The following is a 144,179-nucleotide window of genomic DNA, read 5'->3' as shown; positions in this document are numbered from 1 at the left end:
CAAGGCGAAAATCAAAGTTCACTACCTGATATAACTAGTTTAACACAAGAAGAAGTATGTCTGCGTCTGAGCAAATTAAACATTGACAAATTCCCCTAGGCCAGATGGCATTTATCCGTGGATATTGAGAAAATTTAGCTCAGTAAGAAGGTGGATCCAAGAAACTACTGTCCTGTAAGTCGAATATCAGTAGTGTGCAAAGGTTTGAGGGCATTATAAGAGATGCAGATATATATTATAGAGAATAATATAATAACTGACAATTAAAATGGATTCATGAAAGATAAGTCGTGTCTAGCTAACATGTTGAGTTTCTATGAGGAGATAAGGGCAAACTTAGATGTTGGCCATGCGGCTGATGTGATTTAACTTGACTTTGCAAAGGCAATTGATACTGTATCACATAACAGCCTTATACTGAAGCTACAGAAGCAAGGAAAACTATATGCAGATGGGCAAGGAATTGGCTAAAAGACAGGAAACAAAGAGTCAGTCATTGTAAATGGTACATTGTGTAAAGGGGATATAGTTAGCAGTGGGGTACCGCAAGGATCTGTACTAGGACCGATTCTTTTTAACCTCTTTATTAATGACCATGGGGATGGGATTGAGAGTAAAGTGTCAGTCTTTGCTGATGACTAGTGATGAGCGAGCATACTCGCAAGTACTTGGTACTTGGCCGAGCATCTCAGTACTCGAGATGCTCGGAGCTCGACTAGTACTTGTGAGATGCTCGGGCGGATGCTCGGGTGCCCTCCCTGCATGCTTGTTGCTCTTTACAGAGACAATGAACATGTAGGTATTGCCTGCCACGCACTGTAATGCCGCAGCCATTTTGGTTGTGGTATTACAGTGATTGGCTGGGCGCACAGTGTCATCAGGTCTATATCAGACCTGGCGCCGCTGTGCTCGTCAGTCTACTATGCAATCAGACAATGTAGGGAGAGGTGCTGCTGAGCTACGGAGAGATTTGCTTGTTTATTAGGTAGACTGACCAATAAGAAAAAACAAACAAAAAAGTATCAAGATAAAGCAAGGTAAATTAAAAAACCTTTAATGAATCATGGTTAGGCCAGTGGGTGGCACTACAAAGACAGGCACTCACAAAAAAATATATATATATAAACAAGTGAAAGTCATAAGTTACCGTTGTACATTTCACATGGACATAAAATGTATATTAATACAAATCAATATAAATGACATAGTACATGATTATCCGAGACAATCAATCTTGTATATGGTATGACACATGCAGAGTTATAAGAAGTTGATGGGCCTGAAATGGACTATGCAGAGTGCCTTAGTACAGTCAATAAATAGTTAAAGTGCCGTGCATAATTGTAAAGACTAACCATAATAGTCCCAGCAGAATAAGCCAAAGGTGTATTGTTAATATGCAATGTATTAAATAGTCATACCTATATGGTCCAGGAGAGCTGTGTGGCGCAAACCCCGACTCGCATTTTGGCGTAAAGCCTTCCTCAGGGGGGGCATTAGACAGAGAGAGAGGGGTTTAAAAACATGTCTGCAGCCAATGAACGAGTCCTGGGGCTCTAATGACGCGCGCGCCATCCAGAAGACGCTGGAGCACATCCGGCAGCCGCGTCTCATATGCGCCGCATCAGGTCAGGTGGCCCGATGACGTGCGCCGACGTGTAGACACAGGTGCCGGGGCCTCTGGATCCATGATAGCGCATGCGTGCCAGTCCTGACAAAAAGAAAGGCGGAAGTAGCCAGATATTAGTGTTGAGCGAGTATGTTCTATTAACCCTTTCACCGAGTATGCTCGGGCCGAGCTCCGAGTATTTACAGCTGCTCGGTGATAAGGTTAAATCACTCCTGTGTGCATGACTTGCAACTGTTTGACAGCTTTATTACATGTGAGGAATGTCTATTTCTTATACATTCCTCACATGTAATTAAGCTGTCAAACAGTTGCAAATCATGCACACGGGAGCATTTAACCTTATCACCGAGCAGCTGTAAATACTCGGAGCTCAGCCCGAGCATACTCGGACAGAACATACTCGCTCAACACTACCAGATATCCATCTTGGAAGAGGGCACATGGCAAATAGTAATACATACCCACGGCAACACACATGGCCCAATTCTGACACCATAAGGGCGGAAGAGGTCCATATTGGAAAAAGGCAAATGGATCACTGATGGTATATATTGGACAAAATACTTATCAAATCATGGATATTAAGACATATATATCATATAATGTAAGATAGTATATCATGAGATATCCACTGAAGTAAAAATAATCAAAGATAATATATGAATATATTTACAGTATCTAATCCCCTACAGTGGATCAGAACATAAAGTGCATATGCAGAGAATATATCCATTTAATGAATCTAGAAAAGTAAAAAGATTAAATACACAAAGGGACCAAACACAAGCTGGATAGATATAATATACTGGATATATATAGCAATCTCAAATTATCATGAGTGTGGTCCATATTCCATACCTCATGCCTGCACATATCCGTACATAGCCCCCATTTTAGAGCAGATGAACTAAATTTGCCAGGTTGTATGATGGTCACTTTGTGAAAACATACATATACATTAAAACATATCACAACATGGTCCAGGTGTCCATTAGGGAAACGCTGAATAGATGCGACTTCAATGTGCCTTGATAGAACCATCTAAGATATTCAACAATTTAGAGAGTCTGTATTGTCCACCCAATCCTTTGTTATAGAGACCAAAATATAAAGTACTCCATACCTCAATATAGAACTGCGGGTGAAACATGCAACGTTAAAAATAATGATTAAAAATAATTAACCCTATAAACACAATCCCAAACTAAAACAGGGAAAATTCACAGAAATGGAACAAAACTGAGGTTTTCATTAAGACCCTAGGGACATACAGTGTCAAGTGTCCAAATCCACTTGGCCTCAAGTCTAGCCAATTGATTACTGATGTTACCCCGACGTTCATGGGGCAATATCCTATCAATGCCACGGACTCGTAGATGTGTGGCGTCGCAATCATGACATTTTTTTAAATTTCATGATTGATTGAGTAGTGTTTTGAGCAGTGATACGTCTGTAATTTCCCTGGCCGCAATGACACCATTTATATGCTCCCGTATGCAGATTTTAAGTTGGCACATAGCATGGTATATCACTACTTTGGAAGTGTACGTGATACATTGTGTATTTTTAAAATTCTTAGAACCATCCGCATTACAGAAGGAATCTGTCCGCATCACATTTGGGCAGGCAACACATCTCCCGCAGGGCTTACACCCCCAGGTAGGCCTCAAACTATCCAAAAAGGTAGTCTGATTATTCACATAATTGCTCTTAACAAGGCTATCACCCAAGTTGCGTTATGTCCGGAATGTGATATTAGGGGACTCGCCTAGATATTTAGATAGAATAGGGTCAGCCATTAAAAGAGGCCAAAATTTATTCAAACTACTCCGTACTGCGGCCGTTTGTCCATGATACAATGTAACAAATCTTACTTGTTTTGATGATGGGGATGATGTCTTCTCATACAGGAGTTTATGTCGAGGGGTATGTCGGGCTCGGTTGTACCCTCTCTTAATCGCACGGCGACTATATCCTCTTTAGACAAATCTTTGTTTTAAATCAAGGGCTTGTTGTTCAAAGTCATCAATATTGAAACATATCCTGCAAATACAAAGAAATTGACTGGTTGGAATTGATCTAATCATGGCAGGCCGATGTGGTGATGATGCTTGGAGGAGCACATTAACAGCCGTGGCTTTGCGAAAAAGGTTTGTTTGTAGACAGTTATTAATGTCTCTTCTCACCAGTACATCCAGAAATTCTATGGAAGTCCAGTCATAATGATAGGTCAAATGTATGTTCAGTGAGTTCTGGTTCAACAGTGTCATAAATGATTCAAGTGATTCAATGGAATCCTGCCAGATCATAAATACATCATCAATGTAAAGTGCCCAAAATGGGACGAGGTCCATTGATGTGTACCGATCCGAAAGGAAGAGGTCCCTCTCCTACCGCTCCAGGAATAGATTGGCATAAGCCAATGCAAATGAGGCCCCCATGGCTGTACCCTGGAGCTGCAGGTAGAAGAATCCCTTAAATAAAAAGAAATTATGAGACAAAGAAATTGTAAAAGTTGGACCAAAAACTCATTGAATGTAGGAGGGTTAGATGATGCATCAAGAAAAAATGTAACCGCCCCTACACCATCCGTATGTTGGATATTGGTGTAGAGGGATTCCACATCGCAGGTTACTAGTATGGCATTTTCATCCATATGAAGCCCATCGATTCTTGTAAGGAAGTCACCAGTGTCTTTAATGTATGACGGCAATACTTCCACAAGGAGCTGTAATTGGGCATCAATTTATCTATTCACTTTTCCAGGTAATTGCCCCTACCTGAAATAATAGTTCTCCCCGGTGGTACACTGCTGTTTTTGTGTATTTTAGTTAATAAGTATAAAGTAGAGATTGTTGGTTCTTCTACTATTAATGCCGAATACACCTCTTTGGTAATAATTTCCTTAGCCTTCGCTTGCAACAACAATTTGGAAAATTCACCCTGAAATTTGGAGATAGGATGGTAAGTTAATTTAAAATAGCATGTTTTATTTCTCAGTTGATTAAAAGCTTCTGCTTCATACATAGTTTTAGGCCATACCACCAGATTTTACTCCTTATCTGCTGGCTTGAACACCACATCTTTCAAGTTCTGTAATAGTTTCAAAATCTGTTTCTCATTCCAAGTTAAGTTATTATTTGAGACAAATTTAGGGATTTTAGCAAATTCCTGAGTAACCATTTGAACCAACAAATCAATATTGGAACAAGGAGACAGGAAATTTCTTAGACCTTGGCCTTATGGATGGAGGACCCACATTATGTTCCAAAGCCAGACATTCCAGGTCGGCTAATGCCTCCTGTTCCGCCTCTGTAGGTGCGGTAGACAAGCAGAGCAGAGCAAAACCCGCAGGTGCGGTAGACAAGCAGAGCAGAGCAAAACCCGCAGGAGCGGTAGACAAGCAGAGCAGAGCAAAACCCGCAGGTGCGGTAGACAATCAGAGCAGAGCAAAACCCACAGGTGCGGTAGACAAGCAGAGCAGAGCAAAACCCGCAATTTCGGTAGACAGGCAGAGTAGAGCAAAACCCGCAATTGCGGTAGACAATCAAAGCAGAGCAAAACCTGCAGGTGCGGTAGACAAGCAGAGCAGAGCAAAACCCGCAGGTGCGGTAGACAAGCAGAGCAGAGCAAAACCCACAGGTGCGGTAGACAAGCAGAGCAGATCAAAAACCGCAGGTGCGGTAGACAAGCAGAGCAGAGCAAAACAAGCAATTGCGGTAGATAGGCAGAGCAGAGCAAAACCCGCAATTGCGGTAGACAAGCAGAGCAGAGCAAAACCTGCAGGTGCGGTAGACAAGCAGAGCAGAGCAAAACCCGCAGGTGCGGTAGACAAGCAGAGCAGAGCAAAATCCACAGGTGCGGTAGACAAGCAGAGCAGAGCAAAACCCACAGGTGCGGTAGACAAGCAGAGCAGAGCAAAAAAGCAGGTGCGGTAGACAAGCAGAGCAGATACACACAAGGTACTTACAATGAAGTAGCGAGTGGACACTAAACTCACAAACAGAAGTACAGAGACAATGAGTTGGAGTTAGGTGCAGGTTCAGACACTACAGGAAAAGGGAAGATACGAACATAGAGACAAACAAGTAACGGTCTAGGACACTGTTCAGACAGGAACTGAACCAGGAACAAGATACAGGAACAAGCCTGGGAACACAGCCCCCAGGGTGGCGGAAACAGACTAGAAGTCACAGATACAGGTAACGGGCCTGGGTATACAGCCCCCAGGGTGGCGGAACAGACTAGAAGTCACAGATATAGGAAACAGGCCTGGGCACTCAGCCCCCAGGGTGGCGGAAACAAACAAGATACAGGACAGGACCTGGCAACACAGTTGCACAGAACAAACTGAAAGAAAGTGTTGCTCAGCCCCACCTACTCGGTGGAGGGGGTTTAAGTATCCAGTGTCTCACAACAATAGGCTGGGGACACAGTAACTGCGCCGCCACCCTAAGCAATCAGACAAGAGACATGCACACAGCAGGTACTGGAGCAAAGTGTGCAGCCAGGACTGATTGGTAAGATGGAGGTCTTGCATGGTAGGAGGTGGTAAGCCATGCCAGCATGCCACCAGGGATGTTACAACCAGCATGATCAGGCACATGACAGCAAAGCACCCGACTTTGTGGGCCGAACCCCAGGGTCCAGGAACAGTGTCTGCGGGTGGCACCACTGCTTCTTCCACTGTTGTGCATGCAAGCCAATGCCCTCTCCATGGCTCCTGCACGGCACCTGTCGTTGTACACTCTCAAGTAGCAGCATCAGGAAGCACATCCACATCCTTTTCCCAGAGCAGCGTTCAGTTGTCCATACCCCAGTCCTTGGAATGCAAGCGCAAATATGCAGCCAACACTCCACAGGCCACACTACTAAATATCCACATTTCGCGACTGCTTGTGCTCGAAATGTTGCTTTTTAGGCTCGTGGAGATGGAAGCATTCTGAAACCTGATGGCGGCGGCCATCTCTCGGTACTCAGTCCCCAGCCGCCACTATTTCTCCTGGTGTGCCGTCCCCGCATTACACAAGCACGTGTCCCAAAACATTAGCCGTGCCCTCAACAACGCAGTTATCGGGAAAGTCCACCTAACTACGGACATGTGGACAAGTGCTTGTGGACAGGGACGGTACATCTCGCTGACGGCACACTGGGTTAACATAGTGGAAGCTGAGACCCAGTCGGACCTTGGGACGGAACACATCCTCCCAATGCCAAGGATTGCGGGCCCTAGGTCAATCAGGGTTGCCCCCACAGTTTACAGCTCCTGCACCTCATTCTCCTCAGCCTCCTCTTCCTCTTCAGCCTTCATCTCCGAAATGGCCACATCAGTGGAAGCATTGCAGCACTGCCTCGGCCAAGTGGCAACAGGCTGTGCTGAAGCTAATATGCTTAGGTGACAAACCGCACAATGCTGAAGAGTTGTGGACAGCTCTGAAAGAGTAAGCAGATTTGTGGCTGACACCGCTGAACCTACAGCCAGGCATGGTCGTGTGTGACAATGGCCGGAACCTGGTGGCGGCTCTGAGGCAAGGCAAGTTCACACGCGTACGATGCCTGGCACATGTTCTTAACCTCGTGGTTAAGCGATTTCTCAAATGCTACCCGGAGCTGCTGGATCTGCTTGTTAAAGTAAGCCGCCTGTGTTCCCATTTTAGAAAGTCACCTACAGCTTCCGCCACCCTTGCCGTGTTTCAGCGGCATTTGCAGCTTCCGGCTCACAGACTGGTGTGTGATGTTCCCACGTGTTGAAACTCTACACTGCAGATGTTGGGAATATTTTGTGAGCAGAAGAGGGCAGTTGTTGAGTACGAGCATCAACAAGGCCGTCGGTATTCAGTTCAGACTCCACACATAAGACCTCAGGAGTGGACATGAATGTCAGACATATGTACCATCCTCCAAAACTTTGAGGACTTCACCAAGATGGTGAGCAGCGATGGTGCCATAATTAGCATCACCATCCCGCTTTTCTGACTTCTGAAGCGCTCTCTGCTCACAATCAAAGAGGATGCATTGCAGGCGGAGCACGATGAGATGGAGCAAGGAACCATACAGGGTGATTACACACAGCCCAGCCTCATCTCATCCCAACATGGATTGGGTGACAATGAGGAAGAGAAGGAGGAGGAGGAAGAACAGGAGTTAGTTTCCCACGCTATAGACGGTACTACCTGCACAACTGTAATACTGTCTGTTCAGCGTGAATGGCCTGAGGACAGAGAGGAGGAGGAGAGCATGGTCAATCATCCTCTTGATGAGGATATGGAAGTCTTGCCTGTTAGCAGTCTGGCTCGCATGGCTGAGTTTATGTTACGCTGCCTTTCCCATGACCATCGCGTTTTCAAAATTTTGAGTAACAGTCGTTACTGGTTGGTGACACTTCTAGACCCACGCTACAAGGAGAACATTCTATATTTTATTCCTGAGGCGGACAGGTCTGCAAAAATGGGACAGTACCAGAACTCCCTTGTTGCAGAACTATTAAAAAAATTCCCATCTGAAAAAGCTGGCGGCAGAGGTCACAGTTCGTTGGACAACCAAGGACTACAGGCGAGAGAGACACAACTCCAATCCAGCAGAGGCAGGGGAACACTGTCAGAGTTCTGGGAGAATTTTCTCAGCCCCTCCCATCGCACAGGCCCTGAGGCGCAGGGTACTCTCACAAGGAGTGCAAAGCTTGGGAAGATGCTGAGGGAGTACCTTGCCGACCGTACCGACGTCCTCCGTGATTCCTCTGTGCCTTATAATTATTGGGTTTCCAAGCTGGATAAGTGGAATGAACTGGCTCTCTACGCCTTGGAGGTCCTGACCTGCCCTGCCGCTATCGCATCCGCCTGTCAACTGAAAATGCTGACAGGCTGACTCTTATAAAACTGAACAAGGGCTGGATTGAGCCAGACTTCTCAACACCACCGAATGATAACAGCGTAACATACACTCAAATCTCTTTTTTGGGAGGCGTATTCCCATGCATCTTTTCACACCCACACATGGGTATACGCTTCCTGATTTTGGCTATTTGCTCTTGTCCTCCTCCTTCTCCTCATCCTCATCCTCCACCACCATATCACCAGCGTGACTGTGGTCTGTAATGCAACACCCACATAATTTTTTTAAGGGTGTTTATGATGCCCATAAAAAAATATTTTATACAGTATGTTCATGTATACCCCTCAGGGGTAACTGTTTGTCAGCCCATACACTTAGTGCATGGGCATTACAAGTATAGGAGACCCACTCCTTTCTAATTGGAACATTTTTTTATGAGGCCCTCCTCCACGTATCTTGCAAGGGGCACTCACTGCATAGGCAAACACAATGGAAGACTCACTTCCTATTAATGGGAACATTATTTTCAGGAGACCCTCTGACATCCACGTCTCTTCCAAGGGTCATTGGAGTGCCTCCAAATTTTTGGCAACCCTTGCATTCACTGCATAGGCAACACAATGGGAGACCCACTTCCTAATAATGAGAATTTTTTTTTTCAGGAGGCCCTCCTCTACATCTCTTCCAAGGGGCATTGGAGTAGGTCCAAATTTTTGGCAGTTCTTGCATTCACTGCATAGGCAAACAGTATGGAAGACCCACTTCCTAATAATGGGAACTTTGTTTTCAGGAGGCCCGCCTCTAAGTCTCTTCAAAGGGGTACTGGGGTGCATTCAAATTTTAAAAGGGGTATTGGGGTGCGTCCAAATTTTGGGCAGCCCTGCCACTCACTGCATACGCAATAACAGTATAGGAGACCCACTCTTTAGTAATGGGAACAACAAAGCATAGCCGGATTATGGTTCTCAAAGGATAGTGAGGACCAACTGCTGGCCCTATAAAGATAGACTTCATGACTTTCAGAGTCCCTCCTTCATAAATGAAACAGGATGTGACTGATCATGTCTCACACACCACATGGCCAGATAAGGTTGTAAAATGTTAAAATGACATTTTCCGGTGAATGCATTTGTCACAGTTGAAAGCAATGCAAAAGTGCAAAAATGCATCAAAAACGCTAATTGTGAACATAGCCCTAGGTATGGAGGAGTATTTTTGTTTTTCGTTATTTATTTTGCCTTTTATACAAGTCATTACCCTGGAAAAGATGTTACTTAACATATTTCCCAGGAAAATCCATTTTGGTTTTGTTTTTGTATGTTTTATTGTGAGTCCATCAAAGTGTCGTAATACCTCTGACAACATTGTTGTCTTCCCCATGCTGTTCCCATGCTAATTGAGCACTGTTCCCATCTATTTGGGCAATTTTTAGGCCCTCTGTAGACCACCGAGGGGAGCCGCCTGATAAATGCTCTAGTTTCCCATACACTTACATTGGGCTCGACCCGAGCAATGAGCACCCGAGCATTTTAGTGCTCGCCCATCACTACTGATGACACCAAACTATGAAGTATATTAAAAACTGAACTTGACAGTATAATTTTACAAAACGATCTGAATAAGATGACTGAATGGACAAACACTTGGCAGATGAGGTTTAAAGTTGATAAATGTAGAGTAATGCTCCTAGGATGGAGTAATCCTATTGCTGCATACACATTAAATGGGAGTATACTCAGGACTATAGAACAGGATAAGGACTTGGGTATTCTGGTAACAAGTAAGCTGAGCAACAGTACTGAATGTCAAGAAGCAAATTCAAAAGCAAATAAGATTTTAGGGTGTATAAAAAGGGAGATCAAAACCTATTACCCATCTATAAATCATTTGTAAGGCCTCATCTAGAATATGGCATCCAGTTTTGGGCTCCACATTTTAACCCCTTTTAAACCCAAGAAGTATTAATATGCGTCTGTGCCCTTGGCTTTAAGAGCCTGACCCGTATTAGTACGTCAATGCGATCGCGCGTGCACACAGGCTGTGCGGGCGCGATCGCCGCCGGGTGTCAGCTGATTGTTACAGCTGACACCCGGTGCTATGTCCAGGGAGCAGTCCCGCACCGCTCCCGGCACATTAACCCCCGCAATGCTGCGATCGAAGTCGATCGCAGCATTGCGGTGGCTAAGGAGAGGTGATCCCAATACTCACCTCCTCTTCCGGCCTCCAGCGCTGTCTTCCGCGGCCTCCCAGATGTTGCCATGACGACCCGATGTCGTCATGACAACATCCGGGTCACAAGACAGCAGGAAGATTTTTTGGTCATGCGCAGTGCATGACCAAACTATCTTCTCCCTGTGCAGCGCTGACAGCCTGCATAGCACAGGTATGGTGCTCCATTCCTGTGCTATGCAGGCGATCAGAATAAAAAAAGTGAAAGTCCCATAGTGGGACAAAGTAAAAAAGTAAAAAACTGTCAGAAAGTGAAATAAAAATTAAAAAAAAATTGTAAAAATATAAAAAATAAAAATAAAAAAAATAATCCACCAAAAATAAAAATATAATGTACCCATCAATAAATATTATTATGAAAAAAAACAAACAATAAAAGTACACATATTTGTATCATTGCATCTGGAATGACCTGACCTATAAAATTGTCCCACTAGTTAACCCCTTCAGTGAATACGGTAAAAAATTAAAAACGAAGCAAAAAACAATGCTTTATCATCATACCGCCAAACAAAAAATGGAATAACACGCGATCAAAAAGACGAATATAAATAAAAATGGTACCGCTGAAAACGTCATATCGCCCCGCAAAAAACAAGCGGCCATACAGCAACATGAGGCGAAAAATTAAAAAGTTATAGCTCTCAGAATAAAGCGGTGCAAAAAAAATATTTTTTCTATAAAATTGCTTTTATTTTGTAAAGGCACCAAAACATAGAAAAACGATATAAATGTGGTACCGCTGTAAACATGCTGACCATAAGAATAAAGCTACCTTATCAATTTTACCACACGCAGAGCAGAATAAAAAAAATAAAAAAAAAACAATTCCTGAATTGTTGGTTTTTGTTTATTCTGCCTCCCAAAAATCGGAATAGAAAGCGATCAAAAAAGGTCACGTGCCTGAAAATGGCACCAATAAAAACGTCAACTCATCCCGCAAAAAGCAAGACATCACATGACTCTGTCGGCCAAAATATGGAAAAATGATAGCTCTCAAAATATGGCGATGCAAAAACTAGATTTTACAAAACTAGTGTGTGACAGCTGTCAGTCATAAAAACCCGATATGATTCTGGTATTGCTGTAATCGCACCGACCCGAAGAATAAAGTCGTCTAATCACTTATACCACATGAGAAACGGCGTAAAAAATAAACTCTCGGGTTAGGGTTGTGCTAGGGTTAGGGTTGGGGTTGGGTTTAGGGCTAGGGTTGGGCTAGGGTTAGAGTTGGGGTTAGCGTTGGGATTTGGTGTTAGGGTTGGGGTTAAGGTTGGGCTAGGGTTGGGGTTGGGATTTTTTTCAAAAGTAAAAAAAAAAAGAAAAGATGATGATATAGCAACTAGTGTTGAGCTCAAGTGCTCACTACTTGAGTTTGCATCGGGTGCTCGGGTATGCATTTAGTATCGTGGGTGCTCCGACCCATATGCTTCGCGGCAAAAAAAAACTTGCGGGGATTGCCTGCCATGCATGAGCGTTCCCGCATGTTTTTTTTTTGGGTGTCTAATAACTGTGAAACATGCAGGCGGGGACTTGAGCATGTCACTAGAGCACCCTTGATACATAGTGCATACCTGAGTACCTGATGCAAACTCAAGTGGTGAGCACTTGCGCGCAAGACTAATGACAACTTATTCAATATGATGACCAAATGTTATCAAATTCTGTGTCGTACCTCTGGGTTAAAAATGTTCACTGTACCCCTTGATAAAATCCATGAGGGGTGTAGTTTCCAAAATGAGGTCACTTGTGGGAGGTTTCCACTATTTAGGCACATCAGGGGCACATCCGCTAATTATTCAAGCAAATTTCTGTGAAGCACCTGGGGGTTAAAGGTGCTCACCACATATCTAAATAAGTTCCCTGGGGGGTCTAGTTTCCAAAATGGTGTCACTTGTGGGGGTTTCCACTGTTTAGGCACATCAGGGGCTCCCCAAATGCAACATGGCGTTCGCTAATTATTCAAGCAAATTTTACATTCAAAAAGTCAAATGGCACTCCTTCCCTTCCGAATCCTGCCGTGCGCCCAAACAGTGTTTTTTCCCCACAAATGGGATATCTTTGTGCCCAGGGGAAATTGCACAATAAATTTTTGGGTCCATTTTTTCCTGTTACCCCTGCGAAAATAAAAAAAATTGGGTCTAAAGTAACATTTTTGTGAAAAAAGTTAAATGTTCATTTTTTTCTTCCACATTCCAAAAATTCCTGTGAAGCACCTGAAGAGTTAATAAAGTTCTTGAATGTTGTTTTGACCACCTTGAGGGGTGCAGTTTTTAGAATGGTGTCACTTTTTGGTATTTTCTGTCATAAAGACCCCTCAAAATGACTTCAAATATGATGTGGGCCCTAAAAAAATGGTTTTGTAAATTTTGTTGGAAAAATGTGAAATCGCTGGTCAACTTTTAACCCTTATAGCTCCCTAATAAAAAAAAAAATTTGGTTCCAAAATTGTGATGATGTAAAGTACACATGTGCGAAATGTTATTTATTAACTATTTTGTGTGACATATCTCTCTGATTTAAGGGCATAGAAATTAAAATTTTGAAAATTGCAAAATTTTAAAAATCTTTGCCAAATTTCCGTTTTTTCACAAATAAACGCAAGTGATATTGAAGAAATTTTACCACTATCATGAAGTACAATATATCACGAAAAAGCAGTCTCAGAATCAGGGGAATCCGTTGGAGTGTCCCAGAGTAATTACCTCATAAAGTGACAGTGGTCAGAATTGTAAAAATTGGTCTGGTCATTAACGTGCAAACCACCTTGGGCTGTAAAGGGGTTAAAAAGTATATTCAGAAGTTAGAGTCAGTTCAAAGGTGGGCAACTAGACTATTACAAGGGATGGATGGAAGGCCTCTCATATGATGAGAGGTTGAAAAAGTTGGGTTTATTCATCTTAAAATAAAGACGCCTCAGAGGGGATCTCATTTATATGTATAAATATATGTGTGGTTAATACAAAGGACTAGCACAGGACTTATTCCTTTCAAAGACTATAATAAGGACCAGGGGACATTCATTACAGGTGGAAGAAAGGCGATTCCGGCAGCTAAATATGAAAGGGTTCTTTACAGTCAGAGCAGTCGGACTGTGGAATGTCCGACCACAAGAGGTAGTGATGGCAGATACTATAACAGCTTTCAAAAAAGGGCTGGATGATTTCCTCAGTACACATAACATTGTGGGTTATAGATAATTTATTGACAAAAATGTATAATTGATGGAAAAAGGTTAATTTTCATGGACCTAGGTCTTTTTTCAATCTATGTAACTGTGTAACTCTGTTGCGGCAATCTGCTTCTATTCCTCCTAAAATGTATTTATAAATTGACAACTGATTGTTACTAACAATGAGAGAATTTGAGTGGAATTGAATTCTACTCAAATTTTACAAAAATCTGCATTTGCCAAAATAACATCCATATTAGCAAACCATAAAGAGCCATCAAAAAGTAAAAGAAAAAAACCACTAACACTCACCTTACCGCTAATCTCTCTGGTCAACCCACTCTTCACGATCCTCTGTCCAGTCTTTGTTCATACTGTCGCCATAAGCTCTGAATTCCCAAGCCTATTCATGTTTATGGGCAGCATGGTGGTTCAGTAGTTAACACTGCAGCCTTGCAGTGCTGGGGTCCTGAGTTCAAATCCCACCAAGGACAACATCTGCAAGGAGTTTGTGTGCGTGTCTAAGGTTAAGACTAGTGCCATGACATTTCACACGCATGCTTAGAACCTTCCTGTTTTATCAGAGCAGGCCTAGCTTGAAGAGGCATGGGAATTCAGCATTCGTGACAACAGTAGAAGATGCAACTAGTAACAGACAGTGGACACTAAGAAGAGGAGAGGCCAGAAAAATTAGCAGTAAGTAAAGTATGCAGGATTTTATTTTGGACCTATTTCGTTTATTATACTCTTGGGACTGCAAACACCCCAGAGTATAATAGGGGACATTAAATTCTTTGTGAATAACTATGCAGCAAATAGAATTTCCTAAGAAAATCCAGAGTTGCGATTAGTTGGGGGTGTTACCCACATATTGACATTGTCCAATCAGTGCTAACTCCGTTGTAGTTTATTAATGTTTAGGGGAAAGACAAAGAAGCTACACTAAACAAATCCAAGAGAATAGATAATAAGAATTTATATTTCATAGGAAATACAATTATTTACTAAAACAGTCATGAGTGGTGGTAGGTCCTCCTTAAATGGATTGCCTGGGACTTTTTTACTGATGGCTTATCCTTTGGATAATATCGGATCGGTGGGGGTGCAACAGACAGATGTGTTGAGCTGTAAAGTACAGCTTCATCAATGGAATAGGGCCTGCGGCCAGGTACTGCAGATCCGCCCCCTATTCGAATCAATAGGAGTCAGATGTGTAGTACCTGGCCATGGCCACTATGCAGTTGAAAGAGCTGTGCTGTGAAGTTCCGCAACACAGCAAATTTGGCCTTCGCTATAATCAGGAACATCTAATCAGTGAAGGTGAGGTTGTCACACCCCTACCAATCAGATATTTATGGGCTATTTTAAGGGTAGACCACCAATATAAAAGTCCTGGACAACTCCTATCTATGCATATGCACTTCATTTTGAGTTGCCTTTAAAGAAAATGCTAAAAATAAATATTAAGAAATTAATTGGTCCAAAATTTTGAGCCTATTTAACCTATTTAAAAACAACAGACATAATTGCTTTCACTTTAAAATGTAGAAAGTAAATGAAACATTTTAGTTTAAAAACTTCTTCCTTCCATATTCCCAACAAGCACATACCAATGCAGTTCTCCTAGGTCAGAAATGTTTCTTTCAAAAGCTTACTCACTAATGATCTAAAAAATAACGATAATGATCAGAGTTCCAGGTTCAAGTACAGAAGAAATGTCTTTTATAAGTAAGTACAGTATGAAATTGTATTGGCATGGGAATATAAGTAATCCAGTAAGGTCATTAATAAAGGACGCGTGTTCTCATAAAGCTTGTACAATAGGTTAAGGTCATTATTGCTTAGATTCTCTAAAAGCTTGGTTGTCAGTGTCCTCGGGCATGTATGCTGCGTGCATTTTTTTCATGCTGCATGTGTTATTTTGTATACATACTGTATCTATATAATATCTATTCTATCCATATGCTATAAATATTCCTTTTAAACATATTGCAATATGTTATATACTCTGTTCCATTCTCCTAGATGAGATACTAGTTTGGATGATAAAGAAGGTCATAACACTCTGTCATGTATAGATTTATTCTGTAAGCAGTGCATGCATAATAAATAAATCAAAATCTTTAATATTGTACCATGTAAAATTAACAGATTTTCAGTATAATTTAATCTCTGATGTCTTTTGCTAACAAAGTTTACAAATTTATTTCATTATTTCATATTATCTGTAAATTGGGTTATGAGGTTACATCAAATTTGGTTACATATGCAAATTTTATTGTTTGTAATTCCAAATGGAATAATCAGCAATTATACAAATGGATTTTTTTAAAGATTGCAAAAATTACCAACACCATTTAACATATGAAATACTAGTCTGAGACACTATGTTTTGTGTGACCATGTAGCATTAAAAGGAATGAACAAGTTTTATTTAAAACCTGTAATTGCCCAGTTGCTAATGAATAATTTTCACATTGATCTACCTCTTTAGAGTAAGGCCACGTTTCTTGATTTTGTTATGCTGTTTTATTATGGTGACATGGTGATAGAACCGTTACATGTAATTACTACGTGGATACTAAAATATCTATGTTATATATTTTTATCTTGTTCAGATTTAGACTTTGTAAGTGATTGTCTATCAGTAAATGGTGATACATGTTACATTAATTAAATAATTCTGCCTTAATTTAATAGTTTAGTTGGGCATACGTTTTTAATTTTAATTATTATTGCATACATTTAAGAAATCTATTTTTGTAAATGTACCTCGTGAAAAATAAGAGATCCAGTTATTAAGATAAATGAGCCTAGTAAGTTAAAAAAAACATTTCTGAGACTCTTGGTAAGGGGGCAGACAGGCAGTCATACTTCTCGTGTGAGGATCGCATCGCTGTGCACAGATTGGCCTGGCCCCTGTGCTGACTTGAGTGTGACAGCGTGATGTATTTCTATGTATCTGTCACACTCAGGTCAGGAGAGCCGACGGTCAGTCCGAGGATTCCAATGCGATCCTCGCATGAGAAATACGGCCATCTGTCTGCCCCTAAGGTCTAGACTTGATCACAACCTGAGAATCAGTATCTTTAAATGTAGAACAGTATAGTGAATCTTCACAAAAATGGTTGGATTACCAGAATTATTTCAAGGCACCCCAAGAAAGTAACGAAAAAATTCCCAAAAGAACATACAAAGAAATATGGCTCTCAGTAGTCTTGATATTTTTGGACCATTTTTCTTGCATATTTTTTTCCCATTAAGAGGATGTAGTGGTCACATTGGATGGAACGTTGGCACAAAAGAATAGGATGCACTGGGACAAGTGAATCACTTGCAGAGATGAATATCTTTTACTTTTTTCCAAATGCAGAACTAGTTCACAAGGAAATCAGCAGCGAGATCCAAATGATTGTTGCAGATTTACAGCTGTTGACTTCCCTGCGGGTACTTGCATATTCTACTTTGAAAGTGTCTGCAGCAAATCCACTATGTGGAAACTTATTATAATAGAAAATATTGCTGAAGACAAAAAACTGATATATTATAAGGTTAAGGTCTCATTCATACATCTGTCATTTTTCTTGTACGGAAAAATACAAACCATTATTCATGAATGTTTTGGATCCAATTTTCATCAGTGTTTCATCAATTTGTCAGTTTTTACCATCAGTGTTTCATCAGTAATTTTCATTGATGAAAACCTAAATAAATAAATTACAATGAATAAGAGAAGTTTAGTAACGTTAATTATCGATAGCAAGAGAACTGCACATTGATAACATCCATGTGCTGATTTTCATGGACCCATAGATTTGTATGGGTAATTTTGATGCATGATCAAAAACAGACATGTTTCTGTGTATTTTTGTGGACACATGGACATGTAAACAGTCCCATAGACTATAATGAGTACGTGTTCTATTCGTGAAAAACACAGATAGAGTACGTGATTCACAGAAGTCATAATGAGGCCTAGAATGGTAAAATAATATTAATGAATTTGCCACAAAAAATACCAAAATCACTTTAATAGCCTAAAACAAAGTGTGGTTGACCATTCTGTGGAAAATAAAATCAGTAAAATTGTACTGGTCATTAAACCTCAGAATTCTTTTAAAGGAAAGGGTTAAAAAATGTAGCTCTCAAATTTACTGCACCTCTCAGAGTCAACACAACAGAAATAATAGCATAGTAACTCTGCTGTTACTAAGGATAAATTCTAAAACATACACACAAGTGCATGTAAACCCTACTAAAACCCTATGAAATAAAGCAGTTATTAGGATTGAAGAAGATATTGCCTATATTATCTAGTCTCAACTAATTTAAAACTTTTGCTTATCTACCCTAACACCTTTAATGTATTAAAATCATATTTTGGTTCACTATTCTTTGGCATCATTACAAATGTTGCTACTGGCATTGATGTGTATCAAAAAAACACATGGCACATACAATAAAGTTTGTATGTACAGCCGGTAATAACATTCATATGGCTGTCATTTCTCCAGATTGATGACAGTTTTCTGAGTCTTTTTTCTAAAAACAAAATATGTTAAATAGTATATCTATAAATAAATTATATACAAATAATAATATAAATATTATATAAAAAATAGTAATATAAAGCAAAAAGACAGCTAAACCGAAACTACAGCAATGTGGAGCCATTAATTCACCAACTATGCTTTATTGGCCTACAAAATGACAAATATGTAAAATAAAGATAAAAAAGAATATTTAGGGAGTTTTCACACATAAGATTTGTTTATAAATGTCTGCTCCTTTTGCAGCATTTTTTGTAACATCTTGTGCTGCAAAAACGCTGTGGACAGCGCAATATTTTTTGGACTAAAGGCCCCATTGCCATTCTACCATAGTAAACCAATCTTAAAGGCTGCAAAAAAGTAAAGTGGTACTCATATAAATACAACATGAAATACATGAATACAACACAAGAACCACCATCAGTGCATGAATACTTCATCATAACCAAGTTTTGAGAAGCTTTTGGAGGTAGATTTGGAAAGTTTATGCTCCAAAAACACACTGTGGTCACACCCTATATCACTAAGTTGTTGGAACAGAAACTGAGCAGAAACTCTCCAAATCCTACTCAAAATCTCAAAACTTTAAGAGTTGAGAAGTTTTGCATTTTAACAAAGCAATGTAGCACATCATCTGTTTAGTCACAGATTGCTATATGTGAATCATATCAGAACCACCATCAGTACTTGAATCAAACACCGAAACCACCAAAAATCATCATCATTCCAGGAGTGCAGGACCAAAACCATCATCAGTACATGAATCCAATACTATAAACAATGACAATAGATGAATTCAGCACCAAAACCACTATCAGTATATAAATAGAGCCCAAGAACCACCATCAGTACATGAATACAGTACCAAAACCATCATCAGTACAAGAATGCATCACCAGAACCACCATCAATAGATTAATATTAGTGATGAGCGAGCACTAAAATGCTCGGGTACTCGTTGCTCGGGTCGAGCAAATTGGAATACTCGGGTGCTCAACCCGAGCAACGAGCCCAATGTAAGTCTATGGGAAACTTGAGCATTTTTCAGGCAGCTCCCCCCGACGGTCTGCAGAGGGCCTATAAATTGCCCAAATCGATGGGAACAGTGCTCAAATTGTAAAGGACATATTGATATTCATGCTATGGCAACTCCATTTTGTCTGCTTGCTTCAAAACCATGTTATTATACTCTTTGCATAACATACATTCTGTCCTTCTTTAGTATATTACGGAAGATCTTTTCCAGGGTAATGACTTGTATATAAGGCAAAATAAATAACCAAAACCAAAAAAACTCCTCCACACCTTGGGCTATGTACACACGTAGCGTTTTTGATGCATTTTTTCACTTTTGCATTACTTTCAACTGTGACAAATGCATTCACTGGGAAATGTAATTTTAACATTTTACAACCTTATCTGGCCATGTGATGTGTGACACATCATCAGACACATGCATATAGTGCTGAAAAGACATGGGAACAGCAAGGGAAAGACCTCTGGAAGCATTCCCGACTCCCAGGTCACTGCCTAAAAGTGTGCCCATCATAAGTGATCCTTGGCGCATGTGAAGATGCCTCCTGCCATGCAACTGTCGTTGCAGACTAGCAACAATCACCGTCCACGTCCTTGACCAAGTGCAGTGTTCAGTTGTCCCTACCCCATTCCTTGGAATTCAAGCACAAGTATGCAGCCAGCCACCCACCCACCCACAGGCTGCAATACTATACTGCCAAATTTTTGACAGCTGCTTGCACTTGAAATGTGGCCTTTTAGGCTCGTGGAGGCAGAAATTTTTCATAAGCTCATGCTGGCGGCGGCTGAGTGTCCATACTCGGTCCCCAGCCGCCACTGTTTCTCCCTGTGTCATCTCCGCCTTCCACAAGCACGGGTCCCAGAACATTACCCATGCCCTCCCCAGTGCACTTACTGGGAAGGACCGCCTAACCACAAACACGTGGACAGGTGAATGAGGCTAGGGACTGTACGGAGCCATTCCACAGCTTTTTTTGCTGAGAGTTGTATTTAGCTCGGTGAAAGGACTGGCATAGAGGGAAACCGTATCTACCCTGGGTGTCATTTCTCCTAGGAAGTTCTCTAATGCAGCTTGTTGCAGAAGCAATGGCAGCCCGTCCAACATCAACTCGCACTTGTCGGTGGTGCTTTGACACACAAAAATCTTTCTTTGCGCATTTAATTTCATGAATACAGAGTTGGCCTGATCTGCAATGTGGTTTAAGAAATAACATGCATAAGCATGTCCGATCCACATTAAAAAAGCAGCCATAGAGTGTCCAGGAACCTTCTCGGCAGGGTTGGACGGGCCCACCAGAGTACCGGAGACTCCTCCGCTGGGCCCTGACTTCTCCTTCAGGAGAGTTCATAGTGCCGAGATGAGGCCATGATGATGATAGAGACCACCATCTGCTTAGTTTTCTGTTACTTGGAATGCAAGCGTAAGTATGCAGCAAGCCACATACCCACCCACAGGCCGCAACACTAAACAGCCAGATTTCTGGGCAGCTGCTTGCACTTGAAATATGGCCTTTTAGGCTCATGGAGGTGGAAGCTTTTCACAACCTCATGCCGGCGGCGGCCGGGTGTCCATACTCGGTCCTCAGCTGCCACTGTTTCTCCCAGTGTCGTCTCCGCCTTCCACAAGCACGGGTCCCACAACATTACCCATGCCCTCCCCAGTGCACTTACTGGGAAAGACCGCCTAACCACAAACACGTGGACAGGTGAATGTGGCCAGGGACAGGATGGAGCCAGTTGACAGCTTTTTTTGCTAAGTTGTATTTCACCACAGCCATATTCTTTAGCTTGGTGAAAGGACTTGGGAAACCATATCTACCCAGCTGTCATTTGTCCCAGGAAGTCCTCTAAAGCTGCTTTCACTTGAAATGTGGCCTTTTAGGCTTGTGGAGGCGGAAGCTTGTCACAACCTCAAGCCAACAGCAGCCGGGTATCCATACTCGGTCCTGAGCCGCCATTATTTTTCCCGGTATCGTCTCCGCCTTCCACAAGCACGGGTCCCACAGCATTACCCGTGCCCTCCCCAGTGCACTTACTGGGAAGGACCGCCTACCCACAAACACGTGGACAGGTGAATGTGGCCAGGGATGGTACGGAGCCAGACCACAGCTTTTTTTGATGAGAGTAGTATTTAGCTCGGTGAAAGGACTGGCATAGAGGGAAACCGTATCTACTCTGGGTGTCATTTCTCTGTCACCAGGTTCCGCCCATTGTCACACACGACCATGCCTGGCTGTATGTTCAGCGGTGAGAGCCACAGATCAGGCTGCTGTGTTACAGCTTTCAACAACTCTGCAGCCCTGGGCGGTTTGTCAATTAAGCATTAAGCATGTTATCTTCAGCACATCCTGTTGCCGCTTGGCCAAGGCAGTGCTGCTGTGATGTCAGCTTGAGACTGATGTGGTCATTTCGGAGATGGAGGAGGAGGTGCAGGAGCTGAACAATGTGATTACATTGAGATTAAATTGGTGATGCTGTTTTTTATACTAAAGAAAGATTCTATTGTTTTGTTTTTTTTACGTTATTTTTTAAGAAGAACAAAATCCCGTGGAGGTGGCAGAAGACGTGGTCCAGCATCCGGATCATCAATGCCCTGTAGCCACCCCAGGGCCTCCGTGGAGGGTTTGGGATGGGTCCCTCAAACTACATCTTCAGTGGAATGGACACCTGGGAACAGATTATACCGTGACCTAAAGAGACTGTAATGACTGTAAAAATGTATTCATTTATTGTATATTGTTACCTGTTATATTTTTGCAAAATATGTTCAGTCCCAGAGTACTGAAATTTACTAGGGGGGAATGTGGCACCCCAGAGGGTCTGGTTGCCACAGTGGTAGTAAGTCTGGGAGCAAAACAGGAGTTTCCTGGTCACGGAACACACTACATGCAACATCTCCTGCTCCAGACCAGAAAAGGGGAGGATCCTGCCCTATATAACTGGATCTGGAGGCGGCGTTAGTTAGTTCAGTGTCAGGAGTCAAGCAGGACACAAAGGAGCAAGGAGCTGAGGACTGGAGCTGTGCAGAGCTCGTCCTAGCCGGAGTAGATACAGAGGACTGGACACCGGAGTCCGAGGCTGTGTCACCCTTCAAGCCCAGCAGCAGATACCGCAAGGCAGGAGATTGTAGGTCTCCTGGCCAACAGAAGCCCAGAGGCTCAGCCACACGAAAGGACCAGTACCGCCACAGAGTAGCGAGGAATACAAGGGATCCGAGTCGCCAGCCATACGGTTGAGCAGCACGTTACACTCAGGGACGTGGGCTACAACACGACTATAAGCGAGATAGCCAAAAGAGTACAGTCAGAATGGCAGGCCTACAACTCCACCTGGCCAAGGGACTTCTAGGATTGCTCCCAGACTGACCAGGCCCTCATCCCTAGCAAGTACTCCCGTCGGGGCCTATATACTTGTCACCAGTAAAGACCCCAGGACTGCACTGCAAAGACTCTGTGTCATTATTACTGATCCAGGCACTATCACCACCATCATCCATACACGCTGCCCTGAAGCTACACTCTTCCTGTGGGGAGTTATACTACCTGACTGCACATACCACCAGCTTCAGCGGACTGCTCCGCAGCGGCGGTTACCAATGACCGCTATCCACAGGTGGAATAGTCGGACTATCTATAACTGAGACACATAGACTACCCTGGTTTGACCGCTCTGGGTCACGGACCGAGTCGCCGCCATGGTGACTACAACCCGCAGCATCTACAAGGCCTGGCTCCGGGTATCCCCACTGCCCAGGGGGCGCATCAACCAGCGTTTTCGGAAGTAAATTTTTTAAATGATTCCGCAACAAGGGCCTTCTCGTACTGCTCCATTTTATCAGGCCTGTCCTACGCGGGAATAAGAGACAGAAAGTTCTCCTTGTAGCGTGGGTTTAGAAGTGTCCCCAACCAGTAATGACTGTCACCCAAAATTTGGACAACGCGAGGGTCTCGGGAAAGGCAGCGTAACATAAACTAAGCCATGTGTACCAGACTGCTAACAGGCAAGACTTTCATGTCCTCACCAAGAGGACTACTGACCATGTTCTCCTCCTCCCTGTCCTCAGGCCATCCACGCTGAACAGACGGTATGACAGTTGTGCAGGAAGTACCGTTTATAGCGCATGAAACTAGCTCCTGTTCTTCCTCCTCCTCTTCTTCCTCATTGTCACAAAATCCACGTTGGGATGAGATGAGGCTTGGCTGTGTGTAATCACCCTAAATGGTTCCTTCCTCCATCTCGTCGTGTTCTCCCTTCAATGCATCCTCTTTGATTGTGAGCAGAGAGCATTTCAGAAGACAGAGAAGTGGGATGGTGATGCTAATTATGGCGTCATCACCGCTCACCATCTTGGTAGAGTCCTCAAAGTTTTGGAGGATGGTACATATTTCTGACATCCATGTCCACTCCTGAGGTCTTATGTGTGGAGTCTGAACTGAACGGCCTTGTTGATGCTGGTACTCAGCAACTGCTCTCTTCTGCTCACAAATCCTTCCCAACATCTGCAGTGCAGAGTTCCAATGCATGGGGACATCGCACACCAGTTGGTAAGCTGGAAGCTGCAAACACTGCTGAAACACAGCAAGGGCGGCGGAAGCTGTAGCTGACTTTCTAAAATGGGCACACAGGCGGCGTACTTTTACAAGCAGATCCGGCAGCTCCGGTAGGTTTTGAGAAACCGCTGAACCATGAGGTTAAGCACATGGGCCAGGCATGGTACATTCCTGGCTGTAGGTTCAGCGGTGTGAGACACAGATCTGCCTGCTCTTTCAGAGCTGTCCACAACTCTTCAGCATTGTGCGGTTTGTCACCTAAGCATTTTAGCTTCAGCCTGTTGCTGCTTGGCTGAGGTAGTGCTGCAGTACTTCCAGCTTGTGACTGATGTGGTAATTTTGGAGATGGAGGCTGAAGAGGAGGAGGCTGAGGAGGATGAGGTGCTGGAGCCATAGACCATGGGGGCAACCCTGATTGACTTAGGGCCCGCAATCCTTGGCGTCGGGAGGATGTGTTTCGTCCCAAGGTCCAACTGGGTCCCAGCTTCCACTATGTTAACCCAGTGTGCCGTCAGTGAGATGTACCGTCCCTGCCCACAAGCACTAGTCTACGTGTCCGTGGTTAGGTGGACTTTCCCGGTAACTGCATTGTTCAGGGCATGGCTAATGTTTTGGGACAGACGCTTGTGTAATGCAGGGACGGCACACCAGGTGAAATAGTAGCGGCTGGGGACCGAGTACCGAGGGATGGCCGCAGCCATCAGGTTGCGGAATGCTTCCATCTCCAGGAGCCTAATAGGGCAACATTTCGAGCGCAAGCAGTCGTGAAATGTGAGAATTTAGTAGTATGGCCTGTGGGGTGTTGGCTGCATATTTGTGCTTGCGTTTCAAGGACTGGGGTATGGACAACTGAACGCTGCGCTGGGACAAGGACATGGACGTGCTTCCTGATGCTGCTACTTGAGAGAGCGCAATGACAGGTGCAGGGCAGGAAGCATCTTCGCATTCACCATGGACAGGGGATTGGCTTGCATGCACAACAGCGGAAGAAGCAATGGTGCCACCTGCAGACACTGTATCTGGACACTGGGGTAAGGCCCACAAAGTCGGGTGCTTTGCTGCCATGTGCCTGATCATGCTGGTGGTGGTCAGGCTGTTCGTTTTGCCACCCCTGCTGATTCTGGCCTTGCAGGTGGTGCAAATGGACTTTTTGGGGTTATCGACAGAGTCTTTAAAAAACAACCAGACTCGGGCAGACTTAACAGTTGTACTGGCAACTTCCTTCATGTTGGTGTTACGGGGAACGGCTGCTTACCTTCTGTCTGTGGCCACCACACTGCTTCTTCTAGCCTGTTGGGGTGCTTTGCCTCCCTCCCCCTGTGTGCTGCTGTCCTCGCTCTGCATGTCCTCCTGCTAGGTTGGGTCAGTTACTATATCATCCACCACCTCGTCTTCCACTTCTGCACCCTGGTCCTCCTCCTGACTTTCTGGCAATTGTGTCTCATCATCGTCCACGTCTTGTGACACTTTCCCACCGTCGCCTTCGTGTGACCGTGGCTGCTCAAATATTTGGGCATCGGTACAAGCGATCTCCTCTTAAAGTGGACCAGGCGAGAGGCCCAGATCTATGAATGGAAAAGTGAACAACTCTTCAGATTGTCCAAGTGTTGGATCAGTTGTCTCCGGGCACTCGTCATGGTGGGAGGAAGGAGGATCAGGGTGAGGAATATGCGGTCCAGCATCACGGCTACTGAGACTTGACCGTGTGGAAGACAGGATGATGGTGGTGGTGGTGGCTAAGTAACTGGAAGCATTATCTGCTACCCAATCAACAACCTTTTGACACTGCTCAGGGTTCAATAGATGTGTGCTGTGGACCCCTAGAAATTGGGACAGGAAGGTCAGGCGAGATGATGTGGGTGTTTGTTGTGGCACAATTTCGGCTTGCCCACGGCCTTGTCCTCGGCCTCTGCATGCATCATTACCATCACGTCCTGTTCCCCGTCCCTTGCCACGTGCCTTGCCCATTTTAAATGGAGGACAGTATCTTTCACGCGCACAACAAATGACTGAGTTTGGAGTGAACTTATATGCGATCCGTGTGAAGGAGAAAACAGAGTTTTAAATACCTGGCCTATAGGTAAGTAGTTTGAACAGCAAACTGCTGTGAATTTCTTCACTAACACACTAAAGGAAATTTTTAATGGAGGCCAGAAATGGCAGTATTTTCTGACAACGTATATGTGATCCGTGTGGCTGAGATAACAGAATTTTGAATACCTGGCCTGTAGGTAAGTAGTTTGAACAGCAAACTGCTGTGAATTGCTTCACTGACACACTGAAAGACATTTTTAATGGAGGCCAGAAATGGCAGTATTTTCTGACAACGTATATGTGATCCGTGTGACGGAGAAAGCAGAGTTTTAAATACCTGGCCTGTAGGTAATTAGTTTGAACAGCAAACTGCTGTGAATTGCTTCACTAACACACTAAAGGAAATTTTTAATGGAGGCCAGAAATGGCAGTATTTTCTGACAATGTTTATGTGATCCATGTGACAGAGAAAACCGAGTTTTAAATACCTGGCCTGTAGGTATGTAGTTTGAAAAGCAAACTGCTGTGAATTGCTTCACTGACACACTGAAATACATTTTTAATGGAGGCCAGAAATGGCAGTATTTTCTGACAACGTATATGTGATCCGTGTGACGGAGAAAACAGAGTTTTAAATACCTGGCCTGTAGGTAAGTAGTTTGAACAGCAAACTGCTGTGAATTGCTTCACTGACACACTAAAGGAAATTTTTAATGGAGGCCAGAAATGGCAGTATTTTCTGACAACGTATATGTGATCCGTGTGACGGAGAAAACAGAGTTTTAAATACCTGGCCTGTAGATAAGTAGTTTGAAAAGCAAACTGCTGTGAATTGCTTTACTGACACACTAAAGGAAATTTTTAATGGAGGCCAGAAATGGCAGTATTTTCTGACAACGTATATGTGATCCGTGTGACGGAGAAAGCAGAGTTTTAAATACCTGGCCTGTAGGTAAGTAGTTTGAACAGCAAACTGCTGTGAATTGCTTCACTGACAAACTGAAAGAAATTTTTAATGAAGGCCAGAAATGGCAGTGTTTTCTGACAACGTATATGTGATCTGTGTGACGGAGAAAACCGAGTTTTAAATAGCTGGATTTCTATCGCTGTAATATGGAAAGGACCTGGCTGTATTCTGCAGTGCCAACAAGCAAATGGCGCAGAAAAACGGTGTTCTCTGGATTGCTTTTTAAGCAAATAATGAGGATTAAGATCCAAAGAAAATAATTCCTGGCCCCTGAGACCTGGGCCTTTGTATAGAAATATCTAAGAGCAGCAGAAGGCAGAATTGGAATGTAGCCTCTTGTGCTATATGCACTGCAGTCTTCTATATACCCTGCCTGCCTGCCTATATATACTGCCTGCCTGATATCTCTGCAGATGGATTAGTTAGTCCTCAAAAGGACTGTTTGTTAAGATGGATATGTGTAATGTACGGTTTTTCTCCCTACACTACCTAATACACAAGCAAATCTCTCCCTGACGCAACAGCACCTCTCCCTACACTGTCTAATTCCGGAGTGACTGTGACGAACATGGCGGCGCCTGGTCTGATATAGACCTGATGACGCTGTGCGGCCAGCCAATCACTGTAATGCCATAACCAACATGGCTACGGCATTACAGTGAGTGGCAGGCAATCCCTGCATGTTGATTAGCGCTCTAAAGAGCGCCAAACATGCAGCGAGTGGACCCGAGCTCCCGCCGTGCAATCCCGGAAATACTCAGCGAGCGCCGAGCATCTCGAGCAGGGAGATGCTCGGATAAGCACTGAGCAGTAGCGACAATGCTCGCTCATCACTAATTAATATATCATCAGAACCACCATCAATACATGAATACAGAACTAAAACTAACATCAGTACATAAATGCAGCACAAAGCTTAGTAGACTGGTCAATTGCAATGTCAATACACACTTGTATGGCATGAACCTGCAACTTCCAGTATGTCCTAACAATGGTAAGGAGATGCTAGGAGTTGTTATCAGCCATTATCACGTTTCAGACCATACAGGAACCACAGTACTGATTAGTCGCAGTCAGTACCTTATAAGTTAAGCTTTCTCTGATTGGAGTCCATCTCATCCCTTTTTTGTTCCTGTAGTACCTTATACCAGAATTCACTTTCTTTCAGACTTTTAAAGTACATCCTGACATGATGCACTTAAAAATGTAAAGTATCATTATAATGCCCCATGAATTAAAATATCTGCTCTACCTCTGAATATTAATTACTATGTACTTCTTGATACATTGCCTCTACACAATCCCTCCTTAAAAATTATTAGATTTGAAATTATAGATTATAAGCACCAGACTGTCTTCCTTTATGCTGTCCCTATCTTCAGTGTTCCCCCACTTTGCAATCTCTCCCTATACTGTCCTCACATGCTGCTCCTCTACATAATGTACCCACTTCCTCTCCAATCCATCCTAAATGTGGCAGCAAGGGTCGTATTTCTGTCCAACCGCTTCACTGATGTCTCCATCTTGTTCCAGTCATTACACTGGTTACCCATTCGCTATAGGGTCCAATATAAACTCATCGCTCTCACCCACAAAGCTGTCCACAGTTCTGCACCACCTTATATCTCCTCTCTCATCTCTGTTTGTCGCCCTACACGTGCCCTCCATTCCACAAATGACCTAATACTAAAATCTCCCATAATCCTCACACCTATGTCTCCAAGACTTCTTTCGGGCTATGCCAGTTCTCTGGAATGCACTACCCCAGATGACCCAACTGATGCCTAGCCCCGACGTCTTCAAGCTTGCTTTAAAAACCCATTACTTTAAACAAGCCTACTACCTCAACTACTCAGTAAACTAACTTTCTCCTCCTAAATATTATTCAGAATCTGCTCCCTACTGTTCATCTGTCTCTGCACCCTCCATGCACACGATAACCGGATAATGACCGGATCATGCAGCTTTATATGAAAATCCCCATTTATTATAATTGCCAGAACTGAAAGAACAAGCACTTTTCACCCATTGTGTCCCCCCATTTCCTTGTAGATTGTAAGCTTGCGAGCAGGGACCTCACTCCTAATGTAGCTGTTTAAACTGTCTTACCTTGTATTGAATGTATTGTCTGTACATGTCCCCGCTTAATTGTAAAGTGCTGCGGAATATGTTGGCGCTATATAAATAAAAATTATTATTATTATTATTACCCACACTCTGACCTCTCCATATTGTCCACCCACACTGTCCCCTCCCCTCTCCATACTGTCCCCACATGCTGCCCGCTCTACTTACTGTCTCCCCATGATCCCACTTCTCCATACTGTCCCCTCACACTCTCCATCTCATTATACTGTCCCCCCACGCTCCCATCTCTCCATCCTAAAACCCCACTGCTCCATACTGTCTCTCAAAATTGCCCACTCTCCATACTGTCCCCCTCATCTCCCACCTCTCCATATTTTTCCCCATGCTCCCACCTCTCCATACAATCCCCCCACGCTGTTCCTCTCCACACTGTCCCTCCATGCTTCCAACTCTCCATACTATCCCCCCATGCTGCTCTTTTCAAAAATGTCCCACCCATTCTGCCACCTCTCCATACTGCCCCACATTACCACCTCTCCATTCTGTCCACACACTGCCCACTCTACATAATATTCCCACCATGCCATGCTGCCCCTCTTCATACTGCCCCCCATACTCCCAGCTCTTCATAATGCTGCCCCTCTCGATAATGCCCCCCACGCTCCTATCTCTCCATAATGTCCCCTTCACACTGTGTTTCTGCATAATGATGCTAATCTCAATACTCACTCCACGCTGCCACCTTTCAATACTTTCCCTTCACACTGATTCCTCTCCATAATGTCCCCCTGCACTGCCTTTCTGCATACTGCCCCCCACGATCTCACCTCTCCATATGGTCTCTGCACACTGCCTCTTCTCCATAATGTCCCTCCCATTACCACTCTCTATACTACCCTATCATCATGCCTCTCCTTCTCCATATTGTAACCCTTCTCATAATTTTCTCACACAGTGTCCGATAATGTGCCCTCACTCTAACACCCCCTCCATCTACAATAATAGCCTGTACATTCAATGTTAAGTTCCTACCTACCAGAGCTTACCAACTTGTTCTGTCTATGATGCATCTTTGCTTCTATGTGGCACTGCCGTGACCGCAGCAGGGTAATTTTGTCAGCAGCATGATGACCTCTTTACGCTGCTGCACATCGGGGCCAGGAACTGATGAGTACTCCTTTGCCACCTGTCTGAGCACTCATATGTTCAATTGTTTACATGTCTAAAAGACTTGAATGCAATTGAATATTAAAAGAAGGGAGCCAGCATCTTTGGCGGGCTGCATGCAGTCAGCGGGCTATATGTTGGTCAGTCTGCTTTAAATTAATAGGTTAATATAAAACAAATAGCAAATTCTTGCCTTTTTTTAACATTTCTAATATTCTTGGGGGCGGTTCTTGGCATTACGGTATTTCTACCAGAAGAGACAATTACCCATTAAAGATTAACTTTTAATCTAAACACACTAAAAAACAGTTGGGACAAACTAACATATAGGAAAAAAGACATAGAGGGATATAAAGGTGAAAAGGTGAAAAGGACTAGAGATAGTGTCAACTAGGCAGTAATTGATACGCTACAAGGGATAATGAATTAATGCTGGTGGACTACATTTTCATACACCTCAATTTTTGCTGACTTATTGGGGCGTTACTACTACTGTGGACATTTAGTTTTCTATATGCCATTGACATTATCATTGGATATTTGCTGAACACTCTACTTAGGACGCTGTTTGTCAAATTTATATGTGTACTCTTTGAATTGCATTATTAAGGTCCTTTGGGGACTAGGTGAAGGATATCCGTGGCGCAGCGGGGGCATTATTTGAATTTTGGGGGTTGATACACTCCACTGCCAGGAAGGGATTAATTCATTATCCCTTGTAGCGTATCAATTACTGCCTAGTTGACACTATCTCTAGTCCTTTTCACCTTTATATCCCTCTATGTCTTTTTTCCTATATGTTAGTTTGTCCCAACTGTACTATTGAGTACACTATTTTAGTGTGTTTAGATTAAAAGTTAATTTTTAATGGGTAATTGTCTCTTCTGGTAGATAATCTTTATTTACCCTCTCTCCAACGTATATTGTTTATTTTCTGGTATTTGATTACGGTATTTCCAAATGATTTTTTTCTCTATAGGAAAAAAATTCAGAATAGGAAAAACTAATCTGCATGAATAGTTAAACTAAATATTACATGGTTTATATTTATTATCAAAAAATTCTAAACCCCTCAAATTAAAACATTATCCTTCCACCAGAATATTAGTATAGGTGGGTTTTAATGGTGAAAACAGCTAATTTACTGAAGTGGTACTGGGGCAGGGCTCAATTGTTTCAAGTTTAGTGTTGTAAGTAACTGTTGATATGTATGCAGATATAAAATAGTATGAAATCAATAGGACACAACTCTTTGTCAAAAACTCACCATGGCATTATCTTTTGAAAATGATGATTTTATAGTGTGAATTTAATTATAAGGTAGACAATGTTCTGCCATATGCTGCTCAATAGTATTTATTTTTTTGATTATTTTTCCATATCACCAGTTTATAAATATCTACTGATGTTGAAAGAATCAATGCAAAAAATGTGAGCTACATTGCTGATACTTTAATTTTATAATAGATTTTACAGCCTACATATGCGTGTATCTTCTTATGTAATATAGGGGCCGTGGGGCCCCTCAGGCACCAGAACCTGAGTATGATTTCTACCTCTGAATGGGCTTGTAAATCACTACAATTAGAAAGATGTTTGATCACTAAGCAACAGTACATGTGAAAAAGACTTAGGTATACTAATAGATCATAGACTGAACATGAGTCAACAGTGTGATGCAGCAGCAAAAAAGGCAAATACAATTCTGGGATGTATTAACAGAAGCATACAGTCTAGATCACGTGAAGTCATTATCTGTCTTTACTCCTGTTTGGTCAGACCTCATCTGGAATACTGTGTACAGTTTTGGGCACCACATTTTAAAAAAGACATAGACAAACTGGAGCAAGTTCAGAGAAGAGCGACCAGAATGGTGACTGGTCTGCAAACCATGTCCTATGAGGAACGGTTGCAGGATTTGGGAATGTTTAGCTTGCAAAAAAGAAGACTGAGAGGAGACTTAATAGCTGTCTACAAATATGTCAAGGGCTGTCACATTGTAGAAGGATCATCTTTATTCTCATTTGCACAAGGAAAGACTAGAAGCAATGGGATGAAACTAAATGGGAGGAGACACAGATTAGATATTAGAAAAAACTTTTTGACAGTTAGGGTGATTAATGAGTGGAACAGGCTGCCACGAGAGGTGGTGAGTTCCCCTTCAATGGACGTCTTCAAACAGAGGCTGGACAGACATCTGTCTGAGATGATTTAGTGAATCCTGCTTTGAGCAGGGGGTTGGACCAGATGACCCAGGAGGTCCCTTCCAACTCTACCATTCTATGATTCTATGATTCTATGACTTAAAAGACCAAGATATGTAGAATGTCTTACAAGCAATATTGTAGTATGCACGACAAGCTTTGTTCTGCCTTTACACATATATGTCTACATGTTATTTAAGGACCCCAGAGCGGGAGATATGAAGTATAATAGTGATTAATGAAGATATACATTTTCTGGACTTATTGTCAGCTTTGACTTGCAAGGGAACCTGTCACCCCCTGGGCCGTGTGACATGCAGGGGGGGGGGACATGCTAAATAAGCAGATAGCCAGGGATTTCTGGGCTAACTAAAGAGATAGGCGGGGGATTTCTTGGGATCCGGGGGACGCCAAGCATAGGAAAACAGATTTTATATAACTCCATTTCACTACAAGTAGACCTCTACTATGGATCATACAGGTGTGTATAGATTTACTTTTCTATAACCTGTATGCCCATATTTCAGGTCTCAAATCTCCAAGGGGGGTGACACATTCCCTTTAAAGAACACACAACTCAGCCTTTATCAGTTTAAAATATCTAATGACAGAAAGCAATAGATTGCATTCAACGACACAGGATAGTCAAAGGAGATATACTACAGGTCCGAAAGGTTAACGAAAGGAACTTTTCCTGAGGGAAAATATGCCAAAAATGTATCTGCAAACACAGGTTTATAGTACAGATTCACCCCCTGGTTTGAAAACAATATCTGAATTATGAATGAAAGCAATAGAATGATTTATGGACATTTAACTTCACTTAGAATTTAATAAGACGTCAATATGCATTTAGAAATTACCTCATTCGACGCTATTGTGTATTATCTTCCCTCTAATGTTTATTTAAAGGGGTTGTCCATTTTAACTTTATTTTAACAAATATGTTGAAGACATGAATTTGTGACAACTACCAATATATACACTCCTCACAGGTTTCTTGTCAACAAAATGGCTGCTGGTGAAGGAGCATTTGACCAGACCAGTCTATGAAAAGAAGAGGGTAGCTGGTCGCACTCATTGAGAAGGATGCATTTTTGAAATCTCTAAGGAATCCACTTGGAAGTGTAACAGCATATAGATAAGTAGACAACATCCAAACCAGGGTGATCAATTCCAGAAGATAAAGTTTATTCCGCCATTAAGTGAACGTTTCACCTGTTCTCGTTCTTTATCAAGTACAGACCAGTCGATCAGGCTCATCCAATTGAAAAACAGCTTTCCCCATTGCAGTGTTTTTCAATTGGAGGAGGTTAATGGACAGGTCTGGTCACATTCTTCTGCATCAGTGGCCATATTAAGATTAGGAGAGCTGTGTAGTCTGTGAGGAAGTCTGCACTGACAAGTACAAGAGGAGAACCTCTACTTATATATTAGTAATGGCCACAAAATGACCTCAACATATTTAGTCATATATAAAACGGGCAAGCTTTCAAGCTTACTCTTCAGCAATAAACATACTATAAGACTAAGGGCAGGTGCGAACGACTGTATGCTTTCTCATCCGAGAGAATAGGGATGATTATGTAAATCACATTCTGATCAAACTATGATCAGAGTTTCAGAGTTTGATCAGAGTGTGAGCATAATGTGGTCCGATTCTCTCGGTTGAGGAGAAGATGGACAAAAAAAAATTCTCCATCTTCTCCATTCTATCAGTCCATGGAAATCACAGTGCACTCAGATATCATCCACCAGCAGTCCGATGTTTTCCACAGACACATTGACTTGCATGCCCAAGTGTGATCTGAATATCGGATCAAACACGGGCATGCTGTGATTTTTTTTCCTTAGACTCTGTCCAAAGAAAAAATCGGACATGTGCACAGCCTCATAGAATAATAATGGTCTGCGTTTGACCCGATGTTTTATAGGATCACATTCAGCCTGAAATTATGGCGTTCTGCCTCTGCCCTAAAGGCCCAATTCATCATTTGCAATTTTTTTAAGTCACTTTAATTTATTTGTGTTTTTTACTGATGATTCTTTGACCCTAAATTGATCAAAATTGCACATGCGGTTCAAGAATTTGGCAAAAAATCAAAAAAATACTCTGTCTTTGCTTTAACAATTTTTGCAATTTTTTTAGCAAAAAAAGTTGCATGACCCTTTAAAATGTTCCACTTTAGACTTCAACTGCGTTAAAATAAAAAATCTGCCAGAAACCTTGCACCAGCCATTGACTGGAATGAGATGCACTAAATGATAATTGCAAAAGTCAGATTTCATGAATCTGTATACAATATCAGGATATGGAAAGTTGTGAAGGTGAAATAAAAAAAGACTTAAAAAGAAAGTGAAATTAAATAATGGTGCGAAGCTAATAGAGAATAAAGTAGAAATACTAAAGCAATTAATAAAAAGCTAATTAATAAAGAAAACTGAAGAAAGAGCATATTTTCAGAGTAACAAACACATAGAGGGTCATCGAAATCGTGTTAGCACAATGAGGCAGTTTCTGAATATTGTTGCAAATCAAATCATCCCTAAAGAAGTCTGCAGTAGAGCATGAATGACACTGGAAATGGAGCAAAGGATAATCATCAAAGGTGGGATTAAAGCGACCCAGACTTTCACCTGACTACTGTCAGCACGCTTGTTCTCAGAGTCACTCTCTCTGTGTCCTCTACACCTTCCCGCCACCAAACAAGAGCTCTCGCTGAAGTCAGCAATGGGCAATGACAGTGAAAGAGCTCATCTATCTGTGAGGAAAGAAGCCGCTTTGATGGCTCCCCAGTGGATATAATTGTGCTCATTACTGCCCATTTACATTTCATCACCCGATTATCACAAATGCCTCATTACAGTTGATAAGGGTTTGCAGTTAAACTATTTGCTAACTATTCATTCCAGGGAGCCTCTATTATGAGACAAAGGGAAGGAAGAGAAGAGAGAAAGGCGGAAAAATCTTTCAGATTTGATTAAGGGCCGTGATTTAAATCGATATTTAATAAAGTGGCTGCTGCCACACAGAGCATGCAATTCCCCATGCAGTCAGATTCATGATTCTGTGTCCCTTACTGTCTGCTACATAACTCAATTGGGTTGTGTGCACTGGTCTGGCACCTGTGTCCCTCAGCACATTGCCTCTGAGGTAATAAGTTTATAAGCCGATGAACAGAGCTGATAGGTTCTAAATAGATTAACAAGGCTGCAGCCGTTTGTGGAAGGATATAGAAAGAGTGCAAAGGTGCTGAATATGTGTTGACAGGCACTGAGCATGAAAAAAATGTCTCTCCCTGTCTCTGGTTCTCTGTTTCTATGCAACAACACGCATATATATATGTATAAACTATACATATATATGTATATATATACATACATACACATATAAATATATACATATGTAGTAAAGTGCAAATTGTTTATGCAAGGGTGGAAAAAAAAAGCCAAGATTGCTTTCAGAAATAGAAGCAAGATATATACTGTATATATATATATATATACAGTACAGACCAAAAGTTTGGACACACCTCCTCATTTAAAGATTTTTCTGTATTTTCATGACTTTGAAAATTGTACATTCACACTGAAGGCATTAAAACTATGAATTAACACATGTGGAATTATATACTTAACAAAAAAGTGTGAAACAACTGAGAAAATGTCTTATATTCTAGGTTCTTCAAAGTAGCCACCTTTTGCTTTGATGACTGCTTTGCACACTCTTGGCATTCTCTTGATGAGCTTCAAGAGGTAGTCACCGGAAATGGTTTTCCCTTCACAGGTGTGCCCTGTTAGGTTTAATAAGTGGGATTTCTTGCCTTATAAAAGGGGTTGGGAACATCAGTTGCGTTTGCAGAAGTCAGGTGGATACACAGCTGATAGTCCTCCTGAATAGACTGTTAGAATTTGTATTATGGCAAGAAAAAAGCAGCTAAGTAAAGAAAAACGGTGCGGTGAGCAAGGCAGAGCAGGAAGGAACCGCCAGAGCGGTGAGCAAGGTAGAGCAGGAAGGAACCGCTGGAGTGGTAAGCAAGGCAGAGCAGAGCAAAACCGTCAGAGCGGTGAGCAAGGCAGAGCAGGAAAGAACCGCCGGAGAGGTGAGCAAGGCAGAGCAGGAAGGAACCGCCGGAGCGGTGAGCAAGGCAGAGCAGAGAGGAACCGCCGGAGCGGTGAGCAAGGCAGAGCAGGAAGGAACCACCGGAGTGGTGAGCAAGGCAAAGCAGAGCGAAACCGCCGGAGCGGTGAACAAGGCAGAGCGGGGAGGAACCACCAGAGTGGTGGGCTAGGCAGAGCAGAGAGGAACCGCCGGAGCGGTGAGCAAGGCAGAGCAGAGAGGAACCGCCTGAGCGGTGAGCAAGGCATGGCAGAGTGGAACCGCCAGAGCAGTGAGCAAGGCAGAACAGAGTGGAACCGCCGGAGCGGTGAGCAAGGTAGAGCAGAGCGAAACCGCCGGAGCGGTGAACAAGGTAGAGCAGAGAGGAACCGCCGGAGCGGTGAGCAAGGCAGAGCAGAGAGGAACCACTGGAGCGGTGAGCAAGGCAGAGCAGGAAGGAACCGCCGGAGCGGTGAGCAAGGCAGAGCAGAGAGGAACTGCCGGAGCAGTGAGCAAGGCAGAGAAGGAAGGAACCACCGGAGTGGTGAGCAAGGCAGAGCAGAGCGAAACCGCCGGAGCGGTGAACAAAGCAGAGCAGGGAGGAACCACCAGAGCGGTGGGCTAGGCAGAGCAGAGAGGAAACGCCGGAGCGGTGAGCAAGGCAGAGCAGATAGGAACCGCCTGAGCGGTGAGCAAGGCATGGCAGAGTGGAACCGCCAGAGCAGTGAGCAAGGCAGAACAGAGTGGAACCGCCGGAGCGGTGAGCAAGGTAGAGCAGAGCGAAACCGCCGGAGCGGTGAACAAGGTAGAGCAGAGAGGAACCGCCGGAGCGGTGAGCAAGGCAGAGCAGAGAGGAACCGCTGGAGCGGTGAGCAAGGCAGAGCAGGAAGGAACTGCCGGAGCGGTGAGCAAGGCAGAGCAGGAAAGAACCGCCGGAGCGGTGAGCAAGGCAGAGCAGGAAGGAACCGCCGGAGCGGTGAGCAAGGCAGAGCAGAGAGGAACTGCCATAGCGGTGAGCAAGGCAGAGCAGAGCGAAACCGCTGGAGCGGTGAACAAGGCAGAGTGGAGAGGAACCGCCGGAGCGGTGAGCAAGGCAGAGCAGGAAGGATTCGCCGGAGCAGCGAGCAAGGCAGAGCAGAGCGAAACCGCCGGAGCGGTGAAAAAGGCAGAGCAGAGAGGACAGGGCTCTGTTCACACTGAACAGACTGGAAGGGACAAGCAGAACCAGATACACACAAGGTACTTGCAATGAAGTGGCGAGTGGACTCTAAACTCACAACAGAAGTGCAGAGACAACGAGTAGGAGTAGGTGCAGGTTCAGAGACTGCAGGAAAAGGGAAGGTACGGACACAAAGACAAACAGGCTAGAAGAGTGTTCAGACAGGAACTGACACTGCAACAAGATACAGGAGCGAGTCTGGGAATACGACCCCCAGAGAGGCCGACGAACAGGCTAGGAGAGTGTTCAGACAGGAACTGACACTGCAACAAGATACAGGAGCGAGTCTGGGTATACGGACCCAGAGAGGCAGACAAACAGGCTAGGAGAGTGTTCAGACAGGCCTGGGAATACAGCCCCCAGGTTGGCGGACAGGCAAGAAACAGAACGGGGCCTGGCACATCAGAGGCAAGGAGCCCTCTGAAGGTAAGAGTTGCTCAGGCCCCTCCTGCTGGGTGGAGGGGATTTAAATATCCAGTGACTCACAGCAATAGACTGGAGACGCATTAGTGGTGCGCCCACAGCAGCTATACGAATCAGGAAGTAACCGGGCCGCCGCCCTAAGCAGTCAGTCAAGGGACATGCACACAGCATGAACTGGAGCAGGAATAGCAGACTGGACAGACAGGGATGTTACACTCTGAATACATCAGAATTCATTCGGTTTCTTCTGTCCTGTGTCACATCATCAATAAACACTAGTGACCCAGTGTCACTGGCAGCCATGCATGCCCAAGCCATCACACTGCCTCCGCCGTGTTTTACAGATGATGTGGTATGCTTTGGCTCATGAGCTGTACCACGCCTTCACCATACTTTTCTCTTTCCATCATTCTGGTAGAGGTTAATCTTGGTTTCATCTGTCCAAAGAATGTTCTTCCAGAACTGTGCTGGCTTTTTTAGATGTTTTTTAGCAAAGTCCAGTCTAGCCTTTTTATTCTTGATGCTTATAAGTGGCTTGCACCGTGCAGTGAACCCTTTGTATTTACTTTCATGCAGTTATCTCTTTATGGTAGATTTGGATATTGATACGCCTACCTACTGGAGAGTGTTGTTCACTTGGTTGGCTGTTGTGAAGGGGTTTCTCTTTGGCATGGAGATTATTCTGCGATCATCCACCACTGTTGTCTTCCGTGGGCGCCCAGGTCTTTTTGCATTGATGAGTTCACCAGTGCTTTCTTTCTTTCTCAGGACGTACCAAACTGTAGATTTTGCCACTCCTAATATTGTAGCAATTTCTCGGATGGGTTTTTTCTGTTTTTGCAGCTTAAGGATGGCTTGTTTCACCTGCATGGAGAGCTCCTTTGACCGCATGTTTACTTCACACCAAAACCTTCCAAATGCAAGCACCATACCTCAAATCAACTTCAGGCCTTTTATCTGCTTAATTGAGAATGACATAAAGAAGGGATTGCCCACACCTGTCCATGAAATAGCCTTGGAGTCAATTGTTCAATTACTTTTGGTCCCTTTAAAAACAGGGTGGCACATGTTAAGGAGCTGAAACTCCTAAACCCTTCATCCAATTTTAATGTGGATACCCTCAAATGAAAGCTGAAAGTCTGAACTTCAACTGCATTTGAATCGTTTTGTTTAAAATTCATTGTGGTAATGTCTAGAACCAAAATTAGAAAAATGTTGTCTCTGTCCAAATATATATGGACCTAACTGTATATATATCTCCTTATAAATATACACTGGAGAGCAAAAGTGTAACAATGTTTTGAACTTTTGACTTTCAGGCTCAATATTTCACCATCCACTACTGCTTTGAATGTGAGACTGCCATAATTTTATAGACAACTATCTTGGCTATGTCATACATAAATTTGACTTGAAACTATTTAACATATGATTATTTATGCAGATTCTTATCCTGTCACTGCATTCTTACCGTTTTGCTCCTAGTGGAGGAAAAATCTTTTTCTTCCTGTATACTACAAATTACAACCTGTTCTCACATTTCCTAAAAGCTCAGTGTCTTTTTAGGTTGATTCCCAAGCGAAAGGTTTACTGGTTTGAATTGAGGAGCAGCCATGAAGCAGATTTCCCAAGAAAAGAGAAACCGCATCATCCATCTCATCGATAGTGGTCTCTCAGCCAAGAGAATTGCCAAACTGCATCATGTGAGTGCCATGACGGAAGAATACTAAATGAAGTCCCTCCATCCATTCAAAAGCTAAAAGGTGGACGACCAGGCAAAACATCGGAGTCAACAAGTCTGCTCATCAAAAGGTCTATCAGTTCTGGCGGTGGTTTGTATGCTTCATAATAGTGAAATCACAGATGTCCATGCAAGCACCGTGCGATGCATGTTGCATAAGTCTGGAAATATGGCCTAAAAAAAGGTGAAGAAGCCTTGATTTCAATATCGTCATAAGAAGTGTCCGCTCGAGTTTGCAAAATAATACGTGGACAGTAGAAGATTGAAAACGGGTGATTAGAGCCTCGTCACAGCGACCCTTATGGGACAGTGACATGCATGTGGATAAGGACTGAAAGACTGAACCCAACTAATGGACACAGAAACTTGAGAAGCAAGATGAATAAACTTTCCAGCTCAAGTAAAGGGCGGCCACACCTTTATATGCACTTGTGCACATTAGACTGAAAAACTGAAGTGGAATGAAATTTGGTGTGCATGCAGCATGCAAGAGCATGTTCACAAATGGCCATTAAACAGAAAAACAAAGACTGCTTATTGTTTGTTTTTTCTATTTAATGTTTTTTTCTGTTCAATGGCGATGTGTTAACATGCTCCTACATGCGGCATGCACACCAATTTACATTCCAGTTCAGTTCTTCAGGCGGGATGGCTTTCGCATTATTTTGATCAAAATTATGTTAATTAAGTACCCTTTATTATTTTCATGCACTATTGCTGTTTATTTATTTATTGTAGGGTATTTGTGTATTGTGTTTCTGTCTTTGTTTTTTTCTGTTTAATGGCCATGTGTGAAGATGCTCTTACATGCTGCATGCACACCAGTTTACATTCCAGTTCAGTTCTTCAGGTTTCTTCAGTCTAATATTCACAAGTGCATATAAGAGTGTTGCCGCCCTTTCTTTGAGCTGGAAAGTTTATTCATCTTGCTTCCCAGATCTCTGTGTCCACTAGTTGCATTCAGTCTTTCAGCCCTTATCCACATGCATGTCACTTTACAAACGGTAAGGTTTTAAATATTAGAGTTAGGACGGTCCCATAAGGGTCGCCGTGACGAGGCGGGATTTCTTTCGCATTATTTTGATCAAAATTATGTTAACTAAGTACCCTTTATTATTTTCATGCACTATTGCAGTGTATTTATTTATTGTAGGGTATTTCAGTATTGTGTTTCTGTCTTTGTTTTTTCGGTTTAATGGCCATGTGTGAACATGCTCTTACATGCTGCATGCATGCCAATTTAAATTCCAGTTCAGTTCTTCAAATTTTGGTAACGTGTAGAAAAGACCTGAGATTAGATTTCGGTCAAGACATGCTTGAATCTGATAGAGAGCATGCCCAGAAGGATTCAGGCAGTGTTGAAAACCAAAGGTGAATTTACAAAATACTAACAAAATAATAAAAATTAAAATTTAGATTTGTAGGAGCAAAACAGTAACAATGTAGTGATATGACAAGAATCTGCATAACTAATCATATTCAAAATAGTTGCAAGTTAAATTTATGTATGAGATAGCAAAGATGATTATATTTAAAATTATGGTAGTCTCACTTTTAAAGCAGTAGTGAATGGTGAGATATGGAGCCTGAAAAAAAGTTCAAAACATTGTTACCCTTTTGCTCATTAGTGTATATGTATTATAGGATTTTACTCACTCAGCTGCGGCTGAGGTAGGCACAGGAAAACTGGTTTCTTTATAATGTCTAGGGCAGGTTTATTATAACTGCATAAACCGCACTTTAAAAGTAAACAAAAAGACAGCCTTTTCTGACACAGAATGACAAAACAGAAAATAAACAGTCCATACAGTATAGTGGGTTCGCCCGCTCAAGGTCAGTGTCCTTTAGCAAAACAGCCTGGAGGTGTCCACACCTCCAGCCACAGACACTGAATGAGACACTTGGTCTTCATTTTATTAAAAAAAAACACGCCCCCGGGGTGGGGATATGTGAGCAGCCATTCCCACCCAGCTCTTATAACTGCTCGTAAAACCCAGACCTGATACGCCCTATTAACCCTATCAGCACTATACGTGCTGGAGCATGATTTCCCAGGTTTACATCACCGAATCTACCAACCTCGATGATACATATCTCCCCTCATGGATCTGTCTGGCGGCCATCTTACAATATACAGTACAGACCAAAAGTTTGGACACCTTCAGTGTGAATGTACAATTTTCACAGTCATGAAAATACAGAAAAATCTTTAAATGAGAAGGTGTGTCCAAACTTTTGGTCTGTACTGTATATGGATATACAGTGGGTACGGAAAGTATTCAGACCCCTTTAAATTTTTCACTCTTTGTTTCATTGCAGCCATTTGGTAAATTCTAAAAAGTTCTTTTTTTTCTCATTAAAGTACACTCTGCACCCCATCTTGACTGAAAAAAACAGAAATGTAGAATTTTTTGCAAATTTATTAAAAAAGAAAAACTGAAATATCACATGGTCATAAGTATTCAGACCCTTTGCTCAGACACTCATATTTAAGTCACATGCTCTCTATTTCCTTGTGATCCTCCTTGAGATGGTTCTACTCCTTCATTGGAGTTCAGCTGTGTTTAATTAAACTGATAGGACTTGATTTGGAAAGGCACACACCTGTCTATATAAGACCTCACAGCTCACAGTGCATGTCAGACCAAATGAGAATCATGAGCTCAAAGGAACGGTCCAAGGTGCTCAAAGACAGAATTGTAGCAAGGCACAGATCTGGCCAAGGTTATAAAAGAATTTCTGCAGTACTCAAGGTTCCTAAGAGCACAGTGGCCTCCATAATCTATTCAGTAGGACTATCAGCTGTGTATCAACCTGACTTCTGCACAACACAACTGATGGTCCCAACCCCATTTATAAGGCAAGAAATCCCACTTATTAAACCTGACAGGGCACACCTGTGAAGTGAAAACCATTTCCGGTGACTACCTCTTGAAGCTCATCAAGAGAATGCCAAGAGTGTGCAAAGCAGTCATCAAAGCAAAAGGTGGCTACTTTGAAGAACCTAGAATATAAGACATATTTTCAGTTGTTTCACACTTTTTTGTTAAGTATATAATTCCACATGTGTTAATTCATAGTTTTGATGCCTTCAGTGTGAATGTACAATTTTCATAGTCAAGAAAATACAGAAAAATCTTTAAATGAGAGGGTGTGTCCAAACTTTTGGTTTGTACTGTATATATGTATATATATGCAGTGGCATGTAAAACTTTGGGCACCCCTGGTCAAAATTACTGTTATTGTGAACAGTTAAGCAAGTTGAAGATGAAATGATCTCTAAAAGGCCTGAAGTTAAAGATGACACATTTCCTTTGTATTTTAGGCAAAAAAAAAATATTATCATTTCTTACATTTTAAAAATGACATAAAGGAAAATGGACCAATGCAAAAGTTTGGGCATTCTTGGAGATTTGTCTGCTCAGATAACTTTGAACATAGTTTCAGACCTTAATTAGCCTTTTAGGGTTATGGATTGTTCACTATCATCATTAGGAAAGGCCAGGTGATGCAAATTTCCCAGCTTTTTGAAAACCAAGCCTACTCTAACCTTGTGCCAAAAACAGCAGCCACGGATTCTTTTAAGCAGCTGTCTAGCACTCTGAAAATGATAGAGGCCTATAAAGCAGGAGAAGGCTACAAAAAGATGGCAAAGCGTTTTCAAGTTGCCTTTTCCTCAGTTCGAAATGTAATTAAGAAATGTCAGTTAACAGGAACACTGGAGGTCAAGATATGGTCTGGAAGACCAAGCAAAATTTCAGTGAAAGCTGCTCGTAGGATTGCAAGAGAGTAAAATCAGAACCCCTGCTTGACTGCAAAAGACCTTCAGAAAGATTTAGCAGACTCTGGAGTTGTGGTACATTGTTCTACTGTTCAGAGACACCTGCACAAATATCACCTTCATGGAAGAATCATCAGAAGAAAACCTTTCCTGAATCCTCACCATAAAATTCAGCATCAGAATTTTGTAAAAAAGACTTCTAAACAAACCTGATGAAGAGAGGAGTAAGGTAGTTTCCGGCACAACCATCCAGGTAAAAATAGACTTTTATTGGAACGATTAAAACATGGTTTAAAAGAAACCTCAGAACCTGACGCATTTCTGGCGTACTAGGACGCCCTTAATCATAGGATATCACATTGAGGTAATTCGGAAGTATATATACAAAGGGGGAATCAATCCCAATTGAGTCAATTAATAACATTGAAGAAATATCAGCTGTGTTTGTCGCAAGAGAAACTTTTTTTTAGCAAGGTCAATTGCCACAATTAACATTCAATATATAGAGAGTAATATCAACATAACAACATACAAAGAGTTAAATACAGACATTAAAAATGAAGACCATACTTAATAGATATAAAACAGATAATTTTTGTAGTTCTTTCCATTGGGGTATTTGGTATCTAACGTTAAGATCCAATACGCCTCACATAATGTTAGTTGTTTCTGCCAATTTCCTCCTCTGATTGGGCAAGTAACTCTCTCAATAGCAGAAAAAAATTAACAGATCTCCTTTGTGGGTAATGATAAAATGTTTGGCTGCTCCTGAATAACTATGATTGTTGCCATTGATATTAGCAATATGTTCAGATATTCTTTTTTTAAGCTTTCTAGTGGAATAGCCTATATTTGAAACATCACATGCCCGAAAATCTATTCAATAGAAGAAATGATTGGATTCACAATTGATAAAAGACTTGACGTGATAGTTAATATTTTGTCTGGCAGAAAAAGTTAATTTTTTGTTGACAGCAAAACTGCAGACGTTACACCTATTCCCAGCACATTTAAAAAACCCTTTAATTGACAGCCACGAGGTGGAAGGTTTAGGTTGAAGTGTTAAACTGGGGATAACATACTGCCTAATGTGCAACCCCTCTTGGCTACACATCTGTATCCACCCTGGATGATGGTGCATAAGGTTTTATCCTGATTGACGGCAGGAAGATAATCAAGAATGATTTTCCTTATGTCATTACATTGAGGGCTATATGCTGTTGACAATGTAATGGATAAAATGGAATCAGAAAAGTCATTGCTCATTTGTTTTTTCTGTAATAGTTTACTACGCGGTATACTGTTAACATTCCTAAAAGCATGTTTAATATTAGATGTATTGTAATCCCTATCCAATAATCTTTTACTAATAATTGAACTCTCGGTGGAAAAATCTTCCTCACTGGAACAGATGCCGTAGTCTCGCCCTAGTAAGTTCCCCTCTAGGAATAGCCTGGATAGTATGTTTTGGGTGCGAACTAGAAGTAAAAGAAATGTACTGTATTTCCTGAAGTGTCGTTTCTGTAAAGGGAAGTATCAACTTTATGTGTGTCATTATTACCGCTAAGCAACACATCCAAAAAAGGAACCTGATTGCATGGAATGCCACATGTAAATTGCAGGTTACATTGGTTCATGTTTAGATACCTCACAAAATCAGGATACAACGTTATAACTTCTTTCCATACGAGTAACACGTCATCAACATATCTCCCATACCAAATCATATGGGGAAAATAAATATTCTTGCACCGTGTTAGCCAGTAGATAGAAAAATATTTAGATTTGAGAGTCCTCAGTGGTTGATACCTTTTAATGGCTAACTGAAAATATGGTAACAAATTGCAAGCTTTTGAGACTATGCAGGTCTCTTCATCAGGCTAGTATACCACAAAATCTGAAGAGTCACATATTTATACACAATAAGACACACAAACTCTGCTTTTCAACACCTGTCTCACCTATGGCATTTTTTTGTGTGTCTTAATGTGTATAAATATGTGACTCTTCAGATTTTGTGGTATACTAGCCTGATGAAGAGACCTGCGTAGTCTCGAAAGCTTGCAATTTGTTACCATCTTTTCAGTTAGCCATTAAAAGGTATCAACCACTGAGGACTCTCAAATCTAAATATTTTTTTATACCAAATCATATGAGAAAAAAATGGATTAGTATCAGAAAAAATGTAAAATTCCTCCCACCAAGTCATAAACAAAATAGCTAAAGGCATAGAGAATTTTGAATCCATTGAGGTACCCAGTGTTTGTAAGAAAAACTTTGATTGAAACATAAAAAAAAAATTGTGGTTTAATAAATAACCTAATGAAAAAAGGATAAACTGTTTCAAAGGTGTGGAGTAGAGATGAGCGCTGTTCGACTCGAAATGTTCGCCAATCTCAAATTCGAGCTGTTTTGGGCGGTGTTCGAGCCGTTCGGTGAACACGAACGATTTGAGAAAAATTCGGCTGTTCGAGGTTATGTTCGATAACTGTTCGTGCACCAAAATCATAACTGGATTTTTTCTCAGTAATGATGAAAATTAATGTTAATACGCAGTTTGAGTGTACAGCGGGGTGGGGGGAGGGGCAGGGGATGGATCTCTGCAGGAATAATGAAGATCTCCATTTTTTTTTCTCTTTCCCGCATTTACAGTGGGGAGGTGCAATCTGTCAGCCTATCAGAAGCGCACACACGGAGTGAAGTGCTTTTTTTCACACAAGCAAGGGCATGTGTCATTGGCAGTGTATGTCACATGTCCTTGCCCTATAACACCAAGCCATTTTCCCCGTCGCCACCATTTTCTCACTGCTGCAGCTGCGTGTTAGACGGCACCGCTGTTGCTGTGTGCGCTATACCTTGTTAATTTCAAGCCAATTTTCGCACAAATCTACAGATAGCTTGGGAGTAGGGAATAGTTGTGATTGCAGTCCTTTAAAGGACTAGGTTACAGCATTTCCTACGACTTTTATCAGGCAGGTCTGTGCTCTTAAATAGATAGATTGTGGGAGTAAAGACTAATTGTAATTGCTGTCCTTTTCAGGACTAGGTTACATCAGTTCCTATCAGTTTTTGCCAGGCAGGTCTGTGCCAGTGCTGTGCAAGTTTTTTTCACAGCATTTGGCTGAATCTAGCAAAGCTAATCCTTTTTGGCCTATTGCAGAGTGTGTTAGTCAGTGGAGTAGCCTATCTGTGTTGCAAGATATACCACCTGTGTATAGAATACCAATTTTTTTAATGCACCTAGTGAAGTAAAATCTTTTGGGCATAGCATCATTCTATTAGTCCATCTATACTGACATCCATCAGGTTGCAAATTGAATATAATTTTTTTCTGCATCTAGCTCTGAAAAAATATTTGGGCTTCTAGCAGTGTGTGAGACTTGTTCTATTAGTCCATCTATACTGACCTCCATCAGGTTGCAAACTGAATATAATTTTTTTCTGCATCTAGCTCTGAAAAAATATTTGGCCTTCTAGCAGTGTGTGGGACTTGTTCTATTAGTCCATCTATACTGACCTCCATCACGCTGCAAATTCAAAATAATTTTTTGTCTGCATCTAGCTCTGAAAAAATATTTGGCCTTCTAGCAGTGTGTGGGACTTTCTCTATTAGTCCATCTATACTGACCTCCATCAGGTTGCAAATTAAAAATAATTTTTATCTGCATCTACCTCTGAAAAAATATTTGGGCTTCTAGCTGTGTGTGGGACTTGTTCTATTAGTCCATCTATACTGACCTCCATCAGGTTGTAAACTAAATATAATTTTTTTCTGTATCTAGCTCTGAAAAAATATTTGGCCTTCTAGCAGTGTGTGGGACTTTCTCTATTAGTCCATCTATACTGACCTCCATCAGGTTGCAAATTAAAAATAATTTTTATCTGCATCTAGCTCTGAAAAAATATTTGGCCTTCTAGCAGTGTGTGGGACTTTCTCTATTAGTCCATCTATACTGACCTCCATCAGGTTGCAAATTCAAAATAATTTTTTGTCTGCATCTAGCTCTGAAAAAATATTTGGCCTTCTAGCAGTGTGTGGGACTTTCTCTATTAGTCCATCTATACTGACCTCCATCAGGTTGCAAATTCAAAATAATTTTTTGTCTGCATCTAGCTCTGAAAAAATATTTGGCCTTCTAGCAGTGTGTGGGACTTTCTCTATTAGTCCATCTATACTGACCTCCATCAGACTGCAAATTAAAAATAATTTTTATCTGCATCTACCTCTGAAAAAATATTTGGCCTTCTAGCTGTGTGTGGGACTTGTTCTATTAGTCCTTCTATACTGACCTCCATCAGGTTGCAAACTGAATATAATTTTTTTCTGCATCTAGCTCTGAAAAAATATTTGGCCTTCTAGCAGTGTGTGGGACTTTCTTTATTAGTCCATCTATACTGACCTCCATCAGGTTGCAAACTGAATATAATTTTTTTCTGCATCTAGCTCTGAAAAAATATTTGGCCTTCTAGCAGTGTGTGGGACTTTCTCTATTAGTCCATCTATACTGACCTCCATCAGGTTGCAAATTAAAAATAATTTTTATCTGCATCTAGCTCTGAAAAAATATTTGGCCTTCTAGCAGTGTGTGGGACTTTCTCTATTAGTCCATCTATACTGACCTCCATCAGGTTGCAAATTAAAAATAATTTTTTGTCTGCATCTAGCTCTGAAAAAATATTTGGCCTTCTAGCAGTGTGTGGGACTTTCTTTATTAGTCCATCTATACTGACCTCCATCAGGTTGCAAATTCAAAATAATTTTTTGCCTGCATCTAGCTCTGAAAAAATATTTGGCCTTCTAGCAGTGTGTGGGACTTTCTCTATTAGTCCATCTATACTGAACTCCATCAGGCTGCAAATTAAAAATAATTTTTATCTGCATCTACCTTTGAAAAAATATTTGGCCTTCTAGCAGTGTGTGGGACTTGTTCTATTAGTCCATCTATACTGACCTCCATCAGGTTGCAAACTGAATATAATTTTTTTCTGCATCTAGCTCTGAAAAAATATTTGGACTTCTAGCAATGTGTGGGACTTTCTCTATTAGTCCATCTATACTGACCTCCATCAGGTTGCAAATTAAAAATAATTTATATCTGCATCTAGCTCTGAAAAAATATTTGGCCTTCTAGCAGTGTGTGGGACTTTCTCTATTAGTCCATCTATACTGACCTCCATCAGGTTGCAAACTGAATATATTTTTTTTCTGCATCTACCTCTGAAAAAATATTGGGCTTCTAGCTGTGTGTGGGACTTGTTCTATTAATCCATCTATACAGACCTCCATCAGGTTGCAAACTGAATATAATTTTTTTCTGCATCTACCTCTGAAAAAATATTTGGGCTTCTAGCTGTGTGCGTGGGACTTGTTCTATTAATCTATCTATACAGACCTCCATCAGGTTGCAAACTGAATATAATTTTTTTCTGCATCTACCTCTGAAAAAATATTTGGGCTTCTAGCTGTGTGTGGGACTTGTTCTATTAGTCCATCTATACTGACCTCCATCAGGTTGCAAACTGAATATAATTTTTTTCTGCATCTAGCTCTGAAAAAATATTTGGCCTTCTAGCTGTGTGTGGGACTTTCTCTATTAGTCCATCTATACTGACCTCCATCAGGTTGCAAATTAAAAATAATTTTTATCTGCATCTAGCTCTGAAAAAATATTTGGCCTTCTAGCAGTGTGTGGGACTTTCTCTATTAGTCCATCTATACTGACCTCCATCAGGTTGCAAACTGAATATATTTTTTTGTCTGCATCTACCTCTGAAAAAATATTGGGCTTCTAGCAGTGTGTGGGACTTTCTCTATTAGTCCATCTATACTGACCTCCATCACGCTGCAAATTCAAAATAATTTTTTGTCTGCATCTAGCTCTGAAAAAATATTTGGCCTTCTAGCAGTGTGTGGGACCTTCTCTATTAGTCCATCTATACTGACCTCCATCAGGTTGCAAATTAAAAATAATTTTTATCTGCATCTACCTCTGAAAAAATATTTGGGCTTCTAGCTGTGTGTGGGACTTGTTCTATTAGTCCATCTATACTGACCTCCATCAGGTTGCAAACTGAATATAATTTTTTTCTGCATCTAGCTCTGAAAAAATATTTGGCCTTCTAGCAGTGTGTGGGACTTTCTCTATTAGTCCATCTATACTGACCTCCATCAGGTTGCAAATTAAAAATAATTTTTATCTGCATCTAGCTCTGAAAAAATATTTGGCCTTCTAGCAGTGTGTGGGACTTTCTCTATTAGTCCATCTATACTGACCTCCATCAGGTTGCAAATTAAAAATAATTTTTTGTCTGCATCTAGCTCTGAAAAAATATTTGGCCTTCTAGCAGTGTGTGGGACTTTCTCTATTAGTCCATCTATACTGACCTCCATCAGGTTGCAAATTAAAAATAATTTTTATCTGCATCTAGCTCTGAAAAATATTTGGCCTTCTAGCAGTGTGTGGGACTTTCTCTAATTGTCCATCTATACTGACCTCCATCAGGTTGCAAATTAAAAATAATTTTTTGTCTGCATCTAGCTCTGAAAAAATATTTGGCCTTCTAGCAGTGTGTGGGACTTTCTCTATTAGTCCATCTATACTGACCTCCATCAGGTTGCAAATTCAAAATAATTTTTTGTCTGCATCTACCTCTGAAAAAATATTTGGCATTCTAGCAGTGTGTGGGACTTTCTCTATTAGTCCATCTATACTGACCTCCATCAGGCTGCTAATTAAAAATAATTTTTATCTGCATCTACCTCTGAAAAAATATTTGGCCTTCTAGCTTTGTGTGGGACTTGTTCTATTAGTCCATCTATACTGACCTCCATCACGCTGCAAATTCAAAATAATTTTTTTCTGAATCTAGCTCTGAAAAAATATTTGGCCTTCTAGCAGTGTGTGGGACTTTCTCTATTAGTCCATCTATACTGACCTCCATCAGGTTGCAAATTGAATATAATTTTTTTCTGCATCTAACCCAGCCAATAGTTTTGGCCTAATACCACAGTTTGACCACTCAGCTCTGCTCGGTTCCCATCCATTGTTTTTTTGTGCAAACAACTCCAGAGTTGTGAATTAGTTAACCACCAAAATGAGTGGAAAAAGGCCTGCTGCTGGTGGAAAGGGGAATAGGCGTGTTGGGAAGGGGAAAAAAGGTTGTGTCCGTGGGGTAGGTGTTAAAGCAACAGTAACATCTGCAGAAGAAAGACCATCTTCCAGCCAAACTAAAATGCCTACTTCTTTTAGCGGACAATGTGATAAGATCCCTTTCTTACGGCCACGCCAATCGCTACAAATTCCAGATGAGGCACAAAAACAGCAGGTGCTTCAATGGATATCAAGTGCTCCTTTAAGTGGGCTCTCCTCCACATCAACTTCAACATCACAAATACTCCAGTCCTCAAAGGTGTCACCCCAATCGCACTTGCTTCCTCACAGCTCCCAAATCTCCAGCTGCCCATCTGAGTATGAGGTAGAACAGATGGTTGAGTCTGCAGAGCTGTTTACTCATACTATAGCCTGGGAATCAGAGGTCGACTCCAGCGCTTTTGTGAATCCAGACGAGGAAATGATCTGCACTGATGCCCAGAATCTTTATGAGTCGGATCCAGGACCAGACGCAGAAGGTTCTGACCATAATGTAGACCCTCATTCCCAAACTGTAACTCCTGTTGGTGGAGACAATGAGGAAGATGATGATGAGACTCAAATACCTGATTGGAGCGACAACTTTAGTTTTTTGTCAGGGCAGGAACAGGTTGGCTCTGAGGACGACGGGTGTGATAACGCACAGGGTGATGATGATGAGGTTGGAGATCCCACTTACTGTCAACCCACAGTCAGCCAAGAGATGAGGTCGGCAGAGGAGGTGGAGGAAGATGCTAGTGACGACGAGGTCAGGTTGCGCCTTCCTGGACAGAGACGTAGTACTGGAAGCACGTCAACAACTACATCCTCAAACACAACTCTGCCTCTCACCACAAGTCGTGGTGGCTCTTCAGGTCGCATGGGTGCTAAGCCTTGCATAGCCTGGGCATTTTTTCAGATCGATAAAGATGACTCAACTCGTGTTATCTGTAACATTTGTCAGCAAAAGCTAAGTAGAGGCCAAAAAATACATAGTTTGAGTACTTCATGCATGAACCGGCACATGGACATGAAGCATAAGTTGCAGTGGGAAGCTCAGTGCGCTACAATGCGGCCTAGTTGGCCGGGCCAACCACCGTCTGCCATATCTTGTGCATCCGCGGCCTCTTCATCATCTGTGACTGGGGGGACAGCAGTCACACCTGTTTTGGGGCGCAGACCTGCCACCTCTTTACCCGCAACAGCCAGCGTGATTGGCAAGTCATCATTTTCTTTGGAGGTGGTAACACCAGCTGGTGTTGAGCGCTGTCCGACATCGATAGCACCACCTTTGGATCAAGGCAACCTAACATGTCCGCCTGCATCTTCCTCACAGACCGGCAGTTTGCCAGGGACACCCTTATCAACCCCGTCTAAGCACAATAGCCAGCCCTCGGTCCCTCAGATGTGGACAAGTAAAAGACCATTTCCTCCTAGCCATGAGAAAGCTAAGAGGTTGAATTTCACCATCTGCAAGCTCTTGGCTACAGAAATGCTGCCTTTCCGCCTGGTGGACACAGAGGATTTTCGAGACCTTATGTCCGTCGCAGTGCCCCAGTACCAGATGCCCAGTCGGCACTACTTCTCAAAGAAAGGTGTGCCTGCGCTCCACCAGCATGTCGCACACAACATCACCGCTTCTTTGAGAAACTCTGTGTGTGACAGGGTGCATTTCACCACAGACACTTGGATGAGTAGGCATGGACAAGGGCGTTACATGTCGCTGACTGGGCACTGGGTAACTATGGTGACAGCAGGACAAGGGGCTGCTGTCCAAGTCTTGCCGTCCCCACGAGTTGTGCGTCAATCCTCTTTATGTGAAAGTTCCTCCACTGCTTCTGCCTCCTCAACCTCCTCTCGGTCTTCCACCTGCACCCAAAGCCTGTCTGGTCATGCCACAAGCTTTCTAACTGCGCAGAAGGGATCCTGCACACCTCCTTACTATGCTGGCAGTAGGGCTCAACGTCATCAGGCGGTTTTTACTTTGAAATGTCTGGGAAATGTGAGTCACACAGCTGAGGAGTTGTGGTCAGCTCTGGAGAACCAATTTCATGAATGGTTGTCTCCACTGGACCTGAAACCAGGGAAGGCCGTGTGCGACAATGCTGCAAACCTGGGTGCGGCCCTTCGCCGGGGCAATGTCACACACGTGCCTTGTATGGCTCACGTGTTGAACCTGGTTGTCCAGCAATTTTTAGCCCACTATCCCAGACTAGATGGCCTTCTGCAGAGGGCACGGTCGCTGTGTGCTCACTTCTGCCATTCGCATCCCGCAGCTCAGCGACTTACATCTCTACAGAAGTCGTTGGGCCTGCCACTTCACCGGCTAAAATGCGATGTGCCTACCCGGTGGAATTCAACTCTGCACATGTTGCAGCGACTGTGGCAGCACCGACAAGCCCTGGTGCAATATGTTCTGACGTATAGCCTGGGCCAACGAGATCCAGAGGTGGGGCAAATCACGCTGGAGGAGTGGTCTCAGATCAGGGACCTATGCACCCTTCTGCACAGTTTTGAAATGGCGACGAAGATGTTTAGTGCTGACGATGCCATTATCAGCATGACTATTCCGGTGATTTACATGCTGGAGCACATGTTAAACAGAATTCGGAGTCAGGTGGTGACACAAGAGGAGGTGGAGGAAGTAGAGGAGGAGGAGTTGTATGCGGAAAGGCTAACATCTGCAAGGTCCAGACGGTCGGCAGCACCAAGGAGGCAGGCATGTGAGGGTGGGGGAGATGGTTTTACCAGGGCGCATGATAGCAGCCAAACTAGTGAGGAAGGTGCAGGAGCCCAGGAAGAAGTGGAGGACGAACTGATGGAAGACTCATCAGATGAGGGAGACCTTGATCACATTTCTGTTGTGCGAGGTTGGGGGGAGAGGACAGAAGAAGGAAGCATGATTGTTACCTCGCCACCAACACAACAGGGACTTGGTGCTCCTGGATGCGCAACACACATGAGTGCCTTCTTGCTGCACTACCTGCAACATGACCCTCGAATTGTGAGAATTAGAAATAATCCTGACTACTGGGTTGCCACACTGTTAGATCCCCGGTACAAAAGTAAATTTGCAGAAATTATTCCTGCCATAGAAAGGGATGCACGCATGCAGGAGTATCAGCAGAGACTGTTGCAGAATCTTACATGTGCTTTTTCACAAAACACCAGTGGTGCACGTAGTGAATCTTACAGTTCCAACTTGCCAACCGTGGGACCGTCAAGTGTTCAGCACTCAAACCGTAACAGAACCACAGTATCTGCTGGTAACATCAATTTTGCGGAATCATTTCACCACTTTTTTAGCCCATCCTTTGCAAGGCCACAGGAGACAAGAAGTCTGACACATAGTCAACGCCTAGAGACGATGGTACAGGAGTATCTCCAAGTAAACATTGAAGCCATGACTGTGTCACTGGACCCTTGCTCTTTTTGTGCTTCCAATCTGGATAAATGGCCAGAGCTAGCCACTTACGCCTTGGAGATCTTGTCATGCCCCGCAGCCAGCGTTCTGTCTGAACGTGTGTTCAGCGCTGCTGGTGGTGTGCTGACAGATAAGCGCACGCGGCTCTCCACTGATAATGTAGACAGACTCACGTTCATAAAGATGAACAAATCATGGATCCGAAATGACTTTTCTACCCCTGTGTCATCCTGGGGAGAGTAAAAGCTTGATGATTGGTTAAAATCACCCTACCAACCGTTTTAAGCTTTCAAATTACTAATCATGTTTATCTGTATCTTGGCTGGAAAATAATTTGGGCTTTGTAGCAGTGTGCAGCACTGATTCTATTAGGCCATCTATAATAAGCTCCACGAGATTTAAAATTACTAATCATGTTTATCTGTATCTTGACTGGAAAATAATTTGGGCTTTGTAGCAGTGTGCAGCACTGATCCTATTAGGCCATCTATACTAAGCTCCACCAGATTTAAAATTAATAATAATTTTTAGCTGCATCTAGCCCGGAAAATAATTTTGGGGCTCCGAGATGCGCAAGACACATAAGTGCCTTCTTGCTGCACTACCTGCAACATGACCCTCATATTGTCAGAATTCGAAGTAATCATGACTACTGGGTTGCCACACTCTTAGATCCCCCAAACTTTTCGATCAACCTTTTCATTTTAATAAAGACCAAAAAAATGGTCATTTTTGAAATTATAAGCTTTAGCAGGTTATTAGAAACTGAAATCAAACAGTTTTCAACTCAAAACTTTATTCTAGGTGATGTTACATTTTCACATAGGACCCCTTGTTCGAAAGGAGCTTCTGAACTCTCTCGTCCATTGAATTTGTCAGGTTTTGGATGGTTTCTGCCTCAATTGTTTTGCATGAGGACAGAATACCCTCCCAGAGCTGTTGCTTAGATGTGAACTGCCTCCCGCCATCATAGACACTCCTTTTGATGATGCTCCAGAGGTTCTGAATGGGGTAGAGGTCAGGGGAGCATGGGGGTCACACCATAAGTTTGTCCCCTTTTATGCCCATATCAGCCAGAGATGCAGATGTTTTATGTGCAGCATGAGATGGTGCATTATCATGCAAAAAAATGATCTTGCTGTAAAATACATGGTTCTTCTTCTTGAACCATGGCAGGAAATGCTGTTTGAGAAAATCCACATACATTATGGAGTTCATCTTTAGCGCCTTCAGGGATCCTAAAGGGGCCGACAATCTCTCTCCCCATGATTCCAGCCCAAAACATTACTCCACCTCCTCCTTGTTGGCGCTGTAGCCGTGTTTGTGTGGGGTGTACATCAACCAGCCATCCTCCACTCCATCCATCTGGACCATCGAGCGCTGCACGGCACTCATCCGTGAACAAAACAGTTTTGAAATCAGTCTTCATGTAATGTTTGGCCCACTGGAGCCGTTTCTGCTTGTGTGAAGTGGATAGAGGAGGTCGACAGGATGGCGTATGCACAGCTGCAAACCTCTGAAGGACCCTGCATCTTGTTGTTCGGGGGACGTTGGAGGCACCAGCAGCTTCAAAAACTTGTCTGCTGCTATGACTTTTTTTTTTTTGCCGCTGCTCTTTTAACCTGACGTAATTGCCTGTAGGAAAGAGTCCTCAATTTGCCCTTATCAGCACGCACACGTGTGTACTGTGAATCAGCTACATACTTCTTGATTGCCAAGACACTTCATCCTGATCATCGCACAATGTTGATTGTAGTCATGCCTTGACCTAAATACTCCACAATTTGTTGCTTCTCAGCAGCCGACACATCCTTTTTCTTTCCCATTTTGGCAGAAAATGTAGGCTGCTTAATAATGTGAGACAGCCTTCTTAAGTAGTCTTGCCTTTCATTGGACACACCTGCCAAACTAATTAGCACAGGTGTCTGCAATTGCTTACAGTGATATAAAGAGCCCTGACACACATCACCATCAATGAGTTTAACTGACAAACAAACAAATTCTTCCCTTATCACTCCTAAACACTTTTTGCATAATAATTTGGAACACAGTGTACATGTGCTTTTCCACAAAACACCAGTGGTTCACGTAGTGAATCTTACAGTTCTAACTTGCAACCATGGTCTGTATGGAGTTGTTCAATAAAGGGCCCAAAATTAAGATAACATAGATGGGAGAGGTCTCTATGAATAGGAATTCCTAAGTATTTGATACCCTGTGAGGGCCAGGCAAAGGGAAAGTTGGACTGGATGGAATCCTATATGGATTTGGGGAGGGAGACATCGAGGGCCTCAGACTTCGCTGCATTGATTTTAAAATTTGACCATGTAACAAAGTGATCTATTTCAGCCATAACAGCATGGATGGATATATGTGATTGAGTGATATATACTAGGACATCATCAGCAAATAGAGAGCACTTGTACTCGGTGCCTCCCACCTCAATCCACCTAATATTGGGGTTATGGCGAATTGATGAGAGCAGGTGCTCCATCACTAGGATGTATAAGAGAGAGGACAGAGGACATCCCTGCCTTGTCCCATTGGTGATTGTGAAAGGTGATGAAAATGTTCTGATGCACCCCCTGGGCCTTGGGACACCCGGAGCCAGACCCTTTTTGGTGGATGCTGGTGGTTGTAGTCTTCGTGGCGGTGACCCGGTTCCGTGGCTCAGGGTGGTCAAACCAGTGGCGGAACTATTTATGTGGTTTTGATGTTTAAATGTCCGACTACGCCACCCGTGGATTGCGGTCAGAGTGAACCGCCGCTGCAGGGCAGACCGCTGAGGTTGGTGTTGTGGGTGCAGCAGACCGTAGCATAACTCCCCACAGGAGGAGTATAGCCTCAGGGCAGTGTATGCGGAGGATGGGGGTGATGGTGCAGGGCAGCAGCAGTAACGACACGGAGTCAGTGATGCAGTCCAGGGCCTTTACTCACAGTTCTTATTATCCAGACCACGTCTGCAGGTAACGGCTGCCCACGTCGTACTGTGCTCACCAGGTGAGGGGCTCAGACAACTCCCTGATAACTTTGGAGCGCTTTACAGGACCCCCTTTGTGTGTCCTTTGTCTGGCCTTTCTTACCAACCCTTCTGTCCGGCTGCCTCGGGCCTCCTCTTGGTAAACTTGGCGCCAGTTTCCCTGACCCTATGTGGTGCCTTCCTAGAGGGTGTAGCGAGGGGCTGTGCCACATAAAATGTCACAGCCTCCGGTTTCTAGCTGAGGGTCGTTTCCTGCCTCCACTAGTTTTGGGGACCGGTCTCCCCCTTTGGCCTGACCACTCCACGCAGCAACTCGCCCATCCGCACCCCTGGGATCCCTTCATTCCTCGTTCCTGGAGCCTTCTCCGCTCCTCTTCCTTCCTTCTCCCTCTTCCAGGCCTGGGCCTCTGTTACTAGGCCCGCCTCCGGAGCAGAGCTCATGCAGAGCCCCTGCTCCCTGCCACTTCTGCTCAGACTTCTCTGCACTGAACTAAGATGGTGCCCACCTTTTATACTCCCTTCTCAATACACCCAGGAACTGCTTCCTCCCTGCTCCTGCACTACAGGGTTCCCCTTCCTCAGTGTTCCCTCCCCCCACTCCAGCCAGGGACAGGGACTGTCGTGCCCATCTCAGAGGCATATTGGTCGCCCTGCCCCACGGCAATGTGGTGTAATGCATGCAGGTGTCGGGTCCTGATCCACACTCCATCCTTACCTGAGAGTGAGATATCACACCTCTGGGTGAGTTGCAATACCTCTGTAGCAACCGAGCCCTCAGGGTGCTACAGTTCCATTTATCTTCAGCCTAGGTGACGTATTGTGATACAGGGCCGTGATTTTGGCTATAAAAGGGTCCCCTAGACCCCTACCCCAAGCTTTTTAAGAGAATCATATATGGCGTGCCAGGAGACTCTATGGAATGCTTTCTCAGCATCCAACGAGAGTATCTAATTACAAATTTTTAACTGCATCTAGCCCAGGAAATACTTTGTGCCTAGTAGCAGTGTCTGCTAGTCAGCGGATTATCCCGGCTGTTAAGCAAGCTACACCACCTGTAGTTTGGACACTTAATTTTTTCAAAGGAAATGCTTCGGGACCACGGGATACTCAGTGAAGAGCATCAGGAGGCACCCCAAGGCATAGGGGCTGGGACTGGCAGTAGGATGCCTTGCGGTGGACAGCCGAGCTCGATCCTTATAAAAGCTTTTTAACTGCAGCAGCTTTAGTGGACGCTACTGGAGCTGGAATTACGCGGCTGCTGGCATGACACTTGCCCTCCAATAGATCCTTGTAAATGGATTTAAAGTGTATTCATTCAAATTAGAGAGACAATTTAAATTAAAAAGCTTAGAGCTGCCTCCACCACAGGGGGGCTCACTCGACCCACCAGCGGACAGGCACCAGTATTGGGAGAGGGGGGCTGGCCGTCAGGGTTCACCACGGCTCTGGCACAAACCCGGCGACATGGAGGTGGCACGGGCAGGAGCGGACAGAACGTGTCGGCTTCTCACTTTTTGGATTTTAGAAGGGCATGACATGCCTATATCTGTGTCTCCCCCTCCTTTTACTCCTCCAGCTCTTTTCTTTTCGCATGACTATATGTACTTGTCACTTTTCCATGTGTTAGTTGTGTCTTCTGAGCAGTTTGTCAGCTTTTGGACACCTTTGAAGGTGTTTTCTATGTGTTTCTATGTGTTTTTGTTTGCCTGCCATTGGTTTTAACGGTGTTCGAAGGTGTTCGACGAACAGTTCGACGAACAGTTCGGCGAACACACGGGTGTTCGACGAACCGAACCGAACTCGAACACTACGGGGGTGGCTCAACACTAGTGTGGAGTAAAGATTGTATTTTTCAAGGTAGTATTTCATGGCTGTCGTGGCCAATGGATGGGGGATAGATGAATAAAGATTTATTACATCGCAGGTTGTAAAAAGAGATTCTTGTTGCCAGTGAAATGTGCCAAAAGCCCTCAACACTGAATACGTATACATAAGGTAACCTGTGGTTTTGATAATTAAGGGCTGCAGGTGTTCATCCAGCCACTGGCTAAGGTTCTTGTTCAGGGATTCTATCCCTGAAATTCTATGATGAAGGGGTGGTGGAAAGATATTCTTGTGGATTTTGGGGAGTCCATGGAATAAGGTGGTGATAAGATGGTCAGATTGTAGCCATCTAGCAATTTTATTATTAAGGACCCCCTAATCTCAAACCTTTGTTTAAGCATAGAGACAAGAAAAACACAGCAAAAAAGGGGCAACAGTATTTAACTGCCCAGGTCTCAGAACTAATGCACAACAGGATGCAGCAAACCCATATATTAAAGATGGCGGCAACACAGGTGCAAAATACTGATGAGACAATCACTCACAACCTACCACTTCTTGGAGGGGGTGATTACTTAGTATTAAAATTGCACACAAAAAGGCTTTTATAGGGTGCTTTTTACACATGAGTAATGCACAGCATCTGGCTTACAGCCTATTAGTTGCACACATACTAATCGATTAGGCACACTGTCCAGTACTATCTAAGTGCACCCCATGAGGACAGACACTGTAGTTTACAATGCCAACACTGATGGGCCTGGCTGCACCCTGGAATAAAACAGTGCAAAAAAAATACATATATACAGTGAAGGAAATAATTATTTGATCCCTTGCTGTATGCTGTATTTGTAAGTTTGCACACTGACAAAGACATGACCAGTCTATAATTTTAAGGGTAGTTTAATTTTAACATTGAGAGATAGAATATCCAAAAAAAATCAAGAAAACTACATTTATTTGCATTTTGCAGTAACAAAAAAGTATTTGATTCCTCTGGCAACACTTAATACTTGGTGGCAAAACCCTTTTTGGCAAGCACAGCAGTCAGACGTTTTTTGTAGTTGATGATGAGGGTTGCGCACATGTCAGGAGGAATTTTGGTCCACTTCTCTTTGCAGATCATCTCTAAATCATTCAGATTTTGAGGCTGTCGCTTGGTAACTCGGAGCTTCAACTCCATCCATAAGTTTTCTATGGGATTAAGGTCTGGAGACTGGCTAGGCCACTCAATGACCTTAATGTGCTTCTTTTTGAGCCACTCCTTTGTTGACTTGGCTGTATGTTTTGGGTCATTGTCTTGCTGGAAGACCCAGCCATGACCCATTTTTAATGTCCTGGCGCAGAGAAGGAGGTTGTCACTCAGGATTTTATGGTACATGGCTCCATCCATTCTCCCATTGAAGCAGTGAAGTAGCCCTGTTCCCATAGCAGAGAAACACCCCCAAAACATAATGTTTCCACCACCATGTTTGACAGTGGCAAGTTGAGTTAATGCCAAAGAGCTCAATTTTTTTCTCATCTGACCACATCACCTTCTCCCAATAACTCATAGAATCATCCAGGTGTTCATTGGTAAACTTCAGACGGGCTTGGACATGTGCCTTCTTGAGCATGGGGACCTTGCGGGCACTGCAGGATTTTAAACCTTAAAGGCGTAATGTGTTACCAATGGTTTTCTTGGTGACTGTGGTCCCAGCTGCCTTGAGATCATTAACAAGTTCCCCCCGTGTAGTTTTAGGCTGATCTCTCACCTTCCTCATGATCAAGGGTATTCCACGAGGTGAGATTTTGCATGGTGCCCAAGATCGATGTCGATTGACAGTCATTTTGTATTTTTTCCATTTTCTTACTATTGCACCAACAGTTGTCTCCTTCTCACCCAGAATCTTAATTTTGGTTTTGCAGCCCATTCCAGTTTGAGCAGGTCTATGATCTTGTCCATGACATCCTTAGAAAGCTCTTTGGTCTTGCCCATGTTGTAGACGTTAGAGTCTGACTGATTAATTGAGTCTGTGGACAGGAGTCTTTTATACAGGTGACTATGTAAGACAGCTGTCTTTAATGCAGGTTAAGAGTTGATTAGGGGCATCTAACTGGTCTGTAGGAGCCAGAACGCATAATGGTTTGTAGGGGATCAAATACTTATTTCTCACTGCAAAATGCAAATTAATTTATCTAATTTATACTATGTGATTTTCTTGATTTTTTTTGGATATTCTATCTCTCAATGTTAAAATTAGCCCTTAAACCTATAGACTGTTCATGTCTTTGTCAGTGGGCAAACTTACAAAAGAAGCAAGGGATCAAATAATTATTTCCTTCACTGTATACTATATGAGGTATTGTTCAATATTTTGGCCAAAATACGCAAGCTAACATAGAGACAATTCGCATTTAAATTACATAGTAGGATAGGATCTTAGTAATTTATAAGTGGCAGTCACAGCAAATAGTTATTTGATTTAGATTTCTCTATAGATAGATATAAAAACTAGTGATGAGCGAGCACTAAAATGCTCTGGTACTCGTTGCTAGGGTCGAGCAAATTGGAATGCTCGAGTGTTTGGTCCAAGCAACGAGCCCAATGTAAATCTATGGGAAACTCAAGCATTTTTCCGGCGGCACCCCCTCCCCTGGCGGTCTGCAGAGGGCCTAAAAATTGCCCAAATCGATGGGAACAGTGCTCAAATGACATGGGAACAGCATAGGGAAGACCTCTGGAAGCATCTCTGACTCCCAGGTCACTGCTGTCAACAATGTTGTCAGAGTGTTACACCACTTTTACCGACTCACAACAAAGCATACAAAAATGAAACCAAAATGGATTTTCCCTGGGAAAAATGTTAAGGAACATCTTTTCCAGGGTAATGTCTTGTATATAGCGCAAAATAAATAAATAAAAACAAAAATGTTCCTCCACACCTTGAGCTATGTTCAGACGTAGCATTTTAAAGCGTTTTTGCACTTTTGCATAGCTTTCAACGGTGAAAAAAGCATTCAGCGGTAAATGTAATTTTAACATTTTACAACCTTATCTGGCCATGTGGTGTGTGAGACATTGTAACGAGTCTGGGAGGCGGAACCTCTGGGCTACTATACAAGGGAGCGGTCCTTGTAAGGGAGCGGGTGGCGACCAGGCAGGCAGTCACAGCAGGTGACCGGGACAGTCTCTGGGTGTACGGGCAGGAGGTCACGGCAAGTGATCAGGGCAGTCTCTGGAAGAACGGGCTGGAGGTCACGGCAAGTGACCGGGGCAGTCTCTGGAAGAACGGGCTGGAGGTCACGGCAAGTGACCGGGGCAGTCTCTGGGTAAGGGGTAGGTACGACCTGTGATGGCTGAACCTCCAGGTAGGCTAGCAAGGCAGATGGAGGATGTGTGCTCCCAGGTGAGCAAGCGAGAGTCTCTGGAATAGCAGGTGGGCACAGCACGTGACGGCGGAGCCTCCAGGTAGGCAAGCAGGCAGGTAGCGGAGAAGCGCTCCCAGGTGAGCGGGCAAGCTGGTCCATAGACAGACTGACCGGAGTTGTAAGGCAGACCGTCGGACCTCAGGCAAGCAGGCAGGTAGCTGATGTGCGCTCCCAGGTGAGCGGGCAAATTGGTCCTTAGACAGACTGACCGGAGTTGTAAGGCAGACCGTCGGACCTCAGGCAGGCAGGCAGGTAACAGGAAATCAGGCAGGATTAGGACAGCAAGCTGGCAGGAATCTGGCAGGTAACTGGCAGGTAACTGGCAACGGGACCTGAGGGCTGAAGCAGAGTAGAACGGTGCAACAACATTGCTCGGGCACCTCCATTTTGGAGGAGGTGCCTTATATATGGTAAAGTCCTCCGGCCATTGGCCGGGGACTCCTTAGGACGGCGCGCGCGGCCCCTTTAAGAGGGAGGGAGGGCGCGCGAACGCGCCCTAAGCACAGTGGCCGGGAAGGAGCGCGCGCTGCCAGCAGAGCGGGAGAGGGACGCCGGGCACGGAGCAGAGCGGTGAGGGGAACAGCGTCCCTGCCTAGCAGAGGGCAGGGACGCCAGCACTACAGTACCCCCCCTTTAGGCCCCCCCTTTTTTAGGCCAGATAGAAATTTAGCTAGGATGAGAGGGGCATGGATGTTCTCCCGGGGCTCCCACGTTCTCTCCTCAGGACCAAACCCCTTCCAATCTACCAGAAAAAAGGTCTTTCCTCTTACCCTTTTGGTGGCAAGAATGTTCTCTACCTCAAACTCGTCCTCAGCAGAAACCGGAGCAGGAGGCGTACCTGTAGACTTGGAAAAAGAGTTAAGCACCACGGGTTTGAGGAGAGATACATGGAAGGAGTTAGGGATCCGTAAGTTGGCCGGGAGTTTCAATTTATAGGCCACCGGGTTGATCTGACTGATGACCTCCAGAGGACCGATGAACCGAGGCCCTAACTTGTAAGAAGGTATCTTGAGTCGAACATATTTAGATGAGAGCCAGACTTTATCTCCTGGACGAAATTGTGGAGGATCCAGGCGTTTTTTGTCAGCGTGTCTTTTCATACGCTCGGATGACAGGAGTGCGGACCGGGTACTCTCCCATATGGAGGAAAATTTGCTAACGAGAGATTCCGCAGCCGGGTTGTCCACAGAGGTGGAGACAGGAAAAGGAATCCGAGGATGCTGACCAAAGACTACAAAAAACGGGGATTTGGAGGAGGATTCGCTCTCGTGATTATTATAAGAGAACTCGGCCCATGGTAGGAGATCCACCCAGTCAGAATGGTGGGCATTAACGAAGTGCCGGAGGTAACTGGTCAGGTTCTGATTGATCCGCTCCACTTGACCATTGGACTGTGGGTGGTAAGCGGAAGAGAAGTCCAGGGTGACGTCTAGTAGTTTACAAGTGGCTCTCCAGAAACGTGAGGTGAACTGTACCCCACGATCCGACACGATGTGGAGGGGCAGGCCATGAAGACGTAAGATGTGGCGGATAAAGTCTTTAGCCAGCTCGGGTGCAGACGGAAGGCCTGGCAGGGGAATAAAGTGAGCCATCTTGGAAAAGCGGTCAGCGACCACCCAAATGACCGTACAACCGGCAGAGACGGGGAGATCAGTTATAAAGTCCATTGCTATATGCTGCCAGGGGGCAGCAGGTACAGGAAGCGGAAGGAGGCGTCCGGCTGGCAGATGTCTCGGGACTTTGTTGCGGGCGCAGGACACACAGGCAGAAACAAAGTCTATTATGTCCTTGTGCAGGGTAGGCCACCAATAGTGCCGGGCAATAAGCTGGAGGGTCTTTTTCTGACCGGCGTGGCCAGCTAGTTTAGACGAATGGCCCCAGTGTAGGATCTTCTCCCGATCAGGTACTGAAACAAACGTCTTACCGGGAGGGAGACGATTTAGACTCACGGGAGCCACCTGCATTACTCTGGCGGGATCGATGATATGTTTAGGTTCTTCCTCGAGATCGGACACCAGAAAGGATCGGGACAAGGCGTCTGCTTTGACGTTTTTGTCAGCCGGGCGAAAATGAAGAACAAAATCAAAGCAAGCAAAAAACAAGGACCACCGGGCTTGGCGCGGGTTAAGTATCTGGGCATGCTGGAGGTAAGCCAAGTTCTTGTGGTCAGTGTAAATTATTACCGGATGAAGAGCCCCCTTGAGTAGGTAACGCCACTCCTCCAACGCCAGCTTGATGGCCAATAACTCTCGGTCTCCTATGGAATAGTTGCGCTCAGAAGAGGAGAAGAGTTTGGAGAAGAAGCCACAAGTTACCATTCTCCTGGAAGATGATTTTTGAGTAAGTACCGCTCCGGCTCCAGAGGAGGAGGCGTCAACTTCCAGGAAGAACTGCTTGTTGCCGTCCGGGCGATGCAGCACCGGGGCGGAAGAGAAGGCCTGTTTTAGGGAAAGAAAGGCCTCCTCTGCTTCGGGCGGCCACTCTTTGGGATTAGTACCCTTACGGGTGAGCGCGGAAATTGGGGCAGTCCGGGAAGAGAAGTGCGGGATGAAGAGGCGGTAATAGTTGGCGAAGCCCAGGAACCGTTGAATAGCCTTCAACCCCTCTGGTCGGGGCCATTTCTCGATGGCAGACAGTTTCTCAGGATCCATTTGTAGGCCGGTCTGAGAGATAATGTAGCCCAGATACGGAAGCGAGGTCTGCTCAAAGAGGCACTTCTCATATTTAGCATAGAGATGGTTCTGCCTGAGCCTGAGCAGGACCTGACGAACATCCCTGCTGTGAGTCTGGAGATCCGGAGAGAAGACCAAGATGTCGTCCAGGTACACCACTACGCAGGAGTAGAGAAGGTCCCGGAAGATGTCATTGACCAACTCTTGAAAGACGGCAGGAGCGTTACAGAGGCCAAAGGGCATTACCAGATATTCATAGTGGCCGTCCCGGGTGTTGAATGCCGTCTTCCATTCATCCCCCTGACGGATACGAACCAGGTTGTACGCCCCACGGAGGTCCAGTTTGGTGAAGATTCTAGCCCCCCTCAGACGATCAAATAACTCCGGAATGAGCGGAAGGGGGTACTTATTCTTCACCGTGATCTGGTTAAGGCCTCTATAGTCTATACAGGGACGGAGAGAGCCGTCCTTCTTTTTGACGAAAAAGAAGCCTGCTCCCGCCGGGGAGGTAGATTTCCGGATGAATCCCCTGGCCAGATTCTCCTCAATATATTCGGACATCGACCGGGTCTCAGCAGCGGATAATGGATAAATACGCCCACGGGGAGGAGAAGTACCAGGTAACAGGTCGATAGGGCAGTCGTATGGTCTATGAGGGAGGGGGTAGTGTCTCTGCCTCCTTTTTATTAAAGACATCAGCATAAGATCAATAAGGAATCGGAAGTCCAGGTAGATTAGCTGGGGTAGGAGAAGGACGGACGGGATGAACGGGAACCAGACAGGTCTTATGGCAGCCCTGTCCCCAGCGAAGGACTTCTCCGGTCTGCCAGTCAAGAACGGGTGCATGTTTCTGGAGCCAAGGTAGGCCTAGCAAGAGGGCGTGAGAGAGTCCAGGCAGAACATGGAAGGAGATACTTTCAGAATGCAGCATTCCCACCTGCAGAGTAATGGATTCGGTGATGAGTTGGATGGGGCGTGGTAAGAGCCCCCCATCCACGGCAGCAACAGACAAGGGTACAGCCAGAGGTTTGGTGGGGATGCGGTATTTCTCTACCAGGGACTGAGAAATAAGATTCCCGGCTGCTCCAGAGTCCAGTTGGGCTACTTCGAAATAACGGTTCTCCCCGTAGACGATTGAAACTGACAACAGAAGGGATGGAGAGGATTTATTCTTGTCTAGGGGGACCTCTCTGAGCGAACCTAGACACAGGCGTTTCCCGACCTCTCCGGGCAGGCACGGATCCGGTGCTCCTTACTGCCACAGTAGAAGCAGGTCCCCTCGGCACGGCGTAAGTCCTGACGGGTCTTGACCATCTTGGTCTGGTCGACCTGCATAGGCTCAGGAGGGTGTACCTGGTTAGAGACAGAAGGAGTGACGGGTTTCTGAAAAGTAGGAGCTAGACGTGGTAACCTCCTCTCACGGGTGACCGCTCTGGCACGCTCCTGGAACCGTAGGTCAATCCGGGTGGCAAGAGTTATTAAGTCATCGAGAGTGGTAGGAATGTCCCGACCGGCAAGTTCATCTTTAATACGGCCGGACAGACCCTCCCAGAAGACGGAAACCAGAGCGTCGTTATCCCAGGCCAGCTCCGAGGCAAGGGTACGGAACCGTATGGCATATTGGCCCACGGTGAGACTTTCCTGACGGAGGCGTAGCAACGATGATGCGGATGAGGTCTTCCGTCCGGGTTCGTCGAAGACTTTCCGGAAAGCCGTGAGAAAAGCAGGCAAGTTGGACACCAGGGGGTCTCCTCTCTCCCATAGAGGATTTAGCCAGGCCAAGGCCTCCCCGGTGAGATGGGACATGATGAATGCAATTTTGGCTCGGTCGGAGTTAAACTGGTGGGACAATAGTTCAAAGTGCAGGGTGCACTGATTTATGAAGCCCCGAGCCTGGGCTGAGTCGCCTCCGAAGCGAGGAGGTGCAGAAAGCCGAGGTCCGGGGTAGGATATCATGGTGTTAGTGGACAGCGGAGCTGCCGGATTGCGAGGCATGGCACTGGCGGAGGTTGTTGGTGGAACAGTCAGAGTGTCCAGGCGAGTATTGACATTCCGCAGGTGACCCAGGATGGACTCCTGTTGGGACCTTTGACGGGACAGTTCATGACACAGGTCCGAGACCGAGGGAGCTTGGGTGCCACCGGGTTCCATGGCCCGAGCAAACTGTAACGGGTCTGGGAGGCGGAACCTCTGGGCTACTATACAAGGGAGCGGTCCTTGTAAGGGAGCGGGTGGCGACCAGGCAGGCAGTCACAGCAGGTGACCGGGACAGTCTCTGGGTGTACGGGCAGGAGGTCACGGCAAGTGATCAGGGCAGTCTCTGGAAGAACGGGCTGGAGGTCACGGCAAGTGACCGGGGCAGTCTCTGGAAGAACGAGCTGGAGGTCACGGCAAGTGACCGGGGCAGTCTCTAGGTAAGGTGTAGGTACGACCTGTGATGGCTGAACCTCCAGGTAGGCTAGCAAGGCAGATGGAGGATGTGTGCTCCCAGGTGAGCAAGCGAGAGTCTCTGGAATAGCAGGTGGTCACAGCACGTGACGGCGGAGCCTCCAGGTAGGCAAGCAGGCAGGGAGCGGAGAAGCGCTCCCAGGTGAGCGGGCAAGAGTCTGGAATAGCTGGTGGTCACAGCACGTGACAGCGGAGCCTCCGGGCAGGCAAGCAGGCAGGTAGCGGAGAAGCGCTCTCAGGTGAGCGGGCAAGCTGGTCCATAGACAGACTGACCGGAGTTGTAAGGCAGACCGTCGGACCTCAGGCAAGCAGGCAGGTAGCTGATGTGCGCTCCCAGGTGAGCGGGCAAGTTGGTCCTTAGACAGACTGACCGGAGTTGTAAGGCAGACCGTCGGACCTCAGGCAGGCAGGCAGGTAACAGGAAATCAGGCAGGATTAGGACAGCAAGCTGGCAGGAATCTGGCAGGTAACTGGCAGGTAACTGGCAACGGGACCTGAGGGCTGAAGCAGAGTAGAACGGTGCAACAACATTGCTCGGGCACCTCCATTTTGGAGGAGGTGCCTTATATATGGTAAAGTCCTCCGGCCATTGGCCGGGGACTCCTTAGGACGGCGCGCGCGGCCCCTTTAAGAGGGAGGGAGGGCGCGCGCGCGCGCCCTAAGCACAGTGGCCGGGAAGGAGCGTGCGCTGCCAGCAGAGCGGGAGAGGGACGCCGGGCACGGAGCAGAGCGGTGAGGGGAACAGCGTCCCTGCCTAGCAGAGGGCAGGGACGCCGGCACTACAGACATCATCAGACACATCCTGTTTCATTTATGAAGGAGGGGCTCTGAAAGTCACAAAGACTACTTTTGTAGGGATATCAGACGGCCCTTACTATTCTTAAAGGGCCAGCAGTCGGCATTCACTATTGTTAGAGCACCATCAGCCGGCTATGCTTTGTTGTTCCCATTATTAACCAGTGGGTCTCCTATACTGTTATTGCATATGCAGTGACTGCAAGGGCTGCCAAAAATTTGGAAGCACCCCAATACCCCTTTGAAGAGACATAGAGGAGGGCCTCAGTAAAAAAATGTTCCCATTATAAAGGAGTGGTTCTCCTATAGTGGAATGCTCATGCAGTGACTGCAAGTGCTGCCAAAATTTGGGAAAAACACCAATAACAAATTAAAGACACACAGAGGTGGGCCACAGTAACGACATGTTCCCATTAGAAAGGAGAGGGTCTGCTATCCAGTTATAGGGTATGCAGTGAGTACAAGAACTGCCAAAATTTAGAAAAATCCCCAATAACAATTTAAAGATGCATAGAGGTGGGCCACAGTAACAACATGTTCCCATTAGAAAGGAGAGGGTCTGCTATCCAGTTATATGGTATACATTGAGTACAAGGGCTGCCAAAATTGAGGAAAAAAACCCAAAACAATTTAAAGACACATAGACGTGGGCTTCAGTAACGACATGTTCATAGAAAGGAGCGGTTCTGCTATACAGTTATCAGGTATACAGTGAGTACAAGGGTTGCTGAAATTTAGAAAACACCCAATAACAATTTAAAGACACATAGAGCTGGGTCACAGTTACGACATGTTCCCAATAGAAAGGAGTGGGTCTGCTATCCAGTTATAGGGTATGTAGTGAGTACAAGGGATGCCAAAATTTAGGAAATCCAAATAACAATTTAAAAACACATAGAGGTGGGCCACAGTAAAGACATGTTCCCATTACAAAGGAGAGGGTCTGTTATCCAGTTATACGGTATGCAGTGAGTACAAGGGCTGCCAAAATTTAGGAAAAACCTCAATAACAAATTAAAGACACATAGAGGTGGGCCACAGTAACGACATGTACCCATTAGGAATGAGGGTCTGCTATCCAATTATAGGGTATGCAGTGAGTACAAGGGCTGCCTAAATTTAGAAAAATCCCCAATAACAATTTAAAGACACATATAGGTGGGCCTTAGTAGCAACATGTTCCTAGAAAGGAGCAGTTCTGCTATACAGTTATAGGGTTTGCAGTGAGTACAAAGGCTGACAAAATTTAGGAAAATCCCTAATAACAATTTAAAGACACATAGAGGTGGGCCACAGTAGCGACATGTTCCCATTAGAAAGGAGAGGGTCTGCTACCCAGTTATAGGGTATGCAGTGAGTACGAGAGCTGCCAAAATGTAGGAAATCCCCAATAACAATTTAAAGACCCATAGAACTGGGCCACAATAACGACATGTTGCCATTAGAAAGGAGAGGGTCTGCTATCCAGTTATAGGGTATGCAGTGAGTACAAGGGCTGCCAAAATTTAGGAAATCCCCAATAACAATTTGAAAACACATAGAAGTGGGCCACAGTAACGACATGTTCTCATTAAAAAAGGAGAGGGTCTGCTATCCAGTTATAGGGTACAGTGAGTACAACGGCTGGCAAAATTTGGAGGAACCCCAATGTCCCATGCAATAGATGTAGAGTTTGGAGGGCCCCTTTAAAACAATGTTGCCATTATTAAGAAGTGGGTCTTTCATACTGTTTTCTTATGCAGTGAATGCAACGGCTGCCAAAAATTTGGAGGAACTCCAATACCTTTTGCAAGAGACGTATAGGTCGGAGGGCCTACTGAAAAAAATGTTCCGATTATTAAAAAGTGGGTCTCCCATACTGTTTGCCTATGCAGTGAATGCAACGGCTGCCAAAAATTTAGAGGAACTTCAATGCCCCTTGCAAGAGACGTAGATATGGTGATATGGTAGATATGGTGGTAATATGTTGATGGAGGATGAGGATGAGGAGAAGGAGGAGGACAAGAGCAAATAGACAAAATCAGGATGCGTGTACCCATGTCTGGGTGTGAAGACAGAGGTGCATGGGGAAAAGAGTTAGACTTCCCAAAAAAAGACACTGTATTTAAGTTTATGTTACGCTGCTATCATTCGGTGGTGTTGAGAAGTCTGGTCCAATCTAGCCCTTGTTCATTTATATAAGAGTCAGCCTGTCAGCATTTTCGGTTGACAGGCGAATTCGCCTATCGGTTTTAATTCCACCAGTGGCGCTAAAAACCCGCTATGACAAAATGCTAGTGGCAGGGCAGGCCAGGACCTCCAAGGCGTAAAAAGCCAGTTCATGCCACGTGTCCTGCTTGAATACCCAATAATTATAAGGCACAGAGGAATCATGGAAGACATTGGTACAGTCGGCAAGGTACTCCCTCGCCATCTTCCAAAACTTTGCACTACTTGTGAGAGTAACCCGCACCTCAGGGCTTGTGCGATGGTAGGGTCTGAGAAAACTATCCCAGAACTTTGACAGTGTTCGCCTGACTCTGCTGGATTGTACTTGTGTCTCTCTCACCTCTACTCCTTGGTTGTTCAACGAACTGGGACTTCAGCTACCAGCATTTTCAGATTGGATTTTTTTTAATAATTCCGCAACAAGGGCCTTCTGGTACTGCACCATTTTATTAGGCCTGTCCTGCAAGGGAATAAGAGACAGAAAGTTCTCCTTGTAGCGTGGGTCTGCAAGTGTCACCAACCAGTAATGACTGTCACTCAAAATTTGGACAATGCGAGGGTCACGAGAAAGGCAGCGTAACATAAACTCATCCATGTGTGACAGACTGCTAACAGACAAGACTTCCGTGTTCTCACCCAAAGGACAACTGACCATGCTGTCTTCCTCCTCCTCCCTGTCCTCAGGCCATCCTCGCTGAACAGATGGTATGACAGTTGTGCAGGTACTACATGAAACTAGCTCCTGTTCTTCCTCCTCCTCTTCCTCTTCTTTATTGTCACCCAATCCACGTTGGGAAGAGATGAGGCTTGGCTATGTGGAATCACCTTGTATGTCTCCTTGCTCCATCCCATCATGCTCCGCCTGCAATGCATCCTCTTTAATTATGAGCAGAGAGCGTTTCAGAAGACAGAGAAGTGGGAAGGTGATGCTAATTATGACGTCATCACCGCTCACCATCTTGGAGGAGTCCTCCAAGTTTTGGAGGATGGCACAGATGTTTGACATCCATCACCACTCCTGAGGTTTTATATGTGGAGTCTGACCTGAATACCAATGGCCTTGTTGATGCTGGTAGTCAACAACTGCCCTATTCTGCTCAAAAATCCTTCACAATATCTGCAGTGTAGAGTTCCAACGCGTGGGGACATAGCATACCAGTCGGTGAGTTGGAAGCTGCAAATGCTGCTGAAGCATGGCAAGGGCGGTGAAAGCTGTAGCTGACTTTCTAAAATGGGCACACATGCAGCATCCGGCAGATCTTGGTAGGTTTTAAGAAACTGCTTATCTACGAGGTTAAGCACATAGGCCAGGCATGGTGCTTGTGTGAACTCGCCTCACTTAAAAGCCACCATCAGGTTCCAGCCATTGTCACACATGACCATGCCTGGCTGTAAGGTCAGCGGTGTCAGCCACAGATCTACCTGCTCTTTCAGGGTGGTCCAAAACTCTTCAGCATTGTGCAGTTTGTCACTTTAGCATATTAGCTTCAGCACAGCCTGTTGCTGCTTGGCCGAGGCAGTGCTGCAGTGCTTCCAGCTTGCGACTGATGTGGTCATTTCGGAGATGGAGGCTGAAGAAGAGGAGGAGGAGGTGCAGGAGCTGTAGAATGTGGGGGCAACCCTGATTGACCCAGGGCCCGCAATCCTCGGCGTCGGGAGGACGTGTTCCGTCCCAAGGTCTGACCAGATCCTGGCTTCTATATTAACCCAGTATGCTGTCAGCGAGATGTACCGTCCCTGCCCACAAACACTTGTTCACGTGTCCGTGGTTAGGTGGACTTTCCTAGTAAGTGCGTTGTTGAGGGCACGGCTAATGTTGTGGGAGATGTGCTCGTGTAATGCTGCGGTGGTACACCGGGAGAAATAGTAGCGGCTGGGGACTGAGTACCGAGGGACGGCCGCCGCCATCAGGTTGTGGAAAACTTTGGTCTCCACGATACTAAAAGGCAACATTTCCAACACAATCATTCATAAAATGTGTGAATTTAGTAGTGTGGTCTCTGGGGCGTTGGCTGTGTATTTGCGCTTGCATTCCAAGGACTGGGGTAGGGACAACTGAATGCTGCACTGGTACAAGAACGTGGACATGCTTGCTGATGTTGCTAGTTGAGAGTGTGCAATGTCAGGTGCACGGCGGGAGGCATCTTCGCATGCGCCATTGACAGGGAATTGGCGTGCATGCACAACAGCGGAAGAAGCAGTGGTGTCATCTGCAGACACTGTTTCTGGACCCTGGGGTTTGGCCCACTTAGTCGGGTGCTTTCCTGCCATGTCCCTGATGCTGGTGGTGGTCAAGCTGCTAGTTTTGCTACGCCTGCTGATGCTGGCCTGGCAGGTGGTGCCAATGGCCTTTTTGGGGTTATCTGCAGAGTCTTTAAAAAACAACTAGACTTGGGAAGACCTAACAGTTGTCCTGGCAACTTCATTCGTGTTGGCGTTACGGGGAACGCTTTCCCACCTTGTGTCTGCGGCCACCACACTGCTTATTCCTGCCTGTTGTGGTGCTACGCCTCCCTCCCCCTGTGTGCTGCTGTCTTCGCTCTGCATGTCACCCTGCCAGGTTGGGTCATTTACTATATCATCCACCACCTTGTCTTCCACTTCCTCACCCTTTCTGGCAATTGTGTCCCATCATCATCCACTTCTTGCAACAGTGATTGCACTTTCCCACCATTGCCTTCGTGTGACCGTGGCTGCTCAAATATTTGGGCATCGCTACACACGTTCTCCTCTTGCCTCGCTTGAAGCTGGCCAGGCGAGAGGCCCAAATCTATAAATGGAAAAGTGAACAGCTCTTCTGAGTGTCCAAGTATGGGATCAGTTGTCTCCGGGCACTCAGCATGGTGAAAGGAAGGAGGATCAGGGTGAGGAATATGCAGTCCAGACTTACGGCTACTGAGATTTGACCGTGTCGAAGACATGGTGCTGGTGGTGGTGGCAAAGTGACTGGAAGCATTATCTGCTATCCAACCAATAACCTTTTCTCACTGCTCTGTGTTCAATAATGGTGTTCTGCAGTCCCCTAGTAATTGGGACAGGAAGGTCGAGAGACAAGATATGGGTATTTGTTGTGACACAATTTCAGCGTGCCCATGGCCATGGCCTTGGCCTCTGGATGCACCATCACATCACGTCCACTTCCCCGTCCTTTGCCATGCAACTTGCCCATTTTAAATGGAGGATAATATTTTCCACATTCACTACAAATGGCTGGATTTGAACCACAGTTATATGTGATACGTCTGACAGAGAACCATGGTTTTAAAAAGCGGACCTGTAGTTTACTACTCTTCTTCACAGCGACCTTGTGTGAATAGTTTCACCGACACACTGCTACAAAATGGAAATGGAGGCCAATATTTTCCACGTTCAGTTCAAATTTCTGGATTTTTATCGCAGTAATATGGAAAAGATCTGACTGTATTCTGCAATTCTAACAAGCAAATGGAGCAGAAAAATGGTGTACTCTGGATTGCTTTTGAAGCAAATAACCAGGATTAAGATAAAAAAAAATTTAGCCCTGGTCCCTGATATCTGGGGCTATGTCTACAAATATCTGACACAGCAGCAGACAGAACGTGCTATGAACCCTCTTGTGCTTTATGCACTGCAGCCTGCCATATACCCTGCCTGCCTAACTCCTGCCATCACTACTAAATATATGCAGCTGGATTAGTCCTCAGAAGGACTGTTAATTCTGATGGATATATTGATATGCTGTGGAATACTTTAACTAACTATAAACAAGCAAATCTCTCCCTGCCTCAGCAGCAGCTCTCCCTACTCTGCCTGTTTCCGGGCTAGACTGTGACGAGCCCAGCATCACTGGGTCTTATGTAGACCTGATGACACTGTGCGGTCATCCCTGCATGTTCATTGGCTCTCTAAAGAGCACCAAACATGCAGGGCGGGGACCCGAGCTCCTGCTCATGCAACCCGGAAACACTCACCGAGCGCCGAGCTTGTTGAGCACCGTGATGCTCGGGCGAGTACCGATTAGTGGCGAGCACGTTCACTCATCACTAATAAAAACATGATATGCAGCCTATGGTATGGTAACCCATCGGCTCTCAAGATTGTATTGTGGGGGTCCCATGGGAGCTGGTGAGGTCACACTTCACAATCACAAGAAAATAAATATGTTGACTATTAAAATTGTCTATCATAGAAATAAGTGAGTTATCTCATAAATGTGATCTAATAAGGGTCCCAATGTATAGTGGCAGTAGGTTTGTAATTTATTCCTGCCAAAATAGGGTTATAGCCAAAGTCCCTTTATTGTAAATGGCCACTAATTTTACCGGGGTAGCCCGTCTGCTAAAATGAATAAGTATCTATAAATTCTTAATATGACGATATATGGCAAGCGTGCATATATTATTTCACAGCTTTATATAAAGGAATGCATGAATTACATTAGGTCCATGCATTGATTAACAAGTGTTTTAATAATATGTTTGAATGCACACAAAGCTGGTATTTATTGATAGATATTCTGGTTAGCACTCTATAATTAACCAAATGTAGCAATGAAGTGTCACAAAAATGCAACAGCGATTATACTCCTGTGATAAACTGTAGCAGATCATCAGTACCACACTATCACAAAGCGCAGCAGCATTCCACCTAATGTACCACATGTGAAGCCTAAGCGCTCAATCACGGATGGGAAGACAGGATTTCAACCCTAGAGCAGCGTTCAACAAGGTTATAGAAATACGGTATGTATCCATTTGTGCTACGGTGGGTGAAACAGCAGTTCAACTATTCCTTCATTATATTTGCCTTCTCTCAAGTTTGGCTTGCTGTCCCTCAAATATACCTAAACCATAGATCGGGACGGCGTCCCTTATGCTTGTTTCACTGATGTGTGTCGGCTTTTTCTGCCGCCTTAGAAAAGTGTTTGAAGATTTAAAAAGCATGCTGTTGTTCAAGTGCTGTCCTGTTACTGCAGAATATCACAGATCCATGCATCCATCACATTAACTCTCTATATCACTCAAATCTTTTGACTATTGTTCACAGGAGGACTACCACTCCCATTTTCAATGTGCTTCACTAGTGCGGTAGTAAGCACAATCCAAATTTGACCTTTTTCCATCACTATGGAAACAGCTGTGCACTCTGACCTAATATCCCTACACTTTAAGGGTAAGTGCCCACGATGCAGATTTGATGCAGAGTGTTTTTGCCTCTCCCTGGCAGAAAAAAAACGCATGCAGATTTACATGTGTTTTTTCTGCCATGGAGAACCTTTTTTACATGCGCTTTCGCATGCGTTTTTTCAAGCGCTTTTCCAAGCGATTTTGAGCATCACTTGGTAGAGTGCTTGACAAGGTGGTCACAAAATATATCCATGCAACTTGCATGGATTCATATTGTGTGACCAACTTAGATGCATTAAATTTTGCATCTATAGTAAAAAAAAAAAAAATTAAAAAGTTAAAAATAAAAAAAACCTGCATACTCACCTCTCCGGTCTCCTCCTGGCGGCAGCGGCGATCTTCTCCTTCGCATCCTGCGGTGTACTGGCAGGACCTGCGGTGACGTCATTTAGTAAGCTAATGGTCACTCGACCCATCACCTGACCGCTGACGTCAGCGGTCGCGTGACCATCAGCTGATGAAATGACGTCACCGCAGGTCCTGTCAGTACGCCGCGGGACGTTGAGGAGACGGGACGCGGCCGGGAGGAGACCGGAGAGGTGAGTATACAATTTTTTTTTATTTTTAACTTTTTGATTTCTTTTTTTCACCGCGTGGTAGCTGGGATGAAGAGGAATTGTAGTCTCCTCTTCATCCTGGGTACCACATGCACCGCAATTACGCCGCAAATTTGTGGGCATTGAATTCAATTGAAACGCAGCAAATCCACATATGCCTGCAGGTTTGCTGCATTTCAATGTTCCTCAATGACCGCAAATTTGTGGCGTAATCACAGTAGAAATGGTCATGCTGCGTTTTGCAACGCAATGCGAATTCTGCACGCTAATTAGTGCATCATGTGCACAGCACATCCAAATTCACATTGCTTTGCATGGCTGATGGTTTTACAAGCGTTTCCGCGGCACTTTCACAGCCATAAAAACGCTGCAAAAATGCTACAAGAACGCTATGTGGGCACATAGCCTAAAAGCAAATATTCGCATTGCTTAGCCAGCCATCATCTTTTAAACTGGCTGTGATAGCCCCCTCTGAATGACTGTGCTAGACCATGTGATATTATAGCTGTAGGACATTATGGGAAAGCTGTAGGACATTATGGGAAAGCACTAGACATCATTAGTAGTGTTGAGCGAGCATGCTCGAGACTGCTCGGTACTCGCCCGAGCATCACGCTACTCGGGATGTTCGGTGAGCACCGAGCATTTCCGGGTTACTCGGGCGGGAGCTCGGGTCTCCGCCCTGCATGTGTGGTGCTCTTTACAGAGCCAATGAATATGCAGGGATTGCCAGCCGGTCACTGTAATGCTGCAGCCATGTTGGTTGTGGGCATTACATTGATTGGCTGGCCACACAGCGTCACCTCAAGTATTTAAAACCGGGCGCCGCCATCTTGGACACAGACTGCTGGAATCAGACAGTGTAGGGACAGCGCTGCTGATTTAGCGAGAGATATATACTGCAAAATAGTTAGTGTAGGGTCTGTAAAGGCTGCCAGATCAAACAAACAGTCCTTCTCAGGACTAATATCCATCCCAGATATCAGGCAGGCAGGCAGGCTGTATAGGAGACGCAGTGGTTATACCAGCAAATGCTGCATTACAGTCCTCTGTGCTCCTGTTGCTGAAATTGCTGGACTTAGCATCATGTCTCGGGGGCCAGGAAAAATCCTTTTTTTTCATCTAAATCCTCTTTTTTTTTCCTCCTTCACACTGTGCAAATACCCGTCTTATTAACCTTTTGGTGTCCCCCCCCCCCAAAAAAAAAGTGTGTCTCTGATTTTTCAGACACAAATATATCTGTTGAAAATAGTCTGGTGTCGGCTAGAGAAACAGAAGTGTGGTTTTGCAGTTCCACGGTTCAAACCTATTTATTATTCACTTTTGGGCCATTTGTATCTAAAAAAAAACAGTTTGAGTGTGTTGCTCACTGTTCAGCTGAGTGTGTCGCTCACTGTTCAGCTGCACATATATATATTTAAAAAAGTTTGGCATGCACCAGTAAATTATAACTGTCGTTTTGCTGTTCCATGGTAAAAAATCTCTATTAACCTGCTTTTGGCATTTTTTGCCGTAAAAAAAAAACTAATAGTGTCTCCCTGTTTTTTCAGACACAAATATATCTGTTGAAAATAGTCTGGTGTAGGCCCGAGAAATGGAAGTGTGGTTTCGCAGTTCCACTAGTCAGATCTCTGTATTATTCTGCTTTTGGCATTTTTTAACGTAAAAAAAAACTAATAGTGTCTCCCTGATTTTTCAGACACAAATATATTTGTTGAAAATAGTCTGGTGTAGGCCAGAGAAACAGAAGTGTGGTTTTGCAGTTCTATGGTTCAAACCTCTGTATTATCCACTTTTGGGCCATTTGTATCTAAAAAAACCAGTTTGAGTGTGTCGCTCACTGTTCAGCCGCAAATATATATATTTAAAAAAGTCTGCTATACACCAGTAAATTATAACTGTGGTTTTGCTGTTCCACGGTAAAAAATCTCTATTATCCTGCTTTTGGCATTTTTTGCCGTAAAAAAAAATAATAGTGTCTCCCTGATTTTTCCGAAACAAATATATCTGTTGAAAATAGTCTGGTGTAGGCCCGAGAAATAGAATTGTGGTTTTGCAGTTCCACAGGTCAAATCTCTGTATTATCCTGCTTTTGGCATTTTTTGCCGCAAAGAAAAACAGTAATAGTGTCTCCTGATTGTTCAGACACAAATATATCTGTTGAAAATAGTCTGGTGTAGTCCTGAGAAATAGAAGTGTGGTTTTGCAGTTCCATGGGTCAAATCCCTGTATTATCCTGCTTTTGGCATTTTTTGCCGTAAAGAAAAACTAATAGTGTCTCCCTGATTTTTCAGACACGAATATATCTGTTGAAAATAGTCTGGTGTTAACCCGAGAGATAGAAGAGTGGTTTTGCAGTTCCACGGGTCAAATCTCTGTATTATCCTGCTTTTGGCATTTTTTGCCGTAAAGAAAAACTAATAGTGTCTCCCTGATTTTTCAGACACAAGTATATCTGTTGAAAATAGTCTGGTGTAGGCCTGAGAAATAGAAGTGTGGTTTTGCAGTTCCACGGGACAAATCTCTGTATTATCCTGCTTTTGGCATTTTTTGCCATAAAGAAAAACAGTAATAGTGTCTCCTGATTGTTCAGGCACAAATATATCTGTTGAAAATAGTCTGGTGTAGGCCCAAGAAATAGAAGTGTGGTTTTGGAGTTCCACGGGTCAAATCTCTGTATTATCCTGCTTTTGGCATAATTTGCCGTCAGGAAAAACTAATAGTGTCTCCCTGTTTTTTCAGACACCAATATATCTGTTGAAAATAGTCTGGTGTAGGCCCGAGAAATAGAAGTGTGGTCTTGCAGTTCCACGGGTCAAATCTCTGTATTATCCTGCTTTTGGCATTGTATGCCATAAAGAAAAACAGTAATAGTGTCTCCTGATTGTTCAGACACAAATATATCTGTTGAAAATAGTCTGGTGTAGGCCCGAGAAATAGAAGTGTGGTATTGCAGTTCCACGGGTCAAATCTCTGCATTATCCTGCTTTTGGCATTTTTTGGCGTAAAGAAAAACTAATAGTGTCTCCCTGATTTTTCAGACACAAATATATCTGTTGAAAATAGTCTGGTGTTGGCCCGAGAAATAGAAGTGTGGTTTTGCAGTTCCACGGGTCAAACCTCTGTAATATCCACTTTTGGGCCATTTGTATCTAAAAAAAAAACAGTTTGAGTGTGTCGCTCACTGTTCAGTCGCAAATATATATATTTAAAAAAGTCTGGTAAACACCAGTAAATTATAACTGTGGTTTTGCTGTTCCACAGTAAAAAATCTCTATTATCCTGCTTTTGGCATTTTTAGCCGTAAAAAAAACTAATAGTGCCTCTCTGATATTTCCGAAACAAATATATCTGTTGAAAATAGTCTGGTGTAGGCCCGAGAAATAGAAGTGCGGTTTTGCAGTTCCACGGGTCAAATCTCTGTATTATCCTGCTTTTGGCATTTTTTGCCACAAAAAAAACAGTAATAGTGTCTCCTGATTGTTCAGACACAAATATATCTATTGAAAATAGTCTGGTGTAGGCCCGAGAAATAGAAGTGTGGTTTTGCAGTTCCAGGGGTCAAATTTCTGTATTATCCTGCTTTTGGCATTTTTTGCCGTAAAGAAAAACTAACAGTGTCTCCCTGATTTTTCAGACACCAATATATCTGTTGAAAATAGTCTGGTGTTAACCCGAGAAATAGAAGTGTGGTTTTGCAGTTCCACGGGTTAAATCTCTGTATTATCCTGCTTTTGGCATTTTTGCCATAAAGAAAAACGAATAGTGTCTCCCTGATTTTTCAGACACAAATATATCTGTTGAAAATAGTCTTGTGTTGGCCCGAGAAATAGAAGTGTGGTTTTGCAGTTCCATGGGTCAAACCTCTGTAATATCCACTTTTGGCCCATTTGTATAAAAAAAAAAACAGTTTGAGTGTGTCGCTCACTGTTCAGCTGCAAATATATATATTTAAAAATGTCTGGTATACACCAGTAAATTATAACTGTGGTTTTGCTGTTCCACGGTAAAAAATCTCTATTATCCTGCTTTTGGCATTTTTTGCCGTAAAAAAAAACTAATAGTGTCTCTCTGATTGTTCAGATACAAATATATCTGTTGAAAATTGTCTGGTGTAGGCCCGAGAAATAGAAATGTGGTTTTGCAGTTCCACGGGTCAAATCTCTGTATTATCCTGCTTTTGGCATTTTTTGCCGTAAAGAAAAACTAATAGTGTCTCCCTGACTTTTCAGACACAAATATATCTGTTGAAAATAGTCTGGTGTAGGCCCTAGAAATAGAAGTGTGGTTTTGCAGTACCACGGGTCAAATCTCTGTATTATCCTGCTTTTGGTATTTTTTTGCCGTAAAGAAAAACAGTAATAGTGTCTCCTGATTGTTCAGACACAAATATATCTGTTGAAAATAGTCTGGTGTAGACCCGAGAAATAGAAGTGTGGTTTTTCAGTTCCACGGGTCAAGTCTCTGTGTTATCCGGCTTTTGGTATTTTTTGCCATGAAGAAAAGCTAATAGTGTCTCCCTGATTTTTCAGACACAAATATATCTGTTGAAAATAGTCTGGTGTAGGACAGAGAAACAGAAGTGTGGTTTTGCAGTTCCACGGTTCAAACCTCTGTATTATCCACTTTTGGGCCATTTGTATAAAAAAAAACAGTTTGAGTGTGTCGCTCACTGTTCAGCTGCAAATATATATATATTTAAAAAGTCTGGTATACACCAGTAAATTATAACTGTGGTTTTGCAGTTCCACGGTAAAAATCTCTATTATCCTGCTTTTGGCATTTTTTGCCATAAAGAAAAACTAATAGTGTCTCCCTGATTTTTCAGACACAAATATATCTGTTGAAAATAGTCTTGTGTTGGCCCGAGAAATAGAAGTGTGGTTTTGCAGTTCCACGGGTCAAACCTCTGTAATATCCACTTTTGGCCCATTTGTATAAAAAAAAAAACAGTTTGAGTGTGTCGCTCACTGTTCAGCTGCAAATATATATATTTAAAAAAGTCTGGTATACACCAGAAAATTATAACTGTGGTTTTGCTGTTCCACGGTAAAAAATCTCTATTATCCTGCTTTTGGCATTTTTTGCCGTAAAAAAAAACTAATAGTGTCTCCCTGATTGTTCAGATACAAATATATCTGTTGAAAATTGTCTGGTGTAGGCCCGAGAAATAGAAATGTGGTTTTGCAGTTCCACGGGTCAAATCTCTGTATTATCCTGCTTTTGGCATTTTTTGCCGTAAAGAAAAACTAATAGTGTCTCCCTGATTTTTCAGACACAAATATATCTGTTGAAAATAGTCTGGTGTAGGCCCTAGAAATAGAAGTGTGGTTTTGCAGTACCACGGGTCAAATCTCTGTATTATCCTGCTTTTCGCATTTTTTTGCCGTAAAGAAAAACAGTAATAGTGTCTCCTGATTGTTCAGACACAAATATATCTGTTGAAAATAGTCTGGTGTAGGCCCGAGAAATAGAAGTGTGGTTTTTCAGTTCCACGGGTCAAGTCTCTGTGTTATCTGGCTTTTGGTATTTTTTGCCATGAAGAAAAGCTAATAGTGTCTCCCTGATTTTTCAGACACAAATATATCTGTTGAAAATAGTCTGGTGTAGGACAGAGAAACAGAAGTGTGGTTTTGCAGTTCCACGGTTCAAACCTCTGTATTATCCACTTTTGGGCCATTTGTATAAAAAAAAACAGTTTGAGTGTGTCGCTCACTGTTCAGCTGCAAATATATATATATTTAAAAAGTCTGGTATACACCAGTAAATTATAACTGTGGTTTTGCAGTTCCACGGTAAAAATCTCTATTATCCTGCTTTTGGCATTTTTTGCCGTAAAGAAAAACAGTAATAGTGTCTACTGATTGTTCAGATACAAATATATCTGTTGAAAATAGTTTGGTGTGGGCCTGAGAAATAGAAGAGTGGTTTTGCAGTTCCACGGGTCAAATATCTGTATTATCCTGCTTTTGGCATTTTTTGCCGTAAAGAAAAACTAATTGTGTCTCCCTGATTTTTTAGACACAAATATATCTGTTGAATAGTCTGGTGTAGGCTAGAGAAACAGAAGTGTGGTTTTGCAGTTCCATGGTTCAAACCTCTCTATTATCCACTTTTTGGCCATTTGTATCTAAAAAAAAACAGTTTGAGTGTGTCGCTCACTGTTCAGCCACAAATATATCTATTTAAAATTGTCTGGTATACCCCAGTAAACAATAACTGTGGTTTTGCCATTCCACGGTAAAAAATCTCTATTATTCTGCTCTTGGTATTTTTTCTGTAAAGTTAAACAGTAATAGTTTCACCCTGATTGTTCAGATTGATTAAAAGAGTCGGGTGTAAGCCAGAGAAATAGAACTGTGGTTTTCCTTTTCCACGGTTCTAATCTACGTTTTATTACTCTTTTTCCATTGATAGTGCGAGTGTAAGATATTTTACTTCCTTTACAATGGGCAAGGCACGTGGCAAGGGACGTGGAACTGGACATTCTGGTGATGGTGCGTTCAGAGGACGGGGCCGTGGCCAAGGTGAAAATGTGCCACAACCAACAGCCATATCTTCTCGCTCCTACTTCTTGACCGAATTACTAGGGAAGCACAGAACAACACCAGTATTGCGAACTGATCAGTGTGAACAGGTTATTAATTGGACAGCAGATAATACTTCCAGTTACCTGGGCACCACCACCTCCGGTCTGTCTTCCACACGGTCAACTCATAGTAGCCGTGAGTCTCGACCGCATACTCCTCCTCACCCTGATGCTCCTTCCTGCCACCATGCCGAGTGTCGTCAGACAGCAACTGATCCCACACTGGGACACTCTGAAGAGCTGTTCACTGGTCCATTTCCAGATTTGTGCCCCTTGCCTGCTCCGCTTGATGTGGTGGAAGAGGAGATCCCATGTAGCGATGCCCAAATATTTGAACAGCCACGGCCACAGCAAGTTGATGCTGGCAATTTGTCACAAGAGGTGGACGATGATGAGAAACAATTTCCAGGAAGTGAGGAGGAGGATTGTGGTGCGCAAGTGGAAGAGGAGGAGGTGGAGGATGATCTAGTAACTGACCCAACGTGGCAGGAGGACATGCAGAGCTAGGCCAGCAGCACACAGGGTGAGGGAGGCAGAGTACCCCAACAGGCAGGAAGAAGCAGTGTGGTGGCCGCACACAGAAGGCAGGCAACAGTTCCCTGTAACACCAACACGAGGGACGTTGCCAGTACAACCTGTAGGTCTTCCAGAGTCTGGAATTTTTTTAAAGGCTTTGCTGATACCCCCAAAAAGGCCATTTGTACCACCTGCCATGTCAGCATCAGCAGGGGTGACAAAACTACAAGCCTGACCACCACCAGCATGATCAGGCACATGGCAGCAATGCACCCGACTTTGTGGGGTGAATCCTAGGGTCCACGACCAGTGTCAGCAGGTTTCACCACTGCTTCTGCCGCTGTTGTGCATGCAATAGAACCCCCTGTTGTGTGTGCAAGGCAATCCCCTGTCCATACTGCATGCAAAGATGCCCCCTCCTCTCAGTCTTCACTTGTTAAGGCAGTTTCACAAGAAACAGCATCAATGTCCACGTCCACATCCCACCGCAGTGTTCAATTGTCCATATCCCAGACCTTTGAACGAAAGCGGAAATTCGCAGCCAATGCCCCACAGGCCACAGTCCTAAATTCGCACATTTCACGACTGCTTACATTGGAAATGCTGCCTTTTAGGTTGGTGGAGACGGAATCATTCCGCAACCTTATGGCTGTGGCTGTCCCTCGGTACTTGGTCCCCAGCCGACACTATTTTGCCCGGTATGCCATTCCCGCACTACACAAGCACGTGTCCCAAAACATCTGCCGTGCCCTCAACAACGCAGTTACTGGGAAAGTTCACCTGACAACGGACACATGGACAAGTGCTTGTGGCCAGGGACGGTACATCTCCCTGATGGCACACTGGGTAAACATAGTGGAAGCCGGGACCCAGTCGGACCTTGGGACGGAACACATCCTCCCCACACCGAGGATTGTGGGCCCTATGTCAGTCAGAGTTGCCCCAACAGTGTACAGCTCCTGCGCATCATCGTTCTCCTCCTCCTCATGTTCAGTCTCCATCTCAGATATCACCACATCAGTTAGATCAGTTGCCTGGCTCATGTGCTTAACCTCGTGGTTCAGTGGTTTCTTAAATCATACCCCGAGTTGCCAGATCTGCTCGTCAAATTACGCAGCCTGTCAGCTCATTTTCGCAAGTCGGCTGCTGCTTCCGCCGCCCTTGCAGTGTTGCAGCAGCGTTTGCAGCTTCCATCACACCGACTGGTGTGTGATGTCCCCACATATTGGAACTCTACCCTGCACATGTTGCAAAGGATTTGTGAGCAGAAGAGAGCAATTGTTGAGTACAAGCTGCAACAAAGCCGTCGATATTCAGGTCAGACTCCACACATAAGACCTCAGGAGTGGACCTGAATGTCTGACATATGTACCATCTTGACAAACTTTGAGGAGTCCACCAAGATGGTGAGTGGTGATGAGGCTATCATTAGCGTCAGCATTCCACTTGTCAGTCTTTTGCAATGCTCTCTGCAGAGAATTAAAGAGGAGGCATTGCAGCCAGAGTATGATGAGATGGATCAAGAAGCCGTAGCGGTCGAATACACACAGCACAGCCTCATCTCATCCCAACGTGCATTGGGGGACAATGAGGGAGAGGAGGAGGAGGAGGAAGAACAGGAGCTTGTATCATGTGCTGTAGACAGTAGTACCTGTACAACTGTCATACCGTCGGTTCAGCGTGGGTGGCCTGAGGACAGGGAGGAGGAGGAGAGCGTGGTCAGTCGTCATCTTGGTGAGGACACCGAAGTCTTGCCCATTACCAGTCTGGCACACATGGCTGACTTTATGCTACGCTGCCTTAACCATGACCCTCGCGTTGTCAAAATGTTGGGTGACAGTCATTACTGGTTGGTGACACTTTTAGACCCCCGCTACCAGGAGAACTTTCACTCTCTTATTCCTGAGGTGGTGAGGTCTAAAAAATGGGGCAGTACCAGAAGGCCCTTGCTGCAGAACTGTTAAAAAAATTCCCATCTGAACACGCTAGCGGCAGAGGTCACAGTTCGTTGCCCAAGCAAGGCGTACATGCGAGAGAGACGCAACTCCAATCCAGCAGAGGCAGGGGAACACTGTCAACTTTCTGGGACAGTTTTCTCAGACCCTCCCTTCGGACAGACCCTGAGGCGCGGGGTACTCTGACAAGGAGTGGAAAGTTACAAAAGATTGTGAGGGAGTACCTTGCCAACCATACCAGCATCCTTCGTGATCCTCTGTGCCTTTTAATTATTGGGTATCCAAGCTGGACACTTGGGATAAACTCGCTCTGTATGCCTTGGAGGTCCTGGCCTGCCCTACCGCTAGCGTGTTATCGGAGCGTGTTTTTAGTGCCGCTGGGGGAATTATAACTGATAAGCGCACTCGGCTGTCAACTGATAATGCTGACAAGCTGACCCTTATCAAAATGAATAAGGGCTGGATTGGACCAGACTTCTCATCACCACCAAATGACAGCAGAGTAACATTAAGTCAAATCCACTGTGTTATTTCGGGAGGTGTATTCACATGCACCGCTTCACACCCACACATGTGTATACGCTTCCTCATTTCGGCTGTATTATAATCTTCTCCTTATCCTCAGCCTCCACCACCACAATACCACCAGGGTGACCGAGGTCCTTGTTGCCAGCATTGAAAGTTCCTCCGTCCTTATTTTTGTCAGCTTTTGCTTGGAAGGCATTAGCAAAGACTGTGGGAGACCCACTGCCCAATAATGGGAATAATATTTTTAAGATGCTGTACTGTATGGCTCTTGTAAGGGGCATTCAAACTGTCTTGTTAAGCTACTGGGACCTCCACGTCTCTTCCAAGGGGCATTCAAACTGTCTGGTTAAGCTACTGGGACCTCAACGTATCTTCCAAGGGGCATTCAGACGGTCTTGTTAAGCTACTGGGACCTCCACGTCTCTTCCAAGGGGCATTCAAACCGTCTTGTTAAGCTACTAAGACCTCCATGTCTCTTCCAAGGGGCATTCAAACCATCTTATTAAGCTACTGGGACTTCCACGTCTCTTCTGAGGGGCATTAAAAGCGACTTTTTAAGCTACTGTGACCTCCACCACTTTTCCAAGGGGCATTAAAACCGTCTTGTTAAGCTACTGGGACCTGCACGTCTCTTCTGAGGGGCATTAAAAGCGTCTTGTTAAGCTACTATGACCTCCACCACTTTTCCAAGGGGCATTAAAACCGTCTTGTTAAGCTACTGGGACCTCCACGTCTCTTCCGAGGGGCATTAAAACTGTCTTGTTAAGCTACTGTGACCACCACCACTTTTCCAAGGGGCATTAAAATCGTCTTGTTAAGCTACTGGGACCTCCACGTCTCTTCTGAGGGGCATTAAAAGCATCTTGTTGAGCTACTGTGACCTCCACCACTTTTCCAAGGGGCATTAAAACCGTCTTGTTAAGCTACTGGGACCTCCCCGTCTCTTCCAGGGGGCATTCAAACCATCTTGTTAAGGTACTGGGACCTCCACGTCTCTTCTAAGGGGCATTAAAACCATCTTGTTAAGCTACTGCGACCTCCACCACTTTTCCAAGGGGCATTCAAACCGTCTTGTTAAGCTACTGGGACCTCAACCACTTTTCCAACGGGCATTAAAAGCGTCATGTTAAGCTACTGGGACCTCCACGTCTCTTCTGATGGGCATTAAAAGCGTCTTGTTAAACCACTCTGAACTCCACAGCTTTTCGAAGGGGCATTGAAATATTGTTTTTAATTAACTCTAACCTCCACAACTCTTTGAACGGGCATTGCATTTCCTCCTAATTTTTGTCAGCTTTGGCTTGGAAGGCATAAGCAAAGAATATGGGAGACCTACTCCCCAATAATGGGAATAATGTTTGTAATATGCTGTACTGCATGGCTCTTGTAAGGGGCATTGCAAGTTCCTCCGTCCTAATTTTTGGCAGCTTTTGCTTGGAAGGCATAAGCAAAGACTCTGGGAGACCTACTCCCCAATAGTGGGAATAATGTTTGTAATATGCTGTACTGCATGGCTCTTGTAAGGGGCATTGCAAGTTCCTCCGTCCTAATTTTTGGCAGCTTTTGCTTGGAAGGCATAAGCAAAGACTATGGGAGACCCACTCCCCAATAATGAGAATAATGTTTGTAATATGCTGTACTGCATGGCTCTTGTAAGGGGCATTGCAAGTTCTTCCGTCCTAATTTTTGGCAGCTTTTGCTTGGAAGGCATAAGCAAAGACTATGGGAGATCCACTCCCCAATAGTGGGAATAATGTTTGTAATATGCTGTACTGCATGGCTCTTGTAAGGGGCATTGCAAGTTCCTCTGTCCTAATTTTTGGCAGCTTTTGCTTGGAAGGCATAAGCAAAGACTATGGGAGACCCACTCCCCAATAATGGGAATAATGTTTGTAATATGCTGTACTGCATGGCTCTTGTAAGGGGCATTGCAAGTTCCTCCGCCCTAATTTTTGGCAGCTTTTGCTTGGAAGGCATAAGCAAAGACTATGGGAGACCCACTCCCCAATGTAAAGGGTCAGGGAGGCGGAACCTCTGAGCTACTATACAAGGGGGCGGTCCTTGTAAGGGAGCGGGTGGCGACCAGGCAGGCAGTCACAGCAGGTGACCGGGACAGTCTCTGGGTGTACGGGCAGGAGGTCACGGCAAGTGACCGGGACAGTCTCTGGATGAACGGGCTGGAGGTCACGGCAAGTGACCGGGGAAGTCTCTGGGTGAACGGGCTGGAGGTCACGGCAAGTGACCGGGGCAGTCTCTGGGTGAACGGGCTGGAGGTCACGGCAAGTGACCGGGGCAGTCTCTAGGTAAAGGGTAGGTACGACCTGTGATGGCTGAACCTCCAGGTAGGCTAGCAAGGCAGATGGAGGATGTGTGCTCCCAGGTGAGCAAGCGAGAGTCTCTGGAATAGCAGGTGGTCACAGCACGTGACGGCGAAGCCTCCAGGTAGGCAAGCAGGCAGGTAGCGGAGAAGCGCTCCCAGGTGAGCGGGCAAGAGTCTCTGGAATAGCTGGTGGTCACAGCACGTGACGGCGGAACCTCCGGGCAGGCAAGCAGGCAGGTAGCGGAGAAGCGCTCCCAGGTGAGCGGGCAAGAGTCTCTGGAATAGCTGGTGGTCACAGCACGTGACGGCGGAGCCTCCGGGCAGGCAAGCAGGCAGGTAGCGGAGGAGCGATCCCAGGTGAGCGGGCAAGCTGGTCCTTAGACAGACTGACAGGAGTTGTAAGGCAGACCGTCGGACCTCAGGCTAGCAAGCAGGTAGCAGGAATAACAGGCAGGAAACAGACAGCAAACTGGCAGGACTCTGGCAGGAATCAGGCAGGTAACTGGCAGGTAACTGGCAACGGGACCTGAGGGCTGAAGCAGAGTAGAACAGTGCAACAACATTGCTCGGGCACCTCCATTTTGGAGGAGGTGCCTTATATATGGTGAAGTCCTCCGGCCATTGGCCGGGGACTCCTTAGGACGGCGCGCGCGGCCCCTTTAAGAGGAAGGGAGAGCGCGCGCGCCCTAAGCACAGTGGCCGGGAAGGAGCGCGCGCTGCCAGCAGAGCGGGAGGAGGACGCCGGGCACGGAGCAGGGAGGTGAGGGGAACAGCGTCCCTGCCTAGCAGAGGGCAGGGACGCCGGCGCTACAGTACCCCCCCCTTTAGGCCCCCCCTTTTTTAGGCCAGACAGAAATTTAGCAAGGATAAGAGGGGCATGGATGTTCTCCCGGGGCTCCCACGTTCTCTTCTCAGGACCAAACCCCTTCCAATCTCCTAGAAAAAAGGTCTTTCCTCTTACCCTTTTGGTGGCAAGAATGTTCTCTACCTCAAACTCGTCCTCAGCAGAGACCGGAGCAGGAGGCGTACCTGTAGACTTGGAAAAAGAGTTAAGTACCACAGGTTTGAGGAGAGATACATGGAAGGAGTTAGGGATCCGTAAGTTGGCCGGGAGTTTCAATTTATAGGCCACCGGGTTGATCTGACTGATGACCTCCAGGGGGCCGATGAACCGAGGCCCTAACTTGTAAGAAGGTATCTTGAGTCGGACATATTTAGATGAGAGCCAGACTTTATCTCCGGGACGAAATTGTGGAGGATCCAGGCGTTTTTTGTCAGCGTGTCTTTTCATCCGTTCGGACGACTGAAGGAGTGCGGATCGGGTACTCTCCCAAATGGAGGAAAATTTGCCAACGAGAGATTACGCAGCCGGGTTGTCCACAGAGGTGGAGACAGGAAAAGGAATCCGAGGATGCTGACCGAAGACTACAAAAAACGGGGATTGGGAGGAGGATTCGCTCTCGTGATTGTTATAAGAGAACTCGGCCCATGGTAGGAGATCCACCCAGTCTGAATGATGGGCATTAACGAAGTGCCGGAGGTAACTGGTCAGGTTCTGATTGATCCGCTCCACTTGACCATTGGACTGTGGGTGGTAAGCGGAAGAGAAGTCCAGGGTGACGTCTAGCAGTTTACAAGTGGCTCTCCAGAAGCGTGAGGTGAACTGTACCCCACGATCCGACACGATGTGGAGGGGCAGGCCATGAAGACGGAAGATGTGACGAATAAAGTCTTTAGCTAGCTCGGGTGCAGACGGGAGGCCTGGCAGGGGAACGAAATGAGCCATCTTGGAGAAGCGGTCAGCGACCACCCAAATGACCGTACAACCGGCAGAGACTGGGAGGTCTGTTATAAAGTCCATTGCTATATGCTGCCAGGGGGCAGCAGGTACTGGGAGCGGAAGGAGGCGACCGGCTGGCAGATGTCTCGGAACCTTGTTGCGGGCATAGGACACACAAGCAGAAACAAAGTCTATTACGTCCTTGTGCAGGGTAGGCCACCAGTAGTGCCGGGTAATAAGCTGGAGGGTCTTTTTCTGACCAGCATGGCCAGCCAGTTTAGACGAGTGACCCCAGTGAAGGATCTTCTCCCGATCAGGTACTGATACGAACGTCTTTCTGGGATGGAGACGATTTAGACTCACGGGAGCCACCTGCATTACTCTGGCGGGATCGATGATGTGTTTCGGATCTTCCTCGAGATCAGACACCAGAAAGGATCGAGACAAGGCGTCCGCCTTGACGTTTTTGTCAGCCGGGCGAAAATGAAGAACAAAATCAAAGCGAGCAAAAAACAAGGACCACCGGGCTTGGCGCGGGTTAAGTCTCTGGGCATGCTGGAGATAAGCCAAGTTCTTGTGGTCAGTGTAAATTATTACCGGGTGAAGAGCCCCCTCGAGCAGGTAACGCCACTCCTCCAATGCCAGTTTGATGGCCAATAACTCTCGGTCTCCTATGGAATAATTGCGCTCTGAGGAGGAGAAGAGTTTAGAGAAGAAGCCGCAAGTTACCATCCTCCCGGAAGATGATTTTTGAGTAAGTACCGCTCCGGCTCCAGAGGAGGAGGCGTCAACTTCCAGGAAGAACTGCTTGTTGCCGTCCGGGCGATGCAGCACCGGGGCGGAAGAGAACGCCTGTTTTAAGGAAAGAAAGGCCTCCTCTGCTTCGGGCGGCCACTCTTTGGGATTAGTACCCTTACGGGTGAGCGCGGAAATTGGGGCAGTCCGGGAAGAGAAGTGTGGTATGAAGAGGCGGTAGTAGTTGGCGAAGCCCAGGAACCGCTGAATGGCCTTCAACCCCTCCGGTCGAGGCCATTTCTCGATGGCAGACAGTTTCTCTGGATCCATTCGTAGGCCGGTCTGAGAAATAATGTAGCCCAAAAACGGAAGCGAGGTCTGCTCAAAGAGGCACTTCTCGTATTTAGCGAAGAGGTGATTCTGCCTGAGCCTGAGCAGGACCTGACGAACGTCCCTCCGGTGAGTCTGGAGATTCGGAGAGAAAACCAAGATGTCGTCCAGGTACACCACTACGCAGGAGTAGAGAAGGTCCCGGAAGATGTCATTGACCAACTCTTGAAAGATGGCAGGAGCGTTACAGAAACCAAAGGGCATTACCAGATATTCATAGTGGCCGTCCCGGGTGTTGAATGCCGTCTTCCATTCATCCCCCTGACGGATACGAACCAGGTTGTACGCCCCACGGAGGTCCAGTTTGGTGAAGATTCTAGCCCCTCTCAGACGATCAAATAACTCCGGAATGAGCGGAAGGGGGTACTTATTCTTCACCGTGATTTGGTTAAGGTCTCTATAGTCTATACATGGACGGAGAGAGCCGTCCTTCTTTTTTACGAAGAAGAAGCCTGCTCCCGCCGGGGAGGTAGATTTCCGGATGAATCCCCTGGCCAGATTCTCCTCAATATATTCGGACATCGACCGGGTTTCAGCAGCGGATAATGGATAAATACGCCCATGGGGAGGAGTAGTACCGGGTAACAGGTCGATAGGGCAGTCGTATGGTCTATGAGGGGGTAGTGTCTCTGCTTCCTTTTTATTAAAGACATCAGCATAAGACCAATAAGGAATCGGAAGTCCAGGTAGATTAGCTGGGGTAGGAGAAGGACGGACGGGATGGACGGGAACCAGACAGGTCTTATGGCAGTCCTGTCCCCAGCGAAGGACTTCTCCGGTCTGCCAGTCAAGCACGGGTGCATGTCTCTGGAGCCAAGGTAGACCTAGCAAGAGGGCGTGAGAGAGACCAGACAGAACATGAAAGGAGATACTCTCAGAATGCAGCATTCCCACCTGTAGAGTAATGGATTCGGTGATGAGTTGGATGGGGCGTGGTAAGAGACCCCCATCCACGGCAGCAACAGACAAGGGTACAGCCAGAGGTTTGATGGGGATGCGGTATTTCTCTACCAGGGACTGTGAAATAAGATTCCCGGCTGCTCCAGAGTCCAGTTGGGCTAGTTCGAAATAACGGTTCTCCCCGCAGACGATTGAAACTGACAGCAGGAGAGATGGAGAGGATTTATTCTTGTCTAGGTCGACCTCTCTGAGCGAACCTAGACACAGGCCTTTCCCGACCTCTCTGGGCAGGCACGGATCCGGTGCTCCTTACTGCCACAGTAGAAGCAGCTCCCCTCGGCACGGCGTAAGTCCTGACGGGTTTTGACCATCTTGGTCTGGTCGACCTGCATAGACTCAGGAGAGTGTACCTGGGGAGAGACGGAGGGAGTGACGGGTTTCTGAAAGGTAGGAGCTAGACGTGGAAACCTCCTCTCACGGGTGACCTCTTTGGCACGCTCCTGGAACCGTAGGTCAATCCGGGTGGCAAGAGTTATTAGGTCATCGAGAGTGGTAGGAATGTCCCGACCGGCAAGTTCATCTTTAATACGGCCGGACAGACCCTCCCAGAAGACGGATACCAGAGCGTCGTTATCCCAGGCCAGCTCCGAGGCAAGGGTACGGAACCGTATGGCATATTGGCCCACGGTGAGACTTCCCTGACGGAGGCGTAGCAGAGATGATGCGGATGAGGTCTTCCGTCCGGGTTCGTCGAAGACTTTCCGGAAAGCCGTGAGGAAGGCAGGCAAGTCGGACACCAGGGGGTCTCCTCTCTCCCATAGAGGATTTAGCCAGGCCAGGGCCTCCCCGGTGAGATGGGACATGATGAAGGCAATTTTGGCCCGGTCGGAGTTAAACTGGTGGGACAATAGTTCAAAGTGCAGGGTGCACTGATTTATGAAGCCCCGAGCCTGGGCCGAGTCGCCTCCGAAGCGAGGAGGTGCAGAAAGCCGGGGTCCGGGGTAGGATACCATGGTATTGGTGGGCAGCGGAGCTGCCATGTTGCGAGTCATGGCACTGGCGGTGGTTGCTGGTGGAGCAGTCAGAGTATCCAGGCGAGTATTGACATTCCGCAGGTGACCCAGGATGGACTCCTGTTGGGACCTCTGACGGGACAGTTCATGACAGAGGTCCGAGAGCGAGGGAGCTTGGGTGCCACCGGGTTCCATGGCCCGAGCAAACTGTAACGGGTCAGGGAGGCGGAACCTCTGAGCTACTATACAAGGGGGCGGTCCTTGTAAGGGAGCGGGTGGCGACCAGGCAGGCAGTCACAGCAGGTGACCGGGACAGTCTCTGGGTGTACGGGCAGGAGGTCACGGCAAGTGACCGGGACAGTCTCTGGATGAACGGGCTGGAGGTCACGGCAAGTGACCGGGGCAGTCTCTGGGTGAACGGGCTGGAGGTCACGGCAAGTGACCGGGGCAGTCTCTGGGTGAACGGGCTGGAGGTCACGGCAAGTGACCGGGGCAGTCTCTAGGTAAAGGGTAGGTACGACCTGTGATGGCTGAACCTCCAGGTAGGCTAGCAAGGCAGATGGAGGATGTGTGCTCCCAGGTGAGAAAGCGAGAGTCTCTGGAATAGCTGGTGGTCACAGCACGTGACGGCGGAGCCTCCGGGCAGGCAAGCAGGCAGGTAGCGGAGGAGCGCTCCCAGGTGAGCGAGCAAGCTGGTCCTTAGACAGACTGACAGGAGTTGTAAGGCAGACCGTCGGACCTCAGGCTAGCAAGCAGGTAGCAGGAATAACAGGCAGGAAACAGACAGCAAACTGGCAGGACTCTGGCAGGAATCAGGCAGGTAACTGGCAGGTAACTGGCAACGGGACCTGAGGGCTGAAGCAGAGTAGAACAGTGCAACAACATTGCTCGGGCACCTCCATTTTGGAGGAGGTGCCTTATATATGGTGAAGTCCTCCGGCCATTGGCCGGGGACTCCTTAGGACGGCGCGCGCGGCCCCTTTAAGAGGAAGGGAGAGCGCGCGCGCCCTAAGCACAGTGGCCGGGAAGGAGCGCGCGCTGCCAGCAGAGCGGGAGGAGGACGCCGGGCACGGAGCAGGGAGGTGAGGGGAACAGCGTCCCTGCCTAGCAGAGGGCAGGGACGCCGGCGCTACACCCAATAATGGCAATAATGTTTGTAATATGCTGTACTGCATGGCTCTTGTAAGGGGCATTGCAAGTTCCTCCATGCTAATTTTTGGCAGCTTTTGCTTGGAAGGCATAAGCAAAGACTATGGGAGACCCACTCCCCAATAATGGGAATAATGTTTGTAATATGCTGTACTGCATGGCTCTTGTAAGGGGCATTGCAAGTTCCTCCGTCCTAATTTTTGGCAGCTTTTGCTTGGAAAGCATAAGCAAAGACTATGGGAGACCCACTCCCCAATAATGGGAATAATGTTTGTAATATGCTGTACTGCATGGCTCTTGTAAGGGGCATTGCAAGTTCCTCCATCCTAATTTTTGGCAGCTTTTGCTTGGAAAGCATAAGCAAAGACTGTGGGAGACACACTCCCCAATAATGGGAATAATATATTTAGGATGCTATACTGTATGGCTCTTGTAAGGGGCATTAAAACCATCATGTTAAGCTACTGTGACCTCCACCACTTTTCCAAGGGGCATTAAAACCGTCTTGTAAAGCTACTTGAACCTCCACGTCTCTTCTGAGGGGCATTAAAAGCGTCTTGTTAAGCTACTGCGACCTGCACCACTATTCCGAGGGGCATTAAAACCGTCTTGTTAAGCTACAGTGACCTCCACTACTTTGCCAAGGGGCATTAAAACCATCTTGTTAAGCTACTGGGACCTCCACGTCTCTTCTGAGGGGCATTAAAAGTGTCTTGTTAAGCTACTGGGACCTCCACGTCTCTTCCGAGTGGCATTAAAAGTGTCTTGTTAAGCTACTGCGACCTCCACCACTTTTCCAAGGGGCATTAAAAGAGTCTTGTTAAGCTACTGGGATCTCCACGTCTCTTCTGAGGGGCATTAAAAGCATCTTGTTAAGCAACTGGGACCTCCACGTCTTTTCTGAGGGGCATTAAAAGCATCTTGTTAAGCTACTTTTTCCTCCACCACTTTTCCAAGGGGCATTAAAACCGTCTTGTTAAGCTACTGGGACCTCCACATCTCTTCCAAGGGGCATTAAAACCGTCTTGTTAAGCTACTGCGACCTCCACCACTCTTCCGAGGGGCATTAAAACCGTCTTGTTAAGCTACTGGGACCTCCACATCTCTTCCAAGGGGCATTCAAACAGTCTTCTTAAGCTACTGTGACCTCCACCACTTTTCCAAGGGGCATTAAAACCGTCTTGTTAAGCTACTGGGACCTCCACATCTCTTCCGAGGGGCATTAAAAGAGTCTTGTTAAGCTACTGCGACCTCCACCACTTTTCCGAGGGGCATTAAAACTGTCTTGTTAAGCTACCGGGACCTCCACGTCTCTTCCAAGGGCCATTCAAACCATCTTGTTAAGCTACTGCGACCTTCACCACTTTTCCGAGTGGCATTAAAACCGTCTTGTTAAGCTACTGGGACCTCCACGTCTCTTCCAAGGGGCATTCAAACCGTCTTGTTAAGCTACTGTGACCTCCACCACTTTTCCAAGGGGCATTAAAACCATCTTGTTAAGCTACTCTGAACTCCTCAGCTCTTCCAAGGGGCATTGAAATGTTGTTTTCAATTACCTCTAACCTCCACGACTCTTCCAACGGGCATTGCATTTCCTCCTAATTTTATTCAGCTTTTGCTTTTCAATGCAAAGGCGAAAACTAAGGGAGACCCACTCCCCAATAATGGGTAGAAGGTTTTTAGTACGCTGTAATCCACATCTGTTTCAAGGGGCATTGCAGTTCCTCATAATTTTTGGAAAGCCTTCCATTCACTGCTTAGGCCAACAGTGTACAGGAGACCCAGTTGCTATAAATGGAAAAAAAGGTTTAGTTAAGGCCCTCTGACCTCCATGTCATTTCCAAGTGGCATTGGAGTGCCTCGAAATTTTTGGTAGGCATTGCACTCACTGTATGTGTAGCCGAACCGCTCCTTTTGGTACAGAAATATATCCTACATCCATCCATCATTTATCACCTGAAGCTTTGTTTTAATGGGAGTCATAGAACTTGGATAGCAGCAGGAAAACATCCTGCATTCCTCGGAGGAGGTAGGATATGTGCCAAAACGCTGACCACCTCAGGCCTAGCCGCTACTACATACATGCGTTTGCATTCCAAGAAAACAAAGCATATGCTAACTTCTATGATCATCATCATGCTCCTCACCTTGGCACTCTCAACTCCCCTGATGGAGAAGCCAGGGCACACCGGAGGAGTCTGGTTCTCTGGTGGGCTCTTCCAATGCTGCCCTAAAGCAGGCCGGGCTAAGAAAAGTGTGTGGGGGGAAGTTGACAGGAGAAATAGGGGCGGCTGGGGACCGTTTATGGACACCCGGCTGCCCCCAGGCGGCTGGGGACCGTGTGTGGACACCCGGCCGCGGGGTGGCTGGGGACCGAGTATGGACACCCAGCCGCCCCCTGGCGGCTGGGGACCGAGTGTGGACACCCGGCCGCCGGGCGATTGGAAACTGAGTATGGATACCAGGCCGCCAACGCAGCCATGACGTGGTGGCCAGATTCCACCTCCACATGCCTAAATGGCCCAATTTCAAGTGCAAGCAAGCAGTATGGTATTGCAGCCTGGGGGTGGGTGGGTGGCAGTCTGAATACTTGCACTTGCTTTGCAAGGAATAGGAGTGGTACAATTAAACACTGCCCTGGGACAAGGACTTGAACTGTATAGTTGCAAGTCTGCAACGACAGGTGCAGGGTGGGAGGCATCTTCGCATGTACCATGAACAGGGGTTTGGCATGCACACACTGCAGTGGAGTAGGCTGTCCTTCCCACTAAATGCACTGGGGAGGGCACAGGTAATGTTTTGGTATGCGCGCTTAATCTTATGTATAAGGCACACTGGGACAAATGGGGGCGGCTGGGGACTGAGTATGGATACCTCGCTGCCGAAGCAGCCATGAGGTGGTAGCCAGCTTCGGCCTCCTCCAAACTAAAAGGCCCCATTTCAAGTGCAAGCTAGCAGTATGGTATTGCAACCTGGGGGTGGGTGGGTGGCAGGCTGCACACTTACGCTTGCATTCCAAGAAAACAAAGCAGATGCTAACTTCTATCATCATCATCATGCCCCTCACCTTGGCGCTCTCAACTACCCTGATGGAGAAGCCAGGGCCTACCGGAGGAGTCTGGTTCTCTGGTGGGCTCGTCCAATGCTGCCCTAAAGCAGGCCAGGCTAAGAAAAGTGTGTAGTAAGGTGACAGGAGATATAGGGGCGGCTGGGGACCTTTTATGGACACCCGGCTGCCCCCAGGCGGCTAGGGACCGTGTGTGGACACCCGGCCGCGGGGCGGCTGGGGACCGAGTATGTACACCCGGCCGCCCCCTTTTGGCTGGGGACCGAGCGTGGACACCCGGCCGCCGGGCGGCTGGGGACTGAGCATGGATACCTCGCTGCCGAAGCAGCCATGAGGTAGTGGCCAGCTTTGGCCTCCTCCAAACTAAAAGGCCCCATTTCAAGTGCAAGCTAGCAGTATGGTATTGCAGCCTGGGGGTGGGTGTGAGGCAGACTGCACACTTACGCTTGCATTCTAAGAAAACAAAGCAGATGCTAACTTCTATCATCATCATCATGCTCCTCACCTTGGCACTCTCAACTCCCCTGATGGAAAAGCCAGGGCCCACCGGAGGAGTCTGGTTCTCTGGTGGGCTCGTCCAATGCTGCCCTAAAGCAGGCCGGGCTAAGAAAAGTGTGTGGGGGGAAGTTGACAGGAGAAATAGGGGCGGCTGGGGACCGTTTATGGACACCCGGCTGCCCCCAGGCGGCTGGTGACCGTGTGTGGACACCCGGCCGCCGGGCAGCTGGGGACTGAGTATGGATACCAGGCCGCCAATGCAGCCATGACGTGGTGGCCAGATTTCGCCTCCACATGCCAAAAAGGCCCAATTTAAAGTGCAAGCAAGCAGTATGGTATTGCAGCCTGCGGGTGGGTGGTTGGCAGGCAGCATACTTTCGCTTGCATTGCAAGGAATGGGGGAGGTACAATTGAACACTGCTCTGGGAGAAGGACTTGAACGGGGATAGTTGCAAGTCTGCATCTTCTGATGTGACAAGATGACTGCTGATAGGCACACTTTTAGGCAGTGACATGGGTGTCAGAGATGCTTCCAGGGGTCTTCCCCATGCTGTTCCGATGTCTTTTCAGCACTGTATGCATGTGTCACACAGCACATGGCCAGATAAAGTTGTAAAATGTTAAAATGACATTTCCCGGTGAATGCATTTGTCACCGTTGAAAGCAATACAAAAGTGCAAAAACGCATAAAAAATGCTACTTGTGAACATAGCCCAAGGTGTGGAGGAGTATTTTTGTTTGTGGTTATTTATTTTACCTTATACACAAGTCTTTACCCTGGAAAGGAAGTTCCTTAACATATTTCACAGGAAAGCAGTTTCAGTTTCGTTTTTGAATGTTTTATTGTGAGCCCTTAGAAGTGGCTTAATACCTCTGACCACGTTATTGACAGCAGTGACCTGGGGGTCAGAAATGCTTCCTGGGGTGATGTCATTTGAGCACTGTCACTATCGTTTTGGGCACTTGTTAGGCTTTCTACAGACTGCCGTAGGTGCCGCCGCAAAAATGCTCGGGTCTCCCACAGACTAACATTGGGCTCGTTGCTCGGGTCGAGCACCCGAGTATCACGGCGAGCTTGGCCCGAGCTTCGAGCACCCGAGCACCCGAGCATTTAAGTGCTCACTCAACACTAATCATTAGTCCTCTCGGTTACTCTTCAGCAGTGAGTGGATTTTTTTTTCTTTGGCTGATTCACACAAATAGAATTGCAAACTATTTGGATTTGCGGCGACCTGCAAATATCAGGAAATTCTGCTCAAATTTGATTTGCTGCAAATTGATACAATCATCTATAGTACAATTTCCTATTGGACATTTCTCTGATTTGGCTAAATATCTTAGATAATGTAGAAATGGCAGTCAAAGGAACAGACACAGACTTTTAGGATGGCTACTAGAGTCTAGTGAATCTATCCACATTCAGATTTGGCAGATCACTCCACTTTGGCAGGGAACTTTGAATTGCATCATAATTATTCAAAGCAAATTGAAGGCTTCTTACTATGCTCTTGCATCCAGAGCATAATAAATGTAAGTTCTAAAAAAAATAAATATACATACTTAACTCACCACTTTGCTACCACTGCAGTCTGCTGTCCAGCCTCTTGTCTCTTCCTTCCGTAGATGCAAGACATCGTCTTCAACATTCTTTACTTTGCACCACCGACAAGGCCTCTGTCATCACAGTGATGTTGCATCACACATTATGACATTACAATGTTAGGACACATCCTCCAGACCCAAGTTAGTGCAACGTGTGATTTATGTCATAACATCATGACGTCACAATTTGAGCCTACATGGCACTGTAGGACTTGGTGCAGAGTCAAGAAGGCCAAAGAGGATGTCACGAGATGGGAGAAGGGTCAGATGGTGGGCTGCGGGGAGAAAGGCAAGCCATGAGGTGAATATTATTTTTTTATACCATTCTGGCCCTATACCATTAATCCGCTTTGCCACCCATTAGCTGAATTTGCAGAAAGTGAATAAAAGTTTTCCGGAGCATCCAGAAGTTTTGTAATATTTGAGGCATAATCAATTCACCTGGAACAAACTCAGGTATCCCAAGTAGTTATATTCAATAGATAGCTCCAGGGAGGCAGCTTTCTTTTTACTGGAGGAAAGCTCATTTGCATATAATTATCTCTTTAAGAATTTCCTGTCCTGAGATGAGAATTCAAGGTGAAATTTTTACCAGAAGTCAATTTTACTATTTGTATACCTAAAGTGTAAAACTTCTCTATATACATATTCTTTAACCTCTGGAAAATGACACTTTGTTCACTGCTCACAAATAGAAAATAATCAATTTAATGTAGCATTAGATCCATATACCTGCAGCCAAAAAATACCTGAAAAAGGCATTCCCAGTGTCACTATCCCTACTACCTCTGCCTATTCCTATTCAAAGTATTTATCATTCCTTTCATGTGACTCTCCCACAATGGAGGGTTACATCAATGTGGGTAATATTCCATGTGAGTGATGTTTCATGTTTTGTACATGTAATATTCAACAGGCACATCAGGAGGGTAAGCAAAGAAATGTTTCGTTGTTGGTGACAGGGTGGGGCTTAAATGGCCCATTTTTGTGTTCCAAACCTTGGTAACCCTATTTCCTCTTCCTGCAAAGTTTTTCCTCACTCATTTTGTTCCCAAGAATCACTTCTAAAACCCAACCAAAAGAGGTCAAAATGCAGTTTTGTGAAATTGCTTGTCCCCATAGTAAATTCTGTATTTCCCTATCTTCACTAATTATTTGGTTTGTGTTAAGCAAATATTATTATAATCTAATTAAGAGATGACAGCCAATGTGGAATTATATACTTAAAAAAGTGTGAAACAACTGAAAATATGTCTTATATTCTAGGTTCATCAAAGTAGCCATCTTTTGCATTGATGACTGCTTTGCACACTCTTGGCATTCTCTTGATGAGCTTCAAGAGGTAGTCACCGGAAATGGTCTTCACTTCACAGGTGTGCCCTGTAAGGTTTAATAAGTGAGATTTCTTGCCTATAAATGGGGTTGGGACCATCAGTTGTGTTGTGCAGAAGTCTGGTGGATACACAGCTGATAGTCCTACTGAATAGACTGTTAGAATTTGTATTAAGGCAAGAAAAAAGCAGCTAAGTAAAGAAAAACGAGTAGCCATCATTACTTTAAGAAATGAAGGTCAGTCAGTCCGAAAAATTGGGAAAAACTTTGAAAGTGTCCCCAAGTGCAGTTGCAAAAACCATCAAGCGCTACAAAGAAACTGGCTCACATGAAGACCGCCCCAGGAAAGGAAGACCATGAGTCACCTCTGCTTCTGAGGATAAGTTTATCTGAGTCACCAGCCTCAGAAATCGCAGGTTAACAGCAGCTCAGATTAGAGACCAGGTCAATGCCACACAGAGTTCTAGCAGCAGACACATCTCTACAACTGTTAAGAGGAGACTTTGTGCAGCAGGCCTTCTTGGTAAAATAGCTGCTAGAAAACCACTGCTAAGGACAGGCAACAAGCAGAAGAGACTTGTTATGGCTAAAGAATACAAGGAATGGACATTAGACCAGTGGAAATCTGTGCTTTGGTCTGATGAGTCCAAATTTGAGATCTTTGGTTCCAACCACCGTGCCTTTGTGCAACACAGAAAAGGTGAATGGATGGACTCTACATGCCTGGTTCCCACCGTGAAGCATGGAGGAGGAGGTGTGATGGTGTGGGGGTGCTTTGCTGGTGACACTGTTGGGGATTTATTCTAAAATGAAGGCATACTGAACCAGCATGGTTACCACAGCATATTCAAGCGGCATGCTATTCCATCCGGTTTGCGTTTAGTTGGACCATTATTTATTTTTCAACAGGACAATGACCCTAAACACACCTCCAGGCTGTGTAAGAGCTATTTGATCAAGAAGGAGAGTGATGGGGTGCTATGCCAGATGACCTGGCCTCCACAGTCACCAGACCTGAACCCAATCGAGATGGTTTGGGGTGAGCTGGACCGCAGAGTGAAGGCAAAAGGGCCAACAAGTGCTAAGCATCTCAAGGAACTCCTTCAAGATTGTTGGAAGACCATTTCCTGTGACTACCTCTTGAAGCTCATCAAGAGAATGCCAAGAGTGTGCAAAGCAGTCATCAAAGGAAAAGGTGGCTACTTTGAAGAACCTAGAATATAAGACATATTTTCAGCTGTTTCACACTTTTTTGTTAAGTATATAATTTCACATGTGTTAATTCATAGTTTTGATGCCTTCAGTGTGAATGTTCAATTTTCATAGTCATGAAAATTCAGAAAAATCTTTAAATGAGAAGGTGTGTCCAAACTTTTGGTCTGTACTGTATATCAAATTTGGTGTGTACCTTTGGATAAAGTGAATGCATTTTTCTCTAGCACTCAACAGTTGGGGATTAGTGCAGGAATAAATCGTAATATATCTACTTCAACATAAGTGCATTTTGTAACATAATTAGTGTTGAGCGAGTATGCTCGACACTGCTCGTTACTCGCCCGAGCATCTCGCTACTCGGAATGTTCGACGAGCACCGAGCATTTCCGGGTTACTCGGGCGGGAGCTCAGATCTCCGCCCTGCACTTTTGGCGCTCTTTACAGAGCCAATGAACATGCAGGGATTGCCAGCCAGTCACTGTAATGCCGCAACCATGTTGTTTGTGGGCATTACAGTGATTGGCTGGCCGCACAGCGTCACCTCGAGTATTTAAAACCGGGCGCCGCCATCTTGGACACAGTCACTCTGGATCAGACAGTGTAGAGAGGGTGCTGCTGAGTTAGGGAGAGATATATAGTGTGAAATAGGTAGTGTAGGGTCTCTAAAGCCTGACAAATCAAACAAACATTCCTTCTCAGGACTAATATCCATCCCAGATATCAGGCAGGCAGGCAGGCTGTATAGGAGACGCAGTGGTTATACCAGCAAATGCTGCATTATAGTCCTGTGTGCTCATGTTGGTCAAATTGCTAGACTTATCCCCCGGTCTCAGGGGCCAGGAAAAATCTTTTTTTTTTTCATCTAGATCCTGTATTTTTTTTTTCCTCAGTCAGACTGTACAAATACGCATACACCTTTTGGTATTTCCACCCCCCCCCCAAAAAAAAATTGAGTGTGTCTGTGAATGTTCAGACACCAATATATCTGTTTAAAAGAGTCTGGTGTAGGCCAGAAAAATAGAACTGTGGTTTTGCAGTTCCACGGGTCAAATCTCTGTATTATCCTGCTTTTGGCATTTTTTGCCGTAAAAAAAAACTGTAATAGTGTCTCCCTGACTGGTCAGATAACAATATATCTGTTTAAAAGAGTCTGGTGTAGGCCAGAGAAATAGAACTGTGGTTTTGTAGTTCCATGGGTCAAATCTCTGTATTATCCTGCTTTTGGCATTTTTTATCGTAAAAAAAAACAGTAATAGTGTCTCCTTGACTGGTCAGACACCAATATATCTGTTTAAAAGATTATGGTGTAGGCCAGACAAATAGAACTGTGGTTTTCCTCTTCCACGGTTCTAATCTCCTTTTTATTACCCTTTTTCCATTGATAGTGCGAGTGTAAGCTATTTTACTTAATTTACAATGGGCAAGGCGCGTGGCAAAGGAGGTGGAACTGGACATTCTGGTGATGGTGCGTGTAGAGGACGGGGCCATGGCCAAGGTGAAAATGTGCCACAACCAATAGCCACATCTTCTCTCTCCCACTTCTTCACCGAATTACTAGGGAAGCACATTACAACACCAGTATTGCGAACTGATCAGTGTGTACAGGTTATTAATTGGATAGCAGATAATACTTCCAGTTACCTGGGCACCTTTAATAGTAGTGAGTCTCGACTGGATACTCCTCCTCACCCTGATGCTCCTTCCTCCCACCATGCCGAGTGTCGTCAGACAGCAACTGATCCCACACTTAGACACTCTGAAGAGCTGTTCACTGGTCCATTTGCAGATTTGTGCCCCTCGCCTGCTCCGCTTGAAGTGGTGGAAGAGGAGTTCCATGTAGCGATGGCCAAATATTTGAACAGCCACGGCCACAGGAAGTCGACGCTGGCAATTTGTCACAAGAAGTGGACGATGACGAGACACAATTGCCATGAAGTGAGGAGGAGGATCGTGGTGCGCAAGTTGAAGAGGAGGAGGTGGTGGATGATCTAGTAACTGACCCAACGTGGCAGGATGACACGCAGAACGATGCCAGTAGCACACAGGGGGAGGGAGGTAGAGTACCCCAACAAGCAGGAAGAAGCAGTGTGGTGGCTGCACACAGAAGGCGGGCAACAGTTCCCCGTAACACCAACACGAGGGACGTTGCCAGTACAACCGGTAGGTCTGGTATTTTTTGGAGTCTGGAATTTTAGGAGTCTGGAATTTTTTTAAAGACTCTGCTGATAACCCCAAAAAGGCCATTTGTACCACTTGCCATGCCAGCTTCAGCAGGGATGACAAAACTACAAGCCTGACCACCACCAGCATGATCAGTCACATGGCAGCAAAGCATCCGACTTTGTGGGGCGAACCCCAGGGTCCACGACCATTGTCAACGGGTGTCACCACTGCTTCTTCCGCTGTTGTGCGTGTAATAGAACCCCCTGTTGTGCGTGCAAGGCAATCCCCTATCCATACTGCATGCAAAGATGCCCCCTCTTCTCAGTCTTCACTTGTTATGGCAGTTTCTCAAGAAACAGCATCAACGTCCACGTCCACGTCCCACCGGAGCGTTCAATTGTCCATATCCCAGAGCTTTGAACGAAAGCTCAAATTCGCAGCCAATGCCCCATAGGCCACAGTCCTAAATTCGCACATTTCACGACTGCTTGCGTTGGAAATGCAGCCTTTTAGGCTGGTGGAGACGGAATCCTTCCGCAACCTTATGGCGGTGGCCATCCCTCGGTACTCAGTCCCCAGCCGACACTATTTTGACTGGTGTGCCATCCCCGCACTACACAAGCACGTGTCCCAGAACATCTGCCGTGCCCTCAACAACGCAGTTACTGGGAGAGTCCACCTGACAACGGACACGTGGACAAGTGCTTGTGGCCAGGGACAGTACATCTCCCTGACGGCACACTGGGTAAACATAGTGGAAGCCAGGACCCAGTCGGACCTTGGGACGGATCACATCCTCCCCACACTGAGGATTGCGGGCCCTATGTCAGTCAGAGTTTCCACCACAGTGTACAGCTCCTGCGCATCATCCTCCTCCTCCTCATGTTCAGCCTCCATCTCAGATATCACCACATCAGTTACAAGCTGGAAGCACTGCAGTACTGCCTCAGCCAAGCAGCAACAGGCTGTGCTGAAACTCATAAGCTTAGGTGATAAACTTCACACTGCTTGTGAGTTGTGGACAGCTGTGAAAGAGCAGGCAGATCTGTGGCTGAGACCGCTGACCCTACATCCAGGCATGGCCGTGTGTGACAATGGCCGTAACCTGGTGGCGGCTCTGAGGCGAGATCACACAAGTACCATGCCTGGATCATGTGCTTAATGTTGTGGTTCAGCGACTTCTTAAATTGTACCCCAAATTGCCAGATCTGCTCGTCAAAGTACGCCGCCTGTCAGCTCATTTTCGCAAGTCGGCTACAGCTTCCGCCGCCCTTGCTGTGTTGCAGCAGCGTTTGCAGCTTTCGGCACACCGACTGGTGTGTGATGTCCCCACACGTTGGAACTCTACCCTCCACATGTTGCAAAGGATTTGTGAGCAGAAGAGAGCAGTAGAGGAGTACCAGCTGCAACCAGGCCGTCGATATTCAGGTCAGACTCCACACATAAGACCTCAGGAGTGGACCTGAAGTTCTGACATATGTACCATCCTGACAAACTTTGAGGAGTCCACCAAGATGGTGAGTGGCGATGATGCCATCATTAGCGTCAGCATCCCACTTGTCTGTCTTTTGCAACGCTCTCTGTAGAGAATTAAAGAGGAGGCATTGCAGCCAGAGTATGATGAGATGGATCAAGAACCCGTAATGGGTGATTACACATCCCAGCCTCATCTCATCCCAACGTGCATTGGGGGACAATGAGGGAGAGGAGGAGGAGGAAGCACAGGAGCTGGTATCATGCGCTGTAGTACCTGTACAACTGTCATACAGTCGGTTCAACGTGGGTGGCCTGAGGACAAGGGGGAGGAGGAGGAGGAGGAGGAGGAGAGCATGGTCAGTCTTCATCTTGGTGAGTATATAGTATAATCCCGGCACACAAAAAGTGAAAAGACCAGAAGATGATGATAAAGTAATATTCTTTTATTGATTAGATCCACAAAAACATCTGACGATCGTTTGAATCATAACATGATTTTCATCAGGGACAAGGATCTATATGGAAAATAATATAACATTTCAAAGTCCATACATATACAATCATATAACCATGTACACAATAACGAGATGCTGCACGACTGGTGTGTTAAATTAGTGTATACAGTAATATATAAGAGAATCTGAGTCAAAATCATCACAAGAACAATGTATGCATATATACCTCAGGTCAAAATATGTTTAGAAAAAGCCAATAGTGAGGCCCAATAGAACAACCCACATCTCTGGGTCCTGTAATCAAAAAAGACACATAAGAGTATGCGATAATATATCATGCTTCTGTTACTAAATCAAGGATAGACATTACTACACGATTGCCCAAAGTCCCATGGAATAGGTTCAATAGGGCTCTGCTCTGCTAGACCCCATTCCTACAAAATACGTACTATCCAGAGTAGAACTTATTTTATGTCAAAGAGCAAACCTGTGTTTGGAAGCGATGCTCATTGATAAAGGAACAATGTACCGCAGTTCCCAAGTAGGAAAGTGTTAGATGAATATAGGGCTGTGAGAAAAAGAAAAGGGAAAAAGAAAGTGACGTTCCATTTCATGAAAAATTCTCAAGTTGAGCATGGGAATTAGAGAGCCATTCCTGCCTACCTTAGTGTTGCGCCATATAGGAAGTACAGACCATCGTGTCGCTGTGTGTGCCGTCAGTACCGCGCGTTGCGTTTAAATATGTTTGGTCTGTATGGCCGAAGCAGCCATGAGGTAGTGGCCAGCTTCGGCCTCCTCCAAACTAAAAGGCCCCATTTCAAGTGCAAGCTAGCAGTATGGTATTGCAGCCTGGGGGTGGGTGGGTGCCAGGTTGCACACTTATGCTTGCATTCCAAGAAAACAAAGCAGATGCTAACTTCTATCATCATCATCATGCTCCTCACCTTGGCACTCTCAACTCCCCTGATGGAGAAGCCAGGGCCCACTGGAGGAGTCTGGTTCTCTGGTGGGTTTTTCCAATGCTGCCCTAAAGCAGGCCAGGCTAAGAAAAGTGTGGGGGAACTTCCAAGGAGAAATAAGGGCAGCTGGGGACTGTTTATGGACACCGGGCCGCCCCCAGGTGGCTGGAGACCGTGTGTGGACACCCGGCCGCGTGGCGGCTGGGGACCGAGTATGGACACCCGGCCGTGCCCTAGCGGTTGGGGACCGAGTGTGAACACCCGGCCGCCGGGCGGCTGGGGACTGAGTATGGATACTTTGCTGCCAAAGCAGCCATGAGGTAGTGGCCAGCTTCGGCCTCCTCCAAATTAAAAGGCCCCATTTCAAATGCAAGCTAGCAGTATGGTATTGCAGCCTGGGGGTGGGTGGGTGGCAGGTTGCACACTTACGCTTGCATTCCAAGAAAACAAAGCAGATGCTAACTTCTATCATCATCACCATGCTCCTCACCTTGGCACTCTCAACTCCCCTGATGGAGAAGCCAGGGCCCACTGGAGGAGTCTGGTTCTCTGGTGGGCTCGTCCAATGCTGCCCTAAAGCAGGCCAGGCTAAGAAAAGTGTGGGGAAACTTCCAAGGAGAAATAAGGGCGACTGGGGACCGTTTATGGACACCCGGCCGCCCCCTGGCAGCTGGGGACCGAGCGTGGACACCCGGCCGCCGGGCAGCTGGGGACTGAGTATGGATACCTCGCTGCCGAAGCAGCCATAAGGTAGTGGCCAGCTTCGGCCTCCTCCAAACTAAAAGTACCCATTTCAAGTGAAAGCTAGCAGTATGGTATTGCAGCCTGGGGGTTGGTGGGTGGTAGGCTGCATACTTACGTTTGCATTGCAAGGAATGGGGGAGGTACAATTGAACACTGCCCTGGGGCAAGGACTTGCACGGGGATAGTTGCAAGTCTGCATCTTCTGATGCGGAAAGGATCACTGCTGATGGGCACACTTTTAGGCAGTGACCTGGGTGTCAGAGATGCTTCCAGGGGTCTTCCCCATGCTGTTCCCATGTCTTTTCAGCACTGTATGCATGTGTCACACAGCACATGGCCAGATAAGATTTTAAAATGTTAAAATGACATTTCCCGGTGAATGCATTTGTCACAGTTGAAAGCAATATAAAAGTGCAAAAACGCATAAAAAATGCTACTTGTGAACATAGCCCAAGGTGTGGAGGAGTATTTTTGTTTTTGGTTATTTATTTTACCTTATACACAAGTCTTTACCCTGGAAAATAAGTTTCTTAACATATTTCACAGGAATACCATTTCAGTTTCATTTTTGAACTTTTTATTGTGAGGCCGTAAATGTGGCTTAATACCTCTGACCACGTTGTTGACAGCAGTGACATGGGGGTCAGAAATGCTTCCTGGGGCGATGTCCATGCTGTCCCCATGTCTTTTGGGCACTGTCACTATCGTTTTGGGCACTCTTTAGGCTTTCTACAGACTGCCGGGGGTGCCGCCGCAAAAATGCTTGGGTCTCCCATAGATTAATATTGGGCTCGTTGCTCAGGTCGAGCACCCGAGTATCACGGTGAGCTCGGCCCAGGCTTCGAGCACCCAAGCATTTTAGTGCTCGCTCAACACTAAACATAATTCTATAACACTTCCAACTACTATCTGTCACCAACAGAAATTAACAAATTTTATCGCAAGGAATTGAATTCTGCTTGAATCTTCTCCAAAAAACTGATTTTTTTATTCACCCTGTATGAAATCAGCAAAACGCTAAACTGTAACGGGCCAGCAAAATATATATATTTTTTTTATAAAAAAAAAATACTAATCTCACCATTCATCTTTCCTACCACTTTCCGCAGTCCACCATCTAGTCCTCCATGCCCCTTATATCCACATTCACCTATTGTGTGCTTCTTTTTCTACCAGCTTCATTCTGGGCCATGAAAGTAAAACTTGAATAGTTTTTTGAAATATAAATATGAATATAGTTTGGTGATAAGTTAATATGTGATTTGCATATTTAATTTCAATCTATTTTACCCAGAAACTCTCATTTTACCTGTGCTAGGATTTTAGACAAATTATTGATTTCCATCATCCACAATGTCTAAATGCAATAGCCCAGGGTCTCATAAAAGTAATCTTTTTATATTGATGGAAAATAACACAGAACTGAGGTTAATTGAAATTAAAATTCATAAACTAAAGCCATGAGAGACAACAAACACACGTAGGAAAAATGTAGCACACGCAAAACTTTATTTTTATCATACTCGTCCCTTACTCTTATTAGGAAAAGACATTCTAGTTTTTAGCAGTGCATGCAAAAGCATCCTATAGTATATGCGGAGATTATCAAATATATATTTTTTCAATTTGTTTTAGGTCAGGTAAGGAGTAAAAATCTTGTGCATATCTTTTTGCCTCTTCATGTTATACCAGATTGATCTGATGCTGCTGAGATCAGGGCTCTGTAGGGCCATATTGTCACGGGTGTGTCAGATGTGACAGACAGTGATCCTGCAGTTGGTTGCAGGAGATCCCTTCGTTTGGCATTACAGACATCTTAGCTGTCTCACTCTAGGACCCAGTGCCTACCTCCCTCCTGCTCTAATTGACAATCAGGCCTGAGTGTTTAAATACTTCCTGGTTGCTACACAGAGGTGCCCGTGATATTCACATGACCCCTTGTGAAGGCTTGGAGCAAGTGCAGTTCTTACTTCCTATCTGGTGCTAAGAGGATGTGTGTTCCATCTCTCTGAATTCGACTCAAGCTAACTTACTTCCCCCATGTCTGTTTCCCCTTGCTGTTTTTAGTTGTTAGTGGGGATCTACTAGCGTTCATCCCCCTTCCCTATCCAGGGCCAAGCGCTAGGGAAATACAGGGATATGTTCCTGTGCGGTGATTGGTGAGGAACCAATATAGGGTCGGTAGGGGGAGACAGGGTGATTGCAGATCAGCCTAAGAGGTCTCCACTTACCCCTTTGTTTAGGCTCCCTTCCCCTCATCCCTTAGTGTCGCACTTTGTCTTTCCTACACTGTGCGTGACATTATCACTGGCTGTGCACATTTTGAGAAAAAAAAACCTAACACTTGGGTTTAATTGTGTGGGTTTTTTTTGGGTTTGTTTTTGTTTTCCTTTCTTCTTTGGTATGGGTTCAGTGGCAGAGCTCACAGAGCGACTGCGCAGTCTGTCTCTGGAGATGAATGACCTCCGCTGTGAGGTTCAGCAACAGCATCAGCGGCTACAGGTCGCTAATGTGGGGGTCTCTGAAGGTAGGCCTGTCCAGCTTGAACCCAAGGTTGCCCTCCCGGACAGGTTTTCAGGAGTTAGGAACAAGTTTTTTGTATTCAAGGAGGCCTGCAAACTGTATTTTAAACTTCGTCCCTACGCCTCCTGAAATGAGGAGCAACGGATTGGAATTGTGATTTTGCCACTACAGGGAGATCCTCAATCATGGGCATTTTCTTTACTGCAGAATTTGGTTTGTCTCCAGTCCGTAGAGGGTTTTTTCGGGGCTCTGGCCCTCATCTATGATGACCCTGACCTAGCCGCCTTAGCGGAGTCTAGGCTATGTCTCCTTCAGCAGGGGAATCAGTCAGTGGAGACGTACAGTTCTGAATTCTGTATATGGGCAACAGATTCTAAATGGAATGACTCAGCCCTTAGAAGTCAATTTTTTGTGGGTTTTACTGAAAGGTTCAAAGATGCCTTGGCAGTATATGAAACCCATCAGTCCTTGGAGGCTGCCGTGTCATTAGCCATACATCTTGATAGACACCTTTGGGATAGACGGGTGAGAAAACCTGCTCCGGGGCCTTCTTGTCAGGATTATGTACCTCTGCAGTCTGGCAGTGAACCACTACTGGGGGAGGTGGAGGAGCTCATGCAGTTAGGGGGTGCCTTTACATCATATGTTTCCCCAGAGATTTGTAAGATAAAAGGCATATTTTTTGTGGGAAAAAGGGACATTTTATTGGGATCTGTCCTTCAATTCCTAAACAAAAGGAGACTCAATTAACTCTTGGTAGTCTGGAGTTGGATAAGCAAGGGATGCATTTGTTGCCAACCTGCTTCCGGATTGTCCTGACAGCAGAGGTGGTGCTAGAGAGCAAAACCGAGAAAATTTCTGTGTTTGTTGACAGTGGAGCCAGAGTTTGTGAAAACTCATGGTCTTGCTTGCTGTACTTTAGCTAAACCTGTTTCTATCTTTGCCATCAACTCGACGCCACTTATACAGAAAGCATTTGCTCACAATGTACATAATGTAAAACTGAGGGTGAGGTTGGTTCATTGTGAAATAATCCCTTGCTATGTCCTGGACAGTCTTCCCACCACAATTGTTTTGGGTCTTCCTTGGCTGGTGAAACATAATCCATTGGTGGATTGGCAAGCCGGGGAGATTATTGAATGGGGAGATTACTGCCATGAGAACTGTTTAGATATTTCCGTGGCTACTGTCGCTACGGAAATATTACCTGCTTTTCTGTCTGGTTTTGAGGACGTTTTTTCTAAGAGGGGGTGTCAGGAATTGCCTCCTCATCGTGCATATGACTGCCCAATTAACCTGACCCCAGGAGCTAAACTACCGAAGTCCAGACTGTATAATATTTCTGGCCCTGAGAGACAAGCATTGAAGGATTTCATGGCGGAGAATATGGAGAAGGGACACATTAGGCCTTCATCTTCACCTGTGGTGTCAGGGTTCTTCTTTGTGAAGAAAAAAGATGGCAGTCTACATCCCTGTTTAGATTTCCGGGAATTAAATCAAATTACCATCCGAGATCCATACCATCTTCCTCTGATTTCTGATTGGTACAGCCAGTTTGTAGGAGCTAAGGTATTCTCCAAGTTGGATTTAAGGGGAGCCTACTGTTAGAACCCTCCTGTTTGTTTTTTCCATCTTGTGTTTTGCGGTCACGTGACCATTTGCCTTTATATTCCAGCTCCGCCCTCCTGGCTGTGCTGGACTTCAGTGTTTGACTGTTTCTCTAGCCTGGTGCTTTGGTGCCTTTCTCTGTCAGTTCGCTTGGTCCTTCTGGGACCTCTAGTACCATTTTGTCTGTTTGTCTTTTTGTGTTCTGCAACAACTTCTCTGTTTAGGAGGTGTCCCATTTTTGTCCCAGTCCTTAGTTCTTTTAGGGCCCCCTCCCTTAATGCTATAGGTCTTCGTTCAGACTAGCCGAGGACTAAGGCGGGTCTGTTCGCTAGGAACAGGCAGCCCGCTACATAGTAGGGATTCAGGTTAGTCTTACTGTAGGGACAGCTTTCCCCTATCTTTCCTTAGTACATGTTGCAGATCATAATACCTACAATCTGGTTTAAATCAGAGAAGGGTTCAATACCCCTGAAGGGCATTTCGAGAGTCTGGTTATGCCTTTCGGTTTGACCAATGCATCATTGGTATTCCAGCATTTCATAAATGATTTTTTCCATCATTTGGTGGGGAGGTTTGTAGTGGTCTATCTGGATGATATTTTGGTTTACTCACCCGATTTTGAGACACAAAGGAGGCATGTTAAACAGGTGCTCCAGATATTAAGGGATAACAAACTTTATGCCAAACTGGAAAAATGTGTTTTCGTCGTTCAGGAGGTACAGTTTTTGGGGTACTTGTTGTCATCTTCGGGTTTTCAGATGGATCCAGAGGAGATCTGTGCAGTCTTTGATTGAGACCATCCCGAGAAGCTGAGGGCTCTACAACATTTTCTGGGCTTTACTAATTTTTACCGGAAGTTCATCCAAAATGAACCCTTTATTGTGGAAGTTGATGCAACGGATGTGGGGGTTGGGGCTATGTTCACTCATGGTCCTTCCCCTGGTAAATGGCGTCCATGTGCCTTCTTTTCTAAAAAATTGTCTTCGGCTGAGAGAAATTATGACATTGGTAATAGGGAACTTTTGGCGATCAAATTGGAGTTCGAAGAATGGCAACATTGGTTGGAGGGGGCTGTCCATCTTATTACTGTTATTACTGTCCATAAGAATGTGTCATACCTCCAGTCAGCTAAGCATCTCAACCCTAGGCAAGCCAGATGGTCCCTGTTTTTTACTAGGTTCAATTTTGTTGTCACTTTTCATCCAGGGGTCAAAAATGTCAAGGCTGATGGTTTGTCCAGGAGCTTCCCTGGTGACGGTGACCATGAGAACCTTGCCCCCTTATTACAGAATGGGGTAGTCATTTCGGCACTATATCCTGAACTGGAGGTTGAGGTGTTGGAGGCTCAGGGGGACTATCCCTGCCTCCTGACCTTCAGAAAGGTTATTTGTACCATCTAATCTGCGCCGCAAAGTAATTAAGGAATATCATAACTCTGTGCTTGCTTGTCATCGAGGTGGTAAGGCAACCACGGAACTCCTCTCTCGTCGTTTTTGTGGCCAGGATTGCATCCGGATGTGATTGAACACGTATCTGCTTTTAGTATTTGGTTTTGCTTACCCGTCCGTCTAGTACTTGTCTTCCACTACCTATCCCTAGTAGGCCATAGACACACTTATTCATGGATTTTATTACTAACCTACCGGTTTCTGCAGGCAAAAGGGTGGTTTTGGTGGTTGTAGAAAGGTTCAGTAAAATGGTTCACTTTGTCACATTACCTGCACTTCCAAATGCCAAGACCCTTGCTCAGGTGGTCATGAATGAGATCGTGAAGCTTCACGGTTTCCCTCCGATGTGGTGTCAGATCGAGGGAACCCAGTATATTTCCAAGTTCTGGAAGGCATTCTGTTCTCGACTAGGGGTGCAGCTGTCATTCTCCTCTGCCTTCCACCCACAGTCGAATGGACAGAGTGAGAGTGTCAATCAGAATTTGGAGACCTACCTCAGGTGTTTTGTCTCCGAAAATCAGGAGGATTGGGCATCCTACTTACCGCTGGCAGAATTTTCCATTAATAATCATCGTCAAGAATCCACTGGCAGGTCACCGTTCTTTGGTGCATACGATTACCACCCACAATTTGGTACCTTTAGTGGGGGAGTAGCTTTGGAAGTTCCTGAAAAGGTATTCATTGGTCCAGAGTACCAGTTGACATTTTTTCTGCACCCTTGTGGCTTTTTCATGCATTGCTTGACTTGCTTGTCTTTGTTTCTAAGTCAAAGATATTGCTCTTTGGCTACTATTTTTCCATAAAGACCGCTTCTGGCTTGATGTCTCTGAACAGTAGTTGGGTGTAACTGGGTTCCTCTGGCTGCCTCCAGTTCTGAGCTGAAGGCACTGCTGAATATCTTCTGATTTTGAAGGGAGATAAGCATGATGAGTCTTTCAACTGTTATCTGCTGCACTATGTTTTCTTGGCTGACCACAGAATTTATGGTCCTCAATGTTACTCATTTCTTGGTACTTCTTCAAAAGGTCTTAATCAGCACATCTTTAAACCTTAGTCTCCTTTGAAATCTTTAGCTGGGTGAAAACTTGCTGATGCAGTATAACTACCTTCTCTCTTGTTGCTATATTTAGACTTGCCTTGGTGTGTGATCTGGGCCATGAAATTATATTCCATAACCTCATCTTAGTGGCAGAGTTTGACTGTTCCTCACTCAGTTTTAAGTCTTCTAAACAACTGTTTCTGTTTCAGTTATTGGTTGTATTTCAACATACATATGAAAATGATGATCATTATCACCTATTTGGTATAACTGATTACTCGTAAACTTGACTATAATCCTACAAAATCCCTGACTTTGTGCAAGTGTACCTAGAAGTATTGATGCTGTTTTGAAGGCAAAAGGTCGTCACACCAACGATTGATTTGATTTAGATTTTTCTAAATTCGAATCTTTGTTCATTCACTTTTCATTTTGTTAAATAATAAAAATGAAAACTATTACCTTTCTATTTTTTGAAAGCATTCTTACATTGCAACATTTTTTCTACACCTGCCTAAAACTTTTGCACTTCAATGTATATGTACAAATATATTTAGTATATTTTAGTGTGTCTGCCTACTTGTTATGAGGCTGACTACCAAATATGTCTCTGCAGAAGGGCTTGACTTATCAAGAGATTGAGCAGTAGTAAAAGGAGAGCTGTTCAATTCCTGTACTCATATTTTAGTTTGCTGTATGCTTACATGAGCAAAACAACAAACACAGGTAACATTGGAAGTGATGTACTAGTATTAAGCAAGGTGCAGGCCAGCTAAGAGTCTGCTTTCTGGTTAACCATATGGTATTGTTAGATAGATGGCTGTGGCAGCTGACAGCTTTGTGCTGCTTGTCTGCCCTCTCCTGGCAGCCATTAATTAAATAAACATTAACAACCTCCCGTCCTTCAATAGTCTGTTATTACCATAACTACAGCTTCCAGGAATGTTCTAGCAAACTAAAAAGAAGATATTTTTCTTTTGTTAATGTATTTTTTGAGTGTCAGTTTGCTGTTTGTTTCTTGTGTAAACATAAAATTAATTAATTCTTAGAATAAAATATCACTTAGAATAAACTACTGTAGTGTTTTAATAAATAGCCACAAAATTAAAATATGTGCAGATGTCAAATTAGTCAACATTCAAGACAAATTAAAAAATGCAAATTTTTTTTTTCATAAATGTAATGAAGCTCATAGTTGTAGGCACACAATCAACTGGACAGTATCTGGGCAGCTTTACTTTTGTTTTCTTCTATACAAGATGGAAGGGTATAGAAATTAGTATGGTCTATGAGAACCTCTTGCAGTATTACTGAACCTATGCAGTATTATTAACCGCTGCATACCAAGAACACTTCACAAGACCTGTCATTTGCAGATTCCCAGGCTCAATCGAATAGCTACATGCTAAGTCAAAGAACTAATTGTCAAATTAAATGGGTATCCTGGCACTCCTGGTATTGGTGCTCAAGTTGGGTCCAAAACCAACAATGTATAATGTGGGAACTTGGCACTCACAGATAAGCTTTTATTGTCTTTTAACCCCTTTACCCCCGAGGGTGGTTTGCGCGTTAATGACCAGGCCAAATTTTACAATTCTGACCACTGTCAATTTATGAGGTAATTACTCTGGAACGCTTCAACGGATCCCCCTGATTCTGAGACTGTTTTTTCATGACATATTGTACTTCATGATTGTGGTAAAATTTCTTCGATATCACTTGCGTTTATTTGTGAAAAAAATGGAAATTTGGCGAAAATGTTGAAAATTTTGCAATTTTCAAAATTTGAATTTTTATGCCCTTAAATCAGAGAGATATGTCACACAAAAGAGTTAATAAATAATATTTCCCACATGTCTACTTTACATCAGCACAATTTTGGAACCAAAATTTTTTTTTGTTAGGGAGCTATAATGGTTAAAAGTTGACCAGCGATTTCTCATTTTTCCAACAAAATTTACAAAACCATTTTTTTAGGGACCACATCACTTTTGAAGTCACTTTGAGAGGTCTTTATGACAGAAAATACCCAAAAGTGACACCATTCTAAAAACTGCACCCATCAAGGTGCTCAAAACCACATTCAAGAACTTTATTAACCCTTCAGGTGCTTCACAGGAAATTTTGGAATGTGGAAGAAAAAAATGAACATTTAACTTTTTTCACAAAAATGTTACTTTAGACCCAATTTTTTTATTTTCGCAGGGGTAACAGGAAAAAATGGACGCCAGAATTTGTTGTGCAATTTCCCCTGGGCACGCAGATACCCCATATGTGGGGAAAAACCACTGTTTGGGCGCACGGCAGGGCTCGGAAGGGAAGGAGTGCCATTTGTCTTTTTGATTGTAAAATTTGCTTGAATAATTAGCGGACGCCATGTTGCATTTGGAGAGCCCCTGATGTGCCTAAACAGTGGAAACCCCCCACAAGTGACCCCATTTTGGAAACTAAACCCCCCAAGGCACCTATCTAGATGCATAGTGAGAGCTTGGAACCCCTAGGTGCTTCACAAATTGATTCGTAAAAATGAAAATGAATTTTTTTTTCCACTTTTTCATTTTTACGAATCAATTTGTGAAGCACCTGAGGGTTCCAAGTGCTCACTATGCATCTAGATTGGTGCCTTGGGGGGTCTAGTTTCAAAAATGGGATCACTTGTGGTGGAGATCCACTGTTTAGGCACATCAGGGGCTCTCCAAACGCGACATGGTGTCCACTAACAAATTGAATGGAAAATCGGCTCAAATTGTTAGTGGACACCATGTTGCGTTTGGAGAGCCCCTGATGTGCCTAAACAGTGGAAACCCCCCACAAGTGACACCATTTTGGAAACTAGATCCCCCAAGGCACCTATCTAGATGTATAGTGAGAATTTGGATCCCCCAGGTGCTACACAAATTTATTCGTAAAAATGAAAAAGTGGAAAAAAAAAACCCTTTTTCATTTTTACGAATCAATTTGTTAAGCACTTGGGGGTTCCAAGTGCTCACTATGAATCTAGATAGGTGCCTTGGGTGGTCTAGTTTCGAAAATGGGGTCACTTGTGGGGGAGCTCCAATGTTTAGGCACACAGGGGCTCTCCAAACGCATCATGGTGTCCGCTAACAATTTGAGCCGATTTTCCATTCAATTTGTTAGCGGACACCGTGTCGCGTTTGGAGAGCCCCTGATGTGCCTAAACAGTGGAGCTCCCCCACAAGTGACCCCATTTTGAAACTATACCCCTCAAGGATTTTATTAAGGGGTATAGGGAACATTTTGAACCCAGAGGTACGACACAGAATTTGATAACATTAGGTCATCATATTGAATAAGTTGTCATTAGTCTTGAGCGCAAGCGCTCGCTACTTGAGTTTGCATCGGGTACTCAGGTATGCACCATGTATCACGGGTGCTCAAGTGAAATGCTCGAGTCCCCGCCCGCATGTTTCACACCCCCAAAAAAACATGCGGGGATGGCAGGCAATCCCCGCGAGGTTATTTTGGCCGCGAAGAATATGGGGCGAAGACTCGAGCACCCGCTATACTCAGTGGTTACCCGAGCACCCGATGCAAACTCAAGTAGCGAGCACTTGCGCTCAACACTAGTCGCCATATCGTCATCTTTTTTTTTTTTTTTTTACTTTTGAAAAAAAAAAACAACACCAACCCTAACCCCAGCCCTAGCGTTTATTTTTTATGCCGTTCCACATGCGGTACAAGGGATGAGATTACTTTATTCTTCGGGTCGGTGCGATTACTGCGATACCAGAATCATATCGGGTTTTTATGATTAACAGCTGTCACACACTAAAAGACACATATTTTGTAAAATCTAGTTTTTGCATCGCCATATTTTGGCTGACAGAGTCATGTGATGGCTTGTTTTTTGCGAGATGAGTTGACGTTTTTATTGGTGCCATTTTCAGGCACGTGACAGTTTTTGATCGCTTTCTATTCCTATTTTTGGGAAGCAGAATAAACAAAAACCAACAATTCAGGAATTGTGTTTTTTTACATTTTTTTATTCTGCTCTGGGTGTGGTAAAATTGATAAGGTAGCTTTATTCTTCGGGTCAGTACGTTTACAGCGGTACCACATTTATATCGTTTTTTATGTTTTGGCGCTTTTACACAATAAAAGCTATTTTCTAGAAAAAATTATTCTTTTGCATCGCTTTATTCTGAGAGCTGTAACTTTTTGATTTTTCGGATGATAGAGCTGTATGGTGGCTAGTTTTTTGCAGGACGAGATGACGCTTTCAGCGATACCATTTTTATTTACATTTGTCTTTTTGATCGCGTGTTATTCCACTTTTTGTTTGGCAGTATGATGATAAAGCATTGTTTTTTGCTTTGTTTTTTACTTTTATTTTTACCGTATTCACTGAAGGGGTTAACTAGTGGACAGTTTTATAGGCCAGGTCGTTTTGGACGTGGCGATACCAAATATGTGTACTTTTATTGTTTGTTTGGTTTTTTTTCATAATAATATTTATTGATGGGTACATTATATTTTTATTTTTAGTGGATTATTTATTTTATTTATTTTTTAATATTTTTACAATTTTTTTTTTAGTTTTTTTTTCACTTTTTGGGAGTTTTTTTTTACTTTTTTACTTTGTCCCACTATGGGACTTTCACTTTTTATATTCTGATCGCCTGCACAGCATAGGGATGGAGCACCATCCCTGTGCCATGCAGGCAGTCAGCGCTGGACAGGGAGAAGATAGTTTGGGGATGCACTACGCATGTCCAAACAATGTTCCTGCTGTCTGATGACCCGTATGTTGTCAAGACGACATCGGGTCATCATGGCAACACCCGGGAACCCGCGGCACACAGCGCTGGAGGCCGGAAGAGGAGGTGAGTATTGCGATCACCTCCCCTTGCCTCCACAATGCTGCGATCGACTTCGATCGCAGCATTGCGGGGGTTAATGTGCTGGGAGCGGTGAGGGACTGCTCCCTGCGCATAGTACCGGGTGTCAGCTGTGACAATCAGCTGACACCAGGCGGCGATCGCGCCCGCACAGCCTGTGTGCGCGCGCGATCGCGATGACGTACTAATACGGGTCAGGCTCTTAAAGCCCAGGGCACTGACACGTATTAGTACGTCTTGGGCTTTAAAGGAGCTAATAGTAGTCAAATGAATGAGCGGTGGCGTCACCGAATGCAGTATCCATCATTAGTTGGCACACATAGGAACTAACAGTGGATACCGCGTTCGGTGACGTCAAAGCACACAACTCTTGAAGCAGGAACATCTTCCTGTTGAACACTGTGTCCTTCCGTAGTTTCTTTACTCCTCTCACCTGTGTAGTCGGTGTATACTGATGAAGGTCCATTGAGACCGAAACGTCTACGTTGTTATACTCATTTGTTTGACTACTATTAAAAGAAGATAAAATTATCTGTGAGTGCCAAGTTCCTACATTAAGAACTAATTGTGTCACAACTAGGAATGAGTCGACCCATGGAAATTTGGGCTCTGGTACCCAACTTTTATTCCAGAGTTCAGTTTGGGTACCAGAACTGTTCCCTGAACTTGGACCAGTACCCGAACCCCATTGAAAATAATGGGTACTCGAAGCTTTGAGCTTGAATACAAATCTCTCTCTGTAAGAAAAATGTGCTGGGCAACTTTTGGGCTGTATGTAAGAAGACTATTTTGAGTATTGTAATAACTTTGAAACAAGGCTATGAATTAAGAAAGTGTCTTGTGTTGACAAACAATCAGGATGACTAATAAAACCTGGACGCACCAAAATACCTGTAATAAAGTAGTCCAGCCTTAGGAGAATAATTCTATGTTCACACTTGTAAGATTTTGCAATGAAATTTTGGCTACTGTCCGACTTACTATATAAGTGGGGCTTGGACTAATGCAATAATTTGCTGCAAATACAACCCAATTTAAATATGTTACCTATGTACACAATGGGCATCTACTCCATTCTATCTAGTACCATCATATCAACTTGAGTAAAAGAGTAAAAGTTGTCCAAAATACTATACAAACCATCTTTTAATATAAATCCCAACTACTGTAGAAATGTATAGTATACTTCATTATTCTTTGTTCCTTATCCTTTCTTGCATATCAGTGCTACAGCATTTTTAATACCCACATTAACATTTTCTGAAACATTAAGTTAATCCATTCTCTTACACTTTGTGATTACTAGATGTAATCAAAACCAGATCTGCTATTATGGACCAGATTTTTCTGGTTTTCGTAAGAACTAATACTGCCCGAACTTGCTAATCCTGGTTTCCGAATTGAAGAAAAATAGAAATGTCATAAATAAAATGGGAAATGTGAGCAATGGACACATTCCTTTCACTTGGATGGATTCCAATCACACCTTCTTCTATGATAAAAAGCTGCTGAGCAGAACTGCCGTCACTTCTATGCAAGTCTAAATGTAACACATCCAAATGCAATAAACTGGAAACCTACATGGATGTTCACTTTCAGAACAGTGTTAATGATGCTGGAAAATTCCTTAAATGTTGCACGTACTCATTAAAACTAAATTCACATATTTAGGAACTAAATGAACAAACAATATTTCCTTAATTGCTCTACAGCAACGTTTCCTGCAAAGAATCGTTATACATTGTAAAATTGCAGGCCATATGTTTTTGTTAAATGTCCGTATTTGCCCCTTTCTGGTGCTATGCTATACATGTATAATTTCTTCAAAAACTTATCTCATCTGCATTAAATTTATGAAAATAATTCAGTTTTGAGTAAATTAACCACATGCACTATTTTATTGATTTAATTTAAACTATTTTTGCAGTTATAAAACAACATGCTAGATCTTTTTGTTACAGGGTTTTCTTACATGCATTTTTTGTTTTATTTTTTGGGCTTTTTCAATTAAAACTATTTTTAACCAACTACAGAAATTTTACTTGTGTCGTCTTAAGTCTGCCATTCATATTAATATATAACATAGGCTAACAAGGGATTTAATAGTTTTAATTTATATTAAAGAAGTGTTTTTGCCTTCTCTAATAAGTACCAAGCTGTCTACAATAGCAGAGTACCCATTGCTCAACTGCACAATTTTCTGAACACACTATTCTGCATTTTTTCATTATGTTGCAGAAAAGAGTATGTGCACACAGGTTCTTTTTGCTGAATTTTTGGGAGCAGAACCTCTCCCAAGCTATGCGCATACATATGTTTTTGAGAAAGTTTTCGAGCATAAACTGAGTGGAAACTCTCCAAATCCTTCTAAAAAAATTGGAGTTTCTGCCTTATGCCTATGTGCACATGGAGCTTTTTGACAAGCTTTTTGGGGCAGAATTTGAGCTTAAATTCTCCACATCTTCCTCCATATCATGAAACTCGGAAAAAGCTTGTGAGTTTCTGCTCTGATAACTCATCCAAAAGACATCTATTTCAGGCAGATATGGCTGCAGAAATATTAAAATCAAAATCTATCAAAAAACATTCAAAAGAATGAACATTGTATGTAAAAATGACTTGCTATGCATGTTCAGCCTTTAGGACATCTTTTAATCACTCCAGATTTCTAAAAACACCTGTAGTCTTGCTCATCGTTATTGGCACCCATGAAGCTTAAGTACATAATGTGGAATATCTCCGGAAAAAAATGAATCAAATGTAACAGTTTTTTTGTATACAGCACTCGTGTTAAATACAAAAGAACAAATGATAAACAATAAATTAAAACAAAAAACAATTTGAGGGGAAATAGAAAAACCTAAAGCTTGCTGTGACACTGGTATTGGCACCCTTCACATTAATTTAGTATGGAAACATATTTTGACTTGCCTGTGGTAAATCACAAAAGAAATTATCCTGTGATTAATTGTCGATGCCCATGTGAGATGAATTAGCCAATGAAAGATGACTTCATTGTTTTAAAAAGCCACATGGTAGGCCCCGTTCCTTTGTCACAGTGGTGAAGACAAAGGAGCTGTCTGAGGACATCAGTACTGCTATTATTAGCAAATACAAGACTTCCAAACGGTATAAGGCCATCTCCAAAGACCTTGGTATCCCAGTTTCAACAGTACGCAATGTTATTAAGAAATTTGCCAAGCATGGAACCATCAAGAACTTACCTGGACATGGGAGGAAATTGACAAGCGACGTCTTCGAATGTTGGTGCGAATGGTGGAAAAAATACTATGTCAAACATCCAGAGACCGGAAGGCCAGCCTTGAACAGTCTGGGGTCATGGTTTCAACAAGTACCATACGCCACACACTAAACTAAGAAGAGCTTTATGGGCAAAGGTCAAGGAAGAAACCATTGCTGAAGAAAACACATAAAAAGGAACTATTGATCTTTGCCAAAGAGTACCTTGACTAACCACAATCCTTCTGGGAAAATATTCTGTGGACAGATGAAACAAAAATAGAGTTTTTTGGCAATGCAAAGCAACAGTTTGCTTACAGCAGCGCAATGAAGCTTATAAGGAAAAGAACACCTTACCAACAGTTAAGCATTGTGGAGGATCCATATTGCTGTGGAGTTGCTTTGCTGCACCCAGTACTAGAGGCCTTGACCGTATCACAGTAATCATGAAATCAGAGAATTATTAAGATATTTTAGAGTGAAATGTCCTACTCAGTGTAAGAAAACTTGGTTTTAGCCGAAGATCATGGGTCCTCCAGCAAGACAATGACCCAAAGCACACATCCAAAAGTGCACAGGAATGGTTGAAAAAGAAAAAATGGACTGTTTTAAAATGGCCAGCAATGAGTCCTGACCTCAATCCCATTGAAAATCTTTGGGGTGAGCTGAAATCTGCCATTGGGAAAAAGAACCTTGCAAACATTCAAGAGCTTGAACAAACTGCAAAGGAAGAGTGGGAGAAAATTCCAGCTGAGAAGTGCAAGAAGAAGAATATAGATGGCTACAAGAAACATTTGAAGGCTGCCAGCAATGCCAAAGGGTGTGCAACCAAGTATTAATTAGGGCTGCTTTTATTGCTGCACATGCTGTTTATTCTGTTTTTTTTTTTTGAAATTGCAACATGGAAGTTGAAAAACAATGTTTTATTGTTGTATTACTTTGGACCACTATTTAAAAAATCCTGAGGATATAACTTTGGTATATTTCCATTTATTTCTGAAGATATTGTGCAGTCTTTGAAAAAAATGAAGGTGTGCCAATAATGGTGAGCAGCACTGTAGCAGTTAAAAGAAGTGACAGTTAGTCCACTCTTCTGGCATTTTATGCTTGGAAGATGCACTATACTTTACAAAATAAATTAATGGGAAAGATCAAACGATGCCCAGAAACTGACTAGACATTTATTAGAACATTTTACCATTGTTTTTACAAATGTTAAAACAAAATAATGATTTCATAATTATTCAATGGATTGAAAAAAAAAAAAACACAAGTAAATGACAGCCAAGGAACGACTAAAAAAAGACACAAAAGACGTTTCAGAAAAAATAAATTGTCAGGTTCGCCTGAATTTAAAATACGTTGTGTGAAGAGATGAGCGAATCAGACAGGAAGTAATGTGTAATACATCAGTTTTTAATTGAAATTTCTGATCCTAAAGAACCCTTTCTATCTTTTAACTACCCTGTTACCTAAAGACTGGTTTGGTGTTTCAATTTCTGTGCATCCATCAAGACCTGAACATCCTCAGTGCTATCTACTAGAGCAAACTAGGCAAACTTTGGATCCTCTAGGGAAATTTGATTCACAGAGAAGTTATTCTCTGGAAATGTAATGTCCCTTGTTTTGTTCTGGAGTATTTCTAGATCCCAGAGCTTAATAAACGTAATTTATAAAACATAAAGAAAAAACTCTTATTCTCACCTTACCACTCAACTCTCTAGCCATTCCATTAATCACAGCCACCTGTCCGGTCTTCATTGCATCTTCTAATCCCTCACTGCGTGATCTGGAATCGCCGGGCCTCATCGTGGGAACTTAACCTATGACTGGCATTGCACACGACCCTCTTAATGAAGGGGCTCACTGGAGTACGATGCATCAAATTCATTAAGAGGTGTACCGTGTACCACTTAATGAGTTAGACATCTGTTAATTTGCGTGCACAGCCACCAAAAATGTACTCGAGTCAGGAGTACACTTCTGGAGTAAGCTACCCAGATAAAACTGGGACCATTTTTTGTGTAAGAGAAAAATCACATCTGAATGAAAGTCTTTATCTGCCCAAAGACAGTGAAAAGCACGTTAATATGAAACAGATATAATCTATGTGCTGTCAGTTTTTTTCACGAACACATTTCGCGGTTACAAAAAGGGACCAAACTTGGACACATGAATAGGCTCACAGACTAAAATGACTATGGCCCTGATTCATCAAAGAATTTTTAACCGAATTTGGTGCACAGCACTCGTCAAATGCTCCTGATTCATTATGAGGCGAGCACCTAACTTCACCATGCCCCTGCCCTCATCAAGACCGGTGATATTTTGATGAATCGGAACCTATATATTCTGTTAGCAAAACAGAAACTCAGATGAGTATGTGGGGCTTAACAGTTTGATACTTCATGGCCTATTATATACATAAATGCTTTCTCCTGGAGCATGAAATGTCAACTGTGAAGTTTAAAGAAAAAGGATTTTTAGTTTTTGCTCGGTCCCATATTTTCACTGATTGGATATCATAATGCAAAATTAATCCGTTACATTTTACTGTTTGTGCGCAAATATAACGTCTATCAAAATTGTTTCCAGAGGTTAATGTGGCAAAACATGATTGGCTTCCACAAAGGCATAAGAATTTATCGGCTAGTGGTACAACTTGCACTGCATAATATAATAGTATTATTTGGGTACTGTATGGCTGCAGTATATTGGATTGGACATCCTCATTTCATCAGTAATTTTATTGTAGCATAGTTTGTGCTGCTCATGGCTGTATTATTATTATTATTATTATTATTATTATTATTAAATGACTGCATTCCCACCCATTTTTTTAGGAAGAATGAAGAGCTCCATTGATTATTGCATTTGTGCCTATTTTTGGCTGAGTTTTTGGTGTATTGCACCTTTTTTCATTTGCACCAAATTAATTTTTCCATCTTTCTATTTACGACTTTTTTAAAGTCTATTTTATATGCATCTGCCTGTTTGTGTTTTAGATCGCCATTGTGTGTGTAGATTTGGATTTCCAGAAGTTTTTGCCTTATTCATCATTTGGGACTTTTCAAAAAGTTGCAAAACTTGTTGCAAATGTACTCCCGTTTTTCCCTGTACACCAGAATTTTTTGCACAATTTTTGTGACATTCCACAAAATATACAAATAGGAAAATATTGATTCTTTTTTACACATTTTAATTTAATTGTTTGCGGTTTTTTTTCATAGATTTCATATCCGTTGCATACTTTTTTTTTCACTTTGCTGCATGCTATAGGTTTGGTGGCATTTTTTAGGCAATTTTTCTCCCCCAGACTCCTGTAAACATTAATAAAATACCCCTGACCACACTCCATTTTTTGGTGTTTTGCACTAAATAGCAAATTCCTTTTTTAGTAGTTCCTTTACTTGTAGAAATACTAAAGTTTATCAGTTCTGTTGCTTTCTCCTGTGGCTTTTTATTCAAAAATATGTGATGAAAATACAACTATCAGGCTATTTTTATCAACCATTGTAGCAAAACAAGCAAGGTGAATTGAAATACGAAAAAGTCACACTTCAAGGAACTAAGCTTCAGGAAACCAAATCCTTTTTTTTCATTGTAGTGCACCTGGAATTCTAGATACAGTATACTTTAGCTTTAACTCTTTCATGTAGCACTCATATTTGCAAAAATATGACTGCAGGCCCATTTGGCAGAGACGAACTAGCTAAATAAAATCACTGGCATGACACAACACTGAAATAATACTGTTTTGTAATCTCAATACTACCTTAGATAGAAAACATGGGAAGTCAGTTACCAGTCATGCATGCATATAATCTAATAAACATGAGCTGGTTTGGATGGGGTCCAGACCTTTCTCGTTAGCTCAGCAGGTGAAACTGCTTTTTCTTCCTATGGAAACAAAGTCAGCATGTGTTCTTTTCTCTATTCTGCCTGCATCTGTCAGCACAATTGTTACAGCAGCGATGGTAGATTTTACTAAAGTTTTGTACTAAAACACTACTGCAAAAAATAAAGCCACTGCTATGTCTTAATGCATGCCTTGTTTTTTAGATACATCATGTTTTTCCAACCGGACTGCTGTAAAAAAAATGTCAATGTTTAGCCAAAAGATCTTCTGGGGGCAGATATACTTCTTAAGTGGTCAGCTCACGAGCAGATGCAACTTCTGTTGGTGGAGGGGGCCCAACAGCGACTGAAAGCTCTGGTCATGGTTATGCTAATGGAAATTCCTTTTCCACTTTGCTGGCCGACAAATCTTTTTCAATGTTCAGACTCTGCAAAAGGTATATAAGGCATAGCTGTCCAGACTTGAATAGTCTGTCCAGGCTTGAATAGTACAGACTATTGCCTCTCATACACTACATCATTCTCAATACTGCCCTTTTCCCATACTGTGTTCTCACACTATTCCTTACTCTGTATACTGCCACTCCCCTCATATTGTGACCTCACACTACATACTGCCCTCCACTGCCTTCACATTATCCTTCACTCTGTACACTGCCCTCATACAGTGCCCTCACTGTGCCCTCACATACAAACCAGACTTCCATACTGTGTTCTCACATTATCCTTCACTCTATAATCTTCCACCGCCATACTGTGCCCTCACAATGTCCCTCATATTACATACAGACCCCCTATATTGTACTCTTACACAGTTTCTCCTCTTGCATACTGCCTCCATACTGTGCTATCATGACATGCATCCTTCTATATACTGACCCCCCATACTGTGCCCTTACGCAATACTTCACTCTCTATACTGTCCCCATGCTGTGCTCTCACACTGTCCCTCACTCCTTCTGAATACTGCCCCATCATACTGTACCCTAATGATATCCATTCTTCTGTATACTGCCCCACTATACTATGTCCTCACACTAAGGCTGAGGTCACATGGCTGCAGATTCTCTTATGCAGGAGAATCAGGTCGATTATGCTAATGTCACTCGGCTCACACTGTTAGAGTGCAATGTCAGTGTGGTCTAATTCTCTCGCATGAGAGAATCAGATCACAGGTGCAGAGAAGACGGAGAACTTAATTTCTCCATCTTCTCCATTTTCTCTGTGCGGGTACATCGGACTGTACTCGGATGACAACCAAGTGCAGTCCTATGTTTCACATGCACCCATAGACTTGAATGGTTAAGTGTGATCTGATTCTCAGATGCACTCACAACATGCTGGGATTGTTTTCTTATGCTGAATCGGCATGAGAATATAATCGCTGATCTGCACTGCCTTGTAATATAACATTAAGCCAAGTGCTATCCTATAACACATTGCATAGCACTCTTTATACGGTCATGTTAGTGAGCTCTATCCATCACTCTGGATACTGCCCTCATACTTTGCCCTAATGATATCCCTCCTTCTGTACCCTTCCCCACTAAACTATGTCCTCACACTTTTCCTCACTCTGTATACTGCTTCCATCCTTTCCCCTTACACTATAGCTCACTGTGTATACTACCCGTCATACTATGCTTTCACACTATATACTGCCCCCTATGCTGTCCCCTCACTAAATACTGCCCCTACATTTTGCCCTCACACTATGTACTGCTACCTGTACTGTACTCTCATACTATATACTGCCTCATACTATCCCTCACTTCATTTTCTGCCATCCATTATTTGCCCTTACACAGTCCCTCACACTATATTAAATGCTCAGTGCCATCTCACACATTACTTACGATTAGTGTTGAGCATTTCGATACTGAAATATCGGGTATCGGCCGATATTCGCGGTATCGGAATTCCGATACTTAATTCCGATACTTTTACAATATCGAATACCGGAATCGGAAGTTCCCATAATGCCTGCGCTCTGCAGTGTCTCTGAAGGATGACAAGCTGGATGGCAGCGCTCAGCTGCGATCCAGCCTGTCATCAGAATGCCATCCCAGCTTGAAAGAATTCTCCTGATTGTTTAAAAGCCGGCGGGCGGTAAAAAGCCGCCGGCTTTTAAACAATAACACAGCCCCATACTGCTTCCCCGCAGCCTCCCACCCCGATCCTCCGCTCCCCTCACCACCTCCCATCCCGATCGTAAGTTAGGACCGGGCGGGGAGTGCAGCACCAAGGAGCGGGAAGCGAAGGACCTGGGCGGGGAAGCCGGCAGTGAAAAGACTTCACCGCCGGCTTTCCCGTTCTGTGCTGCGCTTTCCCGCCGGTTATTTCAAATGAACAGCTGAGGTATCAGGTGATGCCGATCAGCTGTTCATTTGAAGTAGCCACGGTGCCCTCAGAGGGTTCATGTGAGTTCATGCTTGACTGCATTGCATGAACTCACATGAACTTTCCCACGGCCACAAAGGTCAGCCTCACCTCCCAGACCATCAGCCTGTCATGATTAGTGTGTGCGGGGCATCTGTGCGATGTCTGCGGCTGTGTGCGGGGTGTCTTTGCGATGTCTGCGGGTGTGTGCGCGGTGTCTGTGCAATGTCTGTGGGTGTGCGCGGTGTCTGTGCGATGTCTGCGGGTGTGTGCGTGCAGGCAGACATAGGCCGATGTGACACTACTACTCCCATCGGCCTATGTCTGTCCCCCGTCCACTCGTGCCAGCAGGATCAGCTCGATGGGAGCAGTAGTTCCCATCAGCCTGATCCTGCTATTTAAATTGCCCTACTGTGTCCCCAAATAAATTTTAAATACATGTCATTGGTGGCCAGTGGTTACCTAAAATAAATTAGTTTATACATTACCTGTCCCCGCCGATCGCCACCTAAAATAAAGTAAAAAATAAAAAACTACACCTATACTCACCTAGACACCTAATTCCCCGAAGCCATCGATCTATTGTAATAAAATGTAAAATAATAAACCTCAACCTTATCCTTACCCCTCCACGAGTGTCTGGCTGTGACGGCATCCAGATGAGCCGACAATGAACTCAGCTCACCTCATGCACGTCACTGACAGCGTGGGAAAATTCTTCTGCGCATGCGGTGAGCGTGAGAGACTCGGCTCATCTGGATGCCGTCACAGCCTGACACTGAGGAGCGCAAGCATGCCTGCGCTTCTCAGTGTCCGCAGGATGACAGGCTGGATATCAGCTTTCTGCTGCGATCCAGCCTGTCATCTCGATGTAGCAGAGCTGGAGCTGTCCTGGGAACCATGGAAAGGTAAGGATGATGTTGGTTTTTTATTATTTTTCTTTTATTGCAGGAGATCATTGGCTTCAGCTGGAATGGGCGTGATGGTAAGTATGGTTTAATTTACAGCAATAAAGAATTGTGTGTTTATTTCAATTAAAGGACTTTATTCTGGGTGTTGTGTTTTTTTTAAATACTTTACTAGAAATTCATGGCGGTCATGTCTGATATTGGCGTGACCCCATGAATTTCGGGCTTAGGGCCAGCGGATAATACAAAGCTGGCCCTAACCCCTTTATTACCCAGTGAGCCACCGCACCAGGGCCCTGGATGAGTTGGGTACAGCGCCAGAAGATGGCGCTTCTATGAACGCGCCATTTTCTGGGGTGGCTGCGGACTGCAATTTGCAGCGGGGGGGGGGGGGCCCAGAAAGCTTGGGCCACCCTGCGCTGTGGATTCCAGCCCCCAGCTGCCTAGTTGTACCTGGCTGGACACAAAAATAGGGAGAAGCCCCACATATTTTTTTTTTTTTAATTATTTCATGAAATTCATGAAATAATAAAGAAAAAAAAGGGCTTCCCTATATTGTTGTGTTCAACCAGGTACAAATAGGCAGCTGGTGGTTGGGGGCAGCCCGTTCCTGCCTGCTGTACCTGGCTGCACACAAATATAGTGCGAAGCCCCACGTCAATTTTTTTTAATTATTTCAGGAAATTCATGAAATAATGAAAAAAAAATTGTTGTGGGGCTTCGCCCTATATTTGTGTCCAGCCAGGTACAGCAGGCAGGAACGGGCTGCCCCTAACCACCAGCTGCCTATTTGTACCTGGCCGGACACAACAATATAGGGAAGCCCTTTTTTTTTAAATTATTTAATGAAATAATTAAAAAAAATTGACGTGCGGTTTCGCACTATATTTGTGTCCAGCCAGGAACAGCAGGCAGGAACGGGCTGCCCCCAACCACCAGCTGCCTATTTGTACCTGGTTGGACACAACAATATAGGGAAGCCCTTTTTTTCTTAATTATTTCATGAATTTCATGAAATAATTTAAAAAAAAAATACGTGGAGCTTCGCCCTATTTTTGTGTCCAGCCAGGTACAACTAGGCAGCTGGGGGCTGGAATCCACAGTGCAGGGAGGCCCAAGCTTTCTGGGCCCCACCCGCTGCAAATTGCAGTCCGCAGCCACCTTGGAAAATGGTGCGCTCATAGAAGCGCCATCTTCTGGCGCTGTACCCAACTCATCCAGGGCCCTGGTGCGGTGGCTCACTAGGTAATAAAGGGGTTAGGTCCAGCTTGGCATTATCAGCTGGCCCTAAGTCCGAAATTCATGGGGTCACGCCAATATTAGACATGACCGCCATGAATTTCTAGTAAAGTATTTAAAAAAAAAACACAACACCCAGAAAAAAGTCCTTTAATTGAAATAAACACACAATTCTTTATTGTTCTAAATTAAACCATACTTACCGTCACGCCCATTCCAGCTGAAGCCAGCGATCTCCTGCAATAAAAGAAAAATAATAAAGCAACATCATCCTTACCTTTCCATGGTTCCCAGGACAGTTTCTGCTCTGCTACATCGAGATGACAGGCTGGACCGTAGCAGAAAGCTGCCATCCAGCCTGTCATCCCGCGGACACTGCGAAGCGCAGGCATGCTTGCGCTCTTCAGTGTCAGGCTGTGACGGCATCCAGATGAGCCGAGTCTCTCACGCTCACCGCATGCGCAGGAAAATTTTCCCACTCTGTCAGTGACGTGCAAGAGGTGAGCTGAGTTCATTGTCGGCTCATCTGGATGCCGTCACAGCCTGACACTGAGGAGCGCAAGCATGCCTGCGCTTCTCAGTGTCCGTGGGATGACAGGCTGGATGGCAGCGTTCTGCTGCGGTCCAGCCTGTCATCTCGATGTAGCAGAGCTGGAGCTGTCGTGGGAACCATGGAAAGGTAAGGATGATGTTGCTTTATTATTTTTCTTTTATCGCAGGAGATCGTTGGCTTCAGGTGGAATGGGCGTGATGGTAAGTATGGTTTAATTTAGAACAATAAAGAATTGTGTGATTATTTCAATTACAGGACTTTATTCTGGGTGTTTGTGTTTTTTTTTAACTTTGACTATGGGGTTAGTAATGGGGGTGTCTTATAGACGCCTCTCCATTACTAACCTGGGCTTGATGTCAGCTGGCATTATAAGCTGACATCAACCCCAGCCCTATTACCCCACTGCCACCGCTACAGGGCAGTGGGAAGAGCGAGGCTAAGTGCCAGAATTTCTAGGGCGGCTGACGGCTGGTGTTTCTAGCCTGGGAGGGGGCCAATATTCATGGCACCCTTCCTGGGCTATTAATATCAGCCCCCAGCTGTCTGCCTAGCCTTTGCTAGCTATTAAAATAGGGGGGACCCCACGTCATTTTTTTGGGGTGTCCCCCATTTTAATAGCTAGTAAAGGCTAGGTATTCAGCTGGGGGCTGATATTAGTAGCCTGGGGAGCTCTGTGGGTATTACCCCCTTCCCAGGCTTCAAACATCTGCCCCAGCCGTCTGCCTAACCTCCACTAGAGACTAAAATTACGGGGAACCCCACGCCAATTTTTTTTTAAATAAATCCTTTATTTTAACACTAAATGACAAGTACAGTAACCAACACTGTCACTGTACTTCTTATATATGCGACTGACATGTTTCTATCTATCTAATCTATGTGTGATGCTCTATCTTTCTGTTCTAATTTGTCGGGTACCGCTGCTGAATTGCCGGCCGGCTTTTTTAAAGAGACGGTGCACGAAAACACTAATATTTTTTTTAATAAATTCTTTAAACTAAATGACAAGTACAGTAAGCAACACTGTCCCTGTACTTCTTATAAATGTGACTGACATGTTTCTATCTATCTAATCTATGTGTGAAGCTCTATTCTTTCTGTTCTAAATTGTCTGGTACCGGTGTATGCCGCTGATGAATTGCCGGCTTTTCATGTTTCACTGTGAGCACTGTTCCCATCGATTTGGGCAACCACCTCCCCCAATACATTCTACATTATTGTTAGTTGTTTTCCTTCATGTAGAATTAACCTACAAGGAAAGAAAGGGTTTATTTTCATTCCAATATTTGTGTCCCATTGACTTGCATTGGTTTCCGGTATCGGAATCGGCGATATCCGATACTTTTTGAGTATCGGCCCGATCCAATCCGATCCGATATTTCCTGATATCGGAAGGTATCGCTCAACACTACTTACGATAGCATCAGCCAGGTACTGAACTCATGATGTCAGACGCAGTGATGTGGGCTCCCCCATAATAACTTGAAGCTATCATATTACATGGTCTAGTGCAGTCAGTAAAGGGTAACTATCACAGGGGCTTAAAAAGATGGAGCCATGGAAAGCTGTGCTATTTTAGGATTTTACAGCCTAGGGATAAAAGGTCAAAGCGCACAGCTCATAATTATAGATAGTGAATATAAAGGCCTAAATCTAATTGAGGTGTACTACCGCAGTGCTGAAAAACATCGAAAATGGGAGTGGTTGTTTCACTCTATGAATAATAAACATTACAAAGATTGAAGTAATGGGGAGGTTCTGGAACTGCAGAGTCAGAGTGATTGTGCATTGATCTGTGATATACTGCAGTAAAGCACATTAATATCATTTTATTATTATTATTATTATTATCATTATTATTATTACTCACACACTGCAAACAAGGAGAGCTGTTTAGTCAATTTATAAAAGGGCCTTAGATGTGGTAATCAGGATGCTCATATCAATGCTTACAGTATTCTAAAGTACAAAGATTCCTGAGAAAATAAAAAATGTCCCATTGTATTACAATCATTTGGGGCGATAACAACTGGCCAGCACAGCTCTGTTTGATTTAAATATAGTGTGCAAACTAAGAATAATCAACAAAGAATCACAATGTCATTATCCTTTGTAAGCATATTGTAGGGAAACAACACGTAGATCAAAGCAGTTTTTTGATCAAAAAGTGAGATACATCGTTTCCAAATTGGAGGGTGAAATTAACAGAGTTGCAAAAAGTGCGACAATGTGGAGGAGATGGAAGGAGGAAAGTTGGCATTCATGGATGGGTCTATAAGATAGGAAGGCGATACCAAGGAGAGGACATTGGAAGGAGATGAGGGCTACACCAAGGTGGCATAACTAGGGGGCACTATATGAAAGGTTTCTTTCTGGTGATTATGACATAATGAAAATGACCGTAAGCTTACCCCCTTCATGACCTTGCAATTTTCCATTTTTGCTCTTTTGTTTTTTCCTCCCCTTATTCCAAGAGCTATAACATTTTTATTTTTCTGTCCCCATATCTGTACCAGGGCTTGTCTTTTGCAGGATGAGTTGTCCTTTTGAATAACACCATTAATTTTATCATGTGATATACTGGAAAGCGAGAAAAAAATTCCAAGTGAGTTGAAATTCCAAAAAGTGACATTTCACAATTGTTTTTCGGGGTTTTATATTTACCATGTTCAATTTAAGATAAAACTGACCCAGCAGTATGATTCTACAGGTCATTATGAGTATGCAGACACCAAACATGAATATATATTTTTATTTAAATGGTAAAAAAGAATTCATAAATTTGTAAGAACATTTTTTTTTGCTTATGTCGCCATTTTCCGAGATCTGCAACATTTTTCTTTTTCAGGATATTGGGCTGTGTAAGGGCTTATTTTTTTTGCACTCTGAGCTGATGTTTTTATTTATACCTTTTTGGGGTAGATGTGATGTTTTGATTGCCTCTTATACTTTATTGCTATGTTGCCGCAGCCAAAAAAGCATAATTCTGGAGTTTTGATTTTTTTTATTGTTACGCTGTTTACCCATTGGATTTACCCAATACGTTAATGACGGAGACTCATTTTCCAAATCTGACCAGTGTCAATTTATGTGGTTATAACTCTGGAACACTTTAACATATCCCAGTGATTCTGAGATTGTTATTGTTCATGAAATATTGTTCTTAATGTCAGTGGTAAATTTTGGTCAATATTATTTGCATTTATTTATGAAAATATCAAAAATTTTACAAAAAGATTGAAAATTTTGCAATTTTCAAACTTTACATTTTTATGCGTTTAAATCAGATAGCTATACCACACAGAATAGTTACTAAATAACATTTCCCATATGTCTACTTTACATCTGTATCATTTTTGAAAGATAATTTTTTTTTGTTAGGAAGTTAGAAGAGTTAAAAGTTGATCAGCAATTTCTATTTTTTCCAGCAAAATTTACATAACCATTTTTTGAGGGACCACATCACATTTAGAATGACTTTGAAGGGTCTACTTGACAGAAAATGCCCAAAAACTAACACCATTCTAAAAATTACACCCCTCAAAGTGCTCAAGACCACATTAAAGAAGTTTATTAAACCTCCAGGTTTTTCACAGGAATTAAAGGAATGTGTAAGGAAAAAATTAACGTTTAACTTTTTCAACAAAAATGTTACTTTAACTTTTTTATTTTCACAAGGGTAACAGGAGAAAATGGTCCATAGAATTTGTTGTGCAATTTGTTCTGAGTATGCCGATACCCCATATGTGGTGAAAAAGTACTGTTTAGTTGCACGGCAGGGTTTGGAAGGGAAGCGCTATTTGATTTTTGAAGTGCAAAATATTCTGAAATAGATAGTGGATGCCATGTCGCGTTTGCAGAGCCGCTGATGTTCCTCAACAGTGGAAACTCCCCACAAGTAACCCCATTTTGGAAACTACACTCCTCAAGGAATTTATCTAAAGGTGTAGTGAGTACCTTGAACCTACAAATGCTTCACAGAATTTTGTAATGTTGAGGGGTGAAAATGAAAAAAAAATTTTCTGGCAAAAATGTTTGTACATTTATACAGTTTATAAAGTTTATACAGCTTAGAGTTGGAAAATATGCATAAATATGATGATATGGTCAAAGTAGTCACTTGTCTAATAATTGTGCACACAGTGTATACTTCAATACCAGAGTATTGTAGTATATAGTGAAAGTCATTTTCCCCTAGGACACGCAGCCCGTGACTGAACATCATAACAGTGATGACGACCTTCAATAGGATCTCTCGGCTGTCATGTCAACCCAATGGAACCTCACAATTATGTTGTTAGAATCACAAACATGTTACGCCCAAACGGATGTCCAAGCTGGATTGCGCCATGTAAATGTCTCTGTCAAAAGTTACAGGTACAAGTTATACAGTTGAAACCAGATGTTTACATACACTATATAAAAAGACACATATGCATGTTTTTCTCAATATCTGACATGAAATCAGAATAAACCTTTCCCATTTTAGGTCAATTTGGATTACCATGATTTTTAATATTTGCCAAATGCCAGAATAATGGGAGAGAGAGAATGTTTTAAGGCATTTTTATTTATTACTTACTGCAAAGTCAAAAGTTGGCATACACTAAGATTTCTATGTCTTTAATCAATTCTGGACTGCCCATATGATGATATTATGTGTTTGGAAGTTTCTGATAGTTTTTTTGCCAACATCTGAGTTAATTAGAGACATACCTCTGGAAGTATTTTAATGCACACCTGAACACACACTGCTTCTTTGTGTAGCATCATGGGAAAGTCTAAAGAAATCAGCCAAGATATCAGGAAGAGAAATGTGGACATGCACAAGTCTGTCTCATTCTTCGGTACAATTTCAAGATACGTGAATGTGCCTCGTTCATCTGTACAAACAACTATACGCAAGTACAAACAAGGCGGGAATGTCCAGCCATCATACCGCTCAGGAAAGAGACGGGTTCTGTGTCCCAGAGATGAACGTGCTTTGGTCCGACATGTGCATATCAACCAAGTACAAAGGTAAAAGACCTTCTGAAGATGATGGCAGAAGTTGGTAAGATTGTGTCAATATCCACAGTGAAACAAGTACTGTATCAACATGGGCTGAAAGGCCACTCTGCCAGGAACAAGCCATTACTCCAAAGGAAACATAAAAAGGCCAGATTAATGTTTGCAAATGCACACAGGAACAAAGATCTTAATTTTTGGAGACATGTCCTGTGGTCTGATGAAACTAATATTGAACTTTTTGGGCATAATGACCATTGTTACGTTTGGAGGAAAAAGGAAGAAGCTTGGAAGTCTAAGAACACCATCCCGATTGTTAAACATGGGGGTGGCAGCATCATGTTGTGGGGTTGTTTTGCTGCAGGAAGGACTGGTGCACTTTACAAAATTGATGGCATCATGGGAAAAGAAGATTATGTGGCAATACTGAAGCAATATCTCAAGACATCAGTTAGGAAGTTAAAGCTTGGGCGGAAATCTGTCTTCCAAATGGACAATGATCCAAAGCATACTGCCAAAATGGTAACAAAGTGGCTTAAGGATAACAAAGTCAATGTTTTTGGAGTGGCCATCACAAAGCCCTGATCTCAATCCTATTGAAAATTTATGGGCAAAGCTGAAAAGGCAGGTGCGAGCAAGGCGACCAACAAACCTGGATCAGTTACACCAGTTTTGTCAGGAGGAATGGACCCGAATTCCAACCAAGTATTGTGAGAATATCCCATATGTCTGACCCAAGTCATTCAGTTTAAGTGCAATGGTACCAAATGCTAATAAAAATGTATGTAAACTTTTGACTTTGCAGTAAGTAATAAAAATGCCTTAAAACATTCTCTCTCTCATTATTCTGGCATTTGGCAAATATTAAAAATTATGGTAATCCTAATTAACCTAAAACAGGAAAGGTTTATTCTGATTTCATGTCAGATATTTAGAAAAACATGCACATGTGTCTTTTATATAGTGTATGTAAACTTCTGGTTTCAACTGTATAACACAGCTAGCAACTTCCCTGTGTGGAGCGAGCTCATCTCCCACTCCATGATGCAATAGTATATCATGGAGCAGAACTGCAGAAGTTAGTAATACAAATATAACTAAAAACATTTTTTGGCTTCTTTTCTAAATATTTTTCAGACTATCAATCAGTCATTCTTTATTTTATGTTTTATTTTTTTTGTGAACTTTTCAATAAAAGATGAGATAATAAAATTGATGAGGACATACCTTTATTTAAACATTATGAAAGTTTTACAATTACAAGAAAATTACATCTTAATAACAGTATAAAATAATATTACAATAAAACAGTCATTTTTAAGATATGTACTCCTAAAGTAGTTATACTGAACTTGTTACGATTGCATTGTAAATACTACTCAGTTTCCTTAACCTTCTAACAACATACACAATAGGGGTTTCATTTTTCTGTTTTCCGTGGATTTAATCTCATCTATCAATAAGTGATCCCTTATCTGTTTCCTTCTGCTTTCTTTCCCTGATTTTGACATGCTTCCGTTTTACCTGCCATGTATTAAATGTCAGTGAACCATGAAATGGGAGTGGAAACTCTAAGACGTTTTTCATGATGATACCTTTTCATTAGACTTATGCTGAAACAAAGAAAATGGTATTTTCTTATCATCTGTCATAAACAGGAAGCTTATAGTCAAGTATCTATCAATCAATGTGTTAAATTTACCATGCTATAGAGAAGTTTAGTAATACTTATGACAACTGGAAGGCAGCTTATCTCAGGAGCTTCATCTCTTATATTATGCACTGTAAGAGGTAGTATTTATCAAAGCTTATTTCATTTTTATTTCAGTCAGGCTGGAACAGATTGTGTTTCTAAAATCATAAACGTTTTGGCAACAAAAATTTTTCTAGAAACTATTGTGGGGTACATATTAGAGATGAGTGCATATACTTTATTAAAGTAGAATTGAATTCTACGCTGGTATTGCAAAAATACTCATTCGCCAAAATGTGGAGATTTTGTAATTTTCTTCTGCTTGAATTCGGTGGCAAGCGGCTGCTATTCTGCTGAACCATGAAGTGCTATCAATAGGTACAAAAAAACCTTATAATCACCTTACTACTTATCTTTCTGGCCCCTCTGCTCCTCACCATCACCCATCTGGTACTTGTCACATCTTCTTATTAACACCGCAAGCGCTGAATCCATGGGCCTCTTCACGTCAAGCTCTGATGAAGTCATGGACAGTTTTGTGCATGCACGAGCAAGGTCACGGTGTGCGTCTTGAAGTTGTAACCTTATGAGCGCTATCGCAGAACTGTCCCAGGACCCATCAGAGCTGGTAGTTCAAGCTCAGCTTGAAGAGACCTTGGGATTCAGAGCTTGCAGAAGTAATAAGAAGATGCGACGAGAACCGAACAGTTGATGGAGAGGAGGAGACGGAGACATGAGCCGTGAAGTGAGTATAAGTTTTTGTTTTTTTACAACTTACGTTTATTATGTTTTCAGGCCTGGAGAGTCCCCAGGGCATAATAGAGAACATTCAATTCATTGAACAAAAGCTTCTCTGCAAATTGGATTTCCCGGGAAAGTCCACGCAAACAGGCAAATTTAAGTTTTGCATGATCCACTCATCTCTAGTAGACATTCATTAATGCTTCATCTGAAGACCTATTTGAATCGAGCTGTGTACTGGGAAGGTGCTGTCACGGCAGGAAAAGTGAGGGGCAAATCTAGCACAGGTGGGTATAATATTTGCCTATATTTAAACCTCTTCTTGGCTCTCAAAAATAATACAGCTAAATGGCGGCTGACTAGCTGCATTTTGTCGGAATAGTGCAAACAGAATTTTAAATTTCAGAAAATGTATAATGATTTTGATTGTTACAAATTCATTTGCTCACCTCTAGTAAATTTAATACACGAACAGAACAAAAATCTGAAGTCATAACCAAACTTAATTAGTGTAACCCTTTCCTTTCCGTGACTATTCAAGCTAAATACAAAGGGAGTTATATATCAAAATGGGTAGTGAGGATTTTATTTGTACTGTAATTTTGTGAAAGAGATTAAAAATATGGTGACTTTGTGGTTAGCACGGTTGCTTTGCAGTGTGGGGGTCCTATATTGTGAGCCGCACTGGTGATAGCTAGTTGTGGTAATGTTTATAAAGTTCTTGTAGGTTGGGAGTATATAAGCAACTGAAATTAATAAATCTAACATGAAAAAGTGGTAAATCTGCAGATACAAATGTGCTTTAAATCATGATTATTGCACTATAATAAAACTTAGATATAGATCATGGATCAATAGCTTATTATTTGTGAAAAGCTTTATGACTACTATCACTTTTAACAACATACACATAAAAACTTATTTTCAAGCCAAGATGAAGCCAAATGGTTCAGTTTGCTTTCAGTGTAGTGTGCCAAGCCATTCATTAGCATGTTAACGGAAGCAAAACTTAGTATTCTTAATCTCAATTTTTTTATGTATTTTATAGACTGGTAATATGCTAATTTTCAATGAAGTTAAATGTTTAGATCATTGTTTTTGGATTAAATAGCCACCTCAAGTAGCCTCAGGCATCACACTCAATATTTCCTTTTATTCTCTTTTTATGGAGTAGACCAACTTGTTTTAAAGTGATACAGGATCATTGAAATGGAACATGATAGTAAGTGACACATCAATGTGGGCATATAGTGTAGTCCTAAATAAATGCATGCATGCTGCTCAAATGACCCACATATGCTCCACTCTGCAAATAATGCTATAAATAGGTCATTCTGAGTATAGTAGAAACATCTGCCCAAACATATAACAGAAATGAATTCACAATCAATGTAAATATATATATATGTACAGTACAGACCAAAAGTTTGGACACACCTTCTCATTTAAAGATTTTTCTGTATTTAGATGACTATGAAAATTGTACATTCACACTGAAGGCATCAAAACTATGAATTAACACATGTGGAATTATATACTTAACAAAAAAGTGTGAAACAACTGAAAATATGTCTTATATTTTAGGTTCTTCAAAGTAGCCACCTTTTGTTTTGATGACTGCTTTGCACACTCTTGGCATTCTCTTGATGAACTTCAAGAGGTAGTCACCGGAAATGGTCTTCCAACAGTCTTGAAGGAGTTCCCAGAGATGCTTAGCACTTGTTGGCCCTTTTGCCTTCACTCTGCGGTCCAGCTCACCCCAAACCATCTCGATTGGGTTCAGGTCTGGTGACTGTGGAGGCCAGGTCATCTGGCGTAGCACTCATCACTCTCCTTCTTGGCCAAATAGCCCTTATAGCCCTTACACAGCCTGAAGGTGTGTTTGGGGTCATTGTCCTGTTGAAAAATAAATGATGGTCCAACTAAACGCAAACCGGAAGGAATAGCATGCCGCTGCAAGATGCTGTGGTAGCCATGCTGGTTCAGTATGCCTTCAATTTTGAATAAATCCCCAACAGTGTCACCAGCAAAGCACCCCCACACCATCACACCTCCTCCTCCATGCTTCACGGTGGGAACCAGGCATGTAGAGTCCATCCGTTCACCTTTTCTGCGTCGCACAAAGACACGGTGGTTGGAACAAAAGATCTCAAATTTGGAATCATCAGACCAAAGCACAGATTTCCACTGGTCTAATGTCCATTCCTTGTGGTTTTTAAGCCCAAACAGGTCTCTTCTGCTTGTTGCCTGTCCTTAGCAGTGGTTTCCTAGCAGCTATTTTACCATGAAGGCCTGCTGCACAAAGTCTCCTCTTAACAGTTGTTGAAGAGATGTGTCTGCTGCTAGAACTCTGTGTGGCATTGACCTGGTCTCTAATCTGAGCTGCTGTTAACCTGCGATTTCTGAGACTGGTGACTCGGATAAACTTATCCTCAGAAGCAGAGGTGACTCTTGGTCTTCCTTTCCTGGGGAGGTCCTCATGTGAGCCAGTTTCTTTGTAGCGCTTGATGGTTTTTGCAACTGCACTTGGGGACACTTTCAAAGTTTTCCCAACTTTTCGCACTAACTGACCTTAATTTCTTAAAGTAATGATGGGCACTCGTTTTTCTTTACTTTGCTGCTTTTTTCTTGCCATCATGCAAATTCTAACAGTCTATTCAGTAGGACTATCAGCTGTGTATCCACCAGACTTCTGCACAACACAACTGATTGTCCCAACCCCATTTAGAAGGCAAGAAATCCCACTTATTAAACCTGACAGGGCACACCTGTGAAGTGAAAACCATTTCCGGTGACTACCTCTTGAAGCTCATAAAGAGAATGCTAAGAGTGTGCAAAGCAGTCATCAAAACAAAAGGTGGCTACTTTGAAGAACCTAGAATATAAGACATATTTTCAGTTGTTTCACACTTTTTTGTTAAGTATATAATTCCACATGTGTTAATTCATAGTTTTGATGCCTTCAGTGTGAATGTACAAATTTCATAGTCATGAAAATACAGAAAAATCTTTAAATGAGAAGGTGTGTCCAAACATTTGGTCTGTACTGTATGTATATGTATATATATATATATATATATATATATATATATATATATATATATATATATAAACGATTTGTAATTCTATATTCTATCTCTTCATAATTTATATACAGAAACTTACAAAACACATTGCTGCTTACAATAAAAGAAAAGATACAGGCAGGGCTGTGACCACCTGATGTTGATACTTTATGCCGATGCATGAAATATTTTTACAGAGTGCTATAGTCCTTAGAAAATCCCATAGTCTCTTACGCACCCCAGTATGCTCAAGTCACTTGACATAATGCCAGCAGAAACGGACTACTGTAAGTGACAGTATTATAAAGTCACTAATATTTTTTGCTCTAGAGCTGCTCCTCGGTTGTGTTCACATTGTGCATGAGCACTACATAGAAATTTGTCAGGGTGTATAATCCTGCTGATTGAGGCTGCTGCCATAAGGGAATTTGGATGTCATTAAAGAGTGTGCTTGTAGTGCAACAATGTTTATGTGGGTTATACATGCCAAATCAAAATCCAATAAATGTCAGGACACAAGGTTTCCCAGCAGAACATTGCAAGAGCATCACAATTTGCTTCTTGTGCTATTTCCCAGGTAGTCCATATGATGCAGAAGGAAACTTGATTCATCAGACCAAGCCATTTACTTCCATTGCTGGGGTTCTGAGACACATGTGTGTATTGTAGACCCTCTGGTGGTGTATAAGTGTCAGCATGGGCTTTCTGACTGCTCTGCGGGTGCACAGCCACAAGGTCAACGGTGTTCTGACACATTTTGATCTAAGTCAGTGACGCGCCCCCTGGGCCTGTGTTGTGCAGGGGAACCCGGAACCGGGCTTGTTGTAGAATGCTGGGGGTTGTAGTCTCCGAGTGGCGGTGACCCGGTCCGTGCCCGGGGTGGTCAAACCAGTGGCAGTCTTAATGTATAGCAAATGTCCGACTACGCCACCCGTGGATTGCGGTCAGTGGGGACCGCCGCTGCGCTGCCGACCGCTGAGGCTGATGTTGTTTGCGCAGCCGAGTATGGGATAACTCCCCATGGGAGAAGTATTGCCTCAGGGCAGCTAATGTGAGAGATGATGGGAGCGATGGTGTGAGGGTCCCAGTGCTAATGGTGCTGTTGCGGCAAGGAATCACAGAGACGTGAGGTGCAGTTCAGGGTCTTTACTGATGGTACAAGGCAGACCCTCCCGGGAGTACTGGCTAGTATAAGGGGCCTGATCAGTCTGCGAGCAAGCAGGAGTTCCCCGGCCAGGTGGAGTTGTAGGCCTCCCCGTTTATCTGCACTCTTCCTGGCTACCTTGCTGTCAGCGGTTACAAGTAGCCCACGTCCCTGAGTATACCGTGTGGTGCTCACCCGTATGGCTGGTGACTTGGGGCCTTCTGTTAGCCTCCGCTCCTGGATGGCGGCGCTGGTCCCTTCTTTGTGACTGAGCCTCCGGGCTTCTATGGCCAGAGGACCTGGAATCCCCTGCTGGCTGGCTTCTGCTGCTGGGTATATATCAGTCCCCACAGCCTCGGACTCCTGTGTCCGGTTTTAGTAACTTCAGCCAGGGCGAGCTATATCTCTGCTCACAGCCCCTGGCCTTCTGCCTCTGCTCCTACAGAGCTCCTGATGTATCTTTTCCTGTGTCTGGAACTTTACTCCAGGCTCTGACTGACCTAATCCCGCCCCAGACCCAGTTTATAAGGGCAGATTCCTCCCCTCCCAGGTCTGGGCGGGCAGTGTTGCATGCTTAGGGCTCCTGACCAGAGAAACCTCCCACTTGCTCTCAGACATAATATCTCTATTACTGTGGCAACCAGACCCCTGGGGTGTCACATTCCCCCCTAGTAAATTTTAGTACTCCGGGACTAAACACATTCTTAACACATAATAACAGGGTATAACAATAACACAATAACATATTTACAAGAAGCTGTAGTTCTTTAAAGGTCACGGCGTGTCCGCAACCGGGTGTCCATATCACCCAAGGTGAAGTTTTTGAAACAAGAGGGTGTCCATGTCACCCAAGGTGAAACCTTAAGCGAAGTAGGGGACCGGTCCAAAGCAAACCCCTTGCGTTGGCCTTGGGCGTGGCTGCAAGGGTAGACTAACTACTTTGGGCCGCAAGGAGGCCACGCCAGACAGGTTTTCTCTTCCACGGCCGTCTTCGCAAGAGGCACCAAGGTGCAACTATCTACAAAACTGTTCCGGTTATCCAGCGTCCATAACCTGTTAGTCCATAAAAATCTGCAGGGTAACTGAGAAACATAATTAATAACAGGCAACAAACATAAACCATAAACAGTTAGCAGATAAATTCACAGTGCATTA

This window comes from Phyllobates terribilis, unplaced genomic scaffold (genome assembly GCF_046119375.1).
Source record: "Phyllobates terribilis strain yellow unplaced genomic scaffold, ASM4611937v1 Scaffold_4__5_contigs__length_816908805, whole genome shotgun sequence".
Taxonomy (NCBI): Eukaryota; Metazoa; Chordata; class Amphibia; order Anura; family Dendrobatidae; genus Phyllobates; species Phyllobates terribilis.
This window is presented reverse-complemented; position numbering follows the sequence as displayed.